Raw genomic sequence first — 144,179 nt, 5'->3', positions numbered from 1 at the left:
TTCCTTCCCTGACTCATGAAACAAACAAAAATTTAAAAAAAAAAATTAAAAACCCAAACACTTACTTCACTATGAAAGAGCAGAAAAGAGAGTGATGGCACAAAGTCCCCTGGGATCTGCAGCCCATGCAGAGGACTGTCCATACTCTTCCAGTGTAGGTAAATGACATTGCAAACACCCTTTTTTTCCATATGTGATACCCCAGAACAGTCACTGCCTCCCCACTGCCCCCACCTGCTGTGACATCAGCTGGTTTCCCCATCCTGCAGAATGGAGGCAGGTCCTCCCTAAAATGTGCTGGTCCAGCTGGGTGAGTGAAGCATTCATGGTACACCCTAGAGCAATCCCCAAGTGACTCTTACTACCATGCATCCCATACCCAACTCTTTTCCCTTCTCTGTTCTCTGCTTCATGAGTTCTTTTCCCTTTCCAGAGTGCTTACTGTACTTTGAATAGTTCTGTGGCTACCATCCTTAGGAGAACCATGGGAACTGGCAGGCAATGAATGACTGGCATGCAAAAGGGGTTTTTTGGGGTTTTTTCATTCCCCTTCTTCTTCTACTTCTCCTTCTTGAAAACAACCTTGGCGAGCCATCAGATGAAAATAAAATCCATTCTCCTGCCAGCTCCTGCCCAGTGCCAGTGTCAGGCTATTTAAAGCCCTCTGAGAATGGTTTGGGGGGCAGCATATTGAGCTGCATCTTTCCCTTCCATATTGAAAAAAAAATTAAAAAAAATAAAAAAAAAACCTACCCAAACCAGAGGTTGCCGAGCTCTCTCTGCTACCAGACTTGACTTAAGTTAAACATCCAAGCCCCTGACATAAATGTGCTCTGTAGGAATCTGTAATAAGGTACTGCAGTTAAAACTAGCAACTGCATTTTCGATGCAAGAGCATAATCCCCATTGTTACTGGGGAGTCTGGATCTTGCCACAACAGAGGGGTTTTTGTTATATTACATGCCTACCAACCAAGTCCTTTTCTTTTATAGCTCCCTATGGCAGGGAAAGGGAAAAAAAGTGGATTTAAGTTTCCAGGGAGCTGTCGGCCTTTGTAATGAGGTACATGGCTCACTGCTAGTTCACAAAGGGGGTTAGCACCAGAGCTGTGGTGAGCCATTCATCCTGCCAGCCAGCTCAGGTGAACACAGCCAAGCAGGAGCACTCAGCCCCATTCACCCAGTGCCTGTGCAATGTACCACAAGCTGGAAGCTGTTCATGGAGCCAGCAGGAAATTCAGGCGTTCAGCAGGCACTGGAAGCAGAGCTGCTGTGATGGATGGTGACATCCAGAGTGCTGGAGCTGCCACAGCCCTGGAGATGGGCTGGGAGACACGGCAGGACGGGGTGAGGTGTTCCTCCTCTCCTCCTCCCTGGGAAACTGCGAGGAAAAGGGATGGATTTGATTTATTTCCCATTGTGAACTTCGGGGAAAAGAGCAAAAACTGAGAGCGGAATACACAAACAAAACAAAAGACTTAACCCTAGGGGAGGAAAAAAAAAAAGTCTATTCCCCAGGGAGAAATGTGATAGTCCCCAGCTTGGCCACTATCAGCACTCTGACCTGCTCCCAGCTGCTCTGCATTCTTGGGTTTCATCACTCCAGCCTGAATTTCAGGAGAGCATTAACGCTGCCCGTGCTGCTCCTGCTGTTCCCCTGGTGCTGCCCCTCAGAAGGATGCTCAGCCACCTCCAGAGTGATGCAACCTGGACAGGTCAGAGCCCTCCACAGCAGCTGGAGGCACAGAATCACAGACACCGGCAGGGCTGCCAGCAGAAGTCCAAAACCCAGAGGTCCCAGAGCATACAGAACAAGATTTAATTTCTATCAGGATGAAATTGTGTCTAAAATTGTCCAAATAAGAAGTTATAGCATTTATCTCTCAGAGCTGTTGGGTGCAGGTGGAGAGCAAACCCATCAGCAGCCCTCTGACCCACCCCAGGAGCCCTGGAACAACAGGGAGGAGAAATTGTCCCATAAACTGCAGCTAATCAAACCTTTAACCTTGAGATCATAGGATGGTTTGGGTTGGAGGTGAACTTAAAGACCATCTATTTCCAAACCCCCTCCCCATGGGCAGGGATACCTTCCATTAAACCAGATTGCTCAAAGCCCTTTCCAGCCTGGCCTTGTTTGGTCACATCCCTCCATTCACTCTTGTCACCTCTGCTTCTTTTGACAGCTCATTAAAAGTATAAAGATTATTAAAAATATAAAAGTTGATATATATTAGCAGTTTACAGAAAACATGGCACTCTGCCCTGTATTGAGATAACATCTATTATTTAATAAAATCAAATAAGATATTATTTGAGGAAATCAAGGCACCCTTGGGTGAAGAGTCCTGCAAAAGAGAAAGGAGAAATCACTGCCTATCCATAGGGGGAATTTGGTAGGAGATGATGATATTCCTTGTTTCCCCTCAAATGCATTCTACCCCAGCTACACACTGCCCAAATCCACTGTGGTACTCAGGACTGTCAGTGCAGCATGAGCTCTCAGTGCCAGAGCAAATCCTGCTGATAAAAGGACAATAAAACTGCTAAAGGTCTGCCTGAACATTCTGCCCACCTGCTGCTCTTAAGGCTTTTCCTGAGGACTGGGAAAAGCATCCCTGAAGCCTCAGCATCACCTCTTCAGTGATTTGGCATGGCCAGCTCCATCTTCCCAGAGATCCTGGGCCAGCTGAGAGGGGCAGGGGTCACCCCAGCTGCTCATCCCCACTTGACCTTCCTGCCTGTGTCACAGCTGTCCATGGCTGCCAGCTCACCACAGCTCTTCATGAGCAGGGCACAGCAAGGAAACCAGTGACCCAGAGCTGGCAGGGCACAGGGAGAACACAGCTCCAACTCCAGCCCCTGCCTTGGCTGCGGAGTGGGATTTACATAATAATTAACTCCAGTATTCTTGGACAACTCACTTTCTGTGCAACAACTGCAGATGATTCCCCCGTACACCCTTAAAAATCTGTCTAGCTAACAGATCCAAAAATCCAACACCTGTGTGTCAGCACGAACAGCTGTACACTTGCCACCACTCCTCTCTCTGCAGAGGATGCCACATGCCAGTTGCTTTACTTAGAGCGTGTGGGGAGGCCAATCCATTAGAGAGAGAACACAGCATAATTAAGAAGCAACATGCTTTCTTGTTCCTGCTGCCCTAATTTTTTTTTTTTTTTTTTTTTTAGTATTTTTTTTTTTTTTTTTAGTATTTTTTTCCTCCCCCTCCTTACTTTGTTTAAACAACTCCATCCACTTTATTCTGCTGATCTTCAGGCTTGCAGGGGTAGTGAACTTGAGAGGCAGGGTCTGTTTTCCCAAGTTCTCACAGCACTCATCAGCTGGCGTGTCAGGGTAGAGAAGCTTCCAGTTGAACTACATTTTTGTCTTTTATTTTTTTATCCCTTCCCTTTTTTTTTTTTTTTCCCTTTTTTTTATCCTTTCCCTGAGAAATATCCTCAATAAGAAAGATCTCCTTGGAATAAATAATGGGAGACACAAAGAGTGCAGAATCTAAACACGCGCATTCCGCGCGCTGTACGACGGCAGCAAATGATCACATCCCCCCCAAAACATCCACAGACAGTCATGTTTGTTTTCATTGCATTCCAGATATCAGTTGCAATCACTCTATATATATTTCTTTCTCTCTCTTGCTTTGTGTGTGAGTGCCTGTGTTCCCTTTGTACACGGAACAGAGGAAACATTTTTGCTAAACTGAGCTTTATCTTCAAAACCTGTGCTCCGGCAATGCACACTGTGGATAAAAATGTGAGCTAAAAAGGGGGGTTTTAAATCCATTTGGAGCCATAATGTGAATTTATCTTCACATGAATAATTTGCACCAGTATTCCTAATTTGGCAAGCAAAGAGTGCAGCATAGCTTCACAAGCCATAGTACCTTTGTGCTCTTAATCCTCATGGGGCTACCTATACTTGTCTTTCTGTACATTGGATCACTGCTAGTGGAGGTCTGAAAAGCATCTCCAGCAATCTTTAATTCATGTGATTAAAAATTCAAAAGAAGCCCTTGTACCAGCTGTTAAACTATGTTAGTAAGCTGTAATTCAGAGTTCAAATCCCAGCAAATTGAAGGTTAGGTTAACAGGATCATTCAGTGGAACTGCATTATATCGTAGCAACTAGAACAGTAGGTGGACTGTTTTATACATGCTCATTTGCAGAAGATAAACTAAGGATGAGCAAACTCAGAGCACTGCAAACCTTGCCTTGGATTTATTTTCCCCCCTTTCTCTTTCTGTGACATGATTTTTTTTTAGAGCCTGGCAGATGAAACCAACTGTGGGTTTTGTTTAATCTTTGCACAGATAGAAGCAGAATAAAATCAGCATGAAGTGTTTTGTTTAAGATTATCTGGAATCTGAGCAATGCATTTTTCATCTCTGAGACTAATTAGTTTAAATATTACAAAGGTGAAATGAGTTTGATGGTCTTAAGTCTACTGTTCTTTGTCCTTCAGCAAATACAGAGAAAGAGAAACTATATGAGAAAAGAAATCTACCTTATTTAGCAGAGTTTCATGGTTATTCTTTGCTCAGACTAGTCCCAGGGTAAACTTGCAGAAAGTCTGGAAGAATCAACCTTAAGTGCATGTAAGGCTGAAATTCTTAGCTATGAATACAATTATTATTTATTATTAACAACACAATAGTCATTAGTCTTCAGCTGGCACTGAAATGCTGTTGTGGAGGGTGTTGCATTAAAAAGTGACATTATTTGCTGTACAGTGCTTACAGGCTCTGCAGCTTTACAGAGCTTGCAGGGAGAAGGTGAGAAACAGGATGTAATATCATCTTTAGTTTGCAGATGGGGAATTATGGCACAAAGTGTCTTTCCCAAAACCACACAGGAAGTGTGCAGAGCTAGAAGCTGAATCCTGATCTCCTGGAGGCTTTAACCAAAATACCATCCTTCCTGTCTATTGAAAGAGTCACATATTATATAATAGGCTGCAAAGCAGACCTTTAAGAATCCCAGATTAGATGTGGTCCTGTGCCTGTGGTACCCAGCAAAAGAATTAGGCCATTTAAAATATCCTCATAAAGTCTTGAACTCCATGATCTTAGAGGTGTAATTCAACTTTAACAATTCTATGATTTCACTCTTGTGTTTCTGGTGAATTTGCTAAGGTGGGTTTTTTGCAATAGAGGGAAACTGGAAAAGGAGACAAACTGTGGGGGAAAGCCTAGGAAGAGTTGATAACTTGCTCAGGATAGCAGGAGGGAGAGGGGCAGCAGCCTTTTGTGGTTAAGGGTAATAATGGAGGACAAAGTTTCCCAATAAAAGCAGTCAGGAAAACTATGTCTTTCAAATTAAGAGGAAAAGATGCTAAACAAGAAAATTGCTGAGGATAAGAGCATCAGGGATTGTGGTAGAGGCAAAGGTGAACTGAAGAAATAAGTGAGAAGTTTGGTAGGAAGAAAAGACGGGACTTTTAGGACTATAGCCCCCCTGTCAAAGCATAGGAATTTTTGCATAGGTTGCAAAAGAATAAAAATTAAATTTTGCCTTCTTGCTGTTGGTAAGATACCACCTAGTGAAAGCCCAACAAATTTTATTGTTCTTCCAGGGATGCACTGACAGGTTGGAAGAAAGAAGACATCTGCTCATGTATCTTTGGCTGCGACGCCTACGAACTTTGATCGAGCAGCTCCCTTTAATTTCCCACCTGAGACAGAATTTCTCCTGAAATAACTAAAAGTCCTGGCCATTCTTCCCAATAAAGGGCTTCAAATAAATTTATAAAAACCAAACCAAACCAAACAAACAATTAAAAATTGCTTGTGACCAGCACTGTGAGTGGATGGTGTGTGGTTGGTTGCTGCCATTAAAACCCTCCAGTGACAAATCCCTCCCACTGTGGGTCAGATGTCATGTCCCTACACATGGCACTCCCCAAACTATTTTAATGCTACATCAAATACAGTGCTTAAAAATAACTTTGTCTAACCAAGGACTGAGTAAAACTTGTGAAGGACTTGGCCTCATAGTTTAGAGTCATCATCATCAGCAGGCTTGCACTTGGATAGCACCTTTCATTCAAAGATCTCGGAACACTTAATTTAATTAAGCCTTTCAACAATGCCATAATGCAGCCAAATGTTATAATAACTGCTTGTAGAGGTTTGAATCTGAGACAAAGAGAGGTTAAACGAGTCTCCCAACGTCCCAGAACGAATTAATAACATCACTGAGAAGAGTCTGCAAAGCCTCCCTGCAAGCCACGCTGCTTCCCTCCTTTCCCACCCTGACACGGGTGGGTTTCTGTGCCCACTGGGATGTGCTGAGAGTGCCTCTGGGGTTTTTTTTTGCTTCCCAGTGAGCCTGGGAGCAATCTGTGTGAGAAACAAGCAGGGTTGCTCAGCAGGGTTAGCTGGACTCTGAAAGGGAAGGTGGTAATGGGAACGTCCTCCCCCCTGAAACAAGATGAGAAAAGGTCTCGCAGCGCTCCCCTCCACGCCACCACTTCCTCTGGGTTACCTTGGGAAGTGGGATTGTTTGCTGTTTTCCCATGGCTGAGAGCTGTGAGAGAGCTCTTTTATGGAGCACTAGTGATCTCCTATAATCCCAGTCCAAAAAGCCACGGCTGGGAGAGTAGAGTCACCTCAGCCCCGTGTGGGGAATTGCCTCAGCCCTGAGGGAGGAACATCCTGTCCTCATACCGGCAGAAAACGCTGCACTCTGACTTTTTCCAGGAGGTCCCTTGCATTCAAGCGCTGTCTCATCCCGATTCCCCTAGCCTGGGAGATCTGAGCAACATACAGGCTGCAGTGGTATGGCTCCAGGCCATACAGCACACACTAAGCATTACCATATGTCACAGAGGCAGCTAGACAAAATCCTCCCTGCAATGCGAAGAGCAGCGCTGGATCCATGCACAGCTCCACCAGTTAAGACCAAACAGCAAAGGTTTTGTAAAACAAAATGGGTTTGGTTTACTGCTGAGCGTCAGCAGCTGCTTTCAAATTTACAAATGCATTTACTTTCTATGGAACATAAATGAAAAGCGATTGATTTCTGAGCCACCTGCCAAGACCTGGGATGGGGATTTGTTTTTTCCCAGGCGTTGCTGCAGGGTTAAAATCACCACAACCCACAGTTGGAGTGACCACCGGAGCACTGGGACCTGCAGCTCCCACCCTGCTGAAGGAGAGCTGGAACTCAGGGATGTGAACTGCCCTGATCTCTGCAGGATTGGCTGTTTGTTACACCCAGGATTTCCCTGGAATGGAGGAGCTCCAAGATTAAATATTTGGCCCTTTTGTTCTGGGGACTGACACAAGGGAGGAGGCACTGCAGGAGATGCATCGTGCACAGGGAATGTGGGGTAGCATCAGAGAGGCTACATCCCATATTCTCCCAATTCTACAATCTCACAAACACAAATATTTAACACATATCCCAACCCCATATCTACAGAGAGCCATCTGTTATCTGCTTCCAGTGGCTCCAAATTCAGTCATCTCCACGGCAGGATTGATGCCACTCACTACTGACATGATATCTTCTATTTGAGGGTAAGATTGTTATTTGGGCTAATTTCCTAGTGGTAGAGCCCTGTGTAATTGAACAGGGCTGAAAACAAATGAGGTTGGGCAGAACTACAAACAAGGTCAGTGCTGCTGATGGTACCCATTTCACCAGGCCTTCTAACCAAAGCCCAAGCTCCAGGAATAATATGATGCTTCAAAACACCAACTTTGGCTTTTTAAAAACAAGCCCCTGGTCCTTATTATTGAGAAGTCCAAAATGTGTTTACTGCCGAAAAATCAAAAGACAAAGAACAATTCCAATTGTATTTTTTAAATCTAATTATTTGAAGCATGATCTTGGAACGTTGGGAGCTGAATGCAACAGTGTAAATTACAGACAAATTCCTACAAAAAGGAAATTATGTGGGTTTAAATGACAGTATAATGGCTTAAGCTTATTTATATTAATTAAGCACATCAAAATAATATGTGACTGTTAATACATGAAACAACATTAAAGTATAATAGCTGTTTTCTCTTAAAGGTTAAATGATCTTGATTCTTTGCATGTGCAAATGACTGTCATTGTCATTAATTGCTGTCATCTTACTTGCTCACACTTCTTGGAAATGCAAGACTGGGCACTTCTAGCAGGCAGATTTAGCTTTAAACTCTTTGCCAGGAGAGAGCTGGGTCTCAGCAGGACCCACCCAGGTAAGGCAGAGCCTGCAGATGAGCCCTCAGCACCCTGCACTGCCTAGCCCAGCTCACAGGCTCCATGGAAGGCTCCCAGCTCTGCAGATATTTTCCTCCTGCAGCAGATCACAGCCCTCGCAGCACATAACAAAACTCGCATCTTAAATTTATCTCAATGAGCTGAAATCTGCCTCCCTAATTGGTGTGCACACGGCGTGGCTTTAGTTACGAGATAAACAATTTACCCCAGTATCAGGGAAACATCGGTCAGGACTTTACGAGGCTCCCAAAAATGTTTGATAAACCCACCCTTCTGTTTGTTGCAACAGCCAGGGTAAAATAAACTCCCAGCACATCCCGTGGTGGCCAGGCTGAGCTCTCTGTCTCAGCCCTGCTCCCACCCAACGCCCACCAGCTCCGCGCCCAGCTCGGCCAAAACACCGCCCGGGCTCCTACAGGTGTTACATTCTTTTGTTCTCCCCCAGTGGCCAGTTCCTCTGTGACTGGACTACAATAATATCTCCAAAAGCAATGTGCTGGCACCGCTGAGAACGTACATATAAGGCCACTGAGGTCCGCGCAGCGCGGATTGCACAATAACCCATTAAAATAAACATTTGCAACCACAGATAGCTGGACTGAAATCCCTGCTCTGATACAAATAACATCTGGACAACTTTTGTATGCATCTTCCAGCGTAAAACACCCTTGAGAAAAAATAGAAGGCAAGCTAAAAGACAAAGACCACTAAAGATTTTATTATGCTATGGGTGTGGTGCCATAAATTTGAGGGGATTCAGGCAAGAGTTGCCAAGCTTGAATTTAAACAGCATGTTGTTTTTAAAAGTTGTAACATTAGTGACGAACAAGTCAGTATTCTTACATAATTAATCCAGTGTGAAATAGAGTGACTGGAAGACATCCAGTGGTTTAAAAATAACTCAATCATCTTTAAGATCCACAATACTATAGGATTTAACATTAAGGCACAGGAAGTGAAGGCATCTTGGTATGGAGCATGCTGTTTTAATTCCTCTAAAAGTCAGCTTAACTGAGCTGTACAACAGCCCTGAGCCATGCAAAGCCAGGGAGGTTCCTCTCGAGTGGATCCCAGGTTTAAACACCAGGATTCTTCCCTCTACCAGAAAGAATTGTCTCTGGCTGGAGATGCCATTAAAGAGACAAAAATAGGACTGGTTTTTTTCTTTCTTTTTTGCAAAATAGTAATCCTGAACTGGGAAGACTGGGAGAAAAGACAAAGATATGTGGGGAGGCTAATGAGTGTCTTCAGAAGATGTATAATCATGGGTTGGAGTTGAATGGACTTCAACATCCAGGGCTATTCCTTAGTGGTGTTTCCAGCTGGCAACAAGCACAGGGGAGTGCAAACTGGAGACACAGCCTGAGTGGGGCTCAGTGTAATGATAAAGAAAAGAGCCAAGCAAAACCCTTCAACCTGAAGATGCCACTTACATTTGTAAACCAAGGGCCTGGTTCTTGAAGTTATCCCCACAAGAATCTCCAGCAAAGCCACCTGTAAAAGTGAGATATGTTACAGTCACTGCTCCTGCAGGCTGGATAAATTCTGGTGAAAGGTTCCCTGGCCATGAACTAGAGTATTTTTAAGGTCAGTTATCTCTTCCAACTGTAACTGTTCTGTACTCTTATGTGTCCAAATTTGGCCCTTCTTGGAGAAGCACTTGACACACTCTGCTCAATCTGAAATCACAGGAGGCACTAAACACTTGTACCAGGTGAATTTCCATATCTGAAGCATCACAGGCCTGCCCAAAACCTCCAAAAGGATATCATGTTTCTTGCAGCACAGAAGTTGGTGGAGGTCCAGAAGAAGCTAAACCCTTTATTTGAAATCAGTCCCTGGAAAGCTGCCTTGGGTCTAGCTGGACACCTCAATGACATTTCATTATCCACTGCATCATCCCACTGTGAAAACCTACCAGAACCAGGATTGTTCCAAAGAATTTGTGAATTCCCAATAAAGGGAAATAAAGCCTAAATCGATGATAGAAGGTGACTCTTCCTTAGCAAAGCATTCCCACTTTTCCTGGCTTGACAGAGAGGATGAGAGCAAATACATCGGAATTGTAATCTTGAATGATAAAAATAAATCACATACAATTGATTTTGACTAATGTAAAACTAACTGAATACATTTCTGGAAACAGTAGTTATGAATTAATAATAGTGATTAAGATGAATTAAATACACAGACTAAATTCTGCCCTACAACATGCTGACTTCCATGGAAACTGTGCGTGCACTTAGGGGCTGAGTCTAGCAAGTTAATTCTGAATTATTCTTTATCTGTTGATTCAAAGTAGTTTGTTAAAAAGAGTTTATGTGACTAAATAACACGCTGTACCTATCAATGTTTATTGAGCTTTGACTGTCATTTCCTCAAATTAACAGTGTATTTGCTTAACTATGCAAAAAGTGGCCTTGTGAAACTCATTACTGCAGGACTGCAGCAAGTCTTAACTAAACAAGTGTGACTCAAAACAGTGTCTTCATTTCAGTGGATAGTGTCAGATTCCAAGAATCATTAATCCCATCTCCTGTTTTGCACCTTGTTCCCATTTAGCTATCGTGTCAAGTCCAATCCACAAATTCTCCTTCTACTCTGATAGTGTTATGTCCCAAATCTGACTCAGAAATTTGATGACAACTCAAATTAATTCATATTTTTTTATTTATATATCTTTCTATAAGCCTTCCCTTCTCAAAAATGGATATAAGTAAACACATATTTTTATATGTATTTTATTTCTGTATGTATATACATGTGCATTTTTTCATATGTATTTGTCAGTCTTTATAGCAGATTAATTCATTATGTTCTTGGACTAGAAATGGTGTGAAATTTAGAGAAATGGAGTAAATTGAAATGCACCATGTGACATTTCCTATGAGGATTTACAGAGGTACATTTGGGAAAGAGAAAATATCATCTCAAGTTCAAGCCTGTCAGGTGGAAAAACGGTGTTTAAGACTGGGCATGAGAACAGAAAGGAGGAAAAAAAAAACTATGGATGTGGAAGTAAATGCAAAATGAGCAGCATTGCCATATGGGTTTCTGGAAGGTAGCATGTGTCAGGTTAACCTGGTATCAGTTCAGATTAATTCTGATGAGAACATCTGCAGAGAGGGACTTGTAGGTGAGCAGAGGAGAGGCTGTGGGTGTTATCAGAGGAGATTAAAGGAGCTGGGCACGCTCAGCCTGATAAATCAGAGGCTGAGATGAGTTTCTGTCTATAGATAAACCAGTGGGGTTAAAAGAAGTGGGGAGAAGATTTGTAATTAACCCAAATATGAATGGATATCATCTGGCAATTAATGAGCTTTGGGAGAAGCCTGATAAAGGGACCTGCAGTGTGAACTCACCCACAGCTGGCTCACAAGAGCTTGGGATGAGGGGTGGAATGAAACAGCAGCCCCAGAGGCTGCTGAAGATGGAGCTTCACCAATCCACAAATGGGATTTTGAGCTGTGAGAGTGACCCAGTGCTGATCCCATCTTGTTAACTTTTTTTGAAGTATGAATCCATGAATTCTAAACATTTACCAAAAAAAAAAAAAAAAAAAAAAAAAAGTGGCAAAGTTTACCAAGAGTGATGAAATCAAAATTTTCCCACCAAAATATTGCCCCCAAACATGGAAACCTTTGAGGTCATCTAACTATAACCTTCCAGTACCTGAAGGGATCCTGCAAGAAAGATGGGGGGAGACTATGGGCAAGGAGTGACAGGACAAGGGGGGATGGCTTTGAGCTGACAGAGCAGGTTTAGACTGGATATTGGGAAGGAATTCTTCATCTTGCTGATGGCAAGGACGTCTGGAATTATTTCTTGGGGACTCTGATGGCTCTTCTCTGTATGAGCTGAAAGAATGGGTTGGGCAAATGTTGCTCCACACTCATAGCTGCTCTTACCTTAGGCCAGCTGGGTGCACCAGATGCTCTAATTAGCAGACCATATCAGAACTTTTCTGTCAAAATTACTTTTCTGATGGAAAATGTCCTCTTCATGAAAAGGAAAACAGTATTTGGCTTGCAGAGTTTTCTCTCTATGTCACTAAAATATGTCTTTCTTTTTAACTGGTCGAATTTTTAAAATAAATGTCACTTTTATCAGCAGCTTGAATTGTGAATTTCTAAAAGTATTATATTTTTGGAAATCCTTTCATATGAAAGATGTTGTGGTTTTCAATTTTCATCCAAGAGTTGGATTAATTTCTTTTCTAAAAACAGAAAATATGTAATGGGAAGGGATTTCCACTTTCTAGCCAGCCATGGCTTTTAGTGGTATTATTATAATTAGTTATTTTCATTCCTTTTATGTAGAACCATTCATAAATACCCTAAATTGTAGCAAGGAGTACACACAAGTAATTTTTTTAAAGCAATGGGCGATGAAAAGCAGAATCTTATTCTTTAACAGAAAAATCCAAGTAAATTAAAACTTTGGTTTGAGATCAGAACTTGTACACAAGTGAAATTGCTGGACAGGGAAGAATGTTTTAAAAGTAAAGTTTTACAGTGAAATAATGAGTCTGGAAATAACTAAATGCATTTAAATGTTCCCACTGGTCCCAACTTTGAGGATTGCTAACACAGAGCATAAAGAAAGTTAAACTTGGCCCTTGGTCCTCAAGATAGTGAAGGTTCTCCCACACAATTCCTAGATGGATACAAGCTGCATCTGACACAGGAGCTTGCTGATAATTGAGGCCAATTACAAATTAGACAAATTAGAGAGAAACATCCAACATAAAGTTATCTGTAGCTCTCAGGACTCTGATTTTGATTGTTCCTTGGAAACAAATAAGAAAAGAGTTTGCAGCAGCAGTGGCCTGGTGCTTGCAAGTGGACAGCAAAAAGGGACAGCTTGGAATTGAAATTTTTAACTCTGACCTGGGATTTAGATGCCATAGTCTGACATTCCTATGTCAGCAAGTAAAAGAAATCCAGGAGGAAGTTCCCAAGTGCAAAAAGCATATTCAGAATGAGGGACAGGTATGTGGGTTATAAGCTTGGGTGTTAATCCAGGTACCCACCATGGGAGCAGTGACAAGCCAGGTGTGGATGCTACATCTGGATTCCCCTCAGCAGAACATCAGTACTACAGTGGTTTAGCACCCAGTATATGAAGTCAAACATGATGGTCCTGGAGCAGGCTGATAGCTGGCATTAACATATCTGTATTTATAATTTAAGTTGCTGTAACTCTGTGATCCACAGGTTAGATAGACTTTGGCAAAATATGTGTGTTTTACACTGAAAGCACATGGTTGAAATGTTTGCTGCTGAAATATTTCCTTTTCTCACCAAAGCAGCATTCATCCATGGTATCTCTGAATAAAGGTGGTTAATAGCACTTAGAGAAAGCACACCCAGTGCTGACACTGGTTTTGGTACAAGTTATTCACTGAACCTGATATAAGCCAGGAGCTGGTGCTACCATGGTTTGTGCCCAGCAAAGAGGAGTCTGAGGAGCTGGTAGGAGATGAAACATCTTTAGGGAATGAACCAAATTTCATAGAACCACAGAAGAAGCCTTGAATAGTTTGGGGTGGAAGAGATGTTAAAGATTATCTCATTCCATCCCCTTGCCAAGGGCAGGGACACTTTCCACTACCCCAGGGTGCTCCAAGCCCTGCCCAACCTGGTCCTGGACACTTCCAGTGATCCCAGCTGGGACCCTGTGCCAGGGCCTCAAAAACCTTTGAGCAAAAAATTTCCTCCAAACATCAAACCTAAATCTCTCTTCTTTTAGCTTAAAACTCTTCCCTCTTGTCTTGTCACTATATGCCCTTGTAAAAATTTCTGGAGTAATGAGTGAAGGGAAAAGTAAAAATGAAAATGGTCCCCAGGATAGAGAGGAAAAGAATTCCTAGGTACTGTATTGCCTTCAACATTTGCAGTGGGAAGGCACATGAGTCACCCTGTAGCATCCCCATATACATGTTAAATGTTCTGCCCCTAACCTTTGCTGAAATAGGAATGAAGGGAAAAGCTTCAGTCCAACCATTAATGGAAAAGTGATTATTTGCCTTTAGAGAAGATACCCACTGAAAAATGATGACATTATGTGCTCTTTACAGGGATGCTGCAGCTTTTATAGATGCTCTTGGTACAATTCATTTCTGGGAACTGCATGTGAGAAGGTTTTACCACTGTCATTACACAGAACTGCTATGGCTGGGCTGGGAACCCTGTAGCATCTTTGGGGTTGCATCCCCTAAACACAGCTGAAGAACAGCTGAAGTTAAGATGGAGATGTGTAAAACCATTTCCACCTTGCTGAAATCTGGAGAATCTGAGAGCTCTAGGCACTGAAGGTACACAAAGGGAATTGAACTTGGCCTGGGAACTGGGCACTGGGGTTTGAAGATCAAACCATATACTGAGCCTGCATCAAAAATTCCAACAGTGTGGCACACCTACTGCTTGTGCCTGTGCAATGCAATGCTTTGTTTCTGTGAAATAATACAAACACCCTGTGTTTGTGAATTATCTGAATCCAAGCTCAAAGCTGCATATACGGCTTATATTTAAAACTGCCCAGGAGAGCCATGTAGCTCCTTCTAAAGTGACAACATCTTTTAGAAACATAACTTCATTAGTTACTCATATTTAATAACCAGAATAGGGCATTTTTACCCACTTCAACACTGACATTTTTTACACTCTCAGTTTTCATTAATACCAAAGTCCAGATTTGCTCAGTGCAGCTGAGATGAAATATTTCATGTGATATCAGCTTTTTGGCAGCCATTGGATTTGTGTACCCATCAAAACTTCATCTTCTGAGAAGAGAAAGAATTAAGAAAAAGTCATTTACCCATTTAATTCTGTAACTATCGATTTCAGTGTAAACCCCTTCCTCTTTATAAGATTAATTTAGTTCTTCCCATGCCCCACAGAAAAATCTTGTGCCCAGAGAAAAGCTGCTATGAAACGGATACAAATGAATCTACTTAGATAATTGTAATTCCAGTCAGACACTGGCACCATGTAGTTCATGTTTTATCATAAGAGATCAATTTCTAAGATTTAGCCATCAGTCTAAGGAGTACAAGACAAAATTTCACCCCCGGGACTGTAAAGAAGGCAGGGTTGACTCCAGCCAACGAGACTGTACCTGGGACTTGCAGGATCTTTGAATAAGAGAGAGTTTTTGCACTGTGAGAGTAAAAACATCTCCATCAGTCTCGTGTGTTAGTGTTGAACATGTATTTTTCCACAAAGTGAGGATCTCCTGCCCCTGTGGTCCATCAGTGATGGGTAGCCAAGCCAGCAGCCATGAAACCCTGAGCTCTGCTTTACAAATGCCTGCCCTACATTTGAGAAGTAACATCAAACAAAAACCTCACCAGTCTCATGTATTCATGTAGTGGATTCACAGCAGAAGGATTTCCCCCTCCTCTTTTTTCTAATCAAAGACTGATTAATTAATTCTCATTATCTCCATCTCTGTCACAAAGATAGCATGGTGACACTGTCAGGAAGCTGTTGTAATTTGCCTCAGGCATGGCAGTAATTTGGTGGTGGTTGGAGTGATCACTCGCTATTTTTGTGGGTCTCATCACCCCCATGTCCACCAAAAATACTCCTAGATGAGCTGTGTGTACCAGGAGGACAAAAATATGTGGTAAAACCTGATGAGCCTCACTCTGCACAACCTCCAAATGAAAAGAGCTCAAGAGAACAACTCTCAGCCTCAGATATTCCCACAATTGCACCAAAGGCAGTGCCAGACTAAGTCAGGAAAGCAACCAGCTCAAAAAAGAAAAAATAAAAAACTTTTCCACAGCAAAATGTATTCAGGGAAAACTTCTCTGCATCTGCTGCTGTTGGGACAGAGGGAAGAGTGAATAAACGCTCTGTCCCAGCAGACTGCAGAGCAGCTCCCGCTGAACAGGACCACACCAGGAAGCAGGGCTCACCACAGCCCCATCAGGGTGAGCACCACGGCTGTGGGAGGACCAGGAGGACGGCTCCTTACTGGCAGTTCGAGCTGCAAGCATCCATGGACAATTGGAACCACATGGCAGCCATCCCCTCCAGCCCCAAGGTTAGCGCTGATCCAGCTTTCAACCCGGCCAGCTACATAAACCAGACGAGGTGCAGCGAACAATGGCTCATGGGGGTGTCCCAGACTCCACCAACAATGTCAGCCCCACTGCTGGTGACTCAATTTGTTCCCATCTTATGCTCTTTAGAGTCGCCTCTGGCAGCTTTATTTTTCACGCTCCTTCGCCGAGTGAACAGCAGTGGGATGAGCTGGGAAATGCAAGCAAAGTTCAGATCATACCTCACAATTCCAGGTTTGAGGTGGCTCCTCCTCTTCCCAACCCTTCTGGTTCAGTTTGGCACTCAGCTCAGAGCATGGCATCTTCCCATGCTGCTGTTCTCTTCACCCATATATAACATTAACAAATAAATTGGCTCAAAATGAGTGTTTATCCTATGTGTTCATGTACCTGCCTTTTATATACAGCTGTGCTACATCATCTTTAGTGCAGAAGTAGCAAAGTACTCAGAGCAAATAAAATAAATATATATCTGACCTCAGTGAAAAAAAAAAATCTTCTTTCTCAGTGTAACATACTGTAACATGAAGTTTGCTCTCCCAGCATTATTTGTTTAATAGAAATATTTTCTGTACCACCTTGTTCTGGCAGAAAGTCAGAATTTGCATTTATATGAGGTAGTTTATCAAATATAACATACAGAAGTCTGTTAAGTACACATTGCATTTTGTTTGTGAGAAAATCTGTTTGTATTTAATGTAGTTTTTAAATTAACCTTAATGAAAGCTTCTGAAAATTGTTGTTCTAAGCATTTGAAATATGCAACAAGAACTAGTGGAAGACATAAACATGTTTTCCATTATATGTTATCAGATAGTCCAAAATTACTACAAAAAGAATGTGGGACTATGTTAAATTAGAAAGATAAGCAAGCATTTAGTTAAAAGGCAAAGGTCTTTAGAAGAGTAAAGCATCTGACAGTTAACCCCAACATCTTATGATCTCCTACCAAGAGTAGGACAGCACTTGCAGAATACAGTAGGGTGTTTTAACCACATCCATGGCTAAGAGAGAACAAAAAAGAAGTCGTGTTTCACAGAAATCCCGTGGTGGGTGTTTGTTCAGTCAATATTTAGAGTGGCAGAATGGCCACAGCCATTTTTAAAGATCTTACTCAATCACTATCAAATATGGTCTGCCCACAGTATTTATTATCTTTTGAAAAGAACCAAACATATGAACTTTACAAACAGCCTTATAAAAGAAATAAAAATGTATAATCCCTTTAATTATCAAAATAGCTTTTTTTTTTGAAATTGTCCTCTGCTGTCTGTTGATTTAATTTTGTCCTTTGACAGGCTGCTTTCTGCTGATAGTCACAAGGGTGGTTTCATGAAGAACACAATGTAGGGAGCAAAAATCCCATTGGTATTATGGCTTTCTTCCCATCTTTTCCTCATATATCCAATTAAATGTATTATAAAGAATAAAAGGGCATAGTGGAAAAATTGCCAAACAAGGACAGGCATCAACAAGGCATTTAACATCATGTGAGGAGTGAGGCAAGCAGCACCTAAGTAGCTCGTGGATGAGTTGTTGTCACAATAATCATTCAAAAAGCAGCAATAAAACCATCACTGGTAATGATCAAGTAAGGGAAGGAAAATCTGACTAACAACGTTGTCTTACTATTCTGGTAACCCTTTGCATAGAGAAAACTCAGTCAAATCAGGTTTTAATCAGGGTGATATTTTTCTGGAAACTCTTCCTTCCCAACACATTCTGGCACTTCACCAGTGCTTGAATAACGTTCCCACAGCCAGTCTCGAGTCGAGCTTCATTTTCATAATCCACTGCTCTGGAAAACAGAGAAATCAAAGGGCTTTTCTCAGAACACCATTAACTTCTCTGAGAGATAAAAAAGGGAGCAATACCCACTTACCAACCAGTTTTCAAGGTAAAAAGTTCTAAGCTCCAGGTGCTGGAATCATGCACAAATCTGTCCAACATGAGGGCCACTTCCACTGAGCATCAGAAGCTGCTCTTTGACTTCCTTTCACTCATATTTTCTCACTAATGCACTGGAAAATTAGATCATTTTCCACTTTATTTTTGATCACAATATAGGCAGGTCAATCCAGCTGTCATCTAGGTAGTGGAATACTGGAAATCCTAGTTTGGATCATGTCCTCGGTGTCTTGTTTAAAGGGAATGATTTCCTATAACTGAGTTACAGATTGCTGTGCTCATAGGGTGGTCACAGAACTACAGCTCTGCTTTGCATTAAAAGTGGAATTTTTAATAGCCAGGGAGGAAAAAGGAGAAGGAAGTTGCAATATGAACATTTTGCAGTACAGACCAACCCTAAATATCACGCAGGCCATGTCCAGGGGTTCTGGGGTTCTTCACAGTTATATCAGACAAAGGGTGGCTTGGAAACAGAAAATTTGGGAGAGCCAGCCTCCCAAATCCCTCCACCCTTTGGCTTTCCTGAGTTTTCTTGGAGGTTGTTAACCAGACATTTATAGACGTGAGAAGCAATAGAAGCTCTTGGATGCTGCAAATTCCGCATTAAGAGAAGAAAAACCCTGAAAACTCCTACATTTTGTGCTTTTGGCTTCCTAGCTGAGCCTGGAAGGTTTAAAGGGCTTGACTCAGTTTCCCATGCTTGCAGGCTCCACACTGGATGGGATGGGGGATGGACAGAGCTGTTATAGGAATGCTGAGAAGCCAGACTGGGCGAGGGCAGGACCTTGAAACAATAGCAAAAAGCTTGGGGACATCTTCCACAAATAAGAAAGTTCTTGGCATACACCACAGCCATGCTTAGGAAAGTTTTCTGAGCCTTTCCTAAATAGCTAAAGGAGATCCCTTTCAGGCTTTTTTTTTTTTTTTTTTTTTTTTTTTTTAATTATTATTTTTTTTTATTTGAGCTGGAATGAACAGAATTTGCATTTTCTTTCAGATGCTGTGGGGAGAGAGATGGAACCAAACTTTCATGGAGAGGCCAAAAGATAATTAAAGCAATTATATACTGTAAAGGAATATGTTATGCTATTCCTAAAGGAAGATTTTTGGCCAGATAGAACTGATGACAAATATTTATTTTCTTCTTTTGGCATTAATAGTCTTAGTAGGCAGTATTAGGAACATTTATCAGTATTCATATATGATATTTAGGGTGGCATTTTTATTATGTTTAGCGCAGAATTTTTTCACACGTTAATAGAACCACCCATTTGTTTTAAGATGATATTAAAGCCTCTCTAATGACAGAGTGTGGAAAATAGGATGAGCATAGATTTGGGGCAACTTTGGGAAGATCTGGGGTAGCATCACTAAAGCCAAACCATTTAAGTTTGATACAATGGGGAGAATTACCTGGGGAAAAAACACGCTGGAGCTGCAGGGTGATGGCCTGTGGCACAGAAAGGATGCAGAGATCTTTGAGCAGGAGGCAATTTGGCAGGATGTGTGCCTGAGCTGGCGGAGAGCAGCCAGGAGCTGATTTAGTCAGTGGGTAGGAGAGGCAGCTCCCAGTGAAGAGTTGAGAAAGCGAAGGCGGTCCCGGTGAACTACCAAGAAATACCGATCCGGAGCTATTATGTAACATTAGGGTCAGAACTGCAGATAAGAGGCTGATGCATCACAGCCTCAGCAAACAGCCAGTGTTAATATGTTTGCATAGATAAGGCAGATTTGGCGTGGAGCATGGGCATAAAAATGAGGAGCCAACACGAGCTGAAACGGAGCTCAGAGCACCACTGCCAAGAGATGTAATTCTTGTCTTCATCTCCTTTGAATATCAAGGTTTGATTAGTTTACAAACATATGGGTTTTCAAAGCTATTACAACTGTGACATCGATTTAGAAGCTACAGACATGCAAGAGGTTAAGATTAGAGCTGGCCAGGAATTTTCTTACAAAACAGAATTTTGCTTTTTAGCCAGGATTAGTTAAGACAACTGAGCCTTACAACATCATCCTGCCAGGTGAAAAAACGACTCACTTGACAGGCACAGTGCTGCTGGGATGAGTCCTTTTAAACTGTGTATTTACATAAACATTTATGGGCTGTTATGATTATTAAGAAAAGATGTGATAGGGAGAATTGCACCTTTCAGTTGCTCAGGCGAGGGGAGGATAGTTTGGGTGCCACTACCTTCCTTGGATTTATTGAAGTGGTGAGGAAACTCTTGCTTCTCTGCACAGCCATGCCCTTCTCTTCGTGCCATGCCCTATAACCCACCCACTAAAACTCTGAGGTTTTTCAGAAGGGCATCAAAACGGAAGAATTATAAATATTTTATATCTGAAGTTAATTAAGACTGACATCTAAAATCCAAAATAAAAAAATATATATAATAAACAAAGAAAAGCTTGTTTCATAAAAAATTCCTTACTGGAACTAATGCCCAAATATTAAAATAAGAGAATCACAGAATCAATTAATTTGGAAAGTCCTCCAAGACTATTGAGCTCAACTATAATACTACTACTAATAATAACAATGATAATGAACAATGTGTCCTTTTAACTCTAAAGCCCCTTCTACAAAATGAGAAAAGCAGCAGAATCCTGTGCCAAATCATCACTATATTCTCAATCAAAGAATTTTGAACTTCAGCTCAATTCACTCAGGCACTGGGGATTATTTGGGCAGAACCTGAGATTACAAATCAAAGGGCACTGAGCAGCACATGTATATGCTCCAGTTATGAAAGCTGCTTAATCATTAAAGTCATCTATGCTAAAAAAAATAAAATAAAATTTAAAAAAAAGCAAAATCTGATGTCGAGATCTGAAAGCATGTCTGTGGATTGACAGGGCAGAGTTTAAATCCAGGTGAGGGTCACTCAAGTCTGGTTTTAGTCTAAATGAGTTGAGCACTAATGTTGAAAATCCTGGTGCTGAGCTCACCACCTGTCTGCTGCAGAAATCTGAGGTTCAGCTCAAACTTGAGGGTTTCTTGCATTTACAGCACTTATGTGCTGCTAACCAGGGAGGAGGAAGTTGGCAAATCTGGCTGTTGTTTCAATCACTGCTACCATCCTTAAATTACTTTTGTCTGCTGCCTTTTTTAAAAGGCACCACTTGTCACTTCTAGTGCAAGAGGATGCTTATACTGTGCAAATATGAGAGAGAGCTGGGCTTTAAATAGTGAATCCTGTCAGGAAAACACAGCATAACCTTTCCACTTTGGTTATTTTCTTTTTCTTATACATTTTCCCTTTACATTCTTATTTTCATTTTTTTGCAAAAGAGGTCTGAAAATGCTAAAGGAGAACTGCCAATCTTCAATCTCAGCAGTGATGACAAAGCAAACATTTAGGTCCTGATCTCAACAAGAAAAATGCCTTACAGACTGAGAGCTGAGCTTTGTGTAAAATCAAAGGGTTAAAATAACCAACACTTAAAGCAAAGAGGAATAGATCACTCACAACACATATTCCATTATTTGTTGAAAACTTGTAGGGTGGATGTAAGCTCGTTATCATTCACCAGAAGATAAAATTTGCTGCAGAAGGTGCACACTTTGCAAGAGTAGAACAGCTAATCTCAGACCACTAATAGATTTAACCTTGTATATTCACAGATATTTAAAAGTGTTATGGTTTGAAGGTCAACTCCACTGTCTCTGAGTACAAGGAAAGAAAAGAAAGGAATAAAAATTAGAAAGAATTAATTCTTCAAAAAGTTTTTACAAATCAAAACCCTGCAGTTTCACACTGAGAACAAAAGAAGCATATTAAACACCAAAGTTTATCAAGACAAATTAGGTCCCAGTTTCAAATTTTCTTTAATCTTTTGCATCTGAACGTTTTTTTGCCTCATGCTGTTTTCCCTAGTTAAATGTTAAAATGAATTCTAGCCAATACCATTGACTTCCTCCCTTAAAAATATTGAGACACATAATAAAAAATTAATTACTTCCCCTAATTTCCGTGTGATTCTTTAAAAAGATGTAAAATTCATTTAAAGTAAGTGGTGACTTTGTCTTTGAAGATCACGACAATTAACATGGATCAAAGCTTAGGTTCTGTAACGATGATAGCTTATTAGCATAATGAAATTAACTTAGAGACAAGAATCTTTAATAGGTACAACAAAAACGCTTTAATAATACTTGAAGAAAATTATGTATTTGCTAGAAGTACAACAGTTTCAGACTTTCTATCCAATTAATAAGTTGTTAATTAACTCCTTTTCCAAACAATGTGCACTTTAAGTTAACATCTGCCCATTGGATAACACTTTCCAATGGTATATTTTTTTAATATACTGTAGAACTGCAACGCTGTTTTACTGGGAATTCCTTGTAGGACTATTCTTACAGAGGGAAACAGGACCCAAAAATAGTAATATGCTTTCTACAGCCAGCCAATTAAAAAAAAAGAGAAGGCTTATTTCAAAGATGGGGAGGAGGAATGGGTAATTCCTTAATTCTGGCTGCATTGTTTGTGTGCAGTCTCAGATTTCTTTGCATTTTCAATAGGAATTATTTTCTGCCATTTGTATTCCCCTGCAAAGTGGCTCTCTGCTGATTAGTGCCTTATATAGACCTGATTTGGGAGCAATTTTCATCTCTTTTAAAAATATCTGTTTGTAGTTCTGTGGTACAAGATTTTACAGTCTTGTTTTATAAGATTGTAAATCAATAACTATTGGTTTTGAAGATAAAGAGAGGGAAGGTTGTTCACAAAAAAGTTAAAATAGAACCTAATATATAAGGAGTATTTTTACACACTTTTCTTTGTAGTGCAGAATAATAAGGGCTTTCAGGGCTTGAATTTTTAATTAAATTTACACATTTTTGTTTTAGGGGCTTCTGCCTATAGAGTGGTGTGGGGGATCAAAAATTTCACAGAGCATTTTGCAAGTGGATTTGGAGAACTGCACAGGCTGCTTAGGCCAATGATGGAACAATTAAAGAGGCCTTATTTGAAACAAATGAGTTACTATATTCTATTGGGTCAAGGATTCATGTTTTAATAAATCCCTAATTACAGTAACTTTTCATTTAATCTGGCGAATTCTAAGCAAGTTAAGAATTTATGAGGGTTGGAATCAGCAATAAAAAATATCCCTGTCTGCCATTCTGCTCAGGGCCACACAGGTTGAACTCATTTTGAGGAGCCTGGAAGCCAGGAGTGTATCTCCTGAACAGGGCAGTGTGACATGATTACATCTGTGTATGTACAAAATAGAATTATGCATAAATAAAATAATATTGTGCGTGTATAAAATAAGACTGTGCATGTAAAAAATGCACTGTATATTAAATTATGCATAAAATTGTATATTGGATATATAGATATACAATATATGAATTGTATATTGAATTATAGTCATTATTAATAATAGCCTGAAAAGCCTTCAATCCTTTTTTTTTTTTTTTTTTAGAAATAAAAAAGAAACAACAAAAATTAACCAAATCCCCCCAAATAACCATGAGAGTATTTTTGAGGTGGGTTATTTTTTTGCTTTGGCAAACTTTTCCACCATGAACCTGTGACTACACAAAGCTTTTTGTGCACCATCCAGCCAAAACTCTTCCAGTCACCACTGGCTGAGCTCAGGATTTCTATTTCTGATCATGTGTGGTGCTGGCCAGGCTCCTCTCAGATCCTGGTATGTGGCTGAGTACAGATACTTTTGAAAAAAAAAACAAAATTGAGTAGTAATGAACATTTTCATAATTTCAGATTTTTTCATATTTTCAGAAACTTTCAGATTTGGAGTTTTAGCATGAGGATTTGCTGGTTCAACACCACCTTGACAAACACTTTAGAACAACAGCCTTATGAGAATTAACTAATTAATACTCAGTAAACAAGCATAGCACAGGCTCTGCCATCCACTGAAACACCATTTTTTTGGGGGGTTGAAACAAGGTGTCACCAATAATCCACATGGAAACTGCATCACAATGGAAAGAAATCAAGGAAAATTCTGTACACCACACACAACACCTCTACCTTTTCAAAGTTTCTGGTCTCTTTACCAAAATAAATATGCAAAGTCCTGTGAATTACATCTCTAGCTCACTGAAATTCCCTTTTTAGTGGTTGTTTCAATTTGAAAGTTGCTAGGGTGGGTTTGGTTGGTTTGAGTTTGGTTTCCTTTATTTTTTTTTTTTTTTTAATAGCAAATCGAAATTGGTAATTTTTCAAAACTTCTCCCAGAATATCCAAGGCTGAAAATCCTTGCTTAGAAGTGAAATAGAGCAGGAGCTGAGCACTGTGAGCTCATTTTTGGGGCCTGAGCTGCTCAAGAGCAATGGGGACAGCACAAGGGATGTTGGTTGTGTCCCAGAGTTCACCCACTCCCAGTTGAACCTTTCTTAAAAAAAAATCATCTCCTATAAACTCCTGGATTTTGGCACACCGGGGTTTTTTGAGGTAAAACATTTCCAAGTCATAAATCCATCAGATAATTCCCCAGTTCCAAGTTCCTTGATATCCAAGAAATATGATACAAGCTTGGCTGGGAAGTGCAGAAAGAATATCATCACCTATTGCCTTTCCTACATATTTCCATGCCATACCTATTTTTTCCCTGGATGATTTTCAAGCTGAGAAAAATCTCTCCCCTTTCTTAACAAAATCCAGTGTTTCAGCTGTACAAGACACTGAGTGCAGGCCAGAAACATTGCAGGTTCTTCTAAATAAGACATTATTATTCTTTACAGGAGGAAAAAGGAGATCAGGCTCATCTCTAAGCTAAGAAATGCACTTACTCTTCCAAATTTTGAGTCAATATTCAGAGTTAGTTTATACATAAGGCTCTAGTGGAGATTGATACAGTGCCAGAAGATACTAAATTCTCATTTTTATTGAATGACCACCACGCAGAGTTGCCAGCCATGAGTTTCCTTTATGATAACAAAGAGCTTGCCAGGAAAACCCTTGGTGAAAAAATGGTGCTGATAAATACATTGATTTAAAGATAACCAGTACAGCATTTCCATTGTTCACACATGGTTTCATTTTTTGGTCAGCAGAACATATTTCCCTTGCCCTGCTTCTCCTTCCAACAAGGTATTTCAGCCTTTTTCCTGCTTTGGAAACAGAAAACTCTATGACTAAATCATGAGTACATGACTTAGGTTGGCCTGACTGGACACACAAGATCAGGATTTGGCTGATGAGAAATGGTGACCTAGCAGGTTTTTGAAATTATATGGCAGCTTTCTTCACCCATCCTATTCCAAATTATCTCCATAGAATTAAAAAGGAAAGGTGTATTTGTCATTGCCTATTCCCTTTGAAATATCACCTTTGCCCATCCATGTGGTGGTGTTAGTCCCAGCTTTCTGTGATTTCTCTCTGTTGTGCCCTGGATTTGGGATTCTCTTGATGGCCCTGTTCTTTCAGTGATGCTGCTCCTCTCTGCTTTCAGAATAATTTCTCTTTCACACTTCATTTGCATGTTTTTCTCACTGCATGGGAAAAAACCCCAAACAAGCACAAGTTTCCTTGTCTCCAGCTTCACAACTGAGCAAAACATATATTCCCCTTCCTTCCCATTCCCCCTGCCCTGCCTAGAGCTGGAAATGTTGCTTCAGATGTTCATGTGCAGCACTGTGGAAAACCATGAGCAAAAATCCTGGCTGTGAATTGGGAAAGTCTGAGCTGAATCTCTTTGGATAATGACCTGAAGGTCACACTGCACTAAAAGGACAGAAGTTACTCAGCCTTCAGGTAAAGGCATAATTTAATCTTTTTCAATTCATGTTGGTTTAAACCCTTTAAGTTTTACTTGCAGATTTGGATAAGTACCTACCAATTCCATCTTTTTAAACAGGAAGTTATCTTCAGTGCTTATTTTTTTTCTGACAAGGACTTCCTAAATTTCAAGTGCAACACAACAGACAAACTGACTCAAAGAGCTCCATGGTGGGGTCAGCCCAATTACAGTGATTTTAGCCACCACTTGCAATTTAACTCTTTCTTCCTGCAAATATTGCATCACACACTGGAAACTTAAGGCACAAAATCACTTTAGAGAAGTTACATCACCCATTTAAGAAAAACAAACCATCTAGAACCTGAGTTGTGATGGAGGTGTTCCTGCCCTTCCTCTTCCCATCTTGAAGACCAGGATAAGTCTCCTCCAGCTAAACAAATCAAGTGACTTCAGCCACTCCTTGTGTGTCCTCCCCTTCTTCTTCCAATACTTTTGTAACCTGAGTTTCACAGGTTGGGCCTTCAGGGTCCTGCCCAGCAGTTTTTATTTGTTATTTTTGTCATAGCAGGAAGAAAAAGGCGCCAAGAGCCTGCTCCATGTGCACCCCTCACAGCCACAACCCCCAGCATTGCCCAGCTCCTCTTGGCCCTCATTACTGAGCACTCAGCATTCTCACCCTGCTCTTTAATAAGAAATAAAGTTGTTTGTTTATTTTATACCTATTTAACTTGTCGTTTAAGATTTGCACAATGCCATCAATCTCTGCCTCAGCACGTTGACCTCGCTTTAATTGGTGGGGCTCTAAATTCTGCACAGATGTTATTACTGTGAATTTAACTTTATATAGCAAGAAATTTGGGGCTGCCATATGCTGTCTTTTATGAGCTTGCAGTTTGCAATGAATATCCATGACTAATGCTTGTGACCCAGGTAAGCCTGTGATTAGGGAAGGTAAAAAGTTTACCAAACTTTATTGCAGGGCTTTCAGTAATTTCACCAACAGCTAATGAACACATCTCCCCTGCCTCTGCCTTGGTACAAAAAAAAAAAATTGCTTAGCTCTTCTTAATATATCTGTCAAGATCTAGTGCCATTCTGGGACTCTCATGAGTCAGCCAAAATTTTCTACATTCATAGATTGCATATCAGAGGGGATGAGATGATTTCCTCTGATATCCAGCATAAATCAGACCTTTTTATGTTTTTCTAGTTGTTTCTAGTTGTGCTTGGGGGGTTGGCTTTTTTTTGTGGAATAAACTGGGACAAAACATTCTGAAGGTTAGTAGGATTTAGCCAGGTGCTAAATCCAGAATTCAAATACATCTACTAAGTCTAGACAGAAGTAGAAATACCAGAGATACATGGAAAATCAGGAAAAACTTTATGAACTGTGATTTATCATAAACATCTTAAATTTCCTTTCACCCAACACAACAGCTTCAGTTTAGCTCCAAGAAAACCTGTTCACTGTCACTGAACTTATTGGTCACAAGGCCTGGGAGAAGCAAACATTATTTCAGTGAAAGGGAAAACTAGAGAGGTAAAAAATAGGAAAAAGCCAGTGGGTTTGAATTAGTCATACAGATATTTGCAATGCAAAGTAGGAGAAAGTCCTCAATCAACAGAGAACTGAGGTTGTGGTGCCTCCTCACTGCAGGAATGGAGTCAGGAAACCTCACTTGTCCCAAGATAGAATTATAATATATTATTATTATTATTATTATTATTATTATTATTATTATTATTATTATTATTATTATTATTATTACCAGGCTTTCAAAAGTGATTACATGGAGGGCAGCAGCAGATAGAGGCACCTGTAGATCAGAAGTCCTTGCCCAGTCTTATTTCCATGTCTCAGCCTCAGCCCTGTTGCATACTCTGCCCAGCCATCAGCAAACAATAATAAATTCCTGCTCACTGTCAATAAAATTTATCACAACCAGAAGCATAAAAAAAAAAAAACAAAAAAAAAAAAACAGACTGAAAATATGAATAAATCTGAAGCACTGCAAAGTTAAAGCTGCTGGTTAATAAGCAGGAATATGTTTGCAGCAGGTCCTGTGTTCCCAGCAGCTCTGTTCACATCTACAGAGTCAGCTCAGAAACAGGAATTGGAGTGCTGCTCTCATGAGTCACTCTGCTTGGAAACCTTTACATATCAAAAAAAAAAAAAAATCCCCAATCAAAAAAACCCCCATGTGTTAAAAGAGTTTTAGCCAAGCATGTTATTTCTCTTAAATATATAACAAAACACAACTGTCCTCAAGGTAAATATCCTCTGTTTTATTACTTTAGATCACTTTTCAGTGCTGTAATCATGTCATTAGGATTGCAGTTCCTGGCTCCAGAAGAAATAACCACCTAACTATAAAATTCTGGTTTCCCAGTCTATTTTGAGGGGACAACCAGAGGTCAGTGGGTCTGAGCCCCTACCACTGAAACCAATGGCAGTAGGTTCAAGTCTCCTGCTCCACAGTGTGTCCCAAGGAGAATATTTTTTTTTTTTCTCAGCTGCAGTTTCTAACAGATGTTCAGGCAGCTCATGTCACTCTTCTGAACAGAATTAGAAAGCTGTGTCAGGAAAAAAGTGTGGACAGTCTGTGTCACCCAGAGATGCACCAGCAACATTCCTGCTGGTACCACCAGGGGCTTCTGTGTTTCTGGTGTTTTCTTTTGTAGCCTAAAATAAAATTTAAAAAAATTGAAATGGGGAAAAAAGCAAAGTTTCTTCCTTTGCCTTATAGGTGGAAATAAATTTGAACAATAAATCATGGAAATCAGTCTGCAAGAGGCCACCACAGTGATTCTGAGGGTCTTAGCTTTTCCTCTGAGACCTTTTACCTTACTGTGCAATATCCTTGAGGATAAGAGCTCAAAACCTTTGGTTTCAGCCTATTATAGCTAGAACAGGCTTACAGTGTGGGAATTCCATATTTCATATTTCATAACACATTGTAATGCATTATGTTTTATTTTCACTACCTCTGGAGCCAGGAAAGTTGCATCTGTCATGAGTAACTTCTGCAAAAAATTGGATAGTAGAGACCAAAGGACAACAAAAAATGATTTCACACTGAGAGACCTCTCCTTTCAACAACAACATTCACCAATAATGGTAATAGCAAGTGGCAGCAATACACAAAGGTCCTTAAACTACCTTTATGCATCTCTACACTGTTTTCTTGTCCCACCCTGCAGACAAGACTTGGATCTGCCTAGTGGAAAGGTGCCTCCCAGGTATTCCAGATGTGGGCAAAATCTACATCAGCAAGTGTTAACAGCATGTCCATAGACCAAACCAGCTCAGCATCACCCCAAGAGATGCTCAAAGCTACTTTTAATCCCAGATACCTCAGCTCCTGCTGGGCTTGACAGGCCTGACCTACCATGGATGTACAGATGAGAACTCCAGTGGCCCTTAAAAATTAATTTATTTATCCTTTTTTAAGAACAAGATTGTGGCTATACTTCAATCCCCTTTCAAGGTGATTTTTTAGCACTCCAGTGTACATTTGCTGTGTTTCCTGAGGTCAAATCAGTGGCAGCTTTAATTGCACTTACAAGGAATGTTGCTAAAATGGGCACAGAGTCCTAAACTCAATGTTTTCTTCATTATTTTGCAACTTTGGGAGCTTGCCAACATCGTTGCGAGATTTGGCATGCACTTACCTGGAAAGAATGAGGCTTAATATTTCATTTCAGCTTTGCAAGGTTTTCTCCTCCAGCCAAAAAAAGAGCAAGGACAGGAATCAGAACACAGAAAAAGGGCAAGATTGGTCCCTCTGATGTTGGTATGACCAGCATGACTCCACAAGGTCCTGGGGAACTCCCCTGGAAATCAAGAGCAGCTCCACCACTAGTGGCTGCACCTTTAGCAGCTCCTTCACTTTGCAAATTCTTGTGCACAAGGAATATTTCTACCTCTCCTTCCTAAGGATGGGTTGGTAGGTCACAGAATCATTAAGGTTGGAAAAGTCCAAAAATTAAGGCATGAGAGGTTTGTCATGCTTGGAGGTGTGGACTGCAAAGGCCAAGCTGAGAACCTCACCTGCAGCTTAAAGCCAGATCTGTGTTTAATTAGACCTTTAATTCAGAAAATAATCCTCAGACTGCTGTTACTCGGTGCTTGGAACTCACAGGCAACTTCTTGTTGATTATTTTAATGTAAAATGTTTTGACAGCCTCAAAAAGGGGTTGGAAATAAAGGTTACCACCACCCACACCCCACAAGAGCTGCTGTCCACCAACACCTTGGCAAGTTAAGGACAGGTTGGACAGGGCTTGGAGCAACATGGTTTAGGGGAAGGTGTCCCAGCCATGGCAGGCAGGATGGGACAAGATGAGCTTTAGGGTTCCTTCCAACCCAAACCATTATGTGAGTCTGTGAAGTCAAGCTTCTGCTTCAACAAGGATTCAACCCACCTATGTAGCTTTTCCTTTCACTGCAAACAAGAGCTCCATAGGGCTGGGGTCCCTCTGGAATATCATGGCTTTGGAGCTGGGTTTTTGTGGGCTGGGGTGGCACTTTACAATGAAAGCTGCTTGGAACCAGGGTATCTGCTGAGGATCCTGCTGGGTGAGCACCAGGAAAGGGGCACCCAGTGCAGTGCCAAGGAGTGGATGCTTCCTCTGTCAGGATGCTTCAGCTGTTGAACAAAAATATTTTCCTGGTTAGATTCCCAGAGCTGTGCTTCCCCCATCCACAGTGTCCGAGTTTCTCCATGCAGGCTGCAAAGACTGACTCCTGACTCAAGCTAAAATAACCTACCAGGCCTACAGTTTAAGCATAGCTGTGACAAAACCCTTCTGTGGATCTGGCCTTCCCTCTGCAGCCTCCCCACTGAAAGGATACAGCTATTTGGGAAATGAAGCACTGTTCAGTGGGAATAAGGGTGTCAGATACTGCTTCCAAAGGAGCGATGCCTCAGTATATTTTGGTTTAATACTCTTATGTCAATGACACTGGTAGGAAATGGGAAAAGGTAAAAGCTCTGTGAGGCATGTAAATCAGGAATGGAGTGTGACAGCAGGGGCTGGCATGGCTGTCACCAGGGCTGGCAGCAAACATTCCCTAAGGACCTGAATCCCTACCAGCACTCCTGACCCCAAGAGTTAAATTTTGCTGTTCGCCTCAGCGGCGTAAATCCCCAGCATTTTGACTGAATCCCATAAAAGTAAATCAGTGTAAAGTGAGGCCAGGCTGCAGCCCCAGAATCCTGCAGGACCAAGGCTGGGAAGAAGGGCTGGCAGTGGCAGCTCCCACCCGCTGGTGGCAGAGCACAGAGTCAGCCAGGGAGCAGCTGGGAGGCAGCCAGATGGGCAATGAAAGGGGCACAGCCAGCACCTCAGAAAAAATAGGTTTTTAATTGTAGGAAATTTTGCAAGACATAAAGTTGAATTATTTTCCTTTTTCCTTTTTTTTTTTTTTTTTTTTTTTTTTGCTCCAGCAGCAGAAATGTAAGTGCTGCCGTTTGCACAGAGAGTTCCTATTTTTTTTTTTTTTTTAATGTTGTTGTTGAGAGGCTGTGCTTAAAAAGGGGCTGGCATTAATCATCTCTACGTCAGGCAAGTTTAAAGGGGCACATCAGGCAGCTCCTTGGAGGAGCTGATGGACAGGGCTCTATTTTGCTGGCTGGAGGTTTTTTTTCAGAGCGGGTATCAAACGGGTCCACGTGGCATGAACAGAACATAGCTCCAGATGGGAGAGCAGTTCCCATCTCTTGCAGAGTAAATCTGCTGTTTGAGACTATATTCTATGACTGAAATTTTATACATATGACTTTGTTGGAGCTGGGATCTCTTCCTTTGAAAATGTGCTACAATAATAATTGCATTTACCAGTTGCCAGTCCTTCTCTCAAAACGTGGGGGGATTTTTTTTTTAAATTTTTTCTTGTTCGGATTGTGAAATTAATTGTCTCTAGCTAATATAATTAAAAACAAACATTTCAGCAGAGGGAAAGGGGAAGGGAGAAAGAGAGAAGGGAAAAAAAAAAAAAAAAAAAAGCAGCAAACTGCAGCCCTGATTTTCTATTGACAACAAGAAAGCTCTGCCATCCCTGAACTGTTTAATTATTGAAATGAACTGTAACAGTACACTGGATGGCTGCCGAGGTCACCGGGTAGGACTGGATGCGGAGAGGAAAGCAGCAGCTCCAGGAGCCCCGGGCTGTGGGTGGAATCCCACACTCGTTCTCAGGCAGCCAGGCTGATGGGGGGCTGATAGCGCGGCTGCCTCGGGAGCTGCAGAGGTGCTGCCTTGTCTCAACAGCAGCCAAGCTGTGCTCTGGTGACGCTCAGATTCCCATGCCCTATCGCATTCCTCTTTCTCAGATCCCAGGAGTTTTTTGTTTTTTGTTTTTTTTTTTTTTTTTTCTTTTTCCCCTACGTGCAGTCCAGGATGTAGACAAATGAATTCCAAGTGACCTATGTGGGGGTGGACTCTTTGGAAACAAACAACAAAAATAAGATATCTCCTGTCCTCACTCTTTCATTTGCTCGTTCCCTGGATACAGTTTATTCGTGGCAATGAAATACACATTGTGTCTCTGGAGTTAGATCCAGCAGCAACATCTTTACCACCCCCTAACCTTGGGGGTTTTTTTTCTTCCCTCTTTTTTTTTTTTTTTTTTTTTCTTTTCCTGATTTCCTATTTAAGCCTTTACAAAAGACATCTTGTTTAACATTATCTGCTCTTTGGAAGTCAGTCTGCCCTCTAAAGCCTATCATATCAAGGCTTGCTATTGATTTAAACAATGTTTTTTTACTGGAAAAAGTTTAGGAAACTGGAAGTTTTGTAAAAACTGACAGGAGGATCTGCTGGACAAATAATGACTCTGTCTGCAGGGAAAAGGAAAGATTTCTTTTGAACCTTTCATAGTGAAGAAAATCCTGTAGATACAAACACTGCTAAAAAGAAATAAAACTGCAGTTGAGGAACAGACAATAAACATTTCAGGTTGCTTTATGGTGCACTATTACAGGCAACTATCTTGCTTAAGTAGGCATAACATTTCTCACAGTATATATTTAAGGTTTTTTTTATGGGGTAGATTAACAGCAGGGAAACACAGCTCTTAAAGGGAGGGCAGAAATAATTTCTGCCACTCCAGTGGCCTGAGAGGTCACAAAAAAAAAAAAAAAAAAAAAAAAAAAAATTCTTTTAAAAATGGCCAGAAAAATGCACTGCATGGTCAATCAGGAACAGCCTCCAGCCCACCCTGATGCTCATGCTGTGGGCACACAGAGAGCACGAATAAAGCCAGGAGTGACCCCTGGGATCCTTCCTGGCCCTGCAGGCTCTGGGGAGGCTGCACTGGTTTCCCAGAGAGGTGCTGGCACACCAGTGGAAGATGCAGCTCTGCAAACTGAGAGCAGTGCTGGAAAGAGGTTCCTGCTGTGGGACATTGCTCCTCTCCAGCACCAGCACTCTTGGAGCACCAGCTGGCAGCAGCCCCTGGAACCTGGTCAGAGCCAGCCCAGACTCCAGCCTGGGCCACCACAGCCCCAGGGACCTCAGCCCTGCCCCAGGGTGGCTCTCGAGGACAGGGAGCTCTGCAGTGACACCCCCTTCCAGGCTGCCAACAGCATGGTGCTGGATTCCCTTTGGCTTCCTCAAAATTAGTGGTGTCCTTCAGCTCTGGGTGCTGCAGAGCTGTCCTGGCTGTGCACAAAGCAGAGCTCAGAGTCCTCAGGGTTCTCAGCCCTTCTGCCCCTGCCTCCATGGGGGAAGTTCACAGACCACAGAAAGGTTTTGGCATGGAAGGGACCTTAAAGTCCATCTCATTCCACCCCTTTCCATGGGCAGGGACAGCTTCCACCATCCCAAGCTCCATCCAGCCTGGCCTGGGACACTCCAGGGATCCAGGGGCAGCCACAGCTGCTCTGAGCCAGGGCCTCACCACTCTCCTTTCAGCCAACAATTCCTTTCTAACATCTAATCTAACCCTGCCCTCTGTCAGTTTAAAACCATTCCCATTTGTCCTGTCACTCCATGCCCATGTGAAAAGTCACTCTCCAAATATTTAGCTAATTTTTTAGCAGTCCAAAGGAAATGAGAGAAAACTGATTTTTATTATTCCCCATGGAGTAACAACTTGCTCTGTTCCCCAGTTTACTTTTACCTCCTTGGAAACACACACTATTTACTCCAGATGCTCCCACCAGTGGCTGGATCCTCATGGGACCTGCTTCACCTTCCCTGGAATATGCAGAGTTTCCACAGAGGCAGAGGAGCTGATCTCTGTAAATTATGTGCACTGAACTAAACAATTTAACAGCTCATTCCCCCAGGTAGCCAGTGACCACTATATGTCTATCTGATTAATTTGACAATTAATCTTTGGAAGGCTGGCAGTAATTTTTTTAGATTAACTTTTTTTATCTTAAAAATCACTAAGCAACTTCCATCTTGTTAATTTTTTATTTTTATTTTTTTGTTTTTCCACATATTTGCAGTGGTCATCTTGTCTACTAAATTTGTTCATCCTTTTCAATGTATCACTTTGGGAACCAGAGGTGGGGGAGGAGGGAGGCTTGCTAAGAAATTGGAAAACATTTCACATTTTTTAAGTAGGTAAGATTAAGTGTTTGTGCCATAGTTTACAATTATAATAAAATAAATCTAGAAACTATTTCATGTATGAGAGCATGTGCATTAGAAAACATATTTCTGTAACAGATAACCATCTTCTGAACACTAGAATGTTGGTAATTTGTCAGTTTTTCTTTTAATTAAAACTGTGTATATAGTTCATGCTCTGTTTGATTCAGTGTCAACATTTTGGATGGGGGCTAAAACTGATTTCCTCTTAAATCTTTGCATTTCTCAGGACAACTGATGAAGTGTGCCTTAACATTAAGCTCATGAACCCATGAGGTTTTGCCTGTTTCAAGATCAGTAAATCAAGAGATATTAGAGCAACAGTCCTGATAAGACTCAAGACTTCTAACACTTCTGTAAATGCTCCCTTTACCAAAACTGCATCCATTTTTCCTCTCAGACAACCTGTTTTAATTCATTGCATCATTACCAAGCTGGTCCACTGTAAAATGAATTAAAATTATGCTAGTTAGGAATTCAGTTCTGAGTATTTTTCTCAATGCTACCCATGAAATATTTAAAGTGTTTATTTTTTTTTTTCTTTAACAACAGATAAATTTGCCTTGTGTTTCCCTAAGTAATAATAAAAATATTTTTTTTTTTATTTTCAGTCTTCCTTTCTGAAAATATGGAACTTTCAGGGTCTGAGTTGGAATGGACTTTAAAAATCATCCAGTTGCAACCCCTGCCATGGGCAGGGACACCTTCCACTATCCCAGGGACACTTTCCACTATCCCAGGTTGCTTCATGCTCCATCCAGCCTGGCCTTGGACACTTCCAGGGATCCAGGGACAGCCACAGCTTCTCTGGGCACCCTCTGCCAGAGTCTCCCCACCCTCACAGGTGAATATTTTTTCCATATATCCAACCTAAATTTCTCCTCTTTCAGTTTGAACCCAGCACTCCTTGTCCTGTCACCTACATTCCTGATGAAAATTCCCAGACCTGGGTGAGTTTGGAGCCCAGCTCTCCTGACTGTCACACACAGAGTGGAAATAACCACCACATTTCTTAAAATCACACACATTTCACCACATTGAGCTCCAAGACTCAGTTCCTTCTACCTTGCCTATTTTAATAAATACTCATGGCACTCAATAAAATTAAAACATCAGTGGACAAAACAGATCCATATGAATTTTGCCCCAGGGATGAGGAATGGAGAGGAAGCACATCTGGTACAGGAGAGTTGTGTTGCTAACTGTGCTCTCTGATAGGTGAGCACAGCAATAATCTCATTTATCTGCAGAGTACCTGGATGCTTCTTGGATCAAAGCCTGGGGAAGGCAAAGGAAAAGACTGAAAAGTGAGACAGCCCACTTAAAAAAAAGATGGGAACTTCCAGATGCAATCACCATGGCAGTGAGGTGCTTGGTTCCCTGGGAATTACCTCAGGCCAAGCACGGTGAGAATCGCCTTGGAGAGGATGTGAGGAAAAGCACACCCTGAGAAAGAGGAGCAGATGCATCTTCAGAGCTCAGTATTCCTCATGCCTCTAACTTCACATGCCCTTTACACAGCCTTCTACTAATTTTTCTACACTGATAATCTATAGAACCTAATTACACAAAGTCTAAAAAAGCTCCTTCTACGAAAGGCATAATGCTGATATCTGAGTCACGAGCACAGTTAATGTAATCTAACACATATTGCAGGAACCTACTGCACACAGATATTACCAATTAGCACATGATTTTAACAATCAACATTCATGCAATTAATAGAACACTTCATATTCCTTCTAATTTTGAGCTCTGCATGAGCATATGTTATCATGACAGAATGTGGGATCATTTATTTATACTGGAAGCAAGGCACCACATAGAAATCAGAGATGCTGAAAGTTAGCCTGAGAGTGAAACAGGCTCAGCTTTGCATTGAGGAAAGAATATTATTAGTCTGACTTCTAAAAGTTGAACCTTTACCTTACCTTCTTGTTGATCCTGTGGGTGAATTTCTGGGGAGGAAATCCTGATGAGAGCTGGGGAAGACAACAATGTGTTCATCAACAAGCACTTCTCTCTAAAATTCAAAACTATAACAGAATTATCATTCAAAAAAAGGGTAGATAAATATGTCTTGCTTATATATGTATATGTATATGTATATGTATATGTATATGTATATGTGCATATATATGTATATAGATAGATAGATAGATAGATAGATAGATATATATGTACTCAAAGATAACAATAGACACCTTGTTTTCCACAACATATGTATTATTATTTACTGTGAATGAGAAAGAATCACTATACTTATAGGACAGATGAAGGCATAGATTAAACCCAGATCCCCACAACATTTAGCCACTCACTTTGAATTCCATAGGATTTAGGCATTTGATGCCTTTAGGATCCAGTCCTGCCTATTTTTCTGGCAGCAGAGGAAGCAGGGAACCAAACACCTGTTTCCCAGAGAGGTTGCCAGCCTACCTTACCCATCTCTCTCCTCCTCCTTGGTGCTGACATCTTTAAGAAGCAATGAAACCTTGCTTTAATTACTCAAGTCCTAGCTGTGATACTGGCTCATTAAGGAGACAGGATGCTCAGTAAAGAAGGTGTTTTTTCTGCATGTAGACTGCAAGGGCTCACACTGCACTGCAGGAGCTGCTAGATTCCCTGTCTGGCTCTGAGGAGAGTGCCAAAACGTGGGGACTGTGCGAGCCTTTGCTCAAGAACATCTCCACATCTCCAGCTGCCTGGCTACAGAGATGTCCCTCACGTTGCTCCTGCAGACATTCCAGCAGGCATCCCCAGCCAAAAACACCCTTCAGGAGCTGCTCCTGGCAGCTGGGCACACACTTGTGCCATACCAGCATCCCACCAGGTCAGGAAGATCTCTCCTCTGATCCTGCTCTCAATACATTTTGGAGAATGTGACAAGAGCTGCTGTCACCAGGGAGTCCCTTTCCACTGCAATAGAAGGTGGTGGCTGTCCCCTCTTTGCCTTTCTAGTGGGTCAGGAGCAGCATTAGGTTCCCTTGGCTTCTGCTCTGGGAAGAGCTCCAAGCCCAGCATGGAGAGGCTTGGTGCAGGGAATTCTCTCCAGCAGCAGGTACCAAAGCAGCTTTGTCTGCAGATGTAGGCTCTAAATCATTCTTTCCCTCTTTCAGGACAAGCTCCTGGGAGAATTTGGTTTAGCACACATCTGATGTGTGTTTATGAACAGGAGAAAAGCAGCCACTCTCTGGGTACAACTGCATCTCTAAAACATGTCAGGGGAGTATTTATGTCTGCCATTACTGTCTCCCCACATTGAGGGAGCCTTCACAGAAACATCACTTTTTGTGATGTTTTAAACAAGGACAGATTACAGCAATCCACAGGTTGATAAAGAAAAGAGACATCTCACCTGTGACTGCACCTCTCATGTTTATCTCAAGGACTCTCCAAGTGAGCCCTCTCTGAAAATCAGTGTCTGGTTGTGCCATGTCCACAACTGGAAATAAGGATCCAGTTCAGTCAGTGCAGATTTCCATGATGACCAGGGGAGATGTACAGCTATAGACAAATGAGAGGGGGGGAAAAAGGAAGGTCTCAAATTCAGTTTGTCTGAGGTAACTTCAGTGAAGGTAATGGAGCGACCTGAGTGTCACTGACAGGAAAGTAAACTAAGCATAATGGTTTTTACCCTGAGTAAATACATTAGCAGTGGCCTTCCTGCCAAAAAGAAAACAAGAAATACTCTTTTCCAACAATATCTTTAGTAAAGTTCCATTTTTCTTAACCATTATTTTTATTGAAGGCTTTACTGCACAAAGAATCCAGGGGGAACAGGAAATCACATAATGGTGCAGGTTGGGGAATTCTCTAAAAATACGTAACCATGGCACCCTTGTCATTATCAATCAAGTGTTCTTGATAAAAAGTAAAGTAATTAGCCTTTGAGAGGAGCATAAAGCTAATTAAAAATGACAACTTAGTCATCTCAACAAACAACAGCACAGAACCAGCCCAGAGTTCTAACTATAGCACAACATGATAACCTGACCTGCCACAACCACTTGCCTTCAACCCCTTAAAAGAAACCAGTTTGTGAGAGTGAAACTTTGATAACCTCTTCCTTCATTGTAAAATTTAGGTTTGTCTCATCTGCCATCCAATATTGCTGTTTGTTCTTCGAGTTTCTTCATCTTTTCCTGAGACAGTTTTGCTCAGCTATCAGAAATTTTTCCAAGTGAAATGATGGAAATTCGTGTAGCCTCCTAAAAGGAGATGACAAAATGTGAAGCATGAACATATGCATTGTCAAAAAAATTCACAAGTTGTAAATGGGTGTAGTCTCATAACAAAGTTGCTCACTCAGAATTTATAAATAATAACCAGGAACAAAAAAAAAAAAAAAAAAAAAAAAAAACAAAAACCCACAAAAAACTCTTGTCTCTCACTTATAGAACAACTGCAGTTCTGTCCTCTCACAGGTGGTAATGACAAGGTTTTAATTCAGTTCTGTGGAGCAAGAATGAACATTTCTTCTTTTCTTGCCCTGCATAAATCCTTGAGGAGGACACATTATTAGAAAATTATTACAATTGCCACCATATTTCTTAGCAGGTGTATTTACCCACATTGCAGGTACTGAAGGAAACAAGTTGCTTTATTTTCACAGAATCATAGGATGATCACTGGGTTGGAAGGAACCATGAAGATCATCCCATGGGCAGGGACACTTTCCACTGTCCCAGGATGTTCCAAGCCCTGTCCAGCCTGGTCTTGGACACTTCCAGGGATCCAGGGGCACCCACAGCTTCTCTGGGCACCTGTGCCAGGGCCTGCCCACCCTCACAGGGTAGAATATTTTCCCCAATATCCCATCCATCCCTACTCTTTGTCAGTGGGAGCCATTCCCTGTGTCCTGACCCTCCATCCTGTCCCCAGTCCCTCTCCAGCTCTCCTGGAGCCCCTTCAGGCACTGTCTTTAAATCTTTCCCTTTTCAAATCATCAGTTTCTACTAAATATTTCCTAACATAGACACACAAATATATTATATATATATATATACATATATATATATATATATATATATATATATATATATATATATGTAATGAAATACATTAACAGCAACATTCCTTAAAGTTGAGTTGAAGGCTCATTCTCTTTAAGAATGAGAGTTCTGGAACCACAAAATCATTAAGTTAGAAGCAAGTCCATCAAGCCCAACCATTACCCTAGCAATGCTAAGTGCTCTAACCTGAGGTGTGTGCACACAGCAGAATCTCCACAAAGTTTTGACACAGCTCCTGAGCTCATACTCACAGGATTAGATTTTAAAAAGGATAAACCAGCACTGTGAAGGGCCCAGCCCAAGCACTGGCTCCTCAACAGGTCCTGCTGAGTGATGCTGATGCTGATCACGCTGACAGGCTTTCCTCAAGCGCTCAGGAAATGCAGATTTGATCCTCAAAACAAGGACTGGCTGGAACAGGAAAAGAGGTAGAAGAGATTATGGGTAGGTTTTGAGTATCCCACACTAATCTTTCACTGTAGTTTCAGTTCCTGCTTGCTGGGAAGGTCAGAGCAGTGACTTAGAGAAGGCCTGAGGCTGCTGAGATGCAGCACATCGGAAGCACCCCATGAAACAGCAATGCAAGAAGTGAAAACTTAATCTCCTTTGACTTACAGTATATATGAGTATATGAGAGGGTAAAATACTTACAGATGTGTATCTAGACCAAATAAAAAGGCCTTGTAGAGACAGGGAAATAAGTACCTTGTGCTGCGCTGCTCGGAGTCCTAGGAAAGCTTGGAGCAGAAATAAAATGTTTTCTTATATTCTGAATAAACGTTGGATGAAAAGAAATTCTGAGCAGCCATGAAGTAGATAAAGACCTTGATCCTGCTGTGTAATGCTTGGTAAGACCCAGCTCAGGAAGGCCAGCCCTGGCTTAGGAAGGAGAGTCTCCCTAAGCCTGCTCCACAGGCAGTGCAGAGAGGGATCATCCATCCCCAGCTGGAATAAGGAGGCATTGCTCCATCCCAACCCATGGAATCAGACCAACACACACAGGCTGAGCATCCCAGGCTGGGATCCCAAATCTACAGATCTGCACCTCTTAATGATTATTCCCACTCCAAATGTAACAACCTGGCTGAGCCCTGTTTTACAAGATTTTCATTGAAAACCTTTTTGGGGTCAAGTTTTTCCTCCAGCTGAGTTCTGTACGGTGAATTCAGTGCAATTTTGGTTTGTTCCAGTTTGCTTTTTCAATTCTTTAAAGTGTTTTCTCAAACATGTTTGTAGAGACTTGTGACTAAAAAGGTTTTAAAGGCCCTAAAGGAAATGCAGTTTCTTTTCATACGCCTACAGGACAAGCAGGTGTTCTGGTCTCAGCTCTTACATGTTATAGGACATGAGGGAAGATAAGAGAAGTGCTGCTTTTCTCTTCCTTTTCTGCTTTCCCCAAGCAAAAATTAAACTTTTACAGGGATGAGGTAGTAATCTACAACACCTGCAGGGAGCAAGCAGGTGACTTGATCTTTTGAGGTGTCATTTCCTTGTGTAGGGATGATGGAGAGGAAAATGAGGTTTTTTTCTTGTTAGGAAAGGAGAAAAGAGTGAAATCTCCACTTAGTCATGTACCTCTCCTTAGACCTACAGGCTCTAAACTTAATTCCAGGTTGAACCTGGAGAAAGAAATGGAAAAAATACTCTGTAATGAGCAGGACTGCGTTGGCAGCAGAGTGGATTCAGTGATTTAATAGTTCTTTCTCCATCTCTGATTTCTTTGATACTATTTATAAAAAGGCAAGAAAAATGATGGACCACTTCAAACAAATTGTTACCATAAACCAACAGCAAACATCAGAATTGGCCCTTTAAGAGTTGTGTGGAGAGAGGGAGAGGACTAATAACCTACCTTTCCTGGTCCTGGGCTATGTTTATCTCCCATATTTATTTAAACCAAATCAAAATACTTTCAAGCGAGTCGGCTGGTTCCAAATTTAGGAACAATTGAACAAAGAGGAATCTGCTAATTCCAGATGGAGTGCATATAGTCCCTTGGCACTTATTACTTACCAAATGTTTCAGAAAGCAAACACATGACCTAAAAGATTTCGTGAGTGTGGGGTCCTCAAAAAGCTTTTAACAAGTCGTGTATTTCCAACCATATTTACTTTACCCACACACAAAACCCCTGCTTCATTTTCCCTTTTTTTTTTTTTTTCCTAGGCAGACAATGCTCCTTTAAAGACTATTTATGGATGATTCAGTTACCCCATAAGGGCAGGAGCTCTAAAGGTGTCTCCTTTGAAAGATTTCAGCTGTGGAGCATCTGCTGCCTGCCAGGGCCACCTTCCCCAGTGGGTGCAGGTGTTTTGCTAAAGTGGGATCCCCCTGCCCAGCCCTGCAGGAAATGGGCACCCACAGATGGTTTCTCATCTCAAAGAGACACAAAATATTTCTCTGTTGTGGGTTTTTTGTTTTTTTTTTGTTTTTTTTTCTTTTAAACCTGCTCCCTTGCACACCAAAGTTGTCCTCCAACATCCTGCAAGGGAGTGCCAAGCCACCATCATGACACAACTCCAGGTAAATTAATTGAGATTTTTTTTCTGTATGCATTTCATAGTCATCACTGAGGTGTTTTAAATTAATTTCATAGGAAAATGAGTAAATGAGCACAACTTGGAATTTTTTTAGGGAGCACTGTATTCCCTCATTATAACTGTTTCTTCCCCAAATTAAATACTTCAGAGGAAGAATAAAGTATAAATTCTTGATTTTTGAGGCAGTTTGATGAAAGTCAGTGATTTTTCACCAGCTCCCCCACCCAGGAGAGCAGATTTTGTGATTTTGCCATCTGTGTCTGTCCCAACCCTCTGGAGCCAGCAGATTTTGTGGGTCCTTGTAGGCAAAAATCCCACCTGAGTGACTGCTTTGGGAGATCTGCACTAGACTCCTTCAGGCTGAGAGAGTAAAAAGGTTTCATTTCTGTTCTAGGTGACAATTTTCATGACACAGACTACAAAAAACTTCAAGATTTCTGCTGTTCATACTTTTCTGCTGGAGGAATGAACCCAGTCCTGTAAGAGGGGCAAAATCAAAGACAGCAGAGAAAAATACTTAATAAAAATTTAATTCTCAATTGAGGTGATTTTTTTTTCTGTTCTTGCTTTCAACATTCTAACATGTCCTTAGAATTCAAGTCCCTTCCATGGTTCTCAAAGGGAAAAAATCTAGAAGCAGTGAGTTGTGACTAAGAGACTGAAAAGTAAAATAACTTTTCGTGGTAGTATAATGTAGTAGATATAATTTAGTCTTGAGTTTTTGATGAGTTATACCTCTTCCCTTTAAGCTTTTTAATTTATTTTTTTTTCCTCTAGCTCTTATTTTAATAACTTTCCTTCCAGTTATGCTGCAACCCTTTCCTTTGGGCTTCTATGCTTGTCATTTTTTCATAGGCACAGACTCAGCCCAGAAAGAAACTGAGGGCAAACACTAACTCCAATTTGAGTATCTACAAGGTGAAATTTATCTGCTGACAAAGGCTCCCTTTGTTCAGTAACTCTTCTCCAACTCTGTGCAGTGTGATAGTCCCTGAAGTTTTCCTACTGCTGGCATTTCCCTGCAAATCCTTAAGCTGCACCAGCAAACTCAGCCCAAAACGTTATTTTACATTTTTAACTGAAATGCTTTTTGTTTTTATTTTAATGAATCCCCTAACTCCAAGTTTAATTAAACTCATGTTTTTTAATTAATTACCAACAAATGCAAATAAGGCAAACTACACAAACATGTATTCACCATTCCCTGATAGATATGTGGGTGGGTTTTTTTTTTAATCCTGAAGTGTCGGGATTTAAAAATCGCAAAGTCTTGAGGGTTACAACCCAAAAATTCTTTTCATTTGGGGTTTTATGAGAATATTTTAGTAGTGTGTGGCAGGGAGTTTGTCTGCTCAAGGGAGGAGAAAGCAAACTGCAGGTTCTTTAGCTTTTACCCACGTTATTCTTGCTGAACAACAGTGACACTCAGCAGATTTAGGCCTGTGCATGTATTATTATAAGAAAAAAAAAAAAGAGTAGAATACAAGAATTTCATAGATCACAGTTATGTTCACATAATCACAGTTAACTTCCTTAAATGCTGACAAATATGCATTCATGAAATGCTTTCTTTGCTTATTTAAGTGCAGCTAAACCAGAAATCCTAAATAAGCATCAAACTCAAATGCTCAAAGCTCAGGAACCCCAAATTTAAGATATGTAATGTAATCATGCTTAAAAATTAGAAACTCTCTCCTGTGAGGAAGATACCCAGTTGAATTACTTTTTTTAAACTCCATAACTACTATTTTGAGGAGCAAATATTTCAAGATCTCATGAACTCACTCTGAAGTGCTGCTCAGAAATTTCTTAGCTTCATTGAACACTTTTTTTCAGTCTAAACCCAAAAGCAAAAGCATAAAATATGTGGAATTATTTAAATCATTACAGCAAGCAGGAATATTTGTTTCTGCTCCCTTCCTGGGCTTGAATTTGGCTGAGTCCACATGTCTGGTTCAGCTCGATCTCACAGTCCCAGGATGACCTGAATCCACACTCTGAGATCTTGAATTTGCTTAGAGCCAGAGCAAAGAGCTTGAGCTCTGGCCCTCCTGGATCCCAGCCCAGAGTCCTGGCCCTCTACACCCTGGACACAAAGGAAAGCCAGCACTGGAGTGCTCAGCAAATTCCCTGGACAATGTATTTTCCCATCAGTCAGCAGGTAAGAGCTGTTTTTCTTACTTGGCAAAGGGTTTTCTTATTTGCAGCAGCACTACTCGCCTTTGGGAAACATATTATGCAAGTGTTTGCAAGTATTCATGTTTCCACTTCTTTTTATAGTCATTTTTAGGTTATATTTTGAGTTTATACATCTCTATATTTATATATTTTATATATTTTCATAAATTTTGTATTTTTTATACAAATACACAACTCTCTATGTGCACATCCATAGAACCTCTTCTACTTCTTCCCATCCAAAATATCAGGCAGATTTCTCCATCATTGACCATGGGGTGGAAAGAAGAGATTAAAGGACTGACACTAAATCACCTTTACCTCCATAAAGAGGTTTTCTGCCCTCTAAGATGCAAAATATGAATCCAGAAATTTGTGGTGCCTCTTTTCCCACCAAAAGGGCAAATAAATTAAAAGGGAAATTAACAACTTTGAGACCTGCCTATATAGAATATTTTGGGCTAGTGGGATTTTTTCCAGCTCTCTGTCCCTCCATTTGCCCAGATGAAAAATGGGAATAAGCCACCCCTAATGATCTTATGCAAAAAATTTAATAATGTTTAGCTTATCTAATTGATGTCTTTTGAGGAGCTTGGCTAAAAGATGTCATATGTGCAAAGCTATTTGTTGTGTTTAAAGATATTTGTGCTCCCATCCTTGGGAAAATTCCTCACGTTCCCCGTCCTGCTGCACTTAGCAGTGATCCTATCTTGATTGTGTTCCAGCTATCCAGTGTCAAAAATAATCAAGAATCAGGCAAAATAAAGCACAAGAGTGTTCTGGGGAAGGCTGTGAATCCAGTGGCTCCTCCTTCCCCTCCTTGTCCAGTCTAAACACATGCAACCCCTTGGAAATAATAAATAAATTATCAAACCAGCAGGGCAATGTCCACTCGTCTCCTGAACAGCTCCTGTAACACGATAGTCCTCAGGCAGCCATGCAAGATTTATCATCAGAATTTCAAGGCTTGAGAAAGCCCTTAAAATACCCCACATGCCCCCAGACAGCTCTTCCAGAAAAAGGAGGAAATGAAGATATTCCCTCTTTTGCTTTTTCCCAGTTTCCTTCCAGCCCACAGGTTGGCAAGAGGCGCGGGGAGCATTGAAACCAGCCTCGACAAAAAGGGGTTTTCCTTCCTTAAGAAATATTGCAAACAGAAGATTCCCATGTTTGAAAGGTCAGAGGAAAGAAACATAATGCACTCATGAAGAGACAACCTCATTAATCCTGTTGTTCTTGGCCCAGTCAATAGAAGAAACATAAATGCTGTCAACACTGCTCTGCTAGATAAAGGATAAAAAGTGGGAATGAAATGTTTTACTGCAAGGACTGCTCTTATGGTTTGAGAACATTTCTGGAAATAACCTGAGCTGAGAAAATGTTCCCTAGGAGGAACACATTCTGTGGGAAACTGTGTGGAAGATAAAGTTTGGTCAGTGACCTTCTCACTATCCTCTAATCACACAGCACACACTGCTCCAAAGGGGGAAAAAAGGGATATTGTGCAGCTAGAGACACTTTACCTTCCCCACATTACATGAATTGAAGTGGAAAACACAAGAGTGCCATAAATCTCTATTTCATGCTTTCAGATACTGTAGTGAAACAATAATCTACTGTAACTCACCGGGGGAAAAAAAGAAAAAAAATTGACTTTTGGTTTAGGGCACTGCAATAACACCAACTGTGATACACCTTCAGTGAGCATAAAAACAAATGGCTGGAAGTTGCTAAAAGGGGAACTTGCCTTTTTGTCTGTGCAACGTTAGAAACGGAGGAAGAGCCTCCCATTTCTCATCCAAGAGCAGGAATGACAGAGAGGGGGAAGAGGAGAGACCTCTCCTGTGCAGGCAGCTCCCAGGGATGAGGCAGAAAAGCTCAGTTTAAATACTCACACATTAATGCAGCAGCGTTCAGATACTGTATCTGTACAGACAGAGTAAATATTGGCTTGTGTAGTTACTCCTGGGAAGATTAGGGAGACATCAAATATGGATGTCCCCAGCGCTCCACACACAGGGAAAACTCCCACCTTTAGATATTTGTGGGGAATATTGCATTTCCCCTTATTTTTTTTTTTTTTTATTTGTCCTTTGAAACCAGAATTACTGTAATTACTGTCTCTAAAAGGTGGTTGTTTGCAGACTGGTGCTACACGCAGGGAAATGTCAAAGCTTTTTTGGTTTCTGCAGCACGAATCTCGGGAATGCAGTGTGATCTTCCTGAAATGGCATTACTGGGGTGATGCCACAGCACAGGAGTTGGGTAAATATTTTCCTTGTGCTCATCAGCTCCTGGCTGTTGACAAACACACTACCTAGAGCAGTAATGCAGGGTAATGATATCATTACTGGGGGATAAACATCGCAGCTGCCGTGTGTGTGGTTCCTGCAAAACAGAGCTGAGGGTGAAGTAGTTTGTGTGCTCCACATCTTTCAAATATTTCACTAATCACCACAGAAATAATTGCAGGAGCGATTGGTGAGCTAATTCAGACACAGGCAAATCTGAAGTGCTCAAGTTTGAAACTGGAAATTCCCCTTTTTTTTTTTTTTTGGATCCTTAAAGAGCGTGGAGTGGACAGAATGAAAGTTTTGTGTCATTGTCCCTTGCTGGTTTCCAACGGGACACGAAACAGCGAGGGTGCAATTAAATATTCTCTGATTTTACTTCCATCCATCTGGAACCAAGAACTACCAGAAGTCTGACAAGACAGCCTGATCTCCAGCCAGATTTCTAGAAATGTTAATAAGAGTTCGTTATTCAAAAAGCACCTTCAAAACTTCTTAACTACCAGGAAGAGAACCTCAGATGTCTCATTAGCCACCACAATTACTCCTGGAAAAAGACCAAGAAGTGCCCTGCAGAATTTTCCTGCTACCAAACATGTGAATGTCTGTATGTAATCAAACCTACATACATCATATTATAGAGATACATCATCTATATATTAGATAATGCAGGTAATTAGAGATCAGCAATAAAACCTTTTCAAAAACCTTCAAGGGATGGACAGAAAGCAACAGCATTTTAACAGATATTCTCTCGAGAGCTTCATTCAAAATAAATTTCTGTATTTATGTGTATTGATTTATAAGGATTGCATTTAACTGTATTAATTTATAAGGAGACTCTTTCCTTTGCTTAAAGCTTTCCAAGCATAAACCAGGAACATCTCAGACACTCACAGAGGATGGAACACCATTTCCAGTGCTTTGGTCAGGTACATACCAGCTGCAAAACGAGCTCAGGACCACACAGGACCTGCAGAGGCTTTGTGGGGTGGTTTATGGCAATAGCAGAAAGTCACCAGCAGAATTTTCTCGCTCCATTTTGTGCAGTGTAACTTAATGGCATTATCGACATCTTCTGTGATATACATCCTGTGATCAGTGCAATTACTGCATGTCATCACCACTGTAAATTTACCCAGCCTGAAACCATTTTAAACTTAAACTGCATACTTAAGAACTACTATCCACCTCCTCTTTGTAAATTAGCTGTATGATTTATCTGTGGGAACCATTTCAAAAAGTATACATTCAGAAATACATATACCACATGATGTCTTTTCCATATGGCATCTCATAATTATTTTGCTGTGTGTGAACATGATGAAAACAGTTTCATAATTCTCTAAGGGTTAGGGTAAATTATTTCAATTAGACATATTTCAGAGCAAACATTACCTTAGGGTTTATTAATAATAATACCTGAGAAGGAACAGCTGCCTTTTAAGCAGTGAGAGCTGTCAACTTCTCACTGCCCCCCTGTAGCACCCCTTTTGTGACTCTAAAAAAATGGTAGATTTTCTCATGCTTTACCTAAACAGAGGACTTGGCAGCAGAGACCTGGTTGTAATCCTCAGCAAGGGAGCTGGTGGGTGGATTTTTTTCTCTATAAACTCTTGTATAAACCACACCAGTCTCCTGGTATTTATTTTGTGTAATGTTGGAAATCATACACAGATCCAACAGGCCATGTAAAGGAGTTTTGTAACTTCCTGAAACGCTTTCAGGCAAAATCTTTTCTCCAACAGCAGTCCCAGGATGTCAGGATTATATCATCATTTTTTAAAGGCAAGGTTCCTCAACTATTTGTAATAGGATAGCTTTGAAAAGACAAAATGCAAATCTAAATTAAATCAGCTAATTATTAGGAATTGCTATTGGAATTAAAAAGAAAAGTTAAAAAGAAAATTAGCTCCATTGTCAGAGTATATGGACTGTTTTGCAAGCTTGCCTGGCAGTTTTCCGTGCTGCATTCCTCATTTAGTTGCTTTCATATATCAAAACTGTAAAATGATGTGCCTTGATTTTGAATACCAGTTGTGTGGGAATACCCCTCTGCTCAGATCAGCCCACCTGTGTGCTGATCTCCACACAAGTTCATCTCCCTCTTTGCAAGGAATACTTTAATTTAACTCACAAATGCCTAAGAATCCATGTAAACCCCCAAATCTGAAAGGGAAGTGTGCTGAGAGCCAGCCAAGGAACAGGGATGGAAAATCCCTGCCTCTCCTCACCCTCCTCAGAGGGGTGAGTGAATTGACCCTGAATGCACAGTCACTAAAGCTGGGTTGAAAAAAGGGACAGAGTTAGGTCTGCTGGCTAATAAATAATGCAGGTACAATCTCACAGAGGGCTGGTGTGACTGAACACTCGTTACAACCTGTGGGCTGCAGGAAAAGTGTTGTGGAGCTGCAGCTCTCAGTCAAAGAGTGGGAGGTGAGGGCATCAGCCCTCCCCAAAATCCTGCTCATCCCAGCCTCAAGCATGGAAGTGGGATGAAAGCACCCAGCATGGGAGAAGTAGAAATTTAAACTGAAATACCTCTAGTAAGAGTTAAACTTACTGAGATTTAAAATTAGTGTGTTGGGAAATCAGTTCTCACCTTGGCTGCCAGTCTTTGATCCAGCAAGGCTTGTGTGCCTATGGGGAGTGGGATTCTCATTTAGTTTATCAATTCCACCACAAATATTTACATACACACACACACAAATAGCACAAAAAGAGAGGAAGAGGATGTACTTATGTGCAGAACTGTAAGTGTTACATACAATCACAGAATGGTTTGGGTTGAGGGGGCATTAAAGCCCATCCAGTCCCACCCCCTGCCACAGGCAGGGACACCTTCCACTAGACCAGGGTGCTCCAAGCCCCATCCAGGCTGGCCTTAAACACTTCCAGGGATGTGCAAACCCATGAAAGCCAATACCAGGCTATCCAAAACGCTCAGTTATCACCCAGCCAAACACGATTCTTCCACATCATTATTATGCTTTAATCTTTTCCTCTCAACCACAAGAGGACAAAAGCATTTCCAAGCAGAAAAGAAAAATTGATAGGTGAAAGGAATTCAAGATATAAAATATTTCCTTTTGATTCAGGTCCTAGTATTTTTGCCTGGCTCAAGTTCAGGAAGCTCTATAACTTTGCTCAGTAATTTCAAAGGCCCCTTGCCTGTGTCTTTGCTCAGGAACACATTTAGCTTTGAAATTGCCATTTTAAATATGAGAGAAGCCATTTGCTTCTCTGCCATCCCTGGTGCAGTGAAGTCTGTGGATTTCTACAGAGGTTTTTGCCTGTCCCTTCTCCAGGAGGAGCTCAGGCAGGTCCCAGCCCCACAAGAACCTTCAGCACTGGGTGCTCCATACTCAAATGCTCTAGAGCAGACTTTCTGTGCCCTGCTCCAGTGTGTAGAAACCCATAAGAAGTGAGGGAATAGGAACTCAAAGCCTGAGACCTCCCTAATAAACTGAATTAACAAGCTTTTGTCTGATGTTTGGACTTTGGAACTGGTTTTTAATTTGGGGAAGAATATATTCCCAATCATGGAAACTTCCAGTTTCTGTCCCCATGTCATCCAAGGAGGGGACTGACCTCTGACCTTTGTTTTCCTCTCTACTTAATTCCTTTATTTGTTCTCCTTCACTCACTCCTTAACCAGACAATCTGTGTTACAGTTCAAACCCTACTATACATTTCAAAATCCCACACTTTTCTGGGTTCAATTCTTTTTGGGCAACTCTCCTGAAGCAATGAAGCTTTCACACTGGCCCTGTCTGCCAGACCTTTTCTTCCTTCACCATTTGCCAACTCATTGGCTTATTTCAATCCAATTTAATAGAGAGGTAGAAACCCTGAAGATAATTAAATTCCTGTAACTTCTGCAAACATTGGCAGCTGGAGACAGGTAGGGGATTGAAAAGAGAGCCTCTGCTGCAGCAAAAACTGCAGACATAGATTTAGCTTGGATATTAGGGAAATTTTCTTCACCAGAAGGGTTGTCCAGGGCAGTGGTGGAGTCCCTATCCCCACCAAGGGATTTAACAGCCATGTGGATGTGGCACTTGGGGAAAAGGCTGAGGGACTGTGAAAAGTTATCTTTTTTTTTTTTCCTTCTCTGTCCTTTCTTTCTCTCCCACACGTTGCCTTTTTCATTAGTTGGAGCTAAAAGTCCTTGAGCAGAAAGGCCTCTTTTTTGCACCAGATGTTTGCATGAGCCTAACACATTGGGAGCATTTCTTAGTTCAGGTCCAGATGGGCTATTGCAAAGAAGATAATAACAAGACTAGCAAATACTGATGTTCTTATATCTGTATGACAACATCACCTTTGTAATGGGAACACTTGTCTGTATACATTATGAGAAAACATTTTTACTTGCATATTTAGCTGTAACAGCCCCACTGAAGTGCAAACATAAGATCTTAAAAGTACCTCCATCAAAATTAATGGACAGCCTGACAGAGATCAAACTTGTTTTCTGCAAAGAGATTAATAATCTTACAGCATCTAAGATTTTGCCATGCCTGTCTTGTTTCTGTTTCTCTTGCTCTGAGAGAAAGGCTGGACCTCTCCTGAATGCTGTCTACCACCCACGAGCCTGGCTCAAGACCCATCTATAAATTTCATTTGCCTTTTGAAGAGACGAAATTTTCCTTGACGAAGGTGATTATCAGGTATTAAAGGCTAATCTTATAATAAATTTGTGAATTAGTAAGCTTATTTCTTAACTAGTCAAAAGCAAATCCCTCTTGCTCATACCTTGTTAGGCTGGCATCGCGTGCTATCGTATCTCTGGAATTTAATCATTTCAGGGTAAAAAAATCCCAAGCAGAGATATTTGCTCACTGAAATGAGCCAGGGTGGCCAGGTTACTCCCCATAATGTGGGCTTTTTTTTAAATATTTTTTTTTTATTTTATCCCAAAGGGCTTTTATTTTGTGTCAATTCGTACAATAAAGTTCTCTTTTATTAGGCTGACCTTGCTCATGTGTTGTTAGCGCACTTAATTAAACTCTGAAACGTTTAATTCTTTCTGGGGCCCTAATTCTGTTCTGTACAAACATTGCTGTGTGCCCTCAACGAGGGAAAATCAGTGTAATTCGACACAAATTTCAAAGACCTCCCCAAGGCATTTGTTTGTGTGTTGGGCAAAGAGAGGGGAGGGAAAGAGCTGGACCCTGGCTTTGGAATTCCCCCCGTTTTGAAGGTGGACCCGCTTCCAAATCCCCCTGCAGCCTGGAAGCACGGCCTGACTCCGGCCCAGCTGTACCCAAAAGCAGGGATAAATTATGCATGTGAGGGGCTGCAACAGCCTTCACATTAAAGATTGATCTGCTGGTCCTGTGCCACGCTGCGAGCCCGAGCATCTCCAGCCCCACCTGCCTGCTCCCGCGGGACCGGCTCCGGCACACGCAGCCTCTCCTCCCAAATAGGTGCCTCCACTGCAAATTCCCCCAGCTTAATTTATTCCACACCCTTGCTAGCATAACAAGTGTTCCTCAGCCTCTGTGGATATGTATTCGAGAGGGAGCTGTCTGTCTACATTTGATTTTACATTTCCTTCGGCTGGTTCAGAGATCCACGAGCGAAACCTGGCGCCCGGGGACGTTGGAGAGGATTGTGAATTCATAAACAATAAATGGATTATGATCAGACATACCTTAACATTTTAATCTCTGGCAGATAGGGTTTAGATAAGTGCTTTTGGGTAGCTCAGTGTAATAGATTTATTCACCTGGATACGTATTTTACTTGAACAATTTCTGAGCAGAAGTATTGTGTGAGGGTGGGGAAACAAAATGTCTCCTCCAAGGGTGGACACCTGCAGTCTCCCATTGCTGGCCTGGCAGGCAGAGCTACTTTCAGCCAGCTGGAGCACTGGAGCACATGCAACACCATTTTTAAATGAGGCACTGGGAACATCATCCAACAAGAGTAAGGAAAAACATCTTTCTAATCCACCACAGCTCCTTTTGACCTCAGCCTCCTGCAGTGAGGGTCATATCTTGGAAATTCCCTGTAGCCTAGGAGACTGATGCCCTCACAAGCCTTCCTTCTCACATCTTTCCCCCAGCCTCCAACATAAAATGACCAGTTTTTGATCTGGAGGAATTTGCCCCATGAGATGGGCAAACTGTGCACAATACGACCTGGGTTTCAGGCACCAAAAATAAAAATTATCCTTCCTGAGCTCTCCCTCCCATCCTGCAGCAGCTCTCCTACCTCCAGAAGCAGGTCCTCGAGGTACATCAGAATATTGGAGGCAGATGTCTTCTCAGCCCACTTGCTTGTCTCCTCCACTTGTCAATGTGCTCCTTGTAAAGGTGCTGACGTTTGTTTGAGACATCAAAACTGTAAGACTGAATCAGACCTGTGAAGAATACAAATAACTGTGAGTGTTAAGTAATTTCCCTAACATGAAATAAGTGTAAGCAGTTTTCCCAGAATTCCTGCATTGCATCCAAATTTCTAAGTTATAGTGAGTCATTAAAAACATTTCCAATTATTTTATAAGATGCTCCAAACAAGAATCTGAGCAGCCTGACCACATAATAAAGGCTGGAAGGGTTAAAGTAGGGAGCTTAATAGCTCACTTGAGTTAAACATTTCCAGTTAAGTCGCATATTGAAGTTTTTCCACACCTGAAAACATAGAATTAGTGTGGCATGCCCATTGCTTAGGTATTCCAACGAGTTGGAAAACTCTTACATGCTCAGCCTTCACTAGATTTCCTTTTTTTTTTTTTTTTTTCTGATTTCAACAAAGCCAGGAAGGCACAACACTGGAGAAAACTATGCAATAAAAAAAAAAATAGGAGAATCATACTTTTTATTATTTTCACAGGAAGATTTGTGTTTAACTCTTGGGAGGAGACTCAGCTCAAATGATATTTTCACACAACCAGTACATCCTCTCCTATCTGCACTGAGCTGGGTTCAAAATAGCTGAATAGCAATAACTACCAGGCCAGTTGTGGATCTGACATTCAGAATCAAGCAGATGGCAAGCACAAAAATACAGTCTGGGTTAAATACTGACCACATTTGCCAGAAGCACAGACAGAGAAACCCCAGCCACATCCAGATCACAGGCAGAGCCCATCCAGATCTACCAAAACACAAGAGCAGAATTCAGTCTAAATCATTCTGTGCTAATAGTACATGGACATCTGACAGTATTTTTCTTTTTATGCTCTTCTTTTTTTTTTTTTTTTTTTTTTTTTTTTTTTCCCTTCAAAAGGATGGAATTTCACTCTGTACCGGACAGTTTGGCCAAGAGCTTTTTCCCAAATGGATGCAATCCCCTTTCTGATGTGAGTGCCTAACACCAGTCTCCTGCCATCCCATCCAGACACGCTGCCCCTGCAGTGCTGCTGGGTAGGAGGTGATATTTAAAGCCATGCCAATGGAACACTACAGGGGATAGGCAGAGCACCAGCAGCAGAAGGAGGATTTTGCAACAGCTCTCTAGGTCACGTTAAACTCCTTCTCTGGCCACATCCAGTGTCCAGCCCGTATGTCTGAAGATCTTTGCTGGAAAGGCTTTGTTATTTATTTGGAAATTTACTGTGGCTGTGGCTTAACTCTGTGCTTTGGAGCTGTTCTTTAATTGATATCAGGCACCTCATCCTCCATAAACAACAATCAAAGGAGGACAGGGAGGCAGGTGATCAATACCAGTGGATGACCCAGTCTCTATAGGAATGTTACTTATACATCAAAAAATTTCTACTGAAGAAGAGAAAGCAAGTGCACAAGAGCTGTATTTATGAGGTTAAGAGAATCCTACCTTTGGCTAAGCATCAGTAAAAGCCTCGTAGAGAAACTTCTTTGTTTCTGGCACAAATAAATATTTATTATTGCACTGGGGAAAAAAGTACTCTCACAAAGCCTAACTATTTTAATAAAAAATTTAATATGTTTATTTCTTCCAGACAGGAGATAAAAAGCTGTCAGAGAAATAATGGTTTAAATTACAGTGAGATGTTTCCTTGCCTAATCTCTCTCTTTCTTCTTTCCCAAAAATCTACGTGGCACGCTCAGAAATTTTATTTTTAGTGAGAAATGTCAAGGAAACACTTTATGGTAAGTGGCTGCTCTCTATTAATTCTTTTGTTATTAAATGTGGGAACATTAATTACCATTAATGGTTCTGGCTCTAGTATAGATTTCCCACAATAAATTCTTTAAACACATATACAAACCCTATAATCTAATCAAGTAATTTTCTTCTACCTACTTGGAAGGGAGAAAACAGCAAGACTGTTATTGTTATTTCTATTTTTTTTTTAATTCTGAGGAGGTGGAGGAGGAACTGGCAATGTGACCTCTATAAAAGCAGAGACAAAACCCCATAACTATTCCAACAGACAGTGTATGTGCTTGTCAGTAATAGTCATGCCTTATAAGAGGTAAAATGCTTAAATAAAACATAAAGAAATTCAGTAAAGAAGAGATTTATACAACTCTAAGTCATCAAGGAAATATATTGCTCTGCAAAAGCAAAGATAATAATGAAACTTTGTTTTTCCTCAAGAAAATAAAAAGGAATACCTGAATTAATTCTGCAGCAATTAGCAAGGTGCTTCCTAATGTATCTGTGATACACATTTCCAGTGCTGACAATATAAAAGTTCACATTTAGTGACACAAACATAAGTTTATCAAGATAAAGAAGAAATTTAAAGTTACAGATACAGGTTGCTGCTGTCAGGGTAGTCACAGGAGCTTTTGCTCTGCTGTTTTTCACAGGGCTGCTGAACTCTTTTTAAACCTGCCATCACCAGATTCCCAGATTTTCATACTGGCAGGTGCATTTTTTAAACCACAGCGGGTAATTCTGCACAATAACTTTGTCACTGCTCCTCGAAAGCCCTAATTAGAATAAACATGATGAATGAATACACTGAATTTCTCAGAACAAACAAGCTGCAACCTCCATCTTAAGCACAGAAGCCACCCTGTGACTGATTAAGTATGGATGCTGCTTGCCAAATCTCACTTTCACTTTCAAACTTGTAATTGTTCTCAGAATGAAGTTTCCATAATGAACAGTTAAAACCATTTACCTCAAATATTGATTTACAGCTGGAGGCCTTGCAGTAATGCATGTCTTGGCCACTTTGGACCTTTACCACTAATCAAGGTCTGTGCAGGGAGAGGAGAATAACTGTGAGGATTCCCTTCCCTGGGACATCATCCACACATTGCACTTCAAAGTCCAGAGTCACTCATCCAAAATCCAGCAGCTAATTGAGGCAGCCACATCCCAGCAGCCCCTCAAGTCCTCTCCTCTCCCCTCATGTTAAACTCTTTAGCCCATCCTTGCACAAATTTAACAGATTGTAGTCTCTCCATTCATGCCTTCCCTCACTCCAAGCAGTTCCCACTATTCCTGCCTCTAAGCTTCAGCTTTCCTGTAGCATCTGATCTCCTCCACAAATTTCCTTTTGTTCCCTACGACTCTGGTGTCCTTTCAGTCTTATTTCAAGGCATTTTGGACACACAGAAAAACACCTTTTTTTTGACATGAAACTCAGCCTTCTGAAAAAAGATAGCCAAACATTACTTCTTTCTTTTTTAATCTTCTCTTCCAGAAACTCCCTGAACTGACATAACTCTGCACAGCTGGGTCAATTCCTATATCATATCCTATTTCCATTCCTAAATCTGTTGCCTTTGCAGACTGCAAACCACTTCTTCCAGCAGGCAGCTCAACAGTATTTTCAAGTAACCTGCAGCTGCTGAGCTGCTCCAGGAGTTCTAGACCATCTATGAGATGATGCATGAATATTCCCACTCTTTCCCTGATGAAAATTCCATTATTTCCCTAATGAAATTGTTTAGGGGGGAAATAATGAGGGTCAGCACGGGTGATATAAATTATTTACAAAAAGAATAGGCGCTCCAGTAGTTCCCAGAGATGCACAGAATCTTTGTGGAGAACATCAAGAGAGATGCAATCCTTCACTGGACAGTCTGCTCAGGGCAGGTGGAGTCCCCATCCCTGCAGGGGATGTGGCCTCTGGGGACATGCTGAGGAATCTCTGACCTTAGAGGGCTTTTCCAACCTCAACACAAACCCCATGATTTGCCAAAGCATTGCTGGGAAAACCTGACTACCCATCTGCTCAGCAGGGAAATCACACAGAGACCTCTCCAGGAGGGTGGATCTGAAGAGGCAGGAATGTGAAAAAACTCCTTTTCACCCCTTCCATCCACCAGCAGAGCCGAGGGTAACCTACTTTCCCCCAGGAGCTCAGGCACAGTGGAGCACAGGGTGCCACCTCACACACAGTATTTGATATTTTAGCACCCGAGTACCCGGCATCCCACGGCTTTCCCTCCTCCCAGGATGTCACAGAGTTATTGACATTGACAGAACCAGGTTAACAGAGACTAAAGGAACACTACAAATTCCTGCCCCTAGCAGGAGGGATGGAATAATTGCTTTTTCCCCCCTTTCTGCTTCTTTGTTTGTTGTATTTTTTTTATTTTTTTTTTTCTGGTGTGAAAGTTCTCAAGGTCTGGACAACAGCAGGTTGCAATACAGGTTGTTGCCCATCATGCTAAAAATATGCTTTGCATTTTACACCCTGATCAGGTAGCCTGGACCCCACACAAAATGACTCAGTAAATAGGTAAATTCTGAGGTATAATTTTCTTCAGCTGTATAAACCCCAGCATTTTTTAGAAGAGATAATCTGACATCACATAACATACCTGTGTTATAAGAAAAAAAAAAAAAAATGAAAAGAAATATTAATCTCAATTTATGCCACAGATAGTGAAAACTACCCTTGTCTTAATATTAGTCAGACAGATCCAGAAAAAAAAAAAAGGGAAAAAAAAAAAAAAAAAAGAAATAAAAAACTGTAATATTTACCAGTCCTGCATTTTTAGTAAATTTATCATGTTTTTCTTATTTTTTTTCACTATATTATGGTCACTTTCCAGGCAAAAAGAAAATAAAAAAAAAAAACAAAATAAAAAAAGAAAATAAAAGTGAAAACTCCAAATATTTCCAGCTTCTGGTGTAGAAGAATGCCTGTGACTTACAGAACCTGTCACAAGTTACAAGCATAAATAACACAGCTTTATATCTTCAGGAATAACTTCAAATACACAGAACAGCCCCCTGGTTTTAATCTTATTTTTTCCCTTAATAATTGACCTACATAAGCAACCAAATCCTTGGTACATTTCAGTGGCATAATTTCAATTTCTCTTACGTGTGCTGTAGAATTGTCACTGAAGTCCCTAACCAATCATTATGGAAGACTGAGGGCTGGAGTGATGCTTTGCTGCAGTATTTAGGAAAAAAAAAAAAAAAAAAAAAAAAGAGAAAGGAGCTAAAAAAAAAAAAAAACCAGCCCTCTAGAAATGAACAACCTGGTGGAGGTTTCAATCCATTAGCAGCATTGAGCTTGCCAGTTCTGTGCTGCAGCATTTGACAAGGCTCCGAGCCAGAGATTAAGGCACGTCTCCTGAGGAAGGAAAAGAACAGGAGCTTCCACACTTCATTAAGGATATGTTTTATTTGCAAACTGCCAGCCCACAGAGTGGCACTGACTTTTGGGTCATGGAAAAGGTTGCAGTTGTGCACTTGAGCCGTGCCAAGTTGCCGAGTTGGATAATGCTCTTAAAAAAGCAAATCAAAGAAAAATGATAAGGAAAATAGGGAAGTCCACGATTGCAAGCCACCTAAAATAGGACTTGAAATGTAACTTGTGCTCCAGTCAGGATTTTCCTCCTCAAAAAATCGTGCTAAAGCAGGACAAGAGCCCAAAACAACAGGGAGCAGTTAACTACAAAATCCATATTCATGCTGGATTTTTTTTTATAATTTAAACATACATTCTCGGATTTATTTCACATTGATTATTTTAAAAAATGTTAATATCCCTATAGAATCAAGCCTTATCTCTATTTGATGCTTTGCCAAAGGCTGTACTAACATTCCACAACTTTCCCTCTTTTTTTTTTTTTTTTTGCTAAGCTATTGTTGTTTTTTCCTGGCTTGTTTTTCAAAATCCAAATAGAAATACGTAGTTTATATGGTTTAGAGTATAAATCATAAATCACTTGTCATAAAGGGCCAATTCTTGGAGTCTTTATTTGTTGTTTGCACTGGCAATTTCCCAATCATTTTCACAAGGACCAGCACTTGAATAAAGACATGGTTGCCAGTAGAGGTAAATTTTCTCTATTCCAGGAAAAAAAAAAAAAAAGCTTTAACAACAATATTCTGGGTTAGGTTCCAGATTCTCTGCACTGACATCAACAGGATGGTTTGAAATGAGAGGTGTTCAATGGCTAAAGAGTGCCCATGGGACCATCACTGGGAAGTTTGCCTAAGAAGAGGTAAATTATATTTCTGGAATGTCCATGACCTATTTCCTTGGATTTGAAAAGTGTCAGTAGTGATCACCAACAAAGCTGTGAGTTGCTCTGCCTGTGCACACACCTGGGCCAGTTGCAAAGCTGTCAGAGGTGAAGGTGTAGCTCCACCAAGATCAAAGCTTTTGGCTCTGTATCATCTTCAGTGCCTAAAGAAACCAAAGCTATTATTTTTATTTTTAATCTGTAGCCGAAAGGAAACCATTTATGGACAGAAAATGGTTCTGCTGTGTGTCCTTCAGCACTTAAAAAACATGAATTGATAACCTATTGCTGCCCAGAACAGCAGTAATTTTTAAAGTATTTCAAGCTCAATGACCTTGGTAGAATTTACCTTTTTTTTTTTTTTTTTTTTTTTTTTTTTTTTTTTTTTTTTTAATGCATGCAGATCTCAGGGTATTTTCATTTAACATGTCTACACACACATTTACCAACCACAGCTGTCTGGTGGTTCTCCCCTGTTGAACTCCCTGATTTTCCCCACTTCACCACCTTTAATGATATTCTCAGCTAGAACTGGTACTTTCTGTGTTGCCCAAAATGACAGCATGTCATGGGAGCCATAGCTGGCAGCAAAAGCAGCACCCTGGCTCAGCCCAGGCAAAGGCTCTGGGAAGCATCTTTAATGAGAGCAGTGGAATATTTGCTTTGTCTCTCCTCTCTGCTAGAGTCATGCAGAACAAAAGGGAAAGTCAACAGCTGCAAAAGTATTGATCTCTTCTGGTCTTCTCCATTCAGTATAACCAAATTTTTTGACCTTTGAGGGAACAGTTAGACTATTTGTAAATCTGAAGTGGATAAAGTCATCAGCCAAACTAAAACATTCACCCAGAGCAGAATCATGGCATCTCCTCTGTCTTAGGAGTTGAGAGAGAATCAGTGATTGGGAAAAATATCAAAAGCTTACAAGGGAGAACTTTTGAACTGTGGGCCAATTTTGCTTTGCTCCTATAAATTTTCTTCACTTGCCATGTTCTGCTTGCATGAAAAAAAAAAAAAAAAAAAAAAAAAAAAAAGAAGAAGAAACAACTAACAACAAAAACATCAAACCTATAACCATTAGTTAGCTCTGTGGTGAGGTGTTTGCCTGCCAACCTGAGGTCAGAAGCAGAGCTGGGATCCCAAGAACGAGGCTTTGTATTATAGCATTGTATTTTTGATGCGGTATTTGAGAGTCAATTACTGTTTCCATTATAAACCCTGTTTTCCAAGGGTTTATACCTCAACTGTTTTCATTTTCATCATGCTGAACTTGGCATATGAGCATTATGGGTTGACAATTTTTAAATAGACCAAATGAGGTTGGCCCATTTTTAGATACAGAGTAGTCAGAAACTGTTTGTCAGTTGGTTTGGATTTTTATTCTTTGAATTTCACAAACTGAACTATAGTTTCACTTTTAGAACTACATTACTTCAGAGAATTAGTCTCTGTGGCTGGATCTGATACATCTCAGCACTTTTAAGAAAAACTTAATTGCATTTTTTTGTAAATAAAAAGGGCTGCTGACAAAATTCTCCCTTTAAGAGCTGATTTTCTTTGTGCAATTTCAGATGCTGAGGCTCCCAAGCCTCATGTCCCTACAGAGGCTGGCGCACATCAAGCCACTTTTACAGCTGAGAGGTGGATTCTAGCCGAGCAACTTACCTCATTTTGGAAAACTGGGGGCAATGCATCAATTCAGAGGTCAACATCTCCAGTCATAATCTTTCCGGTGACTTCAGAAAGCTTTGGACCTGAGAGACCTGGAGGAATTGTCTCACTGCTTCCCCCACCAGTGACTCAAGGTTGACTGTGCAACGTGGGGCAGAGGGAGGGCCAGGTGAAGCCCAGAACAGAGTGCACCCTTGATGGAGACTGAAATCCAGATGGCCACTGGCTGCTGAGCCCTCCATCTGGGGCTGCGTGTCACTCGGTAATTGCACACAGCAGATGCTAATTGCTTAAAAGCTCCTTCAGCTTAGAAAACTCACTTTGCCAAGGCCACGACGAATATTTTTCTTTGACTTCAATTTCCATGCATTCCTTCCACCTGAATTTCCTGCATTTTTTTCTATTAATTGAAGATAGCTGGAATCACAGGGCAATGACACAAAAGTTTCACAATTTGGCTGTGGAACTGCTGGACTGACTCATATTCAGTTCATCCCTGTGAACGCCTGTTTCTGGAGAAAAGGTTTGTTTCGTCTGAAGTACAAAAAATTCAAAGTTCATTTTTGCTAGAAAGGTTTCTGGTATTTTTCCCCAACAGAGCTGCTCTATAGTCTAAAAGCAGAGCAGAGTCTGCTCTCTATGAGCCAGATCTCTGCTTTAAGGAGACCAATAAAACCTTTAACCTCTAAAACACAATCACACATAATTTTTTTTTATTTTTACAAATCATTCTTAGAGTACATCAGTAAGATCTGCACGTTGGGTCATACTAATTTGCTTCATTGGGAAAATGAATCACAGCAAAGTTGTGACTCGCCCAGAACCACACAGAGGATCAGGGTCAGAGACAGGAGGAGAACAAACATTCCAATTCCCACTGCCATGGGCTGCTTTCCCAACACAGAAACTGAGCAGAAAGCAATTAGATTCTAGTCCAAACTTTGCCACTGGCAAAAAAAAAAAAAAAAAAAAGTTGTAGGATGAGCCACTATTTCTCACTCATCCTAGAGGAAGTCCCACGATTTTGTCCCCTCTCCTTACATCCCCCGTCACAACAAGGTGAGGCACCAAACTTCATCACCACTGCAGTTTACATCATATTGCCAGGCCAATCCAATTTTTCCCAGCTGTGATGGACAGGATGCATTCCAGGGTGGAATGCAGAGTTTTGGGCTGCCATCTCCCCTTTCCCCTTCTGTGTACAATCACCACTGTATGTGCACAGAGTGCTTGCCCAGATCATGGTTTTGTCAACACTGACAAGAACAACTTTCTTGAAAGCTATCAAAGGCATCCTCATTATCCTTTATGGGCTGTGTAGAAAATGTCTCCACTATTAGACATTTAACTGGAGTGCAGCAGAATGATTTTGCTGGCCCCCTCCAGTTCTTCGGGTAAAAGCTCTGTTCATAATCAGTTTCTGCTTTTTTTAATGACCCTCAAGAGGTCCCTTCTGGTACACTTCAGTTCCCTTTCTAGTGTCCCATTGATTTTACAGACTTTAGGAACTTGCTCTTAACCTTCTGCTTTTTCCCTGGATCACTGCTGAATGATTAGGCACTATACAGCCCTTTGTTACCCAGCACACTGAGAGTGATATCTGGAGAATTAAAACACCAGTTACAATAACATTTGCTGGGGAAAGAGACTGTTCTTCTCTCAGGGCTATTGACCCCATTTATGTGCATGATTTTCTAAGAGGACAAGAATGACTTCAGACTCAGGGAAAAAATACAGGACGGTCTGCTTGAGCACAAGATTGAAATCCACTCAAGAGCCTTTGCTTGTACTGTGAATTTTAGCAACAGAGTGGAAGCATTTAGTGTTGGGAAGTGTAGGCCAGAGCCTGGAATATGGTGGGCAGTGTGCAGGAATTAAAAAAAAAAGAGATTAAAGAAAAGGATTTTAAAGGATTTTCCAACTAAAGTGTTTCCAGTTATCTGATTTGATTCACATGGAGCCACAGCAGTGCCAAAAATGCATGCTTGTTGGGTTTTTTTGAAGTTGGAGAAGTTTGAGAATTACTTCTTAAGACATGCCAGGTAAATTCAAAGAGAGGGACGCTTGGTGCAAGGACATCCTCCTAACCACAGAGTAGCAGTGCCACAGGCTGTGATTAAATGTGCTGTTCCTCCCAGAGGCTCTGATCCTTCTCTGATGCTCTCATCCCATCCCAATCCTGGTGCAGGAATCACAGAATGGTTTGGGTTGGAAGGGACCTTAAAATCATCGGGTTCCAACCCCCCCTCACCATGGCAGTGACTTTCCCATGCAATTTTAGGGATTTTTTTTGCTTTGCCATGTCCTCCCCAAGCACCACATCGAACTCTTGGAAGGTAGATCAGTTCTTTGAAAAAAGACAAAGGACTGAGCTCTGATATCATTCTGCAAACTCCCTCACCCCCCTCCTGCTTTTCCCAGGAGGGTGAAGTTCAGGAAACTCCATTTGCACCAACAGGTTTGAACCAGAGATGGCTGCAGCCCAATTACTGCCCACCCTTGGCTGCTACTGCCTGGCTGAAAGATACTGGGAGAGGGGGGAGGAAAAAAAAAAAAAACAAACAAACAAAAAAAAAACAACAACAAAACCCAAGCTTAAAACTAGAGAAAGAAATGGCATGGCTGTTGTGGTTGTTGAGATGCCAGCTGAAAAGGAATCATTATAAAGAGGCTGATATTTTCGGGGGGAGACAGAGGACTCACCCGAATGATCCCAGTTAAGGGCCTTAGCAGAGAGGAGGCTTTAACAGCTCTTTGGAACTGGTGAGTCTCCCTGCTTGGCTGGGTTTGAATCGTGTGTTACTGCAGTAACATCTCACAAACAGGGACACCCCTCCTCTTAAAAACTGCTTGCTCCCGAAATAGCAACGCAATTTAGCAATATTTTGTATCAAGACAATTACATTGTAGTATTATTGTAGTCTTAGTACCTCATTAAAACAAAAAAATGTTAAATCCTTGTTTTGTTGAACACAAGAGATGAATAGTAAATATTGATTTAGAATGAATGCAAACATTTCCCTAGGAGTGGATAATTACAGCCTTTCTATGCAAAACACTTATATTTGAAGAAGCACTTCACTTACTTTGCCATGTGGTATACATTCTTTAGTACATTTTAAATTATACGTTGTCCTGGACAGTGTCTGCTCTATAATTTCTTGTGTCTCTACACCAGAGTCAGTATGTAATTTTAAACTGCAAACTTTCTGCCAACGAGAAGGGGAGAACAAGCTTAACTCTTTCCCTTAGCTGGGCTCAGAAATCCATTCAGACTGCATACAGAGTCCTACAAGCAGCAAACTCAGGGCTGGAGCAGCAAGGAACAAGTTCAGAGTAGCTGGAATTTAACAAAGATGCTGCTCCCAGCAGAGCTCCACAGAGTTTTCACACGGCATTTTCTGATTACATCCGAGGCTCCATGTGCTCCAGTTCCCAGCCAGATCACAAGGAGTCCAAAAGCTGGAACAAAAAAACTCGGCTTCCAGAGAACTCACAAATGAACTGAACATGTGAAAAAGAGTGCTGAGGTTGAGCACATTCGAATGTGTATCTCAAGGAAATAATTTATTCTACTTATTTTGGCATTCAGATGGGCAGTTCCTTTGCAGACTGACATGGGAGAGACCCAGCTCTTTCTAAGGAGGGTCGTGCATCCATATGGTGCTTCAAGAAAGTAGAGGACAGAATTTATATTCCAAACCCCATAGCCCTTGTCAGGCATTTTAAACCATGAGTGTCTATTAGGCTGAAAAACTGGAATATAAATTCATAATCAGGCAACAGGAATGTGAATACAATGTGCCCTGTAGTAACATGAGAGATTAAGCCAAATGAGTTATGAATTTTGCTATCTTATACAGCCACAAGCACCCTGACTGCATATATTTAATGGGCCAAGTTTTCCAAACCTGGGACCTTGCACCTAAATGACTTTTTTTTTAATAAATATTCACACCCTCATCTCCCCAACCCAAAACAGAGAAAAGCTTAAATGACTATTTAAACTCATCCTAGTTTAAGCAGCATTTAAGGATGCATTTAGAGTCCCTTGACACATCATGTAAGGACAGGGTTCTGTGTGCTGCTGGATGCAGAAACTTTAGGCCCCACAGAAGATTAGAGACTCTGGTTAATTCACTGCAGTAATGAGCAGAGCAATGGTACTCAAAGGAAGAGCAAACAAGCGTTGAATGCGATTCCAGACATTGACCACAAATTGCATTGACTAACCCAGCACTGGATAAAGCACAGCCCTGGCAGGAGGCTCTTACATCTGCCACCTACTCTGGATATCTCCAACTTTTTCTGTAAAACTTTCAAGGCAGGCTGTAACTACAGGGCGAGAGGAAACTGCCTCAGGCTGTGCCAGAGGAGGTTCAGGTTGGACATTGGGAAGAATTTCTTCACTGGAAGGGTGGTGGAGTCACCATCCCTGGAGGTGTCCAAGGAAAGACTGAACGTGGCACTCAGTGCTCTGCTTTAATTGAAGAGGTGGAGATCAGCCAAAGGTTGGATTCAGTGATCCTGGAAGTCTTTTCCAGCCTTAATGATTTTATGTTCTATGATTCTAGGGGTCTTACGTCCACACATGTACACTGGCACACTCATGTTTGCTCACAAAGCACATCCCAGTGTTACTCCTGCTGGATTTTTAGCCAGGGAACTCATTGACTACCTACTACTGTACAAAAGAGTTAAACACAGGCTTAAGGAAATATTGTTGTATTAGGGCAGAGGTGGAGGGAGGGGAAAGAAACGAGATCAATTTGAAATAAAATAGATTTTACTATTTCAAAATAATTCCCTGGACGGGGAAAAAGGGGAGAATGAAGGAAAAAAAAAACAGCGTATCAAAACACAGCAAGTTCTTAATGAAACAGCAAAAGATTGCTGCAAAAAACAATGAAATGCTGATGTCCCTTATTTTCTCCAAGATCTTTCTCATGAGCCTCACACTTCACCCACCACCAAACCTTTTCCACTCAGAGGTTTTATCCGGCAGCTGATCATAGGGAGACACATTTCCCTAAAGTGTGCTTCCTTAGGCACAGCTTTGTGCTTCCTGAGAAGCTTAGCAGAGCATTAAGACAAGAGACTTCAATCCTGTGGGCAAAGTTATGCGTCTACAAGGAAAATATTCAACCTCCCCACTTGGCACCTACCCCTGTGCTATTTGTAGGCAGCCCCATCTCCAGCAGCACCCAGGATAGTCCTGCTCAGAGCAGCTGAAGAAACCTTCCACTGGAATTTACTGGCTTCAAAATTACCTCTTCCCTTTGCCCCCTATTCCACGGATTTGCATAACCATAGGGGAAAAGACGACACGAGATAAAAATAAAATGTGGCCACTGCAAATCCAAAATCAAGGGGAAAGTGTCAGGGCAGTGTTTTGCTTTGGGTTTTAGTGGAGACAAAATAACTGAAACTAGTAGGAAAGATAACGTATGACTAAGAAAATTCCCTGAGCAATCAGAGGATGTGTTTTCAGCTTTTTTACATTCTAGTTTTATTTTCTCACAGCAATGAAATAGGATGAGATTGGAGTCCCATGACCAAGCTGGCGCAATCCACGCACCCTACCTGGATAATCACGGGCTGTAAATCATCATTTTATAAGAATTTAACTTTTCAGCTTCCAACATAATCAAACGTAGTGGTGAGGGGGGCCACTAATCATGACAAAAAATATACTTCAGCTTCTTTCTTGAAGTGCCAACTCCAATAAGTTCTCCGAGTGAAATTAAATGCATGCTCTTATTCCAAACCACAGTTTCCCCCTGGGATGGCCCGATCTCAAGTGGGGGCTGAAAGGCCAGTTGAACCACAGCCCAGGGTTACACCCATTTCTGCAGTTTTTTTTAACTACTGCATGTAGTATAAATTGTATCCCAGCCCACTCAAGTGACTGTGCTTTCCAGCATTGGTAATAAAAAAAGATGTCTTCATAGTTTCCACATTCCAGCACTAACGAGTGGGCCAGTCCATATCTTCCCTCGGTTTCTCACAGTTTGTTTGTTTTAAAGGCTTCTCTGCAAAGCTAAGGGCAGAAAAGAAAGGAAGATCTGGTGTGTGGCGTGACGGTTGGCGCCGGCTCTGAGAACAGCAACAAAGAGTCGTTTTAGAGTGGAAATTAAAGTGGGAAAGACCCATCAGCCCGTGTGCTGCGTGTCCCTGCCAATGCCCGTGCTCCACGCCCGATGCTGCCCCAGGCTCAGCACCCAAACCGCGCATTGCGAGCGCGAAACGCGGCCCTCGGCATCCCCAACCCGCAGAGTTCCAGCTCCTGAGGCCTCCCAGAGACTGGGCACCTCCTCTGCAGTGCTGCAGGGGGCTGGGAGGACCCTGCCTGGCCTGTCCTCCAGCAAAGGAGCCAGCCCTGGTGTGGCCGTGCCAGCGGCTGCCCTGCCACCGCGCCGGCCAAGGCAAACATCGCGCCGTGCAAATTTATAACAAAAACTGGAGCAGAGGCCAAGCACAATGCCCTCCTGGTGGGAGGAAGTGTGGAGACAAGACTTTTTCCCTCTTTTTTTTTTTTTTTTTTCACCCTCTTCTTCTTGGAAGGGAGGAGAAATGTTCTTTGGCTCCTCACTGTGAAATGCAGCAGTGCAAAGGAAAAAGAGCAAATCCAGGCACTGGCTTCTGCAGATATCGATCTCTGTGCACTCTGAAGTGGATTGTGACCTTTGGCAACCTCACCCCCAGCCAGACAGCGGGGTCAGGGAAGACTGTCTGAGATGGAAATAGCCATTTTAGTCACTTTTTAACCTTGCAGTCCCTCAGCAGGGTATGAAATCCTGGAGATCGTGCGGGTTCTGCAACACAAGGCAAGTGCTGTAGCAGGGTGGGCAAATTAGAAGGAAAAGAGTGGAGTGGGGTCAAGTTTTTCCATCCCAGTTCCCAGATCATCTCCAGAAAGCTGATGGCATAGATGGGAGTTAGAGAGGGTAAAGTCCTTTGCCTGTGGCATGAGTCAGATGTAGAGGCAAAAGAGAACACTGGAAGCACGAATGGGCTCACACTATTTAAAAAAAAAAAAAAAATAAAAAGGAGTAATTTTTTTGCTTTAACAATACTGGCACTCAGGAAAGATGCAGCTCTTGAAAGCTGTCATGTGTTTGGGACTCCAGTATTCCCCTCCAGACACATTCATCCTCCATTCACAGAACTGATGGCCAACGCATTCAGGGCTAATTCGGCGCATTCCTGATCCCTGGGACCCGCTCTGCGTGTGCAGAAGAACTTCTCACAATGCAGGCAGTTGATCTGCACACACTGCAGGCTTTGTCCAGGATTTCTCCATGTCAGGCATCCAAACTGGAGCTGCTGAAGTCCGGAAACAGCCCAGACAAATAGCGAAAACACTATTTCTCTGTATGCAGAATATTTTTAAGCAGAATAAAGGCACTTGGATTATACCGGCTGTGTAGGGGAACAACCTTAAAAGTCCACGATGAGAGTGTAAGCACTCAGCAGAAAGGCCAGCCAGGGAGCAAGCCTCTGTATCAAATGATAATCGTGGCTAGGAGAAGCAAATCCGAATTTCTTAAGCAGGGAGAAGGCTCGCAGGACTGGTGGAGATGGTGCTTACCATAGGAAAGTGTTAACAAGCAGTGAAAGAGCTGAAGCGCATCTAATTAAAAATGCATACCAAGGCATAAAGACAGAGTATAAGAGTAAACAAATGGCAGAGACCAGATTTGTTTGCAATAAATGAAGAGGAAAACACCACACAATGCAAACTCATCCAGCACAGAGGATACGGAGGGAGGCGGGCAGGGAAATGCACCACTCTGCAAAAACCTCCCAAAGCAAAGTAGAAGGCATGAAAAAAGCAAGTGGGGCACTTGAGCATGGAGGAGGAGGGACAAAGGGGTGGAACAGGTTCCAAGACACCATCCTTGGTAGGAACATTGGCCATTTCCAAGCAGGTACCTCACTGCAATATGGCTAAACCAAAAGATGCTGCCAAGCAGAGCTCCAGCTCAGCTTACCACAGGACACAAAACAAAACAAGGCCTTCTGGGAAAGAGCACATTTTAACATTTCTGCTGTAAAATATCTAGAGGCAGGTAGGAAGATACTGATTTTGTCCAGGAGGTTGGACTATCATGCAAGAGCCACTTCTGTTTTACTGGCTGGATCCACAGAGTTTGTGGCTATTAACATGAGTGGCACTGCCCCATCTGCATTGGATTTTCAGAAATAAAAAGATCTTCAAATCTTAGAATGATTTGAGTTGAAAGGGACCTTACAGTTCATCTGTTCCCACTCCTGTCATGGGCAGGGACACCTTCCACTATCCCAGGCTGCTCCAAGCCCTGTCCAGCTTGGCCTTGGACACTCCCAGGGATCCAGGAACAGTCACAGCTTCTCTGGGCACCCTGTGCCAGGGACTCAGAGGGAAGATGTGCCATTAGAAGAGCTCTTGCATCCAGGAAATAATGACACCCTCCACTGCTGGTGTGTTCATCATTCCTGACTCTGAACAACACTGGAAAACAAAAGCCTGGACACTCTGCCAAGATGTGCTGTGTCACACCTTAACCACAAGGAAAACATGGCCCATCAGGGACTCAGGCCCATTGGCAGCAGCTTGCCCTGTCTTCCCTCACCCCAGTCACGAGGCCACCTTCCTTTCTTCAATAATTTTCCTTCTTTTGGGTCTTGCAGCACTGAACAATGGCGATCACAGCAATTCCCAGAAGCAGCGTTTGCCCGATTACTGCAGAGCACTGTCATCTCTTTGTTTTTTCAACACATGATAGGCCACTGCCTCCATCCCCTTGGGATTCCCAGCCGAGAGCAGTTCCCATCCAAATGGGGATAAAAGTTCAATTTTATTTCACGGTTTTGTCTTCCCTACAACAAATCTTTCCTGACAGTGTTTTCTGACTGCTAAACTGTTCCGTTTTGAGCGATTGATCCAAAACATCTGTCTTTGAGATTAATAGCAACGTTGAAGGGACACTGCAACGCTATTCCAGAGGTGTGGAGGTTTTTACCAAACTAGTAAGCAGCAGGAGGGAACTTTTAGGAAAACTCATGCACCTCACCACTTGGGTTTTGCAGCGTGCATCTTTCCCCAGAAAGTTTTGCCAACTGCCACATAATACAGGAAGTCGTGCTTCAAAATATTTAAGGTTGCATTTCTCACCATTTCCTCCTTATCTTTCATAAGGCTCACATTTTAAAATGTCAGCCTACATATGGGAGTGTTTAATCTCAAGGATGCTGATCCTTTGGGAAACTTTTTTAATCTTCTCCTAAAGTTGGAGGTTTTGTTGGTTTATTTTTTTTTTTTTTCCCTTTGCTTTTCTCTTCTCTTAATGTTTTGCTTCTGTTTAGGCTGTACCTTGTTTCTCAACTGCTTTTAAACCCTCCAGCCTCGAGCTGTTCCTCCCTTAAACAGGACTTATATACACCTTTTGTAATACAATTGATGGTGGGAATATTACATTCGCCTGATATTTTAGTTTTCCAAGAAATAAAAAAAAAATTATAAACCAGCAAATCTAACTCAGAACATTTAAACTGTGAAAGTTTGTGTGCAATGGATGTACAGTGTTAGTTCTGCAATGTGTCTGAATACCAGTCCCAATGTTTAGCATTATATTTTTGTTTAAATTCCATTACTTCCTCTTGCCCATATTACTGCATTTATTTTTAGTGCATGTGTTCCTTACTGCCAGCTTAAATTCATTTATTGTTAGGCACACAACTGTTTTTCAATACCTTTCTGTTATTTGGCTGTATAATTAGCTTTCCAAAATATGATTTATTTTAGTTGAGTTAAGTTTTGGCAAGAAAGCAGGGGGCATGGGGGGTTCTTCAAGCACAAATTTACTACTGGCAACACTGCTATGAATGGCATGGAGAGCAGCATCAGAAATCCATCTTATTCACAGAAAGGGCAAATCCACTGGGAATTAAGTGTAGCCCCTTCTCCACCCTCCCCTTCCCTGTCCCCCTTGGCTACCCTCCATTTACCAGCTCAGACATGGGACTGGGACTTATTCCTTGACTCAGGAAAAGGAGCTATTAGAAGGCAACACCAGTTCTGAGTGTGCTGGACCCCATCCAGGCAAAATTTGTTCATTTCTTAACAATAACAACATCACATCCTTCTAGGTCATTAATAAATAAAGGGTTTGGAGGGGCAATAAAAGGATTGTTCTTTTTTCCTTTACTAAATGAAACTATTGCTATAAAGGCCCTACATAATTTGGACTAACCTGTGGTATCATAATAAACTCTGTTCTTTGGCCCCAAGCTCACACAGTGCTTAAGAATATGTTTAACTGAGGGAGTGAATGTGACTCCCATTTAGAAAAATTAAAAGAGATATTTCCCTGCCCTTCAGGAAAAACATATGTGCCAATATTTAGATATTTGGGCACCTGTGCACCTTGAGTCCTGGAAACAATCACAGTGAGGTCAGTGACAACCAAAAGTACCAGATTCTGCACATTGTAGAAGATATTTTATGGAAAACTTTCTTCAGAAAGATCTGAATCACATCAGGAACGGACTCAGGATATCTTCCCCCAAAACACCAGTGGACCAAAAAGAGCAGCCATCTTTGACAAGTGTTTTAGACTTTTTCCTTCAGACTAAAGGACCTATCTAAGTGGATGAGAGCAGTCCTGGACACCAAACAAAAAGCCAATATCATACAAAAAAGTCCATCAGCAGCTCCAATAGCTAAAATGAAATAAATTGTATTTGCTATAATGAAATGGAAAAATTATATAATGAGTAATATATATATATATATTATGTGTATATATATCCATTTAGTCTGGGCATCAACAAACACCCATCCCAACATACCAAGGCTGTCTCAAGCGCCGTCTCTAGAACAGATTATTTTGGATTAGTTTTCTATATCTTCTGATAGGGCCCATCAAAGGCCATCTAGTCCAAATTCCTTCAGAGCTTCAAACTAGCTCAGAGTCCCATTCAGCCTGACCAGGACCAGGGCAGCCACCACTTCTCAGCACAACTTTCTTCCCTGTTTTACCTTCCTTACTTCCAAGCCAAACCAACCCTATTTCAGTTTATCCCTTATCCTATCACAACAGGTCCTGCTAAAAATTTGTCCCCATCTTCCTTATGGAGGAAAATATGCACAGCCTTGACCTTTTGGTATCTGGCAGCCTGAGGATGTGGTGGACACTGTGTAGATCCCCAGGTGCCTGCTCTTCCCTCTGTTTCCTCCTCTGAGGGAGCACTATGAATACTATCATGTATCTTTTGGATTATTAATCTACAGGCAAGAATGCAGTCCTGAACCTTCAGAAAAAGCCATCACACCCATAGTTTTATGATGCAACATGACCCTGGTGAGTCCTGCCCTGCATCCAGCTCATCAGAGGTGAGGTTTCAGGCTGTGGAATGGGGTTAGCTGCTGCCTCTCCCAGTCTCACCTTTCCCGGGTGGAAAACAGGATGTCACTCAGCGATGCCTCATGCCTTTCCCCCTGTCAGACTGAGAAATGGGGACACTGCACATCCTCTTACACCACTCAGCTGCAAAACTGGTGTGGGGCTTTGAATAATTAACAGGAACGACCAGCCGTGGCTGCTTACAGGAGTCATCAAGAGAGATTAGCTGGAAGCAAGTACTGATGCTCTTAAACTTCTTATGTCTACAGCTGGCCTTGTTTTTTTCCCCTCCTCTTTCATTTAGCACCAAATTCTCCAGGTGCTCACAGGGCAGGGCTGTGCCAGGGCTGGTCCCTGCTGCCACCCCAGAGCTCAGCCCTGCTCTGGGGCTGCCCCACCTTGGCAGAACTGCCCCACCTCGATGCTATCAGGTTCCAATTCCCTGGATTTTGCTTGCTGTGCCATAAAAAGGACATGGTAGCTGCAGTCCATCATGCTAAATCATTTTAGCACCTCCTTTACCCTACAAAGACTTACAGTGCTGAGAGCACATTTGTATTTTTCTCTTGCTACTTTGGATTTATACAAAAAATGCCCCAATTTCCATTTATTTGTGACAGAATATTGCCTGTCTTCTTGTTTTATCTTTTCAGCTTAAGAAAAATAACATAGGACATGATCACCACTAACAAGACAGCACGTTCTATATAACTTCTCCTGCTGTGTTGTTTTATTTACCAGCTTTCAAATCCCTAACCTTCCTCTCTCCAACTTCCTTTTAAATGAAAGGATCCTCTTGTCTCTGTGAAGTTCTTATCATCTGCACTGGTTTGCCTGTTAAAGTTTCAGCATCCATTTAGTCAGTGATGGTTATTCTGCCTAATGACTCCTATACCCCTGTTAATACTCTTTTATCTGGCTCTAATATTTTAAGATCTTGTCTAATATTAATGCTAAATGCTAATATTAAAGATTTGCTACTAATATTTTAAGCTCTTGCTGGTAGTGTACTAATGTTTGGGGAGGTGCTTGGGAGTTCACTGTATTGGAAGGACTGCTGGATAAATTTTAACAGCCTTAATGAGTATTGCATAGAAATCTAGGCAAAATAACTAGGATAGAAGGACAGGTTTTAGCAATTTATTTATGGAGTATCCTGCCAGCAATGAGCTCAGAATCAGGTTGAAAATGTGTATGTGTGTGTGGGCATGTGAGTGTGTGCCTCTCTGCATCTCTCCAATAAACCAGGATGGAGAAAAACAACCCCACTGTGAGGCAGAGGTGGGGACACTGAGCCTCTCCTCCCTCGTGCTCCAGCCAGTGCTGCCACTCCAGGTGATGCCACAGGGACAGGGCAGGAGGTGGCTGCTCTCCCACAGGAATCCCAGCCCTGAATTGCAATTCCTTCAGTATTGCTGCTTCTCCAATTTTTTCTGTATACCTACAGACAGCCATGTTTATCTCCTGGCAATAGAACGTCCTAAAGGGTTACAGAGGACTAGGAAAAAAAAATATTTAAAAGAAAAAATCAAATTAAAACCTCCCATATTTCAATAACAGTTTATTAACATGAACCTCTGCCACATGCAAGGGGAGAACAGAATCCACTCTGCCTCTGAAGAGCAACCTCCTCCACTAAAAATAAAATACAGTGCAGGGTTTATTTCACCACGGTTTAAGAGTTAATGAAAGATTTGCACCTGTACAGCTGTTGCAGACTGAAACGAGCTTGTGGAGAGAATGTGTTTTCTGGTTGAGACAGTTGTAAATGCCTTGAGTAAAAACACTGAGGACTGCTAATGGATAGGTTTATTTTAAAGCATGCCATCTGCTATCAATCATAGAGAAGTATAGGAAGCAAGTTTGGCTGTGCTCCCTCCTTGTGAGCCTGATAAAGATAGGGCTGTGGTACTCTGGAACATTTAGTACTCAAGAGAATAAAACATCAAACCTACTCAGCAGCTCCACTAACAATAATAAAAATGCCTCTGCCTAAAGGTGACATTCTGAATTTACGATTATTTGTGTCTATAAAGTGTATTCTTTGGCTCCTGACTCATTCTGACTGTCTCACTACAAGAACAATACATTAAGCCTGCCTGAAGTAAATGGAAATCCTATCCTTTTATTAAACCAGCAGCCAGTACCTGAGATGTTCTAATGCCCTGTAGGACCCAAAGAAGGTTTTCTGCTCTGAGTGTTAATTCTTTTGGTAGGATTAAAGTCAACTGCAGAGAAAATGCTTATTTTGTTCACTCAGAACTAAGCCCTTCTCCAGGTAAATGTGCTTTAAAAAGAATAAGAATAAAAACAAGAAAACCCAAGGCAGATTCTGAATATGCAAATACACTAAGCAAAGGCTGCAAAAACTGCAATTTACTCTGATAGCTCATATTTTATGCTACTTAGCATTTGAGACAGGCAAAGCTTACGCTGTAAGAACCTGCCCAGGAAAACCATGCACAAAACTCCCAAAAGGTGTGTGCCAATCTTCCTTCCTAGTGCTGAACCTCACATCTGCTGAGATTCTCCAGAATTGAATCCAGGGATTTTTTTTATATAATTTTTTAATGTAATTTTTTTTTCCCCTACGCTGCATTTTTCCCCAGAAAAAGGCAGTTGGAAGATGCAGAGCTACTTGCCCGAGACACACGAGCATTTGGTTGACTTCAGAGGCATGAATCATTCCCCTGGCTAACACCACATCCCTCTTCTCTCACTCACACCCTGGTACCCCACTGATCAGGGGCTTCTGAGGCTGCCTGCTTAAAAATAATTAAATATATAACACTCCTTGGCAATTTCACCAGATATAAAAAACACTCAGCAATGGAGCACACCAGATCTGATCATATTAGGCTCCTGTCTCCTATCTGCAGCTAAACAAAATTCCCTTGCAAGCCTGCTGCTGATTGGAAAGCATTGCTGTGGAAGCCTGGGGAAAACCCACCTGGTGATTGAGCTCATGAGCCTAATTAAAGTTAGTAGAGAAATTAAAAGTGAGGAAAAAAAATTAGAACAGCGGCATGGAAAAAAAAAATGGAGTAAGCACTAGGAATAGGAAAAAGATAAAAAGCAATGTGAAAAGTGAGATTTCCTTTGAAGTCTGCTCTGGAAAGTGATGGTGATTTCTTTCAATGCCCCCCACACCCTGAATTCTTTACACAGTGGGCCATAGGTCCAAGCAGAAAAACAGAAAGTGGTGGTTTAGACTTATAAAGTTTACAATATTAAATCAAGGCTGATTTTGGGCTGTATTCACCATTTTGATCCTCAAGAGCTTCACTGTCTTTAAAGTCCATGGTCAAATGACCACTGGTTTCAAAGGATATCTTTAATCCCTTTGTCTGAGGAGCAAAATAGTTCAGAAATAAGTTTCTAGGGGAGGATCAAAACTAGTACATACTTGGAATGAGTAAGATGAAAGATTATGAAAAAAATTTAGGAGACTATTGAGACAGAGGAAAACCACAAAAGATAGAGAAGATTGTTCTACAGGGAAGTGGACAAGCACTGAGCATGTTGGGATGCATGGTCACTTGGCTGCAGAAACACAGAAATACTGGAAACACTGCAGGAGTATAGGAAGGCAAAGTTCAAGTAACAGGAAAAATTGGGAAACAGGCAGTTATCAAGAATTCCATGCTCAGCATCAGCTGGGAAATAACTCCCTGGGGATAATTCTCGCCTGTGGGTGAGGATTTCCAAATAACTCCCTTTCAAGAGCAACACCCCAATTTATAAAGAAACAAATATCAATGAGCATCTCTCGTTGAGCTCTGTACCAAAACCAGTCAGTCTCATGATCCAAGAAGGGGGACAGCAAGTCACACAAGGGCACATCACATCACCAAGTCACAGACCAGTCACAACCATTAAAACCTCCAGCAAAAAGAGTTCATCAAAACTCCACTTGATTGAAAAATTATTATAGCATTGAAACTTTCACAGAGACGTAGCTTTTGCTCAGGAAATGTCATTGCCAGGATTTTAAATCTGGGATGAGGGGCTAGGACAGCCAGAGGAAAGACAGAGGAAACCAATCCAGACTCACCCATACACGCCCAGGGATGGCAGGAGGAGGTCCAGGTCCAAATCCCAGCTCTGAAGACATTCCCAACACTGCTGACAGCATCCAGAAGGAAAGATGTGCTCCACAGCCTTACTCCACGACATTTTGCAGGAAAAAAAAAAAAAAAAAGTTCCCAAGGTTTTCTTTTTTCTGTCTCATGAGAAATGGAAACAAATTAAAAGTTTTGAATATTTTTCATGGCATAGACCCTTTTTCGTGGCCAGCCCTAACCCCACACTGCCCAGAGGTTCACAGGCACTCTGCTCCTACCAGAGCTCGTATTGTGAACTCCCCATCTTTTGCACAAACTTAACAGGATCATTTTAGACTCTCACAGAAGATTTTCCTGTGAAAGCTCGCAGGCTTGGAGCAGCTTGTCACCAGAGTTCAAGTCCCTGGCACACAGTTCATTGCAGCTCTAATGAAAAAGCACAATGATTGAGCCTGCGTTGCTAAGATTAGACATTAGTGGCCATATCAAGAAGAGAAATACCTGCAGATTAGCAGAGCAATTTGCTGCTCTAAATCTGAACCTTCTAATCTCTTTTTTTTTCTTAAAGTAAGTAGCAGCCCATGAATATGGGAACAGAATTAAAACTGCATTTACTAAGTGATTTCTGAAATACTTCAGCATGTGTTTTAGAAAACTGACAAGTCATTAAAATATAGTTAATAAACATTATTCAGAACTCGTTGCTTTAGATTAACACTGCTTTAAAATCCCAGACATTGATTGGTTCAGTGCACTGCTGCAAGAGGAACTCCAGCTGGTGTCCATGCCCTGTGGAAGGAAACGTGATGGGCAACTCGGAGTTTACCTTGCATTTGTATTTCCTAACCGCAAAAATATTTCAGAAATATTTGCAAAAGACTTTAAAACTTGGCATCCTGGCCACTGAGGGCATGCACAGAGGCTGTTGTTACAGGTGAAAACCATGGAAAGATTGAAAGGTGGCAACAAATTGGGACAGTTGGGGTTGCTCAGCCTGGAGGAGGTTTTGGGGAGACCTTAGAAGACTAAAGGGGCTCCAGGAGAACTAGAAAGGGACTTTGGGCAAGGGGGAATGGCTTTAAACCGAAGAAGAGTAGATTTAGGTTAGATTTTAGAAGGAAATTCTCCCTTGTGAGGATGCTGTGGCTGCCCCTGGATCCCTGGAAGTGTCCCAGGCCAGGCTGGATGGGGCTTGGAGCACCCTGGGATGGTGGAAGGTGTCCCTGGCAGGGAGGCTGGAGTGAGATGAACTTTAAGGTCCCTTCCAACCCAAAGAATTCTATGATTTTAAGAAAACTAGAATAGGAACACAGGAACAGCACCATTTTCAGTGACCAATTCGAAGGAACCTGAAATCATGAGCCATTTTTGATCGAACGTAGGTGAGAACCATCATGCACAGATTTCACTGATGACAACTTTTTGAAATTTATTGTGTGACTGTCAAGAAATTCTCTCTTTTAGAAGCTCTGCCCTGAGCCAATTGGAGCTGACTGCTTTTCTAATTTCATGCAACCATGCTCAGCCCAGATACTGTGGGAGAAACAAACTCAGGCACAGCTCTCAGCTCTGGACCATTGCTGGTGACCTGAAGCCATCAGGTGAGCTCCACCAACAGGTGCCCTCCCTCCTGCAAAGTACAGCAAGCTGGTTTTGGTGGTTTTTACTGATATTTTGAAGGAAAGGGAAGGATTTAGTGAGATATTGGTGTTTTGAGAAGGGGTTGATCCAACTCTCTCATACAGCCCCTCACCCTGTTTTAGTTTTTTTATCCAAGTACTGCAGGTCAAACTCCAACATGAGAGAGCTGAAACTGAGAAGAAAGACAATGTAGCTTAAAAATGAAAACACTGCTATCCATAGTTGACTTAGTAATGTAGCTAAAGGGAAAAAAATCATAGTCAAAATTGTGCCTATCTAACTTAAGCTAAGATAAATATTTGCAAATTCTCTTAATGACCATTTTTAATCACTTGCAGGATTTAGTGGGCAGCTTTCTTATGTTTTGGATTTTTTTCTAATAATAAACTGTTTAATATTCAGAAATGTTTGTAACCTGGTGAAAGGTTTTGATTTATGGCATCTCTCAGACACCAGAATTCTGGATTTGAAAGCTGAAATATGAGGGAGATCTAGATCCTCCAAATGATTTTAATTTTCAGTCTTTTAAAATGAGAGTTCAAAGTGTTTCATGATTTCATATTGCCATTTACATGGAAAAAAGAATAACACCTTGCACCCAGCCAAGATCATTTGAGTGATCCAGTAAATTTATGCTGGAAGGTTCTTATGAGATGGGTGTGATTAAACCCATTTTACCTTCCCTGGTCCAGGATGTTGTTTTTTTGGGGCCACAAATCTCCATGAAACTTCAAAAATCTGCTCACATTCCCCCTTCACCACTGTGGCTTGGGCAAGTTTGTTCCACAGGGCTGAGCAGAGCAAATCATGGAGTCACATGGAGCATCCCAAACTGGAAAGGACCCACCAGGATAATTGAGTCCAACACCAGGATCTTTATCAGAAGGAGGATCTGAGGGAGATGTTAGGCACATTGGAGGCAGCCAGGTGAAGGGTGACTCCTCCAGTCAACAAGGGACACATCTTGAAGCAGCAGGGACATTGTTCAGGGGAAAAAAAAAAAAAAAAAAAAAAAAAAGAAGGAAAAACAAATCTTTAAGAGAGAAGAGCAGCTCAAGGTCTTGTTTTGCTTAGCCCAGTGGTGAAGGAATGTTGTCAGAGACACAAGTGTTTAGACAGGAAATGACAACTTCTGCCAGTGACCGAGGAGAGCTCAGCTGCTCCCTGCCAGAGGGATTCACATCCAGCCCTGATCTGGAGCACTCTCCAGAGCAGAAATCCCTCTCCCCAGCCTCCCTGGTGAACAATCCCACCCTCCATGGACCGTGGATGGAGGCTCCTGCTCACATGAGAGTGTTGCCACTGGATCTGAGCTGCACCTTCCAGCCCTTCCAAACAACCCAGCAGCACAGGAATATGTGAAAACATTCCTCACCCACTCCCAGCCATGCTGAAAAGAAACCTGCTGTGGTTAAATGGCTCGGTCAGTTCTTCAGGGATTTTCCAAGGTTTCCCTATAAAAAGAAATCTGTGGGAAATGAATGATTGCATAATCACTAACACATGCCAATTCATCTAAGCCTATTATCTTTTATGGCATTTTGTACTCTATTGTCCTTACTCTGGTGAGTTTCTGCCTTACAATTCTTTTCATTATTGAATTATTTACACATTTTGCTCTCTCTGGCCCTTTTGCTTCAGTGGGATCCTTAGCATCTCCACAAGGAAAGAAGGAAAAAAGACAAACAGTCCTGCCACCTTTTCTCACATAATATTTTTCTCACCTTCACAGGAATATCTCAACAACAATCTCAGTGAGAATGTGAAGGACCTGTTCAAGTGAGAAGCTGTACTAGCTGGATCTTGATGCCACAAGAAATAAGTTTTTTCTTAAGGAATATGCATTTTTACAGAGGTTTTCTAAGGTCCCTGACAGAAATGACCAATACTCATAGTTTTAAAATTACACAGTCCCTTGAAAATGCTGCAAGTTGCCTACAGGTCATAATTTCTCAGAAATAAACCCCAAGTGTCTTGGAAGTCTTAATTACACTGCATTTCAATTGGATTTAGGCTGCTAAACCACAGGTTTTAATAGGAATTTCAGATCTTTGAAAACCTTTTGATTTTCGACTTTAGAACCTGACATTGCCTGAAAGCCAACCAAGCATTCACCTTTAGAATTAATATTTAATCATGTTTTGAGTGGGATTTTTTTCACTTTTGAGTGTTTTTTTTTTTTTTTTTAATTTTGAACTCTTCCCAAGAATAACAGGTTCATAAACATATGAATCATGGCTAAGCACTCACCTCTCCACAAGGTGTGGCCTCTAGCACCACTGAATTTTTAAATAAGGGAGAAATGGAGACCTGTGTGATTGAGCAGCTACAAAGCTCCCAGCAAACAAGAGCAGAGAAGTTCTATACCAAGAGTAAAAACATGTCAGGCCAACAAAGTCTCTAAAAATCAGATCAACTTTTCCAGAAGAAAATTTTTTTTCCATTGCCCTGCCATGAGCAGGTTTTCACAGACAAAAATACCCATTTTAGTTCTCCTGTACTATTCCATGTATTCTACTAAGTGTTTCTTTGACATGGACATTTGTGAAACCAAATTGAATTTTCTTTTAATCAGAAATTATTTGCAAGACTATTTGGCAGCATTCACACCCTGCAAGTGTTTTCTTGTTGTCAAGGGCTCCTGAGGGTCTCCAGCACCTGTCATCCTCTGCCAGCATCAACCTTTCCATATGGGCAGGTCTCCAGAAAAGATTATGGGCAGTGTAAAATCCACCCATCTGAAATCACCACTTCTCTGATCAGGGGTTCAGGGAGAAGAGTCCATTCAATTTTGTTGCTCCTCCAATGTATCTTTCTTGATTTTCCCTTCAGAAATAGATTTACAGATATTTCTATTGGTTTTGCAAGATCTGCTTTGTTTTGTTTTTTTTCTATTAGCTAGCTATTCAGTCCATTGGTAACATTTTAAAGCACTTTATCAGCCTATATAATTTTATAATCATTTTGTTGTTTTCACTAAAAAAAAAAAAATGTAGCTAGTCAGACACCTAATGCTACTTAAGTGCAAATAGATTTTTTTGTGGTTGAATAATAACATCTGTTTTGATTTTCCAGCCACAAAAGTGGGTTTTATCTGGCCTTCCTTTATTTGAACTTTTCACATCTGCTCAGGCCTGCTTCCCATAAACTAAATACCAGACCCTTTCACAATGTAGGAAATTTACCTGCACCAGTAGTTATCCTAGCTCCAAAGATTTCTTTATAAGAGCCAGATAAAAAAGTCAAAAGACTAATAAATGCAATCTTAGTGCACTGTGTATTTATTAAACATTGCTATTTATTTTCTCCATCCCAAATGGTTGATATTCACAGACCCAATCCTGAAAAACTTATTTTAATGAATGAACTAATTCACATTTATGGAATAAAGTATGTTGTGGGTTGGTGGCCCCTGTTACACACAAAATTTAGAGATAAACTTGTTACAATGCTCTATATCATTAGCTACAAATTCAATCAGAAATTATAGGGATGGTCAGATGCATAGTGCTTTCAGCAAATAAAAATGTCATGAGGGGAATTTCATAAGCCATTTTCAGGGTTAGCTGCAAAGATTTGGTTGTGAATTTTGGATTTTGGGTTATTCTGGTCTCTTCAGAGGTGAAGGATAACAGTGCTAATCAGAAACTCTTTCTTTTCTTTTCTTTTCTTTTCTTTTCTTTTCTTTTCTTTTCTTTCTTCCTTTCCTTTCCTTTCCTTTCCTTTCCTTTCCTTTCCTTTCCTTTCCTTTCCTTTCCTTTCCTTTCCTTTCCTTTCCTTTCCTTTCCTTTCCTTTCCTTTCCTTTCCTTTCCTTTCCTTTCCTTTCCTTTCCTTTCCTTTCCTTTCCTTTCCTTTCCTTTCCTTTCCCTTTCCTTTCCTTTCCTTTCCTTTCCTTTCCTTTCCTTTCCTTTCCTTTCCTTTCCTTTCCTTTCCTTTCCTTTCCTTTCCTTTCCTTTCCTTTCCTTTCCTTTCCTTTCCTTTCCTTTCCTTTCCTTTCCTTTCCTTTCCTTTCCTTTCCTTTCCTTTCCTTTCCTTTCCTTTCCTTTCCTTTCCTTTCCTTTCCTTTCCTTTCCTTTCCTTTCCTTTCCTTTCCTTTCCTTTCCTTTCCTTTCCTTTCCTTTCCTTTCTTTGCTATTCAGTTTCTAATTATAGTTCACATCCCAAAACTTAAATATTCTTAGCTAAAGGAAAAAAAAAGTTCAAGTGAATGGTATGAAACTTCAACTGAAGCCAAACAATTGAAGTTGTGGAAGTGCAAGCCCCTACTGAGGGGTTTTGCCACTGCCCTCAGCAGATTGGGAAATACATCCTGGGTATCAGACAAATGTTAAGGATCATTCTTTGAACTCAGAGCTAAGGCACAGGAGAATTCTCTGCTGATGTGACCAGGAAGATATGCAAAAAAAGCACCCCCTCATCAGCCTCTTCATAATATCTGCATGTATTCAGCATTTCTTGCCACTGATAGAGAGATGTATCTCGAGAACTCCTACATCCCCGGGCCCTTGCAGCTGTGTCTGCAGCAAAGCTGCAATATTGGGCCACTTCCCACTCACAACACTCAGCACAGGGCTCTGCAGAGCAGAGCAGAGAGCACTGGCTGCAAAGCTGAGAAGCCAGGTTTTCCTTCTCTCAGGACACCACCAGCATCTCTTCTCTTCCAACTCTCCTACCTCTGTTGTACGGAAGAGAGGGAGTTTCATTCTTTTATTGTTTTGAATCTTTAGCAAATCTTGGGCTCTGGGATTTGGCAATCTCATCAAATACAGCTTTATCAACCCAAAACACCCACCAGCACCAGTGTCTTAAATAGACACAAGATAGAAAAGCACAAGGAGGACCACAGTGGTTTTGGGAAATGTTGGAGAGGAAAGGCAATATCTGTGCACTGCCCTTGATTTACACCTTGATTTTCTCCATCTGCACAAAGGATGGAAACTGCGTCATGATGGAACAGTTGTGAGAATCACAAAGAACTTAACAAGTCAAAAATGGATTAAAAAGCACTTTATGGCTTGTTAAAGAAATCCCCCTGTTCCTCAGAAGCATTTTTAGCATCTTATTAGCGGTATTTGATCTGACTAACATATTGACTCGTCATTTGAATAGGAGATGAATCCTTTTTGATGGACCACATAGGGAGTATAAATTCAAATGAGGCACTTCTCCAAATTTTTATTTAGGCATAACCCCAAAGAGCCCATAACATCTGTAAAGGTTTTTTCTGTGCCCCACAAAAGACTGTCCCAATGATCTTTTAAATCATGCCTTCTATTTTTTTTTTCTGTAGAAGTAATCATTGTATATGTATTTAAGTCACTAATGAGTTGGACATTCTCTTTTACCTGTTTTCTGGAACATCATGCATTAATTTGCCTTTGAAAAATACTCTAAGACAATTTTTTTTTAATACAAGCTGTCATGGAACTCAGACTTTAGCATGAGTTGAATTCATCATCAGTCTCATACAAAGTAGTTCAGAACTTGACAAATGAAAAGCACAAGATATATCAGAGAAATATGCAAAAAGCCTCATGCCTTTCAATCAATCTCTGATCTGAAATTATTTTGATCTATCCAATTTATTCTGTTTAGGACAATTTCAGTGTCATCAAGACAAGACACTGCTATGGAGTTAGTAGGCAGACCCACAACTGGCTTTACTTTGGCAAAAGCCAGGAAACTTGCTCCTAGTCATTTTTTGGAGCAATTTTATACCATCTAAGAATCTGCACTTAGGAATAAGTTGGAGACCTCCAGCTCATTTTGAAAACAGTAATTTATAGCTACACAGACATTATGATTTTACAGTGTTTTGATAGTTACGCCTTCACTATCCACATGGAACATTTAAAAACGGATTAGAAGCCATTAATCTTGGAAATATGAGGGATTTGTAGCCTGAAGAGGAACTCAGAGCATTTGCAGTCTAAGTCTCTTTCTGCACCTAGGTGTATGGTGTTATTAAGGTATTTTATCCTCTTCTAGAACAAGTCAAGAATTATAATGAGGCAACCCTATTGTGGTAAAAGTATAATAATAAATCAGGGATCTCAATACTTTCTCACAGATATTCTTATTGACCTTGGACAAGTATTTAAGCTGGAAACCATTTTATGCAGTTCTTGTCTCGTGTTGCAATCTCCAACAGCACTCAGTCAATTGGATCCCCATATGTAATTTCATCCTTTAGGCACAACAATAATCACAGCCTCCCACTTCACTAAAAGTCTTTCATTTTAAAATGGAAATACCTTAGAGACTGGTCAAATCAAGTTTTTGTATTTTTCATACCTGTGCTTTGAAAGATGGGGGAGATCTACTTGATCCAGTCGTTGCAGCAGGCTGTTAATTCCTGCAGAGCCTGACCTCAGATGTTGGGTTCAGCTGCTCCTAAACTCTGATAAACGTCAGGTCCAAATCCAAATCTGGATCCCAAACTTGTGGTATGGGCCCATCTGTACTTGAAAGCAACATTAAAAAAAAAAAAAAAAAAAGAAGGAAAGCTAAGATCATGAATATTTCTATTTGAATACTGCATACACAGATTTATGAACTTAAGCAGATACTTTTTTTCTTTGTGAAATCAAAACTACCACAGGATTTCCCGTCCATATATACCATATGCTTTTTCCAACTTTGTTTAAAATTCTTAGGGTCCCAATATGCTGAAGCTTCTGAGCACTACTGAGGTGTTGCAGGATTTTTTTGCAAGCTTTATCAACTTTGCAAACTGCACAATAGTCAAGAATTAATTTTTGTATAGGAAAAATGAATTTTATCTATTTATTTCTGCAATATGGTAATGAATGATGAAAGCATCAAAAGCAACAGAGCCCTTGGGTAAGAGTCTGAAACAGGATTAATTCTCCTAAACGACAAGAGTGTTTATTTCAGTGTAACTGTCTGTATACATTGGGTCAAGACATGCAAAACCAAGTCGTGCTAGCACTTGCCTTGCAGGATCTTCTGAGTACAATCTTCATTCAGAGCCCAGTCAGAGGCATGACAAGTGAGACACCAACAACACTAAAGGAAACTTATAAATGTTTGCAAATTCGTTTTATGGATTAATGACCCTACACATAAGAATTGACATTTCCAGGACAAATCACTTCTTTATCCTACTGGTATTTCAGCAGTTTTTGCTTATGCCAAAGCAGAGGCGAATTTTTCCTACTTCAGATCAAACGAGATCTAAAATCTGGGAAGATTTAACAATAAAGTAGAAACAATGGGGATGTAAATGTTAACCATCTGCATTTCTCGCTGCTATTTCTTATGATGTGATATCTCCATCAATGGCATTATATTTTTACTTTTGTTATCTCCCATAACTTTTCATTCTATTATGGTTAATCATTGATAAACAAACACTTTGACTTATAAAGTGGCAATCATCTTGTCTAAATTTAACTGTGTAAAAGTCAAACACCTACTCCAAGCTACTCGTGAAGGCTCCTTCTATAGATAGTGGTGACAGATTGGCATTTTCAGAGAGAGACTTATCCTACCTGTCTTACACACTTGTTTTAAGATGAGATTAATCACTCTGTAGAAGTACTTTCTTCTTTCTCTTTCCTTGGACTGACTTCAGTTTTGGTTAACAAAAAAAAAAAAAAAAAAAACCAAAAAAAAAAAAAGAGAAAAAAAAAACCAAAAGACTATTTCAGGCCTTGAACTTGAATCCACAGAGGTATTTAGCCTCAAAAAGCACAGCTTCACTAGGATGCAGAAAGTTCCCTCCTAAAGGCAGATGGGAAGAAGAAGGGTGGAGAGAGACAGGAGCACAGCCTCTATAAATAAGTTTATCACCTGCCCTGACTCTTTAACTTTAGGGCTGGTAAGAAGCAGTGCTGAGAACCAAGACACAAGGGAATAACAGACTTACTTTACTCTGTATTGTTTTACCCAAAGAAACCATGGGGATTGTCACAGTTTCCCTCTGGATGGAATTCCAGCGACAGAAAGGTTTTCCAGGCTCTGGCAAGAGGAAAGGTCTGGCCAGCAGCTATTCTGCTTCAGCAGGAGCAAAGCAAAACCAGCATCTCCCTTTTTCACATGAGATCAGCTCCAGCTCAGCTCAGGGAAGGACCACACACCAACCATGGCTTCAGGACACGAGCCTTAGGAGGCAATTCAACGGAAACTTCTAATACCCTTCACATCATTCAAATGAAAAGATGCTGATGCTGAAGAGGGGAGAGACATTCTTCCTGGCGTCTCTCCACTTGAAATTCTGCTACAGTGACAGTATCTGGATTAGACTCCAGGACAGTATTTCTGAAACAGCAGGAACCCTGCTTACTGCATCAGTTTTAAATTATAAGCCTTCCAAAGATGTCAACACCACTTTCCTGGAGACTTTCCTGGAATTAAAACACTGAGCTTTTCCCCTGAGCCTTCACAAAGTCCTATGGATCCATCTCCCAGTGTCACCATTTGTATGGTGATTTGCCTATGTTGGGTCACTGCTACTACTTCATTTCTGCTCTATAGTCAGCCTGGCTCTTTGATGTTACTCAGTCACTATTTCCTTTCCCTTTACTTTTATCTCTGTCCTGGCATTCTTCCTTTAAGCATCCTCTCTACCAGATGGTCTCCATCTCTCCTTCAGAAGTGCCCAAAATATTCCTACTGCCTCCTCTTGATCTTCCCCCAGCAGCAAACCTCTTCATCCTACAGAGCTCAAATACCAATGGATTTCTCCTCCTTGCTGCTCTGCTTCTTTCTTGCACTTTGAAAAGGAATTCACTGGAAGCAGCTAACCTCCAATCCTCATTATGCATGATGCACTCATTTATAAGAGTTTACCCAGGAGAAAAATTCAGAGGGGATATAGGCAGCTACAATTGCGTTTTTTCAAGTGGAAGCACATCTGATGTCTGCGTGCCGAACTGGAGCTCCAGTTTTTAAAACAGGAGCTCCAACTTTTGCATTTGGAAATCCATATGGATCCTTTAATCTGAAGGTCAAAACAGCTTTCATGAAAGATACTGAAAACAATGATACTTTATATTCACCAGCATAATTATATAAAGATGATTCAATATCGTAGTATCATCAGAGGATTTGGAAAATTCTCCATGTTATGTATTTTTAAGATGGGGTTTAGATGGTGTAAGATGAGGCTTCAGAAGTTTACAGAGAGGAAAAAAAAAATCTTGTCACAATTTATATCTTCCTAATAGGTCACTGAAACTCTGAGGATAACAATTGCTTTTACTTGCAGTTGGCAGTGCACTATAATCAAGAATAAAGCTCTAGATATTTTTGTGGAAGTACAAGCACTTACTAAAATGCAGCAGCATAATAATGTATTATATATTATACAAATACAGCGAGGTGGGATTTGTGTTTGTCTCTTTGCAAGAGAAGAAAGAACTCTGAAATGACCTTCTGTTCATAAGTTTCTTTGAAAAAGGCTTGGCCTGAAACCACTTCACTACTATTGATATAGTCTGTTTCTGTACATAAATCTTAAATGTAAGCACGGCTTCAAAAAATAACTAAGCAATCACAAAGCTTTACTTTTCAGATTCAATCGCCTTCAAATCCTTTACTGAAGTCCCCTTGGCACTGTCACTTCAAAAATCAGGATAATGCTGTATAGTGTTTCTCAGTTTCAGTAAAACAAAAGCCTTATTGAATAAATATGTGTGAAAACACTGCAAACAAAACCATCTCAGCAGCCACCACCTGACCAGGCTGTGGTGACCCTCCCTGGTGACCTGCGTGGGCTCAGCGCTCGACTCCTTGGCATGTCCCAGCACTGCTAAATTCCACTGTCTTTGTCCTCAAAACTGCAGCAGAACACACGTTTTCCTTGCAGAAACCTAAGAGCAGGCTTTAGACATCAAGGAACAGCAAGGTGACCTAGGATTTCCATATGCAGGAAGCTGCTGATCAAATGGTATATCCTTTTTTTAATCTGCTTCTTGGATCGTGAATAGAGAGGAAACCTTGTGGTTCTGCTAATCCCTTAACTCTGGGGTTTGTGAGGAGAGCTTACAACATTAACGTCTTGGAAATGTAAAGGCAGAGTAAAATATCCAGTATTTACTATCTCATGCCTCGTTCTGCTCTGAAAAAGGATGACTCAGGAATGTTTTTCTTTTTACTACACATCATCTTCTGCATATCCTACATTTCCCTGTAGTTATAATATTAGCTCAGATCCCATTATTGCAGCCAGACAGCCCCACATGCCAATATCCCCATGATCAGGTTTCAGGGCTGTGAGCTCAGGTATCCAAATCCCTGAAACCAGAGTCACTCAGCCATTAATTCCTGACTTTTGGGCCCTCAGTGTTGGCAGGAGGCACACAGGTAGTGCTGGCTCACAGCTGACCACCAAACAGCCACAAATCAGGACAAGGTACACTGAATTAGATGTGATTGTCCTTTCAAAAAGATTCTTTTATCAAGGAATCTCAATAGTCCCCAGAAACACAAAGAATCTCACACAAAAATGTATTTTCTCTAGCAGTAAATGTAACAAGGATTATTTTTTTTTTTTTTTCCTTGTGGAAGGTTCATTTCAAAGTTTGCTCTAAATAAACAAGAATTATTCTCGATTCTCTTTCTGATTCATTAAGGCTAGTTTAAAAAAATGACAAAGCAATTGTTGAAAAGCAACTTCTTAAGCTGCAGAATGAGAAACAACAAACAGGTTGTTTATAACAAATATAAAGAACTGTTGTAAATTTAAACATGGAGATTTAAGTACCAAAAATTGAGCGGGACACCAAGTATTCAGAAATTATCCTGGCTCTCTCTGAAGACTAGAAATATCCAGCAGGAATGGCAGCACAAACTGGTAGCTGGGCTGAGGTATTGCAATTTTATCTCACCTGGACACGAGGTGGTCCCAGCTCTGCCCTAGCCCCTGGCAGCCTGTGAATCCAATGCTGGTTTTCCCCTCAACCCTTCCATTTCTAAACCTCTCATTTCCACAGCCCCAGCCAGCAACGAGCAGTGCCCAAATCAGGTGTGCAGAGCCCAGCGAAGTGGCCTTGACACGGGCCAGGGTGAGGAGGGCAGCCTTCCCTTAATAGTGGGACAGCTACAAAAACCTGATGCTTCACACTTCACACCGTGATGTGAAGCAGATGTCCCAGTCCTCGCTGTTAGAAAGGGCAGATTAAAAAAAAAAAAAAAAATTAAAAAAAAAAATAAAGAGCAGTGAATAAACGCTACAAATTGAGGTAGGGTCAGCTCTGCAATGTAGAAGATCAGGCTAGACAGAGGCAGAAATAATTTTCTTGCAGATTAGAAGCAGATAAATGAGAGAGAGAAAGAAGGAAAACATGCAGTACAGAAAGGAAGATAAGAAAGAAGCTGTTCATCTTATGTATGGGAACCAACTGCTGCATATGTATTTCCTATGCAGTTTTAGTAACTATCCCCGAGATGTTAATCTGAAACACTTTGCAGGAAGTGGACCATCTATTTAATTTAAAATGTTGCTTGGAACACTGCAGGATTTTCAGATAATTCAGTTAAAGCACTGGACACTCAATCTGCACAGCAAAAAAAGCTCCAGCCAGGATTTTGAATTTCACACATATATGTAGATGTCTTACTTAGGAAAAAATGCATTTAAGCATTCAAGTTCAGTTGTTTATACTTGCATTTAAGCATTTTTTCTAAGATAACTGTTTACTGACAGCATCAAATATAAATTACACACTCATGACTGAGGGCATACAGTCATCCACCACAATTAGTGAGGGTGGGAACATACTAAGCCCAAAAATAGAGGGTATTTCCAATGGAATTAATAGGAAAAATAAACAACCTGTAAACCAAGGTGAATTCTTGTTCATAAATTAACACAGAATAGCCCAGTGGGAAACGTAACGTGCAGTTTTCACACATGGCAGAAGTTTGCTGGTGGTTGTGTCCATTAAAGGTGAAGGCTGTGTTACCAACAAGCACGTTTTCATCTGGCCTTAGACTTAGAAATAACAGTAAAAATCAAACACAAACAGTTATTTTCTTCCTTTTGGGATTTGGCACATGTGCTATAACAGCCATAGATGGAAACTTCTAAAATAAATTAAGGAATGTACTTGTCAGTTTATTAATCAAAGTTTACCTGCTTCACATTACACGGAGACAAATTAAACAAGCTACCACGGTACTCAGAAAACATCTGCTAACAAAGTCAGAAGTAATGATAAACAAACTTGAGTTCCCTTTGTGGTTGATTTCCATCCAGCTGCATTTAATTATAAAAGAGCTATCAAAGAAAGCTCCCCATTAGCAGCTAATTCAGAATGACTTCAGAAGAAAATCCCAGAGCCTCCAGGTGATCTCTCTCCAGCAACTTTCTCATCTCTGCAAGTGATTGAGAAGAGCTGAATTAGACCAGTTTAGTGATCAGTCCTCCTGCTAACTGCCAGAGTAGAATGAAGATGATATCTTTTCAGTACCTGTGACTGCCTCTTTTCAAAGTAGGACCTATAAGATGTAGCAGACACTTCCTTGCAAGTAATCTCTGCCAAAAGCATCGGTGCCAGCCAGAAATACAGAGATAACCCTGAAAATTGCAGTATGCATTTTCTAAAGCAGAGCAGCTGCTGCTATCATGCAGAAAGGGAGAAATTTTGTCACTACAAGTTTTTTAATAAAGTTTCTTTGACTTGGGTATTTTCCACAAAGAAATTGAAGATGTGGGCATTTATAAATATCTAATTCTGGTTTACAGCAATCAGGAATTTTTGTGTTGATGTAGCTGAAGATGCGCGTAGTCCCAGACTCATGCTCTGAACCAGATGGCAACAGCCTTATTATAGTTTTTAATATTTTTTTAAAAAATATAAATTAATAAAGTTATTAAAAAATAGCAGCCACTCTTAAAAAAAAATGAAATAGTGAAAAAAGCAAATACATCAAGCTTCCCCTGTAACACCTTAAACTGAGAAATTCTGGTAATTTTATATAGACAACCAAAGTCAAGCCAAAAAAGTGAAAAATTTTCAATGCAACCAGGTCTAACAGGAATTTTTATAAAATTCCATGAAGACCAGCAATAATCACAAACCCCAAAAGAGCTCTGTGTACACAACTCAGTAATGCACAAGCAACTTGTAGCATATTCCAACTGCGAGCTTTGGACAACAACGTTTGATAAACCATTGAAATATATTTTCCTTTTGTTCCCCCCCTGCCTTATTCCTTCTGTACAAGACAGCAATGGGTAATTCTTCCCTGAAAGCTCACTGCTGCCTGGCCAGCAAGCAAATATGAAATCAAAAACCCCGTGTGCCAGATCTGCACAGCTGTATTTGCGCTCCCGCGGCTCCCGGAGGAGCACACACCACATGTTGGTTCCCTGACTTGGGGTGGGTTGGTGAGGTGTAAGTTAAAAGGGCAGCTGTACACTCCGGGAAATTGTCCAGATTCATTTTCTACCAATTGCTTTAACAACGCCACAAGCCATGCTGAGGAGGTTGGGATGTGTAGCACAGGTAGGAAATAGGAAAACTTTTGCTGCAGCTTATTCTTGATCCGGGCCCCAAGCTCTCTTGAAAAATCTCTAAGGTCTTTATAGAGGAGGTTTTTTTCCTCCAAGAATAAAGGAGTTGGCTCTGATTGCTGCTATTCTAAGAGGTTAAGGGAAGAAAAGAAATTGTTATATATCCACATGGTAATCAACAGAGGTTTCGTGTAACTGTTGCTCTTGATGTGGTTCTTCCAGACTCTTCCAGAAAAGAGTTTATTGATGTACCTGGCCTAGAAGCTGGAGAGCCAAAGGAAGAAAATGATAACACAGTTTAACAAACCCTTTGTTTACGTAAACATCCATCCACAATCTGTGTCTGGTGGGGTGAACATACGGCTTTAATTTTACCCTTGGCACGCGGATCAAACAATGTTGCCAATATCTATTGTTCTCCTCATAACAATATGCCTGGTGGTTTCAACATATCCTCTCCATTAGCTGGCTTCAGATCAAGCATTGCTGTGTATGTGCTTGTGTCTCCATAAAACTGGAATATGGATCCCTTTTCTTGCCTTCTTTGTACCAAATGTGTAAGAAGGAGCACAGTTGAGAATGGTGGTCAGCCGTCCCCGTGAGTCATGAGAACAGCTCGCCTCGGAGCAGACACCGGCTGGGAAGGAAGGGCTGGATTGGATTTGAAAAGCCATGGCCATGTAAAAAGCCAGGCTTTGCAAAAACCAGAGGAAGTGGTGAGTCAGATGCTTATCCCGTTTTATTTGGGCTTTAGCAAACCTTTCTGGATTTGGTCCATCTCTGATCTACACGAGTCCTGCTCTGGAGCGTGGACACACCACAGGTGGATAGGAGAAGGGTGATTGGAGTTGCTTTTCATTGGAGTTTCATTCTCCTTATTTTTTATTTTTTTTTCAGTTTCCCTTTCTTTCTATTTCCTACAGAAAGCCACAATAATGCTTCTTTCTTTTAGAAATTTCCAGGTCCTATAGAGGCAGCGTAACACCTGGGGAACGCCACAAGGAGAAACCTCCAATGGACTCCCCGAGCCAGGACAGCTTGTCAGCTCCATGCTAATCTTCTCAGCTCCTGCCTTGGCCTCTGGAGCAGCAGCACTGCTTGTGGCAGCAAACTTGGCTTTTCTCCTCTATATTGTGCTGTGTCTCAGCCCATACTTCCAAATGTTCGATGCAAAATTCACTCTGGTCACTGGAAAAAAATCTCATTGCCTGGAATATACATTGGGTCTGGCACCTTCCTTCCACCTGATCACTAATGCCTGATTTATATTTGATAAATCAGTGAGAAAATAGAGTTTTCTGATTTCTCTGGTGCTATTTTCATAGTAATGGAGAAAATCTCACTGAAGAAACATTATCACTGGTAAAGACAACAATTATATCTGGACATCTTGTTTTCTAAGGCTGAAAGATGATGTTAGAGAGGAAGTGGCTGAGAAGGGTTGATGGTGCCTCAACCGTTTGTCCTGCCTGGAGGGTGGCCATGCCCCAACACCCTTGGTTGGTCTGGGGCCCTGCATGTGGAATAAAAGGATGAGTGAGATCCTGTGGGAGCTCTGGAAGATAACACAGTGATGATCAGCACCACCAAAAATAGGGCTCTGCAGGCCTTTTTTTTTTTCCCCCTGCTCCCATGACACTCCTCCTCACTGGAAGTAGTAATTCTGAAAAGCTTTGGGGTTTATTCAGTATTTCTGTTTTCTTCCTACTGCATTGTTTCTCACTTGCCTGTTTCTCCCAGTTTTGATGTTTTACCTTCTGAATATGCTGAATCCAAGCCCAGTATTTTGAATGATTTCACTGACCCTTCTGTTCTGCATGCCAGCACAGATACATATCTTTTAGTCTCACTTTTATCTATGCTAATTTCACTTCCCCCTCACGTTTGCAAGCAGAAAGCAACTGCAAGGCTCCCTGTGCATCCCAGGCTAAGATTTCAGGAGTTTAAGAAGAATTAGGCTTGGTGCTGCTCCTGCTCTCATATTTATTCAAGCAGATTTTGGTCTCCTCGCCACACATGTGCTTCAGCCTGCTCCCGACTGTCACAGCGATAACATTTCTATATAAACTCGTTCATTAAGACTATCAGGCTGCAATTATCTCTGCTGTGCAGAACGAATGCAGGTTTCCCCCTGTAATGGCATGGCAAGAGAAGGAGGAGAGGGGGTAGAAGAGCACTCCTTTTATTTTTGGAATGACTGTTTTTGCTCTGAAGGCCATGGCAGTTCTGGCATTACTGGGAAGCCCAAGAGTAACACCCAAGCCCTAACCCTTAGTGTCTGATCCCATCAAGATGCAGAATCCTTCCCTGGTTGAATCAGGCAGTCTCTATAATTCTGATACATATTTTTTTGTCAAACCAAAAATTGGGAGTTATTTCCCCTAGAAACACCTGTGGGAGGTGGGGACACTGGGAGGCAGCAAGAAAACAGACTCCTCTATAATTCAAGCCTTATGTGGAAAAAAAAAAAAAACCCAGTGCATTAACTTTGAAATTGTCTAATGCCACAGATTTATTTACTATAGAATTAATTACCTTGCTTGAAGCAATTAATTACCTTACTTGAAGTGGCACTCATTGACACATGATATTTTGCCTAATTCTCTACTGTGCATAAAAATGCAATATATTGTAATATAAATTGTAGCTGTTATTGCTTTAAACACCCGTTTAATCAAGCAGTTTGACAAATGTAGCAATAGACTGATTACCTTTTTTTGTCAGTGTTTTATGTTAGGACTTTGTCAATTTTACTATCAGTTTGTTTTCATTCTGAAATAGCAAATTGTCATCAGAAAAATACTCTTGTCCTAATCCATGCAGTTTAAAAAATGTTTACTCCACCCTGGCCATTGCCACATTAGGCATAGAACATAATTTGAGTTTAGATGCAGTGAAAATTGCACAGCTCAACACAAACACATGGGTCAAGCATCAGGGTTATGCTTGGTTTGGTTTTCCTGTCTATGTCCAGTGTGCCCTCAGCAGCTGCTGAAGCTCTGCTTGGAATAGATTTGAGGAGTGTAAAGAGGTTTCTAACCAAACTTCCCTGGTGAACTCCAAAAAGGCCAGATAGTGAGAGAATTAAAGCAGTATTAAGCCAAACTGAAGCAAATGCTGGCACATAATTAACACAACATTGTCAAAGAGAGCTCATGGTTTAATTTTAGTGGGGAAAATATGGTATCTCAGATACCATGATATGGGTGTTTGTTCACAGCCACTGTACCTGTCAACTATTATTATCCTGATGCTGCCGTGTTCCCTGAACTGTTTTGATTTCTTAACAAGAAGAGAATTTTCTCTGATGTGCCATCTGTAAGGCACAGTTTACCAAAGGAAAACTTTATCTCAAATTTTTAATAATTTTCTGTCAATTCCAATAAAATCAGATATATTTTTATAATACTTACAAAATAATAGCAAATGTGACTCACCACATGTGCCACTATTTCATTTGATATCCTTCTTCTCCCACTGACTTTTCTTTCCAGCTCAAAATGTAATTTAAATGTCAACTTGAACTAAAAAAGTTACATTCCTGGGGAGATTGTTGGTATCTCATACAATCTAAAATAATTATACTGCTTTCCACTACTTTACCTGTTTTCTTCTATTTTGTTCTCTCATTGTGAAGATTCTAAAATTAACAAATGGTGGAAGGGATGGAATAATACACTTTTTGTTTACATATAAGTAGCAGGACAAGTCATAGAACTTTTGGGTTGGAAAGGACCTTAGAGTTCATCCAATTCCACCCCTGCCATGGGCAGGGACACCTTCCACTGTCCCAGGCTGTTCCAAGCCTCAATCAACCTGGTCCTGGACAATTCCAGGGATCAGGGGCAGACACAACTGCTGTGGAAAATTTGTGCAAGGGCCTTACTACTTAATATCTTCATAATATCTAATCTAAATGGACAAAAAATACTGCAAATCAAGTGTGGACAGAGATATCCACACATGAGGTGCTGGTCTGCTTTGCTCTGCCCAGAGGTCTTGTGCTTGGGAAATTGATTCAGCACTGTGAGAGTGTTTACACTTTTATGTTTTGGGTTTACCTTGAGACTTTCAGGTTCTCCTAGGAAAGTATCATTCCTACACAGAGATGTTTGCTCTCTCCTCAAGGTTGTTTTTCTTTGGGGCAGTACCACAAGACCCACCAGCCTAGATTTTCCCACTGAGCCATAGCATAGGAGACTTCTCCAACTCACTGTCACATAGTCAGGAAACAACCAACAAGCCACCAACTGCCCTGCCCTAATGCCAGACTTCAAATCCCTTCCCTCACTGCTAAATTTATACACATATTTCAATTCCATGAAAACATCTTCCTCCATAATACCAGAGAGTTGTCATGATCTTTCTTTCCTACTGATCACTTTTCCTCTGAAATTCCTAAGAAGACTGCTGAATGTCATCCTCAACTCCCTGTAACGTTGCACAACAGGCATGGGAAAGCTGGGAAAACCAGTTTTGCTGACATCAGTTAGATGCCAGAAAGTTTAGTGCTGAGATTTAGCCCTAATCTCTGTGGTTTTAGCTCCTTAATTCCAACACTCCTAGTGCTCCCCACTTTGTGGGAATACACAATAAAGACTGAGAAAACCAGCTCCTCCATTCTTTCAATCAAAGGGATAACTTGGACTGTTCCACTTCAGGAGAAATGAGGGTTATGATATCAAGCAAACTGAGGACTCACCACTGTCTGATTTAGAAAAGATGGAGATGGTTTAGCCTAAATGAAAATTAAAGGTTCAATATTTCAAAGACACCAAAAGCACCATGAAATGTAGGAAGCAGGATCAGGTTCAAAATGAGCTCTAAACTCACCTGGAATAGCCATGGGAAACAGCTGCTGGAAAAGTCATCAGGAAAAATTCCTCCAAGAGAAGAGTTCTTGGTCAACCTTCATGGGCCCTTCATCCAGTCTGAATGCAGAGTTTTCTTACAGACACAAAATGTTCACAGATTTCCAGGATCTTAATGGCATCTGCAGCAATGGGTGAGACTTGCATCAAGAAATGTTCACCAGGAGATTTATACAATTATTTTCTAATGAAATTATTGAAAATTGGGGACTAGAATCAAGCTCTGTATACTCACATTGACTTCAAGGGCCATTTGCACACCTGAAAACCCACTCTTCCTTTCTTTTTCTGCAATTCTGTGCATCATGCACCATTGTCATCTAACTTTTGAAGCAAACAGGTGAGGACATTTTTAGCTCTCACCTTTGATTCTCCCCTGCAGTAAAAACCATCCTTTGCAGAGAATGGAGGATGATCTTCCAGAAAAAAAAACAAACAAAAGACAAACAAACAAAAAACAAACAAACAAAAAAAAAAAAACCACCAAAAGAACACCAAATCGGCTTTAGGATGCATTTTGTTCCTCATTTTCTAACTCCCAATTTAATAAAGATAGATATATCTAAGGTGTCTGGGTTCTGCCAAGAAGGCAGGTCTCCTGCAGCCCCTGCATATTGCAGAGATTTGTAGGGCTGCTCTGCTCTACAGATGGATGAAGAGCACCTCATACTGCCTATATTTACCTCTTAGAGGTGTTGGAGGCTGTAATTAATTACTGTTTGTAGAACCCATTGAGATTGTTAGAGAAAGGCACTAGAGAGAGAGTGGTGTTATAAATTATTACACTTGAAAACGTTCAAACTCTTCAGCCTTCCACTGCTCGCCTTCACACAAACTTGAAGCATTTCCCTTTCTCCTCCTGGAATAAAATTTGCCCTCTTGACATGCACAAACCATTAGAGAGGCTGTGCTTACAAGCACCTAACAGTATTTTCTCAAGTTTATTTTGACTTTGACTTTTAATCAACATGATGATGATTGAAAAAGCCAGTCCAACGTTTCACTAAAAAGGAATATTAAAAGTGCATTGATTGTGTCTGCAAAGATATGCAATTAAAAAGTATAAGTGCTGTTATTTAACACTTGACTTTACTTATTTTGAACTCTTGTGGCCCTGTTGTATACATGGTTAAATGTGCAATGCTGTGTGTTTCAAGTAACTTGGCTGTAAGCAATTTTATATTTTAATGAAAATAATTACAGTTTGAGTAATATGAAGTGTATCTGAAGTATAACCCCTGATGCTACTTCTCCAGAATTAGCTGTGATATAAATTATTATGATTTATTACGGTGACTCTCTGCTTTATGTGTTTATAGGGGATCCTGGCTAGCAATGATGATTCTTAACTAACAAAGAATTGCATTTCAAAAGCAATTTTTTCTTGGATCTCATCTGCAATTCTTCCCCAAAAGTGATATGATTTAACTGTGCTGCAGTATGTGCTATTGCAAAGATGGCATTATTGTGCTGTCATTTTGACAGCTTACTTTAATTTACACCATTTAATGGGTGAATGCATTTTTTAAAAATCTGGTGTTATTCTTTCTTAATATACCATATGCCATCGATCCCACATGCACTTCTTTGCATAAGCACACCAAGTTACAGAGTGGTATAAAGCAACCTATGTGTCATGTACAACCTCTCCTTTGAGTGACACATCAGAAGCTCAGGTCCTCTCTGTTCTTCAAGGATTCTGTGGATCCTGTGACATTTCTGAGCCTGGAGCTGAAATATGTTACACGATACGTGATGTCCCCACTGGCATCTGTCCACCTCAGAGATGGGCACTTTTCAGATACAGGGTACAAAAATAAATTTCTGAAAGTCATTTGCCTTGCTAAAAGCAGCAATATAGAAAGTGCAAAGATTGTTGTAATTACATTTCTGCAAAGGCCAGTGTCTGCAGCAGCTGGTTTCAATTCCAACCACTATTTTAAACCATTTGGTCAAACAAAATCTCTTCCAGCTCCCGACACATTTTGCCAGCTAATGGTAACTACTCATCAGCACGGGCAAAGGTTGGGCAATCATTCCCTTTGTCTTCTTTTGGTGAGGGCAGCCTGGCCATTCCTCTGTCTGGGGAATTTCAGGGTCACCTCCAGAGGAAGCAGAGGACACAGGGGTTTGATCCAGGCATGTCCAGACCTTTCCTATGAATGTACACCTCAGCTGAGCAGAGTTTTCCCATCCAGGCTCCTTTACTCAACCTTCCTGAAGGATTCAGATTCTCAGTCTCCCAAGGCCAGGCTGGACAGGGCTTGGAGCAGCCTGGTCTGGTGGGAAGGTGTCCCTGCCCATGCAGGGATTGGAACAAGATGAGCTTTAACTTCCCTCCCAACCCAAACCACTCTATGATTATATAATTCTAGCCATGTACAAACTGCTCAGGGGATGCCACTGAGAGCAATCCCTCCTCCTCAGGCTGATCTGTCACCCTGGGTTCACATACTGTGTGAAAGCAGCTCCACAACTCCAGGTCACACCTGGCTTTTCTCTGCCTTGCTTGGTCCTGTCCACACAAAACCTTCTGCAGACTCTCTCAGCACAGCCTGCACTCCTGGCCCAGCAATAATCTCTGAAGGCTTCAGAAAATCTGCTGTGGGATGTTATCTCAGTAGAGGAAAATTTCATTTGGGAAGCAGCCCAATTTAAGAAAACAATTTCATGACAGCGTGGAAAGCAAGCTGATGATACTCCAAGAACTTTAACTTTATTTGGTAGACTTTTGTCCACTTTCCAAGGGCACCTAAGAGTTAAATAATTTAGGACTATAACAAAAACAACAAAAAAGAAGATATTCTAGTCATTCCATTTTCCTGTTACAAATATTATTTTTGGACAGAAATGCTGCAAATAAAAGTGCAAGACAAGCTAAAGATTTTAAGCAAGAGGTATCCAAGGTTGAAAAGGATTTTGTTGACATGAACTGAAGAAATATAACATACCTTTATACTTACTTAGCTCTTTGATGTTGTACATGATACCCAGTATGGCATTACAACCAACTGTACATGTCATAAAAATACAGAGATTCCATGTGGAGTGAACCTGCAGTGAATTAATGCCTCTGTCAAGGTGTATCCTGAAATGTATCATGCCATCCTTGCTTCAAATCCCAGTTTACATATTCCCTGCAACTCCCATGACCAGGGATCTTAAAACAAGCCAGGAAAAACAGGAAGCAGTTTATTTAAAATTCTATCCCACAGTAGATTAACAGTAGATTTGGAATGAGAAATGGCATGAAATATTTAGAAAATTGTGAGCTTTTTAATAAATGTTAGCTATTTTAAAAAAGTATATAATTATCTTTTTTTTTCCCATGTTAATTTAAGACAGGTTTGGATTTGGAGCACAAGTCTGATGAGTGGCTGAGGGATCTGGGGTTCTTTAGGCTGCAGAAAAAGTGGCTTGGGGGAACATTTATAACTCTGCAATTCTGAAAAGGTGAAAGAAGGTTTTGGTGAGGTGGGCTCAGTTTCCTCTTCAAGGTAGCAAGGGACAGGACAAAACAGCCTCAAATTGCACCAGGTGAGGCTTAGGTTAGGCATTAGGAAAATGTTTTTCATGGGAATGGTGAAAAAGTATTGGAACTGGCTTCCCAGGGAAGTGATGGAATCACTATCCTTGGACTTTTCAAAATAATGTGGATATTGCACTAGGGGAACACGTTTAGGGGAGAACATGATGGTGGTGCTGGTTGATGGTTGGATTTAAAGGTCTTTTCCCATCTTAATATTCCATGATTTCACCTGTGTTTCACTTTAAAAAAGCTGCTGGGAATTTTATAGGCCCAGAAATGAGGCATTTGTACATAACAGAGCAACAGATGCTGACAACTGACACACACTTCCTGCACCTACTGAAAATTACCAGCATCTTAAATTATCTCCAGGTGCTATGAAAAAGCTGCAGACCACTGAAGAGCAAGTCAGCAAACTGGCATAAATGAGATTTCTTGGGGTTTTTACACATTATCTTGAGTGGCCACTTCAGACAGAGAAATATCAGAGTGAAACAGTAAAGAAAATGTGTGTTAGGAAGGGACTTTCATTTATAACAGGCTTTTTTAGTCTTTTTTTTTTTTTTTGCAGGAGACATCTCTGAGATAGGATTTGCACTGGACTTTGCTGCAGGAGTAGAGAAATTGAATATTTTAAATCTCTAGCAGAAATCCTGCAAAGTAAAAGTGGCAATGAGCACCAACTCTCTCCCCCTCCAGTGCCAAAGGAGCAGATGAGAAATTTTACAAGTTGCACACACAGCCCCTTGACCTGTGTGATACTGGATATCCCTCTGCAGTGTCAAGCAATGGATCATTTTACCTGCTTAAGACTTCCTTATATGCTTGGAAAGGACACTTCCCATGTCTGAGACAGAATTCCTGTCCTGCTTCACCTATGGAAGAAAATCATAACAAAACAGAACCCACAAACAAACCCCACAAAGAAAAAAAAAAACAAACAAAAAAACAGCTGAACAAATAAAACCCAAAACAGAACAAAGAGAAACCTTACAGAAAATTGAACTCAGCCCCCAAAATATTACCCAAACCAGCCTTGGCAAAGTATATTTCTTGTTACATCCACCCCTCTTTCAGGGTGGAAATGGAGCTCTGGAAAAATGCAGCAGAACTGAGAGGCCCTGATGGAAAGGAGAGTTTCTGGACACTGAGAAAAGCATTGTAGCAGATTGGTGCTGTGTCATATTTGTTTCTGATGGATTTAGTTGGTCAGCCCTCTTCCTCCTTCCATGCAACACATGCACACTGATCTATAGCACACACATATGGTCACCAGCATAGAGCAGCAAATGCCAGATCAGATAGAGAAAGAATAAATTTAAGAGATCATAGATGTCTTTTCATAATAGTATATATGCAATACTGTCACTAAAGTAAGATTGTCCAAAGACAATATGAACACTTTTCTCCCCTTTTATGCAATAGCAAGTAAATAATTTCAGTTCAGCTCAGTAATGGCTTTGCTTCATTGTTAAAAGGTGATTAAAAAAGCAAAACAACTTTCATTTAGAATCTCTAAGGGGAACCATTGCCCTAGTGAGTATTAGAAAGGTTCTTTCCTGCCATGAGGTCATGGAAAGGTGAAACCCTTTCAGGGGGAAGGAGGGCAGGGATGTTGTTGGTGCAACATCCTGGCTGTCACACGGAGGGGGAGATGGAGACCTTGTGAAACCAGCTCTGTGCCACCTCTACTGCTGTGTCCAGCCCCCTCTCTGTGGTTTCAAACACAACTCCAGCTTTATGCATCTGCAAAAACTCTCTCACAGAAGCATTTTCTTCAAAGAGATGCTGAGATTTGTTTTATCAGATAATGCTGCAACCCTGCCTAACGTGACACATGAAGGAAGAGGAAACTTCCCTAAAAACATTCCAAACTCCTCTTTGTGCCACCCACTCGTGCTCTGAAGGACAGAGCTGTGGCTCTCACAGGGCTGGAGCCTGGGGAGGAATCAGCCCAGCAGCCACTGCCAGGCTGCCCAAGGCAGGGCAGGATTTCCCCCACACACTTGAGTGCTCATCACAATAAAAACCTGGCCACAAGATTTAAAATCAAAGGCACTGAGTTACAAACCCTGCTGAAAATCTGGCACTTTGCTGAAGTGTCGAAATACTTCTGGTCAAAATATGGCCATAATCACTAAAATGTACAATTGCTTTTCATAATCAGCAGTATTCGCTCACATAAATGGTTTTATTGACTCTGGACACAGGAAATACTAATTTTGTGGAAGGACTTCCAAGACCTAGGAGACAACCATGGCATAAATATTGCTATCTAAGACTGTATCACTGCAGCTTCTGTGGATTCAAACCAGAGTCAGTGTTAGTTCTGCAAACACTTCTGCATCACCTCATCAGTGTGTGGGAGCAAGAGGTGGACTTGATTCCCTTGGAAAATATGCAGAAGCAAAGAGATGGTAGAGAGAAAGATGGAGATTTCATTTTAGATGATCTTTAAGGTCCTTTCCAACTCAAAACTTTCTCTGATAGGAATGTATTTGTGAAGCACACAACAGTGACACGGTGCCTGAGAAAGGATAAACAAATTATTGCTCTGTGAGTTTTGCTTTTGTTCAGCCTCAAAAAAGAGTCACCCAGTTGAGATACTCAACATTTGAGTTGTAAAAAGAGTGCTCTGGGATGATGGTCCCTCATTAAGGAATCAGCTCTGTAATTAATCAGCAAATGGGCCAGGGTGCACCATCAGCTGATGGCAAATATATTTCAAGTCAAACCTCTGCTCCAGCATATTTGTAAAGCTTTTTCAAACAGGGTCCTGGGTCAGACCAGACATAGCAGTCTTACAATATTTTCTTAAAGTATTGCCCAGCCTTGGAAATACAGCTGAGCGTCTTGGATTCTTCTCATAAAGTGAAAAGGGCCATGTGTCTTGTAAAGACAAGCCCCAAGGGAACTGAGGTAAAGTATTTTTGTAGCCTTAACACAAATTTTCCTTGTGTTTATGGCTTCATTATTTTAGTGGGTGTGTTATTTCAGTGGGTTTTTCAGCTACTTATTTTCTATCTTCTTTATGGTTCCTTTTTTTTTTTTTTTTCTGTCTACTTTAAATAAGGAAAATGGACTCAACAGATGATGCAGAGGTCTTTATAGCAGAGCTACTGGTTTTCATTCCTGTTTCCTGAACCTCGAAGAATCATGTGCTTAAGATGCTCAAGGAATATTTTTGTAACATAATATTAAAGTTACTGTTGGTGTCTGGTCAGTGTAAAAGCTCCCCATATGAGCAGAGGTGAAAATTTTAGGCATCCATCTTCTGTAAAGTGTAGTGAAAGAGTTAAGACAAAATGAATTAAGGGAACACAACCGACAAGAGAAAAATTGTTTCTGATTAGCAGGAAAACCCAGGATTAGGATGTGGTTACTCTGTAATTGCAAAATCTGATCTTCAGTAATATCTGGCAGGGTCTTAGGGAAAAAAAGCAGTGAAAGGACTGAAAACTAATACTAAGCTCATTTAAGGTGAATTAATCCAAAATACTGGTCTCCATACCTATGGAGTTGTCCCCTGCACTGGGAGATTTACCCCTACCTCTGCAAAAAGCTGCTGGAACTGGTGGGACAGATGTGGTGTGGCACATCTGTCTGGCCTGGGCAGAGTGGCTTTCACAAAAGTGCCTTTTTTTCTGGGTACAGCTTCAGCCAAAATGCACAGAGGCAGCATCTATTGATGGAGCAGAGCTGAACTAATGACCCATCCAAATTGTTGGGTTATTAATTATCACTTCTACTTTACCCAGTGTCAACTCACTTGCCATATCTGCTTTACTGGTACCTTGTTTGCCTAATTAACAGTAATTTGCATTTTAACTGAGCCTGTAAGTTCCCTGTAAAGTCTGTGCTTGGGGATTGCAGTGATCACCAAGTTGCTGGTCAAAGTTTTGATAAGAAGTAATGCTTGAGTAAATCCTACAAGCCATCACCCTAAGGCAAACTAATCTCATGGCAGGGATGGCTGAGTAAAATAATAGGAAGCATGGAGCTTTTCTCAAACCTAGAGCCAAATCTTTTACATGACATGAAGTTCTCATTTTTCCTCTTTATTTTTTCTTTTTTAATTTGTCATAGACTTTTGGTCTGTGCCAGGAAAAAAAAAAATCAAGACAAAAGTCTGTTCTTGGATTTATGACATGAGAAAATCCAGGAAGGAAAGGAGACCTCATGAGAAAGCCTGTTTTCACTACATTTTACATGGCTTTCAAAGTATATGCAGTGACAAAAAAAAAGGTACAAACGCTAAAAAAAACAAAAAACATGAGGAGTCTCTTTCCTTACCTAGTTAAAAGAAGTGGTACCATGCATTAGAACCTGGGAGAGTCCTGAGATTCCAGTCCATGACATGCAGTTTGCTTCTTCAGCAAGAACCTGTCAACATTGAGTTGTCCAGTGCTCAGCTCTTCCAGCTGGAGGTATCTCAAACACTCTCTTAATTTAATTCAAATATAATAAAAATGTGGTGGAGAGGTAAAAGTACCTACTAGAGGCATAGGAAATGCTCAAGGCAACAGGCAGAAGTTAGTTCAAAGGAGAGCAGATAAGTAAGTTGCTGTAGTTTATGTTTTCCTGTTTCAAAAAAAGAAAAATGGAAGAAAAAGATAAATGTAATAGATTTAATACATAAAAGAGTTTGATAGGAAACACAAATACATGACTGGCTCAACTGAAGACAGACTTGAGTGAGGAATACTGCTGTGTGGATTATTTTAAGGGGAAACCAACCCTTCTTCCCCACTTAAAAAAATGCAACACAACTGCTCCTCACTGTGCTCTAACAACCCACCCAAGGGTTAAAATATTGATCCTTACCTACAATATAATGTAGCTTGACATGTTTCATCAAGCATGTCGTTCTCACTCCAGTTCCAGAGCACTTCTCTGAAAAATAAAAACAGTAAAAAAAAAAATCTAAGATTACTACTAAGATGTAAAATATATTTAAATAAACCAAAATAGCAGAGAGAAAAAAACTGCATCGTAGCACAATAGATAATTTAACACCAAACTTTAAACAAATAGTGCCATTTGCTTTTGCAGCAGCAAAAAGAGTTTATTATTTCACTATTTCATCTCACCTTGTGTCATTAAAATATAGGACACAAGTAGTAAAACACAAAGTAAATATGCACATATCTTTACACCATGTAGGGCAGCTATAAATCTTACTCTTTGATAACAGCTGTACTATAGCAATCATTTGAGCAGTGCAGCTGCCACAACAATATCAAATTTTATAGTTAAAAAGCAGTCAAAACTTTAATGGTACAGTGGAGGTAGATATATATTGTGCTATAAATAAACATTATCTAATGAAGAAATGAAACATGTTTATTTTTCCTTGACATATCGTTCAAAATCATATATCTTTGCTGCTGCAAGCTGCTATAATAGCAGCCATTATACTTCAGCATGTGTAACAACGAGGTCTGTACATGGGCTAATTACTCTGGATTTAAATGAAGGATGGGAGAACTTCAGACAGCGTGGCCTTGCAGGCAGGGCTTTCATTTCAGCAGAGCAGTATCTTAAAATGTTATCAGAGCTAACATGTGCTGGCAGAGGTTCTGAAGCAGTTGGGAATGCAGTGAGAAACGAGTGGGTTTTCCCCTCAGACAGTGACTTCTGCTGTGTTGGTGTGACAGGGTGTAATCGATCTGGGGAGCAGGGGACCATGAGAACTGATGGGCTGGTTCAGCCACTGCCACATTACTCAAGTATGAGAAACCTCTGAAAGGGCTCCAGGAAGCACATGTCTAGCACAGGCAGGCTCATCTCCCTCATTATTATTTAGGTAATAATGTGCCTAAAATGTGGTTTCTGTGAATTTACTGAGGTTTCTGCTGTGCTCACATTCAGCCCAGGGATGCACTGATGGCACCTATGGAGACATTCACCTGCCTCCTGCACAGACTGATAGAGGGCATGGGAATGATTTTAAACATGTTAGAAACCTCTAATATTGAAGAATTTTGAGAACACAGCTGTGTAAGGGAAGGCCACAAAACATTAACATTCAGGTGTGTGTTTCTGCAGGAATTTTCTCTTGAGTCAAGAGTGAACTTCTGAAAGACATGTCCCAGTCCCTGCTGCCCATCCCACTGCAAAAAAACCACTAAGTGTCCAGAAAACACTTGCTGGGCTCCTTGGAATGGCACTAAAATGCTGGTGCAAACCCAAAGCAGTGCCAGGGACTCAGTCCAGGGGACCACACCAGTCTCAGTCCAAGGCTAGCCCCAAAAAACAAATGTGGTTGATTTGAGGCACTCAGCATCAGCTCCATCTCCTCTGCTCACTAGGATCATTAAGGCTGGGAAAGACCTCTAAAGTCACTGAGTCCAAAATTGAAACCAGCTCTGCAGGTGCACCACAAGCAAAGATGTGGCCTCAGACTACCAAGTAAAAGACCAAAATGTCACAAGAGGAAAAAGAGAGAGCTGGGGGTGACAAAAAAATATCCTGGATTCCTGCAGCACCAGGGAAGCTGACAAGAAAAATTCCTGAGCTCCATTCCCTTAAAAATCCTCCTCAGGAAGCTCTGATTCCCCTCTTCACACCATGAAATTGTCCCTGCCAGAAGGGAGATTGCCATCTTGCCTGGAGTTTGCCTCCTGTTCAGTGTGGGTTTCTCTGAAGGTGACACATGGACACCCTGGTGGGAATTGCTGCAACCCGGGGGAGCAGATCCATTGGAGAGCAAATCCCTGACAAACAGCTTATTACAGTTAAACTTTGTGCATGCCCACCATCAGAGATCCTCAGGGTGCTTTTGCTTGCCATCAGCAGAGCATTTATCCAAAAAACCCCATGAGATGCTATAAAATAAACCCAACAGCTGTTAGCAGAATTTGACAAATCCTAGATACCTTTTTGTCACATTGCAACCTATACAATTTACTCCATGTTTACAAACAAATTGCTGCAGAAAAATATTAAGTCCTGGCATTTAGAGAAGCTCTAGAAATTACTCACTCCCCTGGAATTCTGCATGACAAATTAAGACTACACTGCTACTCCTAATAAATGTAGCTAGAGCAAAGTTTCATAAACATTCTTGAGATTTCTTCTGTAACAGCTTTATTTTGGCTCCCCACTTTTCCTGCTTAAACAAATGGTAAGGTTGGCTGATATTGTCAAAATACAGCACTTCTCATGAACCAGGAGTCATTTATTAATGTAATTTATTGAGCCAGCATTGTAAAACATAAAATCATATTTTTACTGCGGGACTCACACACACTAAACAAACAAACAAAAAACAGCAAAAAAAAACCCTCCTCGTTACCCCAAGCTAAGAATATTTTCTTTTAAAAGTCAAATTATTGCAACTGTGGCTCTGTAAGATTGTGTGTTTCCAGAGCTGGCCTTTCAGAGGCCAACAGGGTAAGTGTTAATGAACCGTGCAATGTTGGGTAAGAGCAGAACAGATGTTTGCACAGCCATCAGGTAGACCTTTGTTTACATAAATGCACCACAGTAGATAATACCTAATACCTTTCTCATGGCTTAAAATAACCTTCCCACTAAAAATACAAACAGGCTTTTCCCCAGTTGTGAGCATGCTTAAAATCTAATTAATACACAGCCGACTGCAGCCCCACCAAACTGCTCAGGCAGGGTTGGACCTGTCACCCAGCATCACCTCTTTCATGACACAGTCTTAATCTCCTCCTTTGTCCTTACATTACAGCTTTTGCTCTAAAGGTTTCTGCACTAAAAAAAAGTGGGGAGGTGAAGCCACAGTTCAATTCAATTTATTTTTATATTGCCTCTCATACAAAGTCTTTCAAAACTCTTTATAGTGAGAGATAAAATAATCATATAATGCTTGCAGGAATTCAGCGCTGTCTCTTTTACACTCAGGGTAAAAGCTACATAGCAGGAAAGTAAAATTAAGTAAATTTAGAGACAGAGGATTAATAAATACATGTTCCTGCACTGTGGGAGAAGAGGGAAGCACATCCCTGTTCTGGTGCTTTTGTAGCCCTTCCTTTAGTTTGGAGGGTGCCAACATCAAGGGGCTGTTGGAGAGGGTGAGAAGGACATCACTCAAAGGAGGCTCTTCCAGCTGTGTGGGGCACAGAAACATCAGCCAGTTGTTTTCCTTCATATGGAAAACCCTGTTCCCATTCACAAAACAAGAAAACTTCAGCCTAACCTGAGAAAGGAATGGAAAAATGCACCAAGTCACTCACATTCACCATCTGACAAACACAACACAGGAGCAGCCCCACAACCAGGGAGAGAAAGTTTTTTGCAAAAGGTGATTGAAAAAGGCAAAACATTACTTATGGCAACACCATTATTAATTTAAATTATTTATGAACACTCAGTGTTCAAGAACATTATCCCATAAGTAACACAATTATTCACATGGATAACCCTGGAACCAGGTACACACCACACCCTGGCAGATTGACACAATCAGGAGTCATTGTGTGGACTTTGTTTACCCTGCTATACCCATCAGATCTAGGAACTAAGCACCAAAAAAACTGCCTCATGGGCTCACAAAGTAACTCTACCCCATATCTAAACAAAACCTGAATACCAGCACCCTCACCCAGTTTATCCCAGTATAACCTCAAGCAGCACAGGAGAAAAATTCTCCTGAAAGCACACTGATAATTAAAGAAAGCATGTAATAAATTCTGTGATACAGTCCTATATTGTCATTGTAAAAGTTTACTACATCTTCGAGGTTCATCGATTCAGAAGCCCACACATCAAGAAGCCTGGTAAAAGAGCATCTAAGAAAATATTTGGGCAAGAGCTAATATTTCTTCCCACCTGTCTTCATGCCCACACCACTCAACACAAGCCACATCTTTATAACACACAGTAAGAAAACACAATATATAGTAACTCATTTTCTGACCTTTTAATATTTCTGCCATTGATTGTCAGAAGTGAGGACGGCTCTCTATCCTAAGGTGATGGATTATTTAATTAACTATTGACCTTTTCAGTATCAGATGTTGACAATGAATGTGCTCCTGTGTAAGCTGCCTCCTCTGGATGCTGTTCAGTTCTCCACTGCACGTGGATTTGTCTCACATTTCTATTATTTTAATCCAAAACCAAGTCAAAGTCTTGTATTTAATGATGAATACTTTTATGATCTACTGCTCTGGGTTTTCTTTTGAACTGTGCTTCTAGCAGAATTTATGTGAATGTTAATAGAATTGCTTTTTCATAGATAAAATCATTTCTACTGCTTACCTATGACTTAGGTTCCTGGCATGCTTTCAGGACAACTTCTGCACCAGGAGGCAAAGAAGCCAACTCAGAAAGGAGAAATTGTTCATCATCTGTGCACACGGGTCAAGAGATGTCCCAGACTGAAAATTGTAGCAGTCATTTGATATTATGCTTTGCCTTTGGGCCCAGCAAAGACTCCAGCCAAGAACACGATGACATTTACACCAAGCACCTTTAAAAAGAAAACATTTCACTACTTTCCCACAAGACATGCAACGACAAGCTTTGTTTACACACAGGCAAATTGACATAAGGCTTTTTCTCCCCCAAAATAAAGAGAAAGGATCCAGGTCCTCATCCTGGAGACCTGGGATCCCAGTGCTCTGTTCTCAGCAATTACATATTCAGCTACAATCTTTTTATAAGCAAACAAGGTATTTTCCTCCACGAGCTTGTTCCTGGAACGAAACACTGAACAAATGATCCGTGCCTCCAGGTTGTCAGAGAGATTTACATGTGACTACACAGCAGTCTGGGTATTCCACTGTGATTTCTCTCCAGGACTGAGAGAGCTGATTAATCTATCATATTCCTGGTAGAAACCATCCAGCATTTCTACAGGAAAAAAGTTCCAAGCCTGGCACACCTTTGTAATAAATACTCTCTTCTGATTTAATCTGTTCACTTAGAAAATACATATTTGCCAAAGCAAACACCACAGAGTAGTTTTGGTGGGTTTTTTCTGTTTGTTTGGCTTTTTGCTAAACAGGTAATATTTTTTCAAGGTGTTCCATTTCCTTAATTATTTTCATGACTATATAATCATAAAACCCCTTCACAGGAATAATTCCACCATGTATCCCCTCACCAGCAAATAACAATTAGCAAGTTTCCAGGAGGTCTGTTTACAACAAATAGCGTTCTGGTTATTTTATTCATTTTTTAATCATATTTTTGTCTGTGAAATCAGCAGCACACGTGGCAGTAAATGTTCCTGCAGGTGATGGATTTGGTAAAAGGAGCTTTCCTTTTGCATCAATCAGCCTTCCCCGCAACCCAGGAGAAACCCCTACATATGTCACGGATACACCCAGATAGCGGAGCTACAGGTCTGATTTTTTGTGATGTTAATGCAATATTTTGATAGATATCTATTGGTGGGGAGAGCAGAGCAGCAGACAGGCTGCAGCTCCTCTGACAGCGGCTGCTCTTTCTTCGTCAGTGTCAATCCGCGGCGGGATCGCGGGGAGTGAGCGCATGTGACAGGAGAGGACCGCTCCAATTATGGATGAAGGGACACTATCTGCTCCCACTGGCTGATGTGATTTATTCGACGGTCCTTCTGCATTTATAGAGCAGCAGATTGTAGCTGCTTATGAAGTGACAAATAGTGCTCAATGACATTGACTGACTTGTCTGATCAATTTAGTAGCGGCGAATCGCTGTCCTTGCTGAATGACGGCACCGGCGGTCCTGGCTCAACCCCACCAACGTGAAATCTCAAATGCCATTAGGAAAACTATTAAAGAGGACTCCTTTTAATCAAACAGCACGACAGTTCCATACAAAGGATGAGAAATGGAAACCTTTCCCACAGCTCTGCTTTGAAACACACCTCACTTAAAGAATGTTTTGCCTTCGAGACCGTGTCAGGAGAGCATTTTTATTATTTTATAAGTTCCTGAATATTTGATACCTTTCCGTGGAGGAGTAATGTATCTGACAGAGGGGAAACAAATAAAGTTTTCTTGCAAGAGCAAACAAAGCAACTTTTCATGTACTCTAGAAAAGTTGCCAACTGTCCCAATTTTACTGAGCCTTAAGTTGTTAGAATAATTTTAAAATTCAGTGCTCCTGGAATCTGGTGATGATGTAATCCAGCTTTTCTATTAAAATCCAGAAGAAAAAAAAAAGAAAAAATTCTGGTCTTGTGGCCAGAGAGCAACTTAAAAATGTGACTTTTGTCAACACAGTACAACCAAAATTCAAAATAAAATTGGAAGCCAACTTACAAATGCTGAAGGGTTTTTGTGGATTCTGAGAAGTAACCTTAGGACGACTGGAGCCTGACAGGACGTTTTCACACTTGGGTTTGACAGCACAGGAATTTCTTAGAAGTCTGGCTCATTTTGATGGAGCTGTTGCGTTAATACCCAAATATTGAAAACTCTCAGTGGCTGGAAGCCCTCCTGGAAGAGAGAGCTGTGGAATGGGAAGAGGTGGCAGAGCCAGGCTCTTGGGTGCCATAGAATTCCCACTGCTTTCCTGAGCAGAGCCCTTCTAGAAACACTGGAATTGCATGATAAGGTGCCATTTGGCATAAGCAAAGGCCTCAAAATAATTCCTTTAAACAAACACTGAATTAAAAACCATTGAGAAACTTTGAACAATTGTATTTTATCTAGCATTAGATTAGTATTTTTATAAAGTCATAATGTCACGTCACACCTTATAAATAACACTTATGATATTTCTTATATGAAGCAGGCACAGAAGTTGCCTGCAAATGCTAATTCCGTGTATAAATATATACAAACTTGTGAGGGAGTCTACACACACATATCAATATATATATGGTCATAGCACAAATAAATCAACGTCTGCATGTGGGGGGTGCCTGTGAGCCGTTCATTATATATTACAATATTAAACTGTTATCCATGCACAAGTATATTTATGTATATATTTCAATTTATTAGAGCTAGGCAGGCCTTTACAGACTTAATAAAGAGCACCAGCATTATAAGCCAAGAACCATTTTTCCCTTTCCCTGTATTATTCAAATTTATTAAACAATATTTCACATTTGTTTGACACAATGTCAAACTCGGGACTCCTAAAGAACTGCTGCAGCTTTGGAACTGTTATGCTTTCTTGGACTTTAATCATTTTTGGCAAGGCTCCATTTCCTGTCAGAAAGTGAAACAGCTTAGGAATGTCATTTTCACGAAAGAAAACAGAGAGAATCCGAGAGGAAGTTCTCCTCCACTCCAGAGCCCCTAAGATACTCAAACACACTCGCAGGAGGGCTGGAATACATCAAACATTAGCAGAGGGAAAAGGACACACTTTTCCCACATTAAAATACATGGATAAAGTTGAACTTTTGCTAAAAATAGTTCCCATGACTAATCCTATTAAGTTTTTAAAAAATTGGGCTGTATCTCCCTTGAAGTCAAATTGTTTTTTAACTTTAGGATGACATTAGAAAAAGACTCTAAAGTGCCTTTGCTTAAGTCAAAGTCCCTGGAAGATTATTTTTTCTTTTCTGCTTGCTTTTTTTTTTTTTTTTTTTTTTAAAGTGAGATATGAAAAATGAGGACAGGAGCATGGATCACTCTTCTAAAAGGGCAATTTACCTATTGAAGAGGTGAGGAGGATCAGTCTCTCCCAGATCATTGCTGGTGATTTACTGTTTAAAAGAGGCTCCCTACAGAGGGAAGAGGTTCAAGGGAGCAGACACAGACTAACCCTTCCCTGAGCCAGCTCAGTGCCTGCAGGAGCTGAGCACAGCCAAAGAGGCAGAGATAGAGGAAGAACTGAGACAGTTTTGGGCAAGAAGCACCTATTTTCTTTGATCAGAAGGCTGGTTATGTAAAAACCACCTTGACTGCTTGTTGTGATGGGGAAACAAGCAATGGCCAGATGGATTTTGAGAACACAACCCACACCAAAGCAGGAAAAACACTGCACCAGGAAAGTTAGCAGTTCCCACTGCATCGTGGCCACGTTGGCAGTAAATAGAACTAAGGACTTCTGACAACCACCAGATCCCTGTACAATTTATGAATCCTATTTGGAGCTCATCTGAGTGCTTTTCTAGCAGACCAAACACTTCCCAAGGTTTACTCCATCCTTGTTTGTCCCAGCATCCCAGACAGAAATCCCAGGGTATGGTAATACCACGGTTGTTTCAGTGGGAAAGCAGAAGGAAGTTGGCTGCAGAGGAGGGTGAGAATCCCTTCCTAAAGGAAAAAACATTTGCAACAGGATGCTGAGATAAAAAGGATGTTTATCTCCTTAAAGGAATTTGACCTAAATCCAAACAACACTCATACACAACAAGGAAAGTCAGGTAGGTTTATCTATCACATTTTCCCTAGAATTGGATTAAACACCAAGTGGTGGGATTTAAAAAGCCTTGCAAATGTCTTAACCCTGACTACTTTGGTTGGAATATGTGTTTAAACCTGAGTGTTACAAACCCCAGTGGGGCACAGGCTGCCCTGGAGGCCAGATCAGTGAGGCCAAGCTGGGAGGACATCCCAGAACTGTGATCCACAGGATCCAAGCACAGGAAGAGAGCACCCAGCTGCCAAAAGCTGAGCAGAGTGTGATGTGTTCAAGGAAAAGACAAAATCCTAAGGGGAAAAAATATGACCAACACTTGGACTTTGAAAAGCATGCATACTTCTAGCTCAGTCACAAGAAAGATCAGGAATTGGTATTAATGAAATTAGAAGGATGTTGGATAAGGAAAAATAAAATGCAAATAAATTAGTAACTCCCTTAGCAATAAATTTGCTCTTCCTGCAGTTTGCTGTTTTGTATTTTTTTTTTTTCCCCCCTATGGATAGACAAGCATAGAGCACAAGGGAATGAGGAATGGAGGGGTCACAGGAATTGTCTGCTTCCCTAAACCTTCACATCTCCCTGTTTGAATTAATTCTACATCTACCTTCAGTTCAGCACTGAGCAAGGAGTGGACACAACAGCAGAAACCTCACTCAGGTTTGTACAGGTAGAGGCACACAGGCATTCCATTTTGGGAAGGCAAAGAGCAGGGCAAGTTGTGGTGGGAAAACCACCCCCCTTGCATGTGCTTTTCCTCTCCATCTCTCAGGCAGCCGGGTCAGGTACGATGGGGTGGTCCCAGCATGTCCCCCACACACCAGGGGACTGTGAAAACTCTCAGCATCAGCCTGCATCTGCTTGCCTTGAAGTCGTCCCCCCCACCCACACTTCCATAGCAGCTGGGTGAGGTCAATCCCCAAACACTTGTGAACACGTCGCTCCTTCCCACCCCCCTCAAGCCCCTCTGGCAGCATTGTTTTCTTTTCTGTCCCCAGCTGAGCTTTCATGGTGCTCTCTGATGTTCCTGCAAGGAATAAATCATTCCTGCAGCCCAAACCTGTGCAATAGGTACCTTTGCAATCTTCCCACAGCACCACTGCCAGTCATCCTGACAGGAACTTTTTCCTCAGACCAGCCTCGCTGCTGAATCCCTAATTCCAGCCCAGCACATGGCATTTGTTTGTTGTCAAAAGGATAACTTGGTGCATGCACTCACAAAAACTCCTTGTAGCAAGTTAGTCACCGAGGAACATTTCCAGTCATTTCTTTTCCAGCACAGACTACAGGTTTCCATGGCTATATTCCACAGGAAAAAAAAAATAAAAAAAATTCCAATTTCATGTGTAGATGAAATACTTCAAAGTCTCAAACACTCAAGCCATCAGTAACACATGCAATAATATAAACTGGAATGAATTTCCAGGATGTAGTAGGCTGAAACTCAGCTTTCAGAGCAGCAGGGTGAAGTGCACTTTGACACCAGCCCTCCCCATCCCCTCTCCCCACACCAGCTAAACCCTCCTTACCTCACCTTCTCCTCATGGCTGGCCCAGTCTCACAGCAGCTGGCAATCACCAATTAACACCAGAGCCCATGAAAGTGTCCAGGCTACAGCTCAGCTGCACTTCCGACCCATCACCATAGCATCAGTTCATACTGCAAACCCATTACATGTTCCTCCAAAAATCTCCCCATTCCTCAGCACCCAATCTTCATTCAAGCTCATCTTTACCCTCATTTTATCCTGTACACTTCCCTGCATGGTAAGGCAAATATAAAATCGTTTAGGTTGGGAGAGCCCTCTAAGATCATCAAGTTGAACTGTTAGCCCATTGCTGCCAAGCCCAACACTATTCCATGTCTCCAAATGCCATATCTACAAGTCTTAGATCCCTCCAGTAATGGGGACTTAAATAGACTCTATGAAGGGTTGTATGATAAATCTTGTTAGAAATTTTGTTTGTATTGTTGGAGGAGTCTTCCATTTGTACTAGGTGGAAGGATTCTGGAGAAAGAAATCTATATCTGGAGCTACACTCCTATTTTTCTGTACAGTTAAATACATGTAAGGACTTACTGAACTTTCTGAATTTATTAAGAATTAAAAAAGAAAAAAAAAAAGAAAATAATAAATCGTACTGTTAATTAGCTGTTAAGCAACGATCACCATGCCCATTCCTCTTGATAAACTGTGTCACTTAAATCCCAGGCTTTTCCCACTCCCGTTGCTATAGGTGCTTTCAAACAGCAGTTTCACACATTACATTTGGCCCTCCTCCTTCTGTCCCAGCCTGGTACCTCCTCGAGGGTGTCACATGCAGCCATCCATTTATCTTCCCTTTTTATCAGCTTGCTGAGCCATTCAAAGGTGGCCAGAACCTTCTTGTGGTCTCCCCACTTTTTCTTCACCCCCCCCACCCAAATTTCCATTTATATCTGGATTTTTCCAAGCCCAACACAACCTAGTGGGCAGGAGAAGGCCTGAGCTCAGATTGTTTAACAATGCCTTGAGGGGTTTATTCACCAAAGTTCGACGCTCTGACGAACAGCTTGCTGCAGCTCTAATGGTAAGGCATATAAAATGCATCATACATTAAATTTAATGTTGCCTCATTAGTCTTAATTAGATTCCTACATTACACCAGGATTATAGTTTCTTCGTGTTTATGTTTGCTCCTAAAATAAAGTCTACACTAGACAACAGTTTGGTGTACTTTCTAACCATTGAATAAATATGCCCTGAATGGATATCTATGGATACCCTTAACCCTGAAGAAACTAGAAAGAAATTAGGTGGTGTTACAAACACCTTTCAGACAGAGACTGTTAGAATCAGTTATAAAAGAATAAATTTAAGGGGAAAAAAATTATAGCGTACAAATATTAGAAATTACCTTCTATTTTAAAGTGTAAACAGTGAAGGGAAAGGAAGAGACTGTTTCCTTCAAACAAGTGGTAGCTTTGCTATTTTTATGGATGCTTTGATAGATAGCTTTCATAGTAATTAATTTTGTCTTCTGGATTAGATGTTTTGCAGCTTATTTACTTTCAGTTGTAAAATCTGTTTCCAAGTGATGACACTAATTCATCTTTGGAATTTGGTTCCAAACACCAGCAGAGCTCATCCCATGATTAGTCAACATGACCTACACCAGGACCACACATGTCAGAGGTGAACAGTTTTCTCAAAATGGAGCATCCCACTTTTCTTCTTGCAATTCATTTAACAAACAATTTTAAATTTCAAGGAGTTTGGGAAAAAAAAAGGGTTTTTTGATAATGCCAAACTGATTGTTATAAGCATTGAAAAGGTGAAAGCTGATTTACCAAATATTGCCATTCTTAATATTTTGGCTCAGATCTTGCCATGAAATAGTTCAGCCTCTTGAAGCTATTTCTCACCCAGCACAGAGGGCAATTCATACAAATCCATCTCTTTCTTTCTCACTGATTTGCCCAAGCCCCCACAGTAGTATAGAGCAAAGAGAAGTCAATTAGCATTATTACCAGTGAGTGTTCTGCTGATATTTTTAAGATTATTTCCTTTCATGTCCCATACCATTAATTTGATAAAATTTAATAAAATTTCATTTGAATTTGCATGTGGCCTGGTTTAGTTGTTAATTAGAATTTGAAGAATATTATTGAAAAGACGGTGCAAATCTGTACATTTCATTTGCTTAAGGGTTTAAAATAAATTATTTTGTCCTGTTTGGATTTATCCTCTTCAGAAACCTTTGCAAAAAAGTTTCTTGAGGTTTCTTAATATTTCAGTTGGCCCTACTAAAATAACATTATTTCCTCTGAGATAAAACAAGCTGACTTAGGCTTTGAAAAATCGTTTCCTTGGCTCAGGAAATGGGGAAAATGCTTAGGAAAATTTTCAAGAACTATCTGGCTTTAAAAGTAGATCAAAGTCTAAATATTTGTTTCACAGACAATACTGAAACAATTATTTAAATGACGAAGAGTGCACATGTACTGACTTTGTTCAAACTCAGATTTAAACTTTTCATCCATCTACACTACAGTAGCACATTTTCCTTAGGAATGGCATCTTGGGAAAGGCCTGTACAACATGAAAAGGAAAAGGTTTACATTTTCTAAAATCCCCTAATCCTGTCTTTTTGCAGTCTCTCCATAAATTGTTACCTTTTTCCTGAGGGGATAAAAAGCTCAGTGGTTTCTTCGGTTCCTGGGGCAAACTGCAGCTATGGAACAGCTTAAATCCCAAACAAACCAACCAAAACCCTAGAAAGACAGAAAACTACCATTCTTCATCACGAATTCAAAGAATAACAAAATCTATCAGTAAACATGGATGAGGACCATATCAATGGGCTACGGATGGATTCACGGGAGAAAGGAGGACTGGATGTATTATGGATACATCTTCAGCAGCTAATATAATGTGTAATTACAGCACAGTGCTGAGCACCTGAAAGAAATCTGGGAGAGGAGGGGTGAAAAAAGCAGTTACTGGATGATGATCTGTTATTTAGAAACTGATGCCTAGGAACATATACTCACTTTTATCTTAAAACCAGACAAAGTGTTTCAGAATGGGTAAGACTTAACAGAATTGTTTCTTTTGCCAAAAGGCCCAAGAAAAGTCAACTCTGTCTCCTGCGTGGGTTGGCTGCAAGGCAGGATGCAGCCAGGCAGGACACATTCACCTCCCTCCATTCTGGTTCATACAAGCTCCAGCAAAAAATAATAGATGTTGTAGGAAGGCTGTGACTTTCTGTCTTTTTATTGCCTTTCTGCCGTGGCCCGCTGGCAGCAAGGACAGCCAGCCATGCTGGGCTTCACTGGAAAGACTCCCAGCATGGCTGGAACTAGATCCATGGAGAAGGGGAGCGTGTGAACCCCAGGCACCCCATGCTGCAGACCAGACCTCCAGATGTTGGAAGAGCCGCGTCTCCCGCTTGGCGAACGGTGGAGGAGGCGACGAGGGTGGTGATCCTGCCGTGGGGAACTGCTCTGCTCTGCAGAGCTGGCAGGAGATGAGAGGTACGCTCTGCTCTGCAAAGAGCTGCAGCAACTTCCTCCAGAGCAACAGGGAGCTGAGCAAAGGGCGGCTGTGCTGTAAATCACAGCTCCAAGGCTTCCACAGGTGAGGCACAGCTGGGCAGGGCTCTGCGCACCGGGATGGAGCAGCCCGATCTGGTCCAGCCCATCGCTGTGCTGTGAACAGAACTTTCATTTTTCTGGCTCTGTGTGAGGGGGATCTATCTCCTTCCTTTTCCTCCTTCTCCTTTCTTTTGAGACATAAAACAAGCTCTGGGACAGCACCCAGAAGTGGATTAATTGTTTTATTCTGCCTTCCCAAACAAGGTTCGAGCGTTTCCGGGATCAGCCGCGCTCCTTGCACACACATGAGCTGTTCTGGCAGGGGCGCCTCAGCCCAATTTAGTTTGAGTGACAAAAGTTAATTTTATTGATGCACAGCCTTCTGTGATGCTAGGTAGGAGGTCCGACGATGCAAATCAAACTGCTTCTCCCAAAATATCCCAGTGATTGATAATGAGGCAGTGATGCAGATTTTTGACACTTTTGATCCTACCACAAGCAAATGCTAAATTTAGCCCCAAGAATTTAAAAAGCTAATGCCACGTTGCTTTGAAAGTGATCAGTGAAAGATATACATAGTTTAATAAAGTCCAATGCTATTCAACGAAGATTTTTTTGTTCAATGCCAAAACAAAGCTGTAATAAGGAAGGTTTCAGAAATAAAGGGGGGAAAATTAACTTGAAACAAACCTAGGTATTGAAACCTGTCAAATATGCTATTCGAGTTTAATTTCACTTCTAGTGGAAAGGTTATATATTGTATTTTGCTTTCCCTACTGTATATCTACATGCATATATGTGTCAACTCTTCTGCAAGGTGTATAAGGGACATATCTAAAAGCATTTGAACAAGGAAGATGACTGACATTTACAAGAAAAGCCTTTATTATATGTCTATATTTTGTTTCATTAATCATGCATGTTCATTAACCAATCATGGTAATTTACTATGCACTGTTTGAAGACATGTTGCATTACAATGGTGTCATTGTCACTTTGATCATCTAAAGATCTCACAGGATGACATTTCCAACCAGAGGACCTGGCTTCTCTATACGTGCTGCACGGATATGTACTAGAGACTCAGAAGTGTTAAAAAAAAAAAAAAAAATAAAAAAAATCAACAATAAACCTGCAGTGCAACACTGTTTGCAAGATACAGAAATTAATTATGTAGCTCAAAGATAACAACCCACAAATTAGGTGGAAATATTCAGGTGAAGTGATTTGCACATGATTTTAATAGTGGATAAGCACCAAAAGGAGATGGCATTCATTTTGTCATGTAATATTTGATCATTAAGTGTTTCGCTAGGTTGTATCATGCTCGATCTACACAACAATCTGTAAAACACCCTCTTCACAAAACAACCTAAAAATGTTCTCAAACGTCTGGGCTTTCATCACTACCAGCTATTGCATTTATATAGTGAGAAACTAAATATATGTTTACCAAAAGACAGTTAGAGGCACCACTACCATAATGCAGCACTTCCCTTCTCCTCACTCTGAGGTCACTTCAAGGAATGTTGTGAACCTGAGCAATACATAGAGCCTGATTTTATGGAACCAAGGTTTACAACTTCTTCACTGCTCATTTCTGCCTTCTATTGCACCTTTCATAAACCTACTGATTAATATCAAACAGTGAACAACTCTGACAAGCAGGATTACTAATCCAACATAACTGTTTATAGTGTGAATGAAAAAAGTGCTCCATTTCCAGCCACTGCACTTAATAATAAATTCCTGTTGTACTTAAATGTTGAAGGGATTACATAACTGTCAAAGTTCCTTTAAATGTTAAGGGTAGTAATCATATTAAAGACACACTATACAGAAGCGAAAGCAAATGTCAGTTTAGCTATTATTACCATATTTGCATGGAGTTTGGAAATACAGGGCCAGATTCCTAAACACGTCACGTTTGGGCTCGTTGCGGCTGAGCGAAGAGGAAAAGGAGCTGCAAACCCACCCTGCCAGTCGTGCTGCAATCCTGTGCCATATAAGGGTCAGAAAAAGGAGCTTCACGTGCCCTAGCACAGCCACAGGGGCTGTTCTGGATTCCGCCAGCTGAAACAGGACCACCAGGACAATTGTGCCAGGGAGACGGAGCGGAATGCCACGCATTCCTCCTCCCGTGCTCCCTCTTCCGCTGCGCATACTTCGCGCGAGGAAGCTGCTGGATTGGCCCAACACCAGCCCAGGACAATTCTGAGGCACCCACTTAAGACATGCTTATGACAACTGCGACCCTCTTGGGTATCCCTAAGACAGGGAGAGCCAGGAATCTGGTGCAAACAAGATCAAATATGCAGATGCTCTCTGTGCGGTCTTCAGATACCGTTCCTCTGACCTCTGCTATTGGCTTAAATATATTAAACACTCTGGAGGCAATTAGCAACAAGCAACACTATGAATTGTCCAGAGAAAATGAGCATAAATTAATTAAACTACTAAAAAATGAATTTTAAAAAACTCCAATAGCACAGCAATAAAACCCCCAAGTAAACAGACCTCCAAACCCAGCGAAGACCTAGATCTCAGATTGCACTCTATATTTACCTCCTTCCCTGCATTTGGAATCATTTGCAGGATTAAAACCTGAGCCTGGCGCCTCCCCACACTACGATTATTGGCAAAGAAACAAATCTTTGACTGTCTCCCAGTGCTCTTTTAAAGGGCTGGGGTTATTCACGCAGAGCCACACCCCGCATCCAGCAAGACAAGAGGAATGCCTGCCCGTGGAAGTTATGTGCACGCAATGAAACCTTTGTTCCCAAGTTAGAAATGGGACCCCATTATTAGCATTCCTGATATTCATAGCTCTGCCAGCGTTCCACAGCACCCAGCAGGGCCCAGCCAGCAGCCCCAAGAAAAAAAATGTCTAACCTTGAGTTTTATGTCATCATGAAATCAGTTAATTTCAGAAGAACTCACCTGCAGTGTCCAGCTGCAGTGTTTGCTTTGAGAGAGACGATTCCAGCCATAGTCTCATCCAAAAGATGAATGCCAGGGATGCCAGTTGGTGCTGATGTCTTGGAAGAGCATCAGAGCTGAAATCTTTCCTTCAGTGCTCCCTGAGTGGTGTTCCTTGGAAGTGCCCCACTGACACACTGCCTCACCAGCAAGCTTTGCCTCATAAAAAATAGAATAATGAACAGGCAAAGAGGAGCAATGTAATTAATTCACTCAACATCCAGGGATAGCTACAACATACTTGATACCTAAACATTAGTATTGTCTGGTAACCTACCCGGTGGTGGGTGGAAAGCAGTCTCCCATGCCTGAAGAATCCCTGAGATGTTGAACATTTTCCTCTACAAACTCAAAAATTCAAAACATTTGCCAATAATACACGTGTAAGAATAGAGATGTCTCTGGATAGGGTCTAGAGAAGGTCAAATTGCTTCGAAACATGGTCTCTTTTTTTAGGATAGATATCACTATGGCAGTGATAAATATTTTGTGAAAAATCTAAATAAAGCAGGCTGGATGTTGCATACTTAGAACGGGTGTCACTAAAGTTGTTTTTTTTTTAATTCCCCCATGTGAAATTTCTAGGAAGGATTTTGGCAACTTTGTCAGTGTGGAAATCACCATGGGAAGCGCATTGGCCCCAAGGCGTTTGACGACCCACGACATGTTCCCTGTCACCACGTCTGGCCCCTCTTCATGTCAGCCTCTTCCTTTACAGGAATTTTGAGGTGGCAGAGGAATTGGTCGTGCTCCTATTTCTCAGCATTCTTTTCTGAGAAAAGCTATCAAAACAAACTGCCTTTTAATTTTTTTTTTTTTTTTTTTTAGTTAGAGACTCTTTTTAATCTCTGGTTTGGTGTTTGTCCACAAATGGAGAAGGAGATGTGGCTCAGCAGATGGCCACTTCAGATGTTTTCCTGAGCGTTGGAAAGATACAAAGAGGGAACCCCACACTCCTTCACTGGATCCTGAGATCCCCCTGGCCCGCTGACATCTACCATCTAATGCCTGATGACAGGGCAATGGAGGCTGCATGTTTCAGCTGCATTTCTAACACTATCAAAGCCCCTTTCCCTTGTAACTGAACTGCTCTAATTATGCACATTTCCCTCTGCTGTATTCCTCAAGGTCTTGTCTCACCAAATGATGTAACTCTTGATTACAGCTCTTGTATTCAGCTTGTACGACGAGGCTGAAATACTCCTGAACACCTTGATGACAAGTACAAGGATTTGCCTGGCAAAACAATAACCACGATAAAGCTCTTTTAACATCCTGGTTCCTTTGCTGAAAGCATCTGCCTATACTGTCAATTCATCCTGTGCCTCTTGGGTGCCTGACTTCAGCACAAGCAGGCAAGTCCTATAAATGAATCCACTCCACTGGGGGTAGCACTTACAGGAGAAGAGGATCGTCTCATGAGTGATAAGGGTGACAGAAGTGCAAAGCAGAGCTGAGTGGATCTGGCACTCACATTGTGAACAACACAGCATCCGTACGGGAAGATTTTCCCACAGAATGACATGCAATAATTTATTCTAAGCCCTTCCAACTTGTGTGTGGTGATGGTTTTTTTTTGTTGGTTTTTTTTTTTTTTTTTTTTTTATTATTATTTGGATTTTTTTTCTTCCCCTCCTCTGTGAAGTTTCTATCTTCTGCAGCTCTTCTCTAAATAACCATTTAAGTTGCCACTGCTAAAATGAAATATGTAGTTTGAAGGAAAACTAACCTGTCTGACCAAGCAAATAATTACTAGTCAACACTATCCCCACATAACTACAAAAGAGCATCACTGAGAAAGAAAGGGTGGGTTTTTTACTAAAATACAAAGGCTTAGGTAATGGTTAAAAAGACCCAATTTTTAACCAGTGGTTATAAATACAAAATGAAAATAAAAGTACGCCTCACTAAGTTTAAGCAGGAAATTCTGGTTTTTTCAATGACAGCCCTGCACTGGGTATTTCAACTTCCTAAAGGTCAGAGTGTGAAGGACTTCCAGATCCCCCAATGCTGTGCAGCACAGAGGAGCAGAAAAACTCTCATCCTGAGCCAGACAGGTTTCCCAACACATCCACTGTAAGGTCTCCAGCACCAGCCACCACCAGATGTTCCAGCAGATGCCAGAGTGGATGAAATTCAGGTGGCTGTGGGGTACTCCTTGTCTTCTGGAGGAGATCAAACATGTTCTAAGCACCTGTGACCTGGAACCAGACAGGTACAGGCACTGTGCCATCACTGCTGAGAACCATAAATTGCAATGGGACATCCTCCCATATATTGCTGCCCTGACCAAAACTTCTGCTGGAATAGGTAGAATCCACTGATCACAGGGTTTGAAGCCATAGTGCAAAAGTCTGAAGATTCCCTGGACACCTAAAGACATCCTTTTGTCTTTTTCTCAACTTTTCTTATCTCCCCTTCCCACCTAAGTCCTTCCACTGCTGCTGCTTAGCTGCATTGTTCAGCAATTTGGTAAAAATAACTATAAACTAAAAAAAAAAATAGTCACATATTGCTACACTTATCTGATACAGAAAGTCCATGGACTACAATTTACATATATTATGAAGATCTGTACCAGCATTTAAAAGCTTCCATTCCATTAAAATGCAGACAATCAAGCAAAGGAAACAAAAAACTGTACCTTACCCCTGGAAACTTTGCTAAGCCTCAAGCCTTTGCTCACGTGTCCCTGAGATGTGATCCCCTTGCAGCCTGCTCCCCAGATGCTGGTGGTTTGTGCAGAAGAGACAAAGAGTCCAATCCTGCTTTTCAAAACATTTTTTCTCAGTCTCAGGCACCTTCTGCCTTCATCAGCCTGGTTCTTAAACATACTCCTTTAGACTAAAACTCCCCACCAAAAAAAAAGCATTGAAAGGAGGTAAGCACTCAAAATTAGTTAGTTCCTTTAGTCTTGAATTTCCTAGGCAGCAACCTCAAAATATAAGCACAGCCTTCAAAACACAAGCTTGGAATGTCAACTAAAGGTCACAATTTTATTATTTTTAAACCAGCTTAATAAGTGTCTTAAAATGTCCAAATGGAAAAGAAAGAGTAATGATGCAGCAGTTTGAACTATTTAACAAATCTTAAATATGAAAATCATTTAGAAGAAGGGAAACCATGTGGTGAATGACCAGCTCTCACCTTGGTGTAGAGCAGTGGGAAAGGAGAGGAAGAACTTTTAAGAAAAGTGCTACGATATCTGCAATAATTGGTGGATTTGAAAGGTGAGATTATCAGAGGTAACAGTCCACCACAGATATCTGGTGTGGATTTAGCAGACAGATTCTCCAGGTGGTAATTCTCACAGCACACAACTACAGCACTGTAAAAAATCACACACAAATTTATATATATATATATATACATCAAACAGATTTTTGAAAATTACCATAATTAACAAATAGGAGGAAACACAACAAAAACAGTTTGAGAAAAAACCCGTGAGGTTCTGAGCAGGTCTGTTCCATCAGATATCTGTGATGTTCCCAGGGCAGAGCTGCAGGAGCACGTGAAGAATTGCTCTGAGCATATGCAGATCTTTGTGAGACTGTCTTAACAGATTTCTGTAATACATACGTGACTTAAAAACACTTCAATTTAAAAGTTCAGTTTTTGTAAGCACATCAAAGCTTTGCAAATGTAGATTTATTTCTTTTAATAGTGCATATTAATAATATTGATATAATTTTCACTATTCATATTTGAAGACTCACAAATACAAATTTTTCAAAGATTACTTGAAATTCAAAATGGGGAGTAAAGAGATCCATAATTTAGCGGGTAGAAGTGGGAGTCAAGTTTTCTGAAGCCTAATTTTTCCAGTGCTTAAATATTGCAAAGAATCAGTGCAAAGCTCTGAAATGAACTTTGGAAAAACTCTTCATTCCCTTTACTACACTTATCCAATACATAAACTCAATAGGCTAAAATTCATCTACTTTACAAAGATTTGGTGCAGCTTAATAGAGTGCTTTGAGATCTTGTGATGAAAGAGTGAACCCAAGTACAAAGTAATATAATAAAGATAGCACCATTAATTAGAATTATTAAAATTCATACACTAAAATCTATAATCTAAGCAGTAGGGACCAAGTTATTCATGGGTGTTTAAAATAAGGAAGACCAATAAGAATACTAATTTTGACAATTGAACCCAGCATACCAAAATTGTCCCTTTTGTTCTGTTTAATCTTTGGGGAACAGATAAGTTCACACAGAAAGGAACAATAAGCTGCTGTGTCTGTAGTCTTTGATTTGTTTTTTGAGATGGTCACTTAGTACTCAACAGCAAGTGCTAAAGAAAACTCTTCTTTTCTGGAGCAACCGATGGGGTGATGGGGCAAAATACAATTTTTTACTTAATTTAAAAGGTGGAGATGATCTTTAACCCAAATCATTCTGTGAATATAGAGATGCCAGTGACAGCTGCAGTCCATGCACAAGCCAGCTCCTTGTGTTTCAGTTTTCAGACATCAATTCTTGCTAATGCCCTCAAGAGAAAAATCCACGTGCAGTTTGCCTAAGCCACGCTGGAGAGATGAAGAAGTGTGACTGTGCCCCTCTGTGTCCCCTCCTGCCACCCCCATCCAGCCAAACCTTGCTTTAGCAGACAAACTCACACATGCAAAGCTCTGCTTGGAGGCAGCACGATTGTCCAGCCACACTGGTGTCCAAAATTAGCCACAACAATGGCCACATCAGATCTGCTGCCAGCCTGGGGACTGTGACTAACTTGTGCATACATTTACATAAGTTATATAAAAATGAATGTATAAAGTTATATTTATCTGTACTTGTATCTTCTTTGATATGAGTGGATGTTGCTTGTCCACCCACAGTAAAAACTTACAATATTGTAGGCTTATAAATACAGAGAGCAGGAGAGCAAATTACAACAGATTTCTCCTAGGTTACACTTCAGATGTTCTTCAGGGGACTGGAGCTGTGGACAGCAGTGAGGGCTTGCAGCACATAAACAAATTGGCCACCAATGTGGCACCATTTCCAGTGCTCATGTTCCCATGGATAATGGAATTGGTGTGATAAATAATTTCATCTCTTCACCTTCATTCCCCACTGAGGCCCTTGCACCAATCCCATCACTTACAGTTCTCTGCCTGCACTCCCTCTTGCCATATCCCACCCCAAAATGGACACAAAAGTGGGAAATCAGGGTCTGAGCCAAATCCACTGGAAGTTGGTGGGAGTTCTCTTGTTGACTTCAAAGGTCTTCACTAAATAGCAAGGAAGATATTCATCGAGAGTTTTAAACACTATTTTTTGTTCATCTTTTTACTGCCTAACTTTATAATCTCAGTTTCCTGGACTGATGCCATGGATTGCTGTTCTGTTGCTGATTTACAATAAACAGAAGAAAAACTCTGCAAACATATATTTTACTGCCAGTAACAAACACTTCAAATTCCTTCTGTATTTTCAATGAAAAAAAAAAAATTGCTAAAAAGATCTAGAGAAAATACAGTATCTGCCTTAATCCCTAATTGAAGAAGAGTAGATTGTTACGGAGATACAAATTATATTTTTCATAATGAATTTCATTAGAATACAAATATAACAATATTGCTTTTTGCCTTTCAACTAGGGAACATCCTATTTTAAACTTGGGAACCATTTAGCTTTCAGATTTCTCAAAGTATTTGCAAGGAGACTTGGAATTTCAAAGTAATTGCAAGGGTATGTGAAGCTCAAATCCAGCTTAATGACAAAGGGGAAGAGAAACCAAAAAATCTTAATTAGCCTAACCAGTGATAACTAGATTCAGTTTCTGGGTGAACAGTGTCAGATTAGTACAAGGAAACAAAACAGTCATTTAGGAAATATCAAAGGGAAGGAGGAAAAAAAAGGTCAGGAGAGCTCAAATTCAAGTTGCCATTCCCCCTGAAACATCAGTGCTCAAGTTGTCTGAGATAACAAAATGACTGAACCTTCTTCATTGGGATCAGTTTGATTTACCATTAATTTTTGCTTCAAAAGATGCATAGTGGATAAACCTAAAATATATATTTCAGGAAGAGAAATAGGAAGAAAAAGTCCAACTAAAAACATGACTCATCCCTGCCTATATTGCATATATGTTGATATTTTCACTGTTATCCAGGGAGCACGATCTCATAGGTAACTGCTTCAGCAGATAGAAATATATTTGTATTTATTGTTATTCCATGGCCATGCTCTGATCTCTGTAAACACAGGATTAATGAGTTTTCTTGAAACTTTCATTGTGTATCCAATTGAACAAGAACATCTTCTTTGGATAACACAATATAAATTACCTAATTAAGACACATGATCTGTGTAATAAACCCACATATATAAAACATGTGCAGCAAAGAGTATTTCAGTCCAAATGTGTCAATGGATTTTTTTTTTTTTCAATTCAAGAGGAAAAAAGTATGCCACATGTAGACTAACAGTCTCCCAAATTTCCTTTTTCTTTTTTCTTTCAATTACGAGAGCATTGTCGTTACACAAGTCTAAAACAGAGCTCCTCATGCTGGGAGATTTGTGATTTATTTTCAGGTTTTAACCAAAAAATGCATGATATGTTCCACTTTAAGAGTTGATACATATCTATGATGTTTTAAATTTGTACAGCAGCTATAGATCATTCTATATCACCATTACAATTATTGCTGACTAAAAAAATTAGCATGATATAGACTAAGTATAGCACATAAAATGCCAACAGCTTGAAGCTCCAAAGGAGGAATGTGATCCTTGAGTACATAAAATGGAGGATAACAGCAGCAGAGTGTTGCTGTCTCCTCAGTATAGAGCACTGGGGAAAACTATTAGAGAACAAAAAAAATATCCCCACCAAACTGAACCCAAAAATACTCAGTTCTGCAAATAACACAATAAAATGCCTGGAAAACTTGCTGGAATTAATTCAGGGGAGGAAAAAAAAACCCCAAAAATGACAATTTTAAAGACCATTTACAGATTTAAACTCCACCTGCTTCATTTAAGAAAGAGAATGACTTTAATAAAAGTTAAATTTGTTCAGGCATAAATAATAAGAATCAAATTCTGAAGGTCAGTAGACTAAAGAACTTTAAATGAGAAATGTTTTCTATATTGAAAAATATTTACAATAGAACAACATATTAAAATTTATTTTTTCCCAAGGAAGAATATATCTCAAGCTGAGCTGTTAGGAACTATTTAAGCTGAAGCATAAATTGGAAATATCATGGTGATATTAATGAACAAAGCACTATGGCCTATAGATCAAAGGGCCAGACCAGTCCCTTCTGACCTTTAAATATAAGTGCAGCATTTTATTTAGGGCTTCTACTCTTTGTATTCTGTTAGTCCTGAGAATTCCCATCACAGTTAAATTCTGCATCATGGAAGATCCTGAGCAAACAGACACATTTCATGAGTTGTCCCCAAGAGTTTACAGCCTTTAAGCTCAGTTTTGCAACTTGCAATGAATGAATTTCCACAAAAACAGGATCATTTTCCCAAATTCAATGATAACACAATACTGACTTTTATTATAATGGTATTTCTTTCATTTTGCCATCACAATATTTGGGAGTTTGACTGCATTCCTTGCTAAGTGGCCTATTCTGTTTTACTCATATGAGACTGCAAATTGCCATTTAAAATTCCCAAGTTTATTAACTTGAACCTCCTGGTGCCAGCTATTTGAGATGACAAGCCAGAAGGCAGGAAGGGCACTGTGATGGAACACGACATGTTCCTGGAAAATACACTGGAGGCTCCTCTCTTTCATCTGACCTCTCCAACACAGAAATGCTTGTTACAATGGCCAGACAGATTACTTTCACATTTTAAGTCCTCAAAAGTTTTCCAAGGAGCCCAGGGAATGATTTACTAACGCTCATTTTGGCATATCTGAGCTAATGGGGTGTCCCAACTTCAGTTGTAGAATCACTGAGTGCTTTGGGCTGGAAGGGACCATTAAAGGTTGTCTTGTTCCAGCCCTCCTGCCATGGGCAGGGACTGTTCCAGGTTTCTCCAGGCTCCATCCAGCATGGCCTTGGACACTGCCAGGGATCCAGGGGCAGTCAGAGATTCTCTGGGCACCCTCTGCCAGGGCTTCCCCACCATCCCAGGGAAGAATATCTCCCTTATCCTGTCCCTGCATCCCTTGTCCCCAGTCCCTCTCCAGCTCTCCTAGAGCCCATTAGGCACCAGAAGGGGCTCTGAGCTCTCCCTGGAGCCTTCTCCTCTCCAGGTGAACATTCCCAGCTCTCCCAGCCCTGCAGAAGCTCCATGCCCTGCTCAGGACTCTGCAGCAGCTCCAGGCTCTCACACTGAGCTCCCCACTGTTGGTTTCAGTCCCCATCTGTTGGAACAGCCACACCTTGAGGGTCTCTGCTGTCCCTGGCTACTGGCCAGCAATTGCACACTCCCTGTTGAAGCAGCACAGTTCATGTCCCCAGGATTGCTGTGTTTCTGCTCACCACAATAGTTACTAAAAGCTTGTGCTCCAGACTGGTGGGATTCAGCTTCAATTTTTAGCACACTATTTTCACTGCATCCTACACCCAGCCACAGCTTATCTATCATTTGATTCTGACAGATACATATTTTATATTTTGACAAGCTGCCCACTTGACTGCTTTCCTGTGACATCATCTTATCTCTGAATGTACCAACCTGCTAATAACTTCATTTTCTGGTTGAATTTTTCCAAATTAAATTAAGCAGGCGAAACATGTTAAGCTCACCAAGTCCTCTTAACACTTCTGCTGAAGGGCATCCTCTGATAGCTTGATTTTGAAAAGGGCAGCATACAACCTGCTCAGACAGGGATCTGGTCCAAAATATCAGGTTTCTGGAAGGTAGAAGATTTTCCCCTCAGCTAAGAAATAAAAAAAAAGGACAAAACACACAACTTAAAAACAAAAATTAAACTTTTAGCATCTGATAACTGATATTCTAAAAATTGTATCATTGTTTAATGGTACTTGAAGAAAATTCTTATGAGATAAAAAGGAGCAATAAAATCTAACAAATTAATTTTCAAGTTTTCTGCTGTACAGAATGATGGAAGTTAAATATAGTTCAGTGGTAGCATGAACTAATTTTTTCTATCATGTGACAATAAAAATAATCAGAAACTTTTCCTTCATGTTAATTAAAACAATTTTCGGGAAAAAAATCTTATTCCTGAATATACTACATAGCAGTAATTAAATATGGGCACTTTCATACTTATCTTATTCCATAATTAGCTTTTCTGTGGAAGCAATACTGCACTGGACATGAAATCACAGGACAGTGACAAAATTTAATTGGATAACACAGACACAAAATCAGAAAACCAGTCTCTTTTCCCAGTTGCAGAGCTCAGAACATTCCCTCCCATTCTGTGCCTCAGCCTGCTGCCATTTAAATTGAAAATGCTGCACCAAGAGAAGGAAAATCAATGTGAAAACACAGCACAAGTTATTTTTTTTTCCAGCTGTGTTACAATGTGGAACGGAGAGCTCTCAGTTCCTGAAGGTTTTCAGTGCACTTGGGTTGTTTCAGAAATAAAGTTTGGCATCCACAGAGCCACGATCACGATTCCTGACCCACTTGGCTGCTGGTAGTGAAGGAGGAGTCCAAAGGAGCAGAGCCACGCTGTGCCCAGAGGTGAATCAGCATCTCTGGCCACCATCCATCCTGGGGACAGTCCCAGGGATGGACTCTGCACTCCAGACACATCCTGCCCCTGGGAAAGGATTTTGGCACCAGCACCATGACATGGGGAAAACCCGAAAGCCCAACAGGTTCAGCACCAGAAAGGAACCCAAAGTCTCCAACCTCTTCATTTTCACTGTGCACCCACAACCTGCCCTGCACTGAGAGAGGAGATGATGAACTGAGAAAAAAACCTGCTGATATTCCCCTGGGCTTGCACCTTGGAAAGCCTGCTCAGAGATCTGAACTGCACAAAGTGCCCCCAAATAAATTACCACCACAGTGGGACTTCATTAGCATTTATAGATTACCTTGCTTGTTATACCTGAAAATTTCCACTTAGTCCAAAATCCTCACTCCAGACAATCCAAGGAGAGTATTGCTTTTAGCTCTAACAGGGTGTCAGATTCCAGCAGGGGTTCTGAGAACACACTGAATATCTTTGGGCTGGATACCAGGAACCTTCAAGGTGTGAGTAATTCCACCCACCACTGGAGAAAGTGGCAAAAATGTGCCAGAACCTGCCAGGGCTCCTCAAGATCAGGCCTTCCCTTCCCCACTTCTCTCCACTAGGAACTTCTAGACCAGTGTTACTGAAAAACACATTAAGACACGAAACCCCGAGATATAATAAATATTTTTCCTTACCAATGCTAAAACAAATTTCTTATGGTGCTCACCCTGGCCTGATTCCATCCATCATGTTCCTGTAACAACCCAAATTTAAATCATTGAGGGTTTTGCCTAGAAAGGAAGCTCAGAGCTGAGGCAGAAGAAACCTGGGATCAGAGACCAGCTGCAGAAAAGGCTTTTAAGCAGAGATCTACTACAGGATGGCCACTTGCAGTATCTGAAATACATGTTTATTGTATTGGGGAGTGGAAAAACCAATCCATAACTCCAACTTGTTTAAAATAGATTTAATTAGAACTAATACAAATGCATCTTTCCTACATGGTTGATCTAATCAACAGTGGCAGGTTTAATTACAAGCCTATTTAAGGTGAACATATTGCATTACCGTGGAAAAGATGCATTATTTTACATTGTAGGTGTACCTCCTACTTCTCTATCTGTCACACAGGCAGTGCCTTTAATCACTGTTAATGTAATGTCTCTTTTTCCAAGCTCAATTTTTTTTTTTAAGTTTTTAAGCAGAATCCAATGGAATCCGACCCAAATCTAATAATTGCAATCTATTTTACTTTTTTTCCTTGCTGTTTAGTTTTCACCACAAAGAAAATGACAGGTCTAATATGAGGCTCCTGAAATGTAGTTACATCTAAGCTTCAGCGCTCCAGAGCACATAAAATAAATATATGATCAATGAAATGAAACATGACAAAATGTTTCATATTGATGTTATTTTTCTTTTCAAAACGTCTTTTATGGTTAATGCCCTCAGTCACTTTTTCCATACATTTTCTTTTTTTTGTAATATATAGCTTTCCTAGTTCTGATTTCAAGTTCAGGGTGCCTGGGGAGAATTGGAAGATTTCTTCAAACCAAGACTGTTCCTTCAGCCTTTCACATGAGAAAATTGTTAGGAGCATTAAAGTATTCCTGACTATGTTGCATTCCTTTGTTCAGAGTGAGTTTTGGGAACACATCCTTTTCTCATTATATTTCCATAAAATATATTTGATCTATTCTATTCTTAGAATACCTCTGATGTGGTCTGTGAATGGAGCACAGTATAAAAATATTTCTTTTTTTTTTTTTTTTTTTATACGAGACAAAATGTTTCCATTTCTTAGACACATAAAAAGTCACTGTATAGCACTCCACGAAAGTAAAACTTTACAGAGAGTGTTGGTGCAACTCAGCACAGACCTCAACAGCAATCCATCCTCACAGCATCCAGTTGTAACTTGGAGCCTCATCAAATCCACAGTGACAGAGGGAGAAAGAGGGAGAGGAACAGAAGAAAAAAAAATGGGAGAGAAATAGAGGAGGAATGAGACCTGGATAATACTACTGGGAAACGAGTTTATATTTAGAAGCACAGAAAGATGTTAACCATGTGCCTGCTAGAAGAAAATAAATCTAACCTAATAGTGGTTGACAACAGAACCACCTTTGGAAAAAGTCTTAGACTTTCAGAGCACAACCCACGTAGGCAGATATTTGAAATAGTCCCACAGACAGAGCATTGCAGCAATTCAAGTGTTTTTCCCCCTTCACTTCCCTATCTGCTGATTGTTTTCTCCTTTCCTTGAGAAACACGGAGCAGCAGCCCCTGAGCTTTTCTGCAGCTCGGGCTTGGCTTGGCTGTTCATTGCTACACCCATAAAATTATGGTTTTGATCAATCCCTCCTATTCCCCGGAGTTTTCCCCTGGCCCCAGGACACGTTGGGAACACGAGGAGCAGGAGCAGGATCCAGCCCTGGTGGGGAGGGAGAAGCCCTGATGCTCCCTGCAGGAATGGCATCTGCTGGGAGCAGGGAGCTGCAGCAGCCCAGCTGCGCTGGGCACTGACCACAAATGACTTAATCCCCAGCATAAACAAGGCCTAACCTTCAAACTCATCTGCTGATTCCCTCGCAGCTTCCTACTCACAGTTCACAGGAGATGACTTCTCCTGGTTCCCACGACTGCAGAGTCAGGATCAAAGAAAAAAGAATATAAGGCTTTTTTTGGGTTTATTTTTTTCTTTTTTTATTTTTTTTTTTTTTTTTTTTTTTTTTAACTCAGGTTGCAAAAGTTTTTGCTTCAATCTGCTGAGGTGTTTAAAAAGGAAAAAAAACATATAAAATTTTAAGCAGTAACAGGCTCACATAGGTACAGGCAGCAGTGACTGCATGGATGCAGTCTGTGCCTCTCACTATCCTCAAAAATCCATGTATTTATTGTTGATTGTTCAAGAGACAAACTGGCATTCTCTCTATTTGAGTAGCCATGAGAAGGCTTCAAATGGCTGAAAGCAAGCAAAGTAGGGGGATTTGATATGCTAACTTTTTAAAAGCTCATCAGAACTGAAAAATATTAGAGAAAAATGATGTGAACAACAAAGTAAAATCAGTGAACAATTTTTTGTTTTTAAATTACTGTATTTCACTTTAGAGGGGTGAAATGTAGTTCATGGTCTCAAAATCAGACTGGTGGTGTCTGCCTGAGAGCCCTCTATGTATCAGCAGCACAAAACATCTGTCTGGTCCTGCACAAAGAGCAGAGCCTGGAAATGTGGGAATTATTCACGTAGGTGTGTTGGCAAGCTTGTGTCATCTACCCCACAATGCACCTGGTTGCTATCACTTTTACTTTAAAGAGCACTAAAACTCAGCTAATAAAATTTAAAAAGAAAATCATATAAAGTGACATATAAGCAGGTTTCACATGTGAATAAAAAAGCTGTAGCGTGTTCTCTGACACGTGAAGTGTACATTTGCTTTTATCAGGCTTTTCCCAATTAAAATAATGGAAAACATTCACTACCTAAAAAGAAAACAAAAAAAATTAAACCCCTCAAACCAAACTCACCACATTAATAAGTAATGCATGTGTAGTGGGATCATTCTGGCACAGGAAGATTTTGCTCCCCTGTATGAAATTTTCTTGGGTAGCATTCGACATCACACTGTTCACAGATTTCCTCCCATAAAGGATTTATATGAAGGCAATTTTTTTTTCTGCTAGGAACTCTCCATTTCCAGCAGTTATCTTAATTGCCATGGGGCACTTCCCTCCCTCCAGCACCCTTGGCTCTGCTCTTGCCACCCCAAAGGTCTCAGCAATGCCCATCCCAGGATGTCCCAGCATTGCAGGTCCAGGAAGGTGATCTGTGTCATACTGGCAAGGGACACTATTTCTTACCACTGAGAGTGGCTCTGTGGGCACTGGTGATGCTGACAGGAGCCAAGAGTACCCCAGCACAAACCTTCTGGCTGAACTACTCCAGGAGAGTGATGCAATGAAATCAGAATAATTTAAATTGATTAATTAAAGGCGTGATAAGTTATCCCATAAAGCTGTTTGTGTGAACTCCCCTTGTCATGGTGTAGCTGAATATTCAGCACTGAGAATCACAGAATATCTTGAGCTGGGAGAACCCCATCAAAGTCCATTTCCTCCACTAAAAAGGTTATGAGCTCCTGTCCTCACTATGAGCAGCTGAAGAATCTGTGTGATGGACACCATCTCTGTTGTATATTAATTATCAGCCATGCCCCCAGCCACCCTTGCTCACCATCAGCCCTTCCCAAAGCTCTCCATGCCCCAGGTGTCCCTTCACAATGTCTGGATGCAAAGCCAGCACCTCAAGTGAGAGCATCCCAATGCATCCTTAGGGGTGAGGCTTTCTCCACGTCAAAGGAAAAACAATTCTCAACCCTTCATCCAGAATTAAAATAAAAGAAAGGATCACATGCTTCACTTCCCCTAAAGTGCAGGGGCTTTGGAATGGCTGGGATCAGGACAGATTCAGCATCTCAGTTTCCCCCAGCACGAGCTACACATCTAGTGATGTGCAAGGTACAGGCCAGTGACAGAGCGAGCACTTTGCTTATTGACATTTCTTCCTATCAGCTCAGCCATCTACAGGATCAATCCCTTAATTTGCAACATCTTTTAAGCATGTCAGAGATCAGAAATGAGCCATATCTTGGTTCTTAATAAGTTTCCATATAAATCACTGCCTGATTAAAAACAAAACATAGTATCCTCCAGTAATGATCAAATTCTACAGTATAGCAATGTTAATGACCATTTACTGTGGAACACTGGAATATTTTTATAATAAAGGTTATGACTTGCATTGTATTTATTGTTAGCAGGGGTTTTATATTCAAAAAAAATCAATATTTTAATATGTAACACCTAAATATATGACCTTCCTATGGCCACATTTCAAAGGCAATGTGTGTGTTCCATTTAACTTTTTTTTTCTTACCAAAAAAAAAAAAAAAAAAAAAAAAAGGCTCTCACTGCAGAAAGTTGTAAATATCCTAGAAAGCCTGTTAATCATGAAATCCTGCAACTGAAATTTGTTTAGGGTGAGGGGAATCTGATTTTCAGCAAACTGCCTTTGTTTGAGATGCACCATCCCCGTGTCAGCACGCCAGCATGTCATGCCTGGTTACATGTGTCTTGTTGGGTTAAAATGATGTTCCTGACATAGCCAGGCTCGCTGCCCCATCTCCATTATGCGTCAGGCTGCCCATTTGAAGAGCATTAGATTTTAATTTCCCCACTCTTGGCGTTGCATGGGTTTGCCAAGCAGTGAGCACGGCTGATGCCCGCTCCTGTCACTGGTCCCAGCAGAGACAGCCCAGCAAGGCTCCTGCACCCACCAGGACTCCAAACACACTTAAATCATCCATGGCAATAGTCCAGGCAGGGAGGAGAGGCTGTACAATGAACAGCTGTGTCAGCTGAACATGACAGTGTGCCTTGGTGGTTCCTTTCCCAGAGCCCTCCCTGAAAGCTCTGCTCCTTAAGCAACAACCAGTTCTTATGGTTAACACCTGGACTGGTGGGGAGATGGTGTGCAAAACTGCCTGGCTAACTGGAAAGTGCAGATTAATTAAGCAAATGTGGGATTTGGTCCCACTGAAAGCAGCCTAGGTGTCATTGTTCCAGAGTTATTGTTCTACAGCACAGTTCTCATACAGCACTCAGAAACTCATCAGTGTCCCTACTAAAATTTGCTTTTGTTAAATTCATGTAAATTCATCCAAATATTCTGCCCCTCTTCCTCTGAAATCCTGTTATAATCAGCCCAGTATACAGGGCTGACTTTGGGGTAGGCAAGCATCATTAATAAACAGATGCTTCCTTACAAGAGCATTTTGAATTTCTTTTCCTTCCCACTCACTAATGTCAAAGTGTCACAACTTTCACCAAAATGCTGGAGACTTAAATGTGTATTTTGGCAAAATGGTAACTTTTTCCTCTTTGTTCTGGATATAAAATTATGGATAAAAAACATGACATCAAGTTTCTGTGGGGATACCCTGATAATATGACAAGTGTCAAATAAATATTTGCGCATTATAAGCAGAATTTTTTAGTTTCCCTGTAAACCAGGTAGAGGCTATAGAAAAATGCTTTGCAATAGATGTGGGTATAACTTCCACAAACACCCAACCCTTGCCTTATTATTTATGTGCCCTCTCCATACATTTGGCAGCCAAAAATGGAAGTTTCCTTGAGTAAGGTGTTCTAGAGAATATTTCATTTAAAGCTGCAGAGCCCTCAGCAGCAGCAGCAGCAATAATTTAACTTTCTCAACTCCTGCACCAGAACTACCTCCCCTCTGGGAAAGGGACCCTAGACCTTGGAAATTTACATTATACGTTATTTATAGAAGCACAAATGTAAAGTAAACATGTTCATTAAGTGAAGACTTTGTACAGCTGACTTTGCAAATATGATCCATGTTTGGGTCTTGAGCTGACATACTTCAAACCTGACAGAAACCAATTTTATAAAAGCAAAAAGTAACAAAGCAATGAATAATTAAGCTATCAAGCATAGCCACATCACAAGCCAATGTTTCTCCAGCAGCAGCAGTTGATGTACACTGTATTATCTCATACACTTGAAAAAGTAACAGACATTACTTGTTACAGCAAAATTCCAACAGCAAGCCCTGACTTTTCAAGCTGACATAAGTAGTGACACGTATATGACAGGTGATCATAAAGGTACTTGAGCAGTTAAAAAATGAACAAGTCTGAAAATGTCACCCAATGATAAGAGTCACACTGGGCTACACCTTATATATAAATTTAAATTTAAATTCCAACTTTTTCTTATTACAAGGCTCCATATTTCTGCAAAGCAGTCCCTTACCCCCATTATCACTGTGCTTCAAATAGCTGGGCAGTTTCTGACATCTTAAGACCCTGAGATAACTTGGGGCTTTTTGAACTGCAGCAGAAGTTTTCTGAAGAAAATCTGAAAGGCAAATTTGTTTCTCTGAATCCAAACATGTTTTTATTTTAATTGAAATTGACCGCTTTACATCTTGCAGCATTCCAAAAAATAATAAACATCTGAGACTTGCTGCCTCTTCAGCTGGACAGGTTTCCCACAGCTGAATCCTTTGATGATACTCTTTGGGCTTTCTATTTTAGGAAGTCATCCCTTTCTGCTTCTCTCTGGAGGCAAACTCTTTGGCTGTCCTGCCAATCTTCCTCTTGACCTCTCTGTCCTCTGTACTTGGCCTTTCCATCTCTTTTCCAAAGTCCTCTCTGTCTCTCTCCTTACACACTGCTAGACCTTCACAATTTCCAGCAACTGTAATTACCCCTGAATTGCCAGAAAACCTCTTCTTCTGCCCTGACTACCAAACTGTTTAATCTCCTAGCCTTTATCTTCATTTTCCCTGGAATATTTCCCCAATTTTCAGAGCAAGTTTTCCATGACCACCCCACATATTTGCATTGGAGTAACAGCCAATATTGACACAACTGGATGTATTAACTGCAGGAACCACACACAGCAGTAGAAATCTGTTATTCTGACACTGAAGTTATACTTAAACACCAAATTAATTGCACATCAAGAGGAAATTATTTTTCACGTGCCGTAATTTTAAGTCAATCTCTAATTTCCAAACCAAAATATTATGTTAAAGAACACAGAGATGTACTAAAGACTGCCTTTTTTTTTCTGTAGAGGTCTGCTTAGTAAACACCTCTCTACCATAAGCACCATAAAAATGGAAATATGGTTAGATCAATTGCTTTGCTGTGTTTTGTGTGAACTCCCTGTTACTTGTTGCAATGGTTGTAAGAAAGCAAGCAAAACCCTCTCCTCAGCATACACATGGATATTTTCTTCATTTCTACAACTCTGGCAAAGATTTTTTTTTATCAGACCCTTCCAAACCTTCTGTCAGACCAGGAAGAACTTTCCATGCCTAAGGATGAAGGGAGAGTGTTCTGGCCTTGGACAAAGACCTTATTTATAGACACACATTATTCTCTCCCAGCATTATATCTCTATCTGCTCCAGTCAGATTAATATTTAAACATGACAACATTGTCATTCAAATGCTTCAGGCCTGATTACCATAGTTCTCACAATCACAGTAGGAAGCCACTGACTTTAAAAGAATTACAAATCCTTCGGAGCACAGCAAAACCAGAAGCAGAGGAGTCCTCCAAACCCATCATCCTCACACACAGCCCTCCTCCCATTAAATATCACACTAGATACTTCATTTTATTTCCAGATTTCAAAACCCTCAGAGGGACAGAGCAGCTCTGTGAGCTCCCTCACCCAGCATGAACACACTTGCACTTGAGAATTGCCTTCAAATAGGAGCACAACCAAGAATCAAACTCGTGGAGACAGATTGAGTGGCTCAGGCAACAAAGAGACTCACTCCTAAAAATACAGCAATGATTTGAATACCAGCATTTCTAAAAGCCACTAATAAATCTTGCTTTATTGACCTACAGCAAGCTCACAAAAATAACACCATAAAATAGACAGCTCCGCAAACGCCTCTTCATAGACTGGGGCAAAAAAGAATAAATGCATTCTTTGCAAAATTCTGAAACAAGTAAATTGATAAAAACAATTGTAAAGTTAGCAAAAACGCTTTAAAATATTCTGCTTGCCTGATGTACACTCTCCTTTATTTCAGGATATCATGTTGGGCTTAGAACACTTCAGTTTACAAATTCTTCTCAACCTCAGATGTGTAAAGTCTTAAAAACTTCTGGTTTTGAGGGCCTTCAAGCTGTCCCTGTACCAGTTCTTACCTGACAAACATTCATGTTCACATTTTATGCAGTGAAGTAGAACAGCTTTCAATTTAGGGACTAAAACACCCTCCAGTTGAAGAAAATTCTCACATTACAGTATGTTAAGAAGAATCTACTTCAATTGTGGTCAGTTGTCATGGAGAAAGAAGGAGGGGGAAAAAAAAAGTATATTCCCATGTGAAAACCTTTCTCAGTTAGGAAAAAGAAAAAAAAAATAAAGAAAAACACAAACAAAACCTCAACTCCCCTCCTTCCTGTGCTTGACGTTTTATGCAAAGTAGGTGAATCTGGAACGAGAGATCATTTAAAAAAATACTCATTATGCTATTTATGTACAGAAATGTGGTTGTGTAAAAGTATAACAGGAATGCATTCACAATTGGTTTAAGTAATTTTCTCTTGGCAAACCACCATAAAAAACGGGCGTCATGGCGCCACCAGAATCCTAAATTGTGGTGGAGAATCATCAGTACACATGGCATTAATCTCTGTCTCCTTGCAGGAGACACCCTTGCCTGCTTTGCTGGCCTGTCTCTTAAATCTAAGACGTTGTAACTTGAGTTTAAAATGACACTATAAATAAGATGTACTCTCCCTCCCCACCAAAAAAAAAAAAAAAAAAAAAAATTACCCACTTTATTAAAAAGACACATATTTTAGGCAGTTTATTCCTGTTGGAGCTTTTCCTTGCCAAAGAACACGGAAAGCACAATACTAATGGGTTAATAATAGATCATGTAATCCTCAGCATTCACATTGGACATGATTCAGACTACTGAGAGACTTTTTAAATATATACAAATAATTAGTTAACCCATTGGTATTACATTCCTGCTCCTTTGGATTGATCACAAGACTGTAGGGATCTCATTATACCATCCCAGTTTATTCTCCCCAGTGACTGAGAACACTTAGCTGTCTTTTAATATCTTACTATTAATCGCTTACTAAGTTTTCAAATCTTTTTCCCTCTTCCAAATTTAGGCAGAGTTTTGTTAATAGAGCAATTTAAAATATCACCATTCTCCCTGCAAATTTCTCCGTGGCGTGTAAACATTGTTAAAATGTTCTACCAGATGAAATTCATGTCTTTTAAAGGAAACTCTGCCTCTATTTTGGTGGAGAAAAAAAGAAAAAAAAAAAAGAAAAATACTGATAGTTTGGGAACACCCACTCAAGATAAAATAAGGATTCTGGAAGATTTCCTGTGGGGGTTAATGGAGGCCAGGCCAATGGTATCTGACCTTGAAGTCCCCAGATGAAGCTTCGTGTTGCTCCTCAAATTATTTCTGTTGAGGTTTTTTTAAGGTTTCTTCATTATGTAAAGCTTAGTTTGTCAACCCTGATATGGTGAGAGTCCAAAAAATGCCACCTATAAGTGCCACCTTTCTATGCACTTACTAAAAAAACCAAGGAACTCAATATGGAAATATTTTTAGTTGATTTCCTTATATTCTTAGCACAGAATTGCCAGAAACATGTTAACACAAATCAGAGCTAGTACAGCAGCACAGCATCAGCATTTTGAATAATTAGCAGAAATAGGTATTTTAAATGAAACTTACCCCTAATGACACACGGGTAATTCAGATTGTGAGCCACAGTGTGCTTTTCCCCACAAGTTACATGGCTACATTACTGCCTTAAAAAGCTATTATTTTAGGTATCTCAGAAAAAAAAAAAAAAAAAAAAAAAAAAAAAAGGAGGGGGGAAAAAGTGTTAAAGATCCATACACAGGGTTTCTGCAAATGAATATGATGTATTCCAGAAACAACATGCACTCACACAGACACTCAATAAGAAAGGGACTGTTTACTCAGTTTATAGCTTGAAAACCACTAGGGATTGTGTTCCAGTATGGGAAATTTTAGTACAGTGCATTGTTAATACAAAATAAAAAGCAAGCCTGGGAAGTTAGGATTATAATTTTTTGAAAATGCTTGTTTGGAGCATTAAAAAAAATATTGCCTTCTAATGTCAAAGTACGAACAAATACTTTTTCAGATGAATAAAATCTGTAATCAGTTAGATAAGTGCAATATGCCTTTTTTTTTGGCATTTAATCAAACAATGAAATCACATACACATTTCCTGACACAAAAGACAAATGATGTAATAATCTGAAGGAGTTTCTCTATCTCCTTGGAACTTTGCATACTTGACTTGTTTTCCATATTTTGTGACTTTAAATGGTGGGAAAATTATATTAAAATGCTTGTAGCAGTTCCTCTAAACTAGCATCCTTTTTGTTTTATTGTATTTAATATAAAAGCAGCAATTATTTGATTTCAAAGTTATGAAAATATGTACCTTATGAGAAAACAAGCAATTTAAGCTTTAATTGGTGTCATTTTTCACAGAACTGGCAAGATTCTTGCATCCCTGGCATGTTGTTTTCTATAAAACTGCAGAGCTGCTTTCAATGAATGTTTTACGAATGTATAAGTTGTTACATGAAGGTATGTAAGTGGATGCCTGGAAATATAAGATTTCTGGGGGGATTTATTCACAAAAGATGCATTTCATTTCATAGTGTATATACTGTAATTTTTCCTTAATATTCCTAATGTGCTTTGGTTCCCATTAAGCATTTCTTCCATTCTTGCATGGGAAGGAAGGGGAGGTATGCAAGAGGGATATTTTGCACAGGAGAAATAGAAATAAAGATGGGGGGAAACAATGGGGAGAAAAAAGCCCTGCCTTGAAAAAAAATTTTTATTACATTTTTGTGTAAAATTAGGCAGCAAGACCAGTTGGGTTTTGGTCTGTTTGGGTGGAGGGTTTTTTTCCCCTTAATGAAAGACTCAATCCCTAATCTAAATTTAAGATACTCCTGCCTTTACCCACACAAATAGTCATGATTTGATTTTTTAATTTATTTGAAATTGTACCAATTTGATACAAATCAGAGCCCTCTGACACTCATACCTGTGAAGATGCCCCAGAAGAGATAATCCCAGTTAAAGAGCTTGGACTGTGTGTAGCATTCATGGAGGAGTTCCCATCCCTGAAGGTGTCCAAGGAACAGCTGGATGTGGTACTCAGTGCTCTGGTCTGTATGACAAGGTGGGGATTAGTCACAGGCTGGATTCAATGATTTTTGGAAATCTTTTCCAGCCTAAACTATTCTGTAGTTCTATATACAAATATCCAGCCCCTCACCAACCATGGACTGCAAAAACCAACACACCCAAAGTGTTGCAATGGCCTTGCCTCAAGAAGGAAGCTCCTAAAATTGAAATATAACCACAAACCTGACACATCACCATAATTTTTGTTGGATTTGGAGCCTTGCAGAGGAGCAGCAGCCTTGTGGATGTCGTGTCCTGCTCTCTGAGTGTGCAACACTCTCTGAGAAGTTGACAGGACCAAGGGAAGAAGGGTCTCACCTTCAGCAAGACAGCATCCCACAGAAACTTTTGGACTGGAAAAGACCTCTAGATCATTGAGACCAACCTGGCACTGCCAGTTTTACACTGGTGGGTTGGTCCAGGACTCAGAGTAACAAGAGGGAGCAAGGTTGAATCAGTAAGGGTGTGGAGGAATGGAATTGAATGGAATGGAAAGGAAAATGGAATGGAAAATTGAATGGAATGGAAAATGGAATGGAAAATGGAATGGAATGGAATGGAATGGAATGGAATGGAATGGAATGGAATGGAATGGAATGGAATGGAATGGAATGGAATGGAATGGAAAAGGAATGGAATGGAATGGAATGGAATGGAATGGAATGGAATGGAATGGAATGGAATGGAATGGAATGGAATGGAATGGAAAATGGAATGGAATGGAATGGAATGGAATGGAATGGAATGGAATGGAATGGAATGGAATGGAATGGAATGGAATGGAAAATGGAATGGAAAATGGAATGGAAAATGGAATGGAATGGAATGGAATGGAATGGAATGGAATGGAATGGAATGGAATGGAATGGAATGGAATGGAATGGAATGGAAAATGGAATGGAATGGAATGGAATGGAATGGAATGGAATGGAATGGAATGGAATGGAATGGAATGGAATGGAATGGAATGGAATGGAATGGAATGGAATGGAATGGAATGGAATGGAATGGAATGGAATGGAATGGAGGACCCATCACAAGGAGCAGCCCTGTCCCAGTGCCCTGATAGGACTGTCCTTCCCTTCCCACAGGGACAGAGGCCACCCCTCCACAGACACACGTGGCACAAGGACTTGGTGCTTTGCAAACTCTTAGACATGACATCACCCAAAAGGATTTCAGGAGCAGATCTCTCACCCTGCACATGGCCCAAACTGGTGAATTAATTCATTCACATTCCCAGGAATTTACTTCTCCCAGAATAACTGCATTCCACTAAAAACCCACCATTGCCACTGGTTTTGGAGCCTGCCCTGTGACTTGGCCACGAATGAGGTGGTGTCTCCAAGAGGGAGGGTGCAGGACTTTTCTCTGCATTGGAAATCAGGATCACCATGAGCCTGAGCTCCCCTCAAGCTCCTGTGTGGGGGCTCTCAGCACGTCTCAGCCTCCAGCAGGAGGGCACCTTGGTGCTGAGCACTTAATTAAGGGTTCACAGCCATTTAATCCCTCATTTCTCAGTTTGGGATTTTACGAGGCCGTTGGCTCACAAACGTTTCCATTCAGCCTTGTGTTTACTGGAACCAGTAGTGGGTACCTGTGAAATACCCAAACACAGTGACAGGCTCTGCAGCCTCTCCTCTCCCCATCTCCCTTCTCACACACTCCCCTTTTACATCAAAACACCTACTACTGTGCCTCTCCATCTGCCTGTGACCATTCCTTCTTTACACTTCAACATTTTAATTAAAAAGCAATAAAACACTTTAATTTGAGGTCT

At 40.8% G+C, this 144,179-nt stretch overlaps 2 long non-coding RNA genes across 7 annotated transcripts; both read right to left on the bottom strand.

The window, feature by feature from the left end:
• Positions 1 to 37,943: 37,943 nt before the first annotated feature.
• On the bottom strand, positions 37,944 to 77,662 carry LOC130255796 (uncharacterized). 3 transcript variants are annotated; one of them, XR_008840990.1, is made up of 4 exons: positions 76,050 to 77,662; positions 52,780 to 52,927; positions 39,800 to 39,959; positions 37,944 to 38,744 (listed from the first exon to the last, which is right to left on the bottom strand). It is a non-coding gene; the product is annotated as an uncharacterized LOC130255796 (long non-coding RNA). The 3 variants fall into 3 exon arrangements; XR_008840992.1 differs by lacking the exon at positions 76,050 to 77,662 and adding an exon at positions 65,774 to 65,842; XR_008840991.1 differs by lacking the exon at positions 76,050 to 77,662 and adding an exon at positions 53,596 to 53,656.
• A 6,206-nt stretch (positions 77,663 to 83,868) lies between these two features.
• LOC130255809 (uncharacterized) lies at positions 83,869 to 129,714 on the bottom strand. 4 transcript variants are annotated; one of them, XR_008840997.1, is made up of 9 exons: positions 129,653 to 129,714; positions 120,885 to 121,082; positions 108,819 to 109,029; positions 104,409 to 104,477; positions 100,387 to 100,459; positions 99,019 to 99,109; positions 96,291 to 96,471; positions 96,018 to 96,177; positions 83,869 to 84,159 (listed from the first exon to the last, which is right to left on the bottom strand). It is a non-coding gene; the product is annotated as an uncharacterized LOC130255809 (long non-coding RNA). The 4 variants fall into 4 exon arrangements; XR_008840995.1 differs by lacking the exon at positions 129,653 to 129,714 and having other exon boundaries at positions 120,885 to 123,323; XR_008840996.1 differs by lacking the exons at positions 83,869 to 84,159; positions 129,653 to 129,714 and adding an exon at positions 88,231 to 90,043 and having other exon boundaries at positions 120,885 to 123,323.
• Between the last annotated feature and the right edge of the window lie 14,465 nt (positions 129,715 to 144,179).

Source organism: Oenanthe melanoleuca, chromosome 7 (assembly GCF_029582105.1).
Source record: "Oenanthe melanoleuca isolate GR-GAL-2019-014 chromosome 7, OMel1.0, whole genome shotgun sequence".
Taxonomy (NCBI): domain Eukaryota; kingdom Metazoa; phylum Chordata; class Aves; order Passeriformes; family Muscicapidae; genus Oenanthe; species Oenanthe melanoleuca.
Note: the sequence above shows the minus strand (reverse complement) of the source record. Positions and strands in the feature narration are given on the sequence as shown.